Source organism: Rattus norvegicus, chromosome 18, assembly GCF_021556685.1.
Source record: "Rattus norvegicus strain SHRSP/BbbUtx chromosome 18, alternate assembly SHRSP_T2T, whole genome shotgun sequence".
In the NCBI taxonomy this organism is placed as follows: Eukaryota; Metazoa; Chordata; class Mammalia; order Rodentia; family Muridae; genus Rattus; species Rattus norvegicus.
This window is the reverse complement of record NC_141551.1, coordinates 78,294,753-78,438,931: the sequence shown is the minus strand read 5'-3', so window position 1 is coordinate 78,438,931 and position 144,179 is coordinate 78,294,753. Positions and strand designations below refer to the sequence as shown.

General features: G+C 49.1%; 1 protein-coding gene and 1 long non-coding RNA gene across 7 annotated transcripts; one reads left to right on the top strand and one right to left on the bottom strand.

Annotated features, from left to right (window-relative positions):
- Window positions 1-28,483: 28,483 nt before the first annotated feature.
- Window positions 28,484-116,696, bottom strand: Zfp516 (zinc finger protein 516). Of its 6 annotated transcripts, none has more exons than XM_087592267.1 (6): window positions 116,578-116,696; window positions 70,825-72,748; window positions 44,410-45,861; window positions 40,013-40,117; window positions 37,978-38,045; window positions 28,484-32,586 (listed from the first exon to the last, which is right to left on the bottom strand). In XM_087592267.1, exons 2-6 carry the CDS (start codon window positions 72,593-72,595, stop codon window positions 32,527-32,529), a joined length of 3,456 nt encoding a protein of 1,151 aa, XP_087448393.1. In that variant the 5' UTR covers window positions 72,596-72,748; window positions 116,578-116,696; the 3' UTR covers window positions 28,484-32,526.
- Window positions 116,697-117,624: 928 nt separating this feature from the next.
- Window positions 117,625-136,145, top strand: LOC147999896 (uncharacterized). The gene is made up of 4 exons (XR_015642721.1): window positions 117,625-118,039; window positions 119,347-119,428; window positions 130,359-130,524; window positions 135,810-136,145. It is a non-coding gene; the product is annotated as an uncharacterized LOC147999896 (long non-coding RNA).
- Window positions 136,146-144,179: the final 8,034 nt, after the last annotated feature.

The following is a 144,179-nucleotide window of genomic DNA, read 5'->3' as shown; positions in this document are numbered from 1 at the left end:
AGACCGGAGAACCTGCATGCTGTTTTGTGCAAATGGTTCAGCGCTGAGGCAGCAGAATCCAGGAACGGCTGGAAAGCCTGTTAAGATTAACCACTGACACAGCTCTGCTGTGTCGCAGGCACGGGCTAAAGGAGAGCCTGATATTTAAATTTTATTGTGAAATCTCCGCTTTATTCCTAATAGTAAAGATTCTTAAAATTTGGAGAGAGAGAGAGAGAGAGCCCATTGCTTATTAGCAAAACAAAAGGAGTACCTTTCCCAGCTCTGTTTCCTCAGGAAACACAATGAACGACCAAGCCAAGGCATTCCCAAAGCTCGCTGGGAAACATTGTTGCCATTTAAATTTTCCAAGGGACAATTCAGGGAGGCAGTCATTTGTGTTAGGCTATATTACATGCTCATTTAAAAAAATCATAATAACTCCAAACTTGACAGGTTGCTCTGCCTTTAAAGTAAAACATTCTGAGAGTTCATCAAAACCCACAGAGAGGACCGGGTCCTTCCACGGAGGCCTATTTGTCCTACAGACACTGGTCCCGCACTGCGCATGCGCAGGCCCTAGCCCGCAATCATCTGTTTCTGGCATTATGAGCATCCCGGGTTCCTGGGGCCCGTTATTGCCACAGCTCTGTTCCCTTCCCTGCCACTCATTGCCAAGAGATTGGGAACAAAAGCCTGCTGCTTTAATCTCAATTTGTTACACTAAAAATGCAAAATTAAAGAAAAAGGAGGAAAGTTTAATATTGCCGGGGGATGTGATTGATAACACTGTGTCATGTTACGATTTTTAATATTATAAACTGAGTTTTATGAGGCTGTCTTCTAATAGTGACATATTTAACTTTTTAAGACTGGATATAATAATTTTATGGGGTAAAATGGATATTATTAGATGATTGTACGGTAGTACTTTGTCAAATCCTTGTATATTAAATACAAAAGAACTACAATAAAAATAAGAGAGAATTTTGTCCCCACCTCGAGGAAGAATACACACCACCGCTGACCTCCTCCTGAACACAGGGCTTCCACAGCCCCAGCTCAGGGGTCTGAAGGGTGGCTTTGCTATGCGGCATGCTAACGTGGACTGGGCATTTCGTCTCTGTCACTATTTAAATCCTATGTCTCTAGCTCATGAAGTTCAGATACAGCCATGAGCAGGAAGGTCAGACTCTTCACTCTGCTGTAGGCCTGAGAGAGGAGAGGTATCCCTCCCTTTTCCCCTTGAAGCCTTTTCCCCTCTAATACTTTTCAGAAAGGACGAGGACATTAATGAAGATGCCAGTGTCACAGATGCGCATCTAAGACCAACGAGATTTCCACATCCTTGTGATTCTTGTGTCTGGCCAAGGCAGACGAACTGCCCCAGGCACACATGGTCTGTAACGGGAATAGAGACCGGTTATCAAAATGAGACAGATGCTCCTGAAATGGGATTGGCCAGTAAGCAGGGGAAGCGGGAAGGGGTCAAAGTGCCAGGCACAAGGCCCGGGACTCTTCCTACGTCATTTACACAGCGCCTTACCTTCTCTCCCATGTGTTAAGCAGGCACTTTGCATGTATACTCTGTTACCTGTAGCTCAAATGGAGAAATGTTTTCAGCCTTTCTTGTTAACTAGCTTTTTTCATTCCCATGTGTGTGCGCGAGTGTGTGCATGTGTGTGTGTTTGTGTGTGTGCGTGTGTGTGTGTGTTTGTATGTGTGTTTGTGTGTGTATCATGTGTGTTTGTGTGTGTATGTGTATGTTTGTGTGTGTGCGTGTGTGTGTGTGCGTGTGTGTGTGTGTTTGGGTGTATTTGGGTGTGTGCATGTATGTGTTTGTGTGTGTGTGTTTGTATGTGTGTTTGTGTGTGTGCGTGTGTGTATCATGTGTGTTTGTGTGTGTATGTGTATGTTTGTGTGTGTGCGTGTGTGTGTGTGCGTGTGTGTGTGTGTTTGGGTGTATTTGGGTGTGTGCATGTATGTGTTTGCGTGTGTGTGTATGTGTGTGTGTGTGTGTCCATATCCCTACTCCAGCTGCAGCAGGAATCAAAATCAAAATGGTGTGGTCCACCTTGGCTGTACATGCTCTGGCAGAACTTCTGGGTCTGGGGGACTGACAAGAATGAACTTAGTCAAAGAAGACAATGTGTCCCCAGAGCACTTGGCTTCCTTTAACTGAGACTGGGAACTGCTCTTACCTCACCACCTGTGTGAAGGCACAGGAAGCCTGGGCCTCTCTACACCAGCCACCTGCGAAGGCCTCTCCTATGTCCACTGTTTGCAAAAGCAAGCTACTGAAATTGCCTACGGACTAGCAGACATCTGTTTCCAAATAGAACACAGGTAAAGTCCAGAAATTCAGTTGCTTCCAAATACTGAAAACTGGGTGTTTGTGTCCTCTCCTCCTGCCCTGTTATTTCTGTTCTCAAACAAAGCATATTGTTTCTACACTGGTAATCCTAGAGATGCACACAGATTCATGCATCACTGAAAATGCTGGCATAGGGAGGGTTTACCCTCAGGTTACAGTTTAAATGTCTGTGCCACAGTAGCAGGCCAAGTTGAGAATACGAGAATCCCAGGCAGAGGGCCACGCTGCATACATCCTTAATCCCAGCACTGTGGAGGACACAAGAGGTGGATCTCTGTGGGTCTGAGGCCAGCCTGGTCTACAGGGTGAGTTCCAAGGCAGTCGAGGTTACATAGTGAGACTCTGTCTGTAAAGTGAGCTGAAGAGATGGTCAATCAACTAAGAGCACTGTCTGCTTTTCCGGAGGACCTAGGTTCAATTCTCGGTACTACAAGGTGGTTCACAACCATCTGTGACTCCAGCTCCAGGGAATCTGGTGGGTTTCTGGCCTCCCCAGGGACCAGGCATGCACTGGTGAGTGCAGACAAGCTACTGTCATTGTAGTTATACCCATAAAATAATGTTAAAAATGTAAGGAAACCGAGAGCAAAACGTGACCCTAAAGAAATACTTGCCATGCTTCTCCCAATAGCACCCCATAAACTCATCTGCTCCACACTTCCTGGGGTGTCCGATGCGTCTCCTGTTCAGGAAGACCCATATAGATTGTCCATCCCATAAACCAGTAACAGTGACAGTGCCTGAGGTTTGTGGGCATTTGACTCTATTGTCACACACACATACACACACACACACACACACACACACACACACCACACCACACACACACACACACACACCACACCACACCACACCACACACACACACATGCACACACACAAAGGCAATGCAGCCCAAGGTCAAGTTCATGTGCCAAAAATCCTTATGGGCACATGTATATTTTAGGTTCATATATTGAGTATTTATTATTCCAGTAGTTACGTTCTCTGGTACAATTTGGTTTTGGAAATAAGGCTTCATCAACACACTACAGATAGAGTTATGGCTACTTCGTGGGCAGAGGCAGGAAAACATCTCACAGGTCCAAGAGCAGACTGGAAGATAGGTCATGCTTTCAGAGGATGGTGTCTTAAAAGTACTTTCTTCCAGATGGGCATTTTACTCAGGGCCAGAAGTGCACACCGTGCTGTCCTCCAGCAGGTAGGAAACCAGAAGCCTGAAGCAGAGGCAATCACCAGGCTATGTCCAGATAGCAAGCTCGGCAGAGCATTGAGTAGGAAAGGGTTTTGAGTCAAGTCATTGTAGGAAGGCACCCCCAGTTCTTCTGCAGGAGGAAGAACTTCTAGGCCAGCCTGGACTACAGAGCAAGAGTCTATCTCAAAAAGGAAGGAAGAAAGGGGTAAATGAAATCAAAGGAAAGAGAAGAGACAAGAGAAAAAAAGAGGAAGGGGGAGGGAAAAGAGAAAGGGAAGGGGAGATGGAGAGAGAGAAGGAGAGGGGAAGGAAGGGGAGGAAGAGGAAGGGAGGAACAGCAAGGGAGGGGGAAGTGGAAGACAGGAGAGGGGAGGGACAGTCAGACCTTGAAGCCAGGCGGCCCAAATTCCAGTCTTAACTCCCCTGCTCCTTAGTTGCTCAACCTTGTGTCTTAGTCACTCTTCCACACAGCAATGTCACAAAGTATCTAACAAAAGCAACTTCAGGAAGGAGGGAAGGGGTTCTCAGGTTCAAGTCCATCATGACTGGAAGCCATGGTAACAGAAGCCTGAAACAACTGTTCACCCTGCATCCTCAGTCAACGATGAAGCTTGTGCTCATTGTGGGTTCTTATTCAGTGCATGAGTCCAATCCCATGGGACTGGACCACCCACGTTTAGGACAGATCTTCCCACCTCAATTAAACCAGTCCAGAGAACCCTCTCAGGTATGCTAAAGGTTTTGTCTCCTGCAAGGCTCCCTGTCAAGTGGACAGTCCACACTAACTATCACACTCGCAGCCCACAGCAGCAGCAGTAAGGTCTCCGAGCCCACAAAGTCCAGGTGATAACCGGATTCTCTCCAAAAGAGCATCAGAAGATACAGATACACACTCAAGGAGAATGACAATGTCATGTAGACAAAATAACTCCATTAAAATGCCAGGAAAAGCAACGTGGAAAGCTTTGAAGTTGGTGTATGTGTGTGTGTGTGTGTGTGTGTGTGTGTGTGCGCGCGCATGTGTGTGTGTCTGTAGGTGCGTGTCTGTGTGTGTGTGTCTATGTGTGTGTGTGTGTGTGTATTTGGGAAGAGGTTTCGTAGTTCAGTACACTCTTATTAACGTTATTGCTTACAACACATGTATAGTGTGCAAGACATCTCTCAGAGTACAGACAATAATATAGTCTCTATTTTTACTTAACAACCAGGAAGATGTAAAACAAGCCTCCTAGGGATCTAACAAAGAAGCTTCAGTTTTCTTTTAAAGCAAACAAGTCCGTGCTAACCCTGCTCCTGCCCCTGTGTTGTTTATACTGTTGGAGTATATTATCGTACACGGTGCCCCAAACCTGGAGGAGACATTGAGAAGAGAGAAAAGGGACTTGACATTGGCGACACATTGTCCTAAAGGAAAAAGAAAGAATCCAGCCAAAGTTAGAATGGCAATTTTAATCAAAGTTAGGGAGGAATCAGAAATGTCAAGAGATACAGAAAGTAAGGCATTTCGCAAGAAATCGCTAGAAATACCACGTGGTGCTGTGAGTAAGAGTGGCCCCCAGAATCTCACACATTTGAATGCTTAGGGAGTGGCGCCATTCGAAAGGATTAGGGGGCATGGCCTTGTTGGAGGAACTGAGTCACAGAGGATGAGCTTTGAGGTTTCAAAAGCCCAAGCCAAGCCCAACACCTCTCTCTTCCTACTGCCTGTGGATCCAGATGTAGAACTCTCAGCTCCTCCAGCACCATGTCCGAATGCCTGCCACCATGCTCCCCACCACGAAGATAACGGACTAAACCTCGGAAACCATAAGCAAGCCCCACTTAAATGCTTTCTTTCATAATCATTGCCCAGATCACAGTGTCTCTTCATTACATAGAGCACCGACTAAGACATACCAGTGAGTACATACTTGCACTATGAACCCAAGTTCAGGTGGAGAAGAGATACAAGATCAAAGGCATGTTAAGTCATTAGTGCTCAACAAACGGGAGCAGGGTGTGACCCTTCCCAACTGTACTAGTGTGTAAAGTCAAAGAGGGGCAGGCTCTATCTGACACTGTCATAGGAAGACAGGTGATCTTACCTCACACTTCCTGCCCAATGAGTGCCACAAACACGTCCATCCCTAGGTGGCAGTGTTCAAAGGGAGCGCTTTGTTCAGACTGTCAAGAACTCTGAAGCAGCCACTTTGAAGTCACACCACTAACCAACCTAATTTCAGGGACCACTCTATGTATTATGATGTACTCATAGTACAATGGTAACATAGAAACCTGTCAAAACAAATATATATATATATATATATATGTATATATAATCTCAAAGAGCTATACAAATTAAGGGGTGGAAGAACTGTCCACTCCATCAATCAGCTGCACAAACACCTGCCGAAAAATCCAGGAAACCTTCTAGAATCAACTGGAAACTACTGAGCATGAAGAGACAGTTCTGGTAAGGAGACAGACAGCTGCCTGCAGGGCAGCGTGCTCCAGGTTCCCAGCTCTGCGAGCTGTTTTCGCCGATACAGCTGTCTTTGAGTCATTTCTTCTCCTGTAAGTAACCTCTCACCCACACTCCTGTAAGACACCCCAGTGAACTCATTGGTCCACCACGTTGGACTTCTGTAGTGGCTGTGCTTTCTTCTGTCTTGAGCTTCCTACCTGGAGCGTGTGTCTTACATCTACCAAGGAAAAGTATTGCCACACAGCACTCCCCTTTCAAAGATTTGTCCGCCGCTTGTAACGTGACCTCTATAAAGTTCTATGCTTTAAACTGTTCAGAGCCACCCTTCGTCCACTCTCGGAGTCTCGTGGCCGCTTAATGGGTCGGATAGTGCAGTCTCCATATGCCTCTGTCCGTCTAAGCCTCTTCCAGGCAGCATCTGGATTCTCATTCTTCTAGGCAGCTGGTCTGGTCTCAGGGTCTTTTTTTTTATTTTTTTTGCAGCTTGTCTTGTCTGAGACTGACTCTCAGTAGTCTTTTCTGTTTGTACTGCAAAATCTTGTGCTAGCTATCGAAAGAAAGAAGTCAGTACAGGAGCTCAAACAGAGCAGGAACCTGGAGGCAGAAGCTTGTGCAGTCATGGAAGGGTGTGCTTACTGGCTTTGTCCCCATGGGAAGCCTGCTTTCTTATAGAACCCAGGACCATCACAGCCCAGGGATGGCACCACTCACAATGGGCTGGGCCCTCCCCACCAAATTAACTAACAGAGTGCTCTACGGTGATATTATGGAGGCATTTTCCCAATTGAGGCTCCCTCCACATTTATTGACATGGAAGATATCCACGGTTCGTAGTCCAGCACAGAAGAACCAGGACTGCTAATCGCATGAGATCATCCTCTCAAAGGACTGGATTGCTACACTGTAGCATAGAACATGTATAAGAAACTATTTGGAATCATGCTTATGGAACATTAAGTAGGTGTCTCTTTGTTGCATGTTTCAGACTTAATTTTTCTTTTTGCTTAGATCATCTACCTTTTCTAAGAAAAAAAACATTGACTTGTAATCATCACTTTTTTTGATAACTTAAAAATAAATAAATCTAACACCCCCCCTTTCTGGCCTCCATGAGTGCTAGGCATGTGCACAGTATGTATATAGACAGATAGACAGACAGACAGACCAATGGACAGACAGGTAGACAAGAAGACATAAAATAAAAAGATAAATTGAAAGAAACTAAATAAATCAACATAATCTAACAGCAAAGGAAAACCATTTGGGGGTGGGAGAGATGGTTCACTGAGTAGAAAGCTTAAACACCTGAGCGTAGACCCCACCCACCGCCCATGCAGAAAGCTGAGCACAGGGGTGTGCCTACACCCCGAGATGAGGAGATAGATTTGCAGAGTCCTGGGAGCTTGCTGGGCAATCAGTCTAGCTGGATCAGTGTGTTCCCATGAGAAATCCAGTCTCAATAAGTAAGACAAGATTGAGGAAGACACTGGACATTGAGCCCTGACCTTCACATGCATGTGAACATACATGTGCGCATACAAACACATACCAAAGGAAATCATTTGGATATTTACAAATTAGTTAGCTCTAGGAAAAACCTCATCCTGGGGCTGGAGAGATGGCTCAGTGGTTAAGAGCACTGACTGCTCTTCCAGAGGTCCTGAGGTCAATCCCCAGCAACCACACGGTGGCTCACAACCATCTGTAATGAGATCTGGTGCCCTCTGCTGGTGTGTCTGAAGACAGCGACAGTGTACTCATATAAATAAAATAAATAAGCCTTTAAAAATATTTTTAAAAGAAGAAAAAGGAAAACTTCATCCTTTTACGAGCTGAAGATGAGGAGAAGGAGCCAGAAACAGAGGCAGAATGGACGGGGCAGAAGGCCCACGGCACGAAGCAGAGGAAGTAGAGGCCTCACAAAGTTTTCTTTTTGCGGCCTCTCGACAATTGCATTTGTTTCTGAGAAAGAGAGCCGGTCCTGTCCACAGCCTTCTAAACAAAAGAAAAAACGCGTAAATCCCGGAGTGGCTCAGCGCCCGGATGGCCGTGGAGAAGCTCGACGGCCGTAGCTCATCATTAGCTGGAGGCAGCACACATAATGCGACGCCCATTGATTTCCCCTCCCACCAATTCATTTAGAAGAACGGTGGGGCGAGATCTGAAGTGAGGCGAGCCCGCGTGGGCGGCAGTCATTCATTAGCCTGGCTGGACCCAATGCCACAATATATACTTAACTCGAGAACAGGGCTGAGACAGGACCTGTAATTAGACTGTCTCTGGAATAAGACTGGGCAACAGAAACAGGCATTATTCACGGGGTGACACCAAGTCACGTCCCCAGCACTTAGGAACAGGGTCTCCTCCATGAGAAGGCCTGGATATGGGTGGCAGACAGACCCAGCCTTGATCTCCACACAGCCCCTGTGTTCCAGTAGACCCTACCTTTAGGGATATCAGCATTCACACTTCACCAACAGAAAGGGCATTTGGGTGGTCCTTCTTTAACCTCGTTTTTACAGGGACACCAGACCCCATGGGTGCAGGTTGAGTCCCTCACCCTGTTCATACCTCAGTCTACTGGAAATACCACTGCTCTAGTACCAAGTGCTTGACTGAATATTGCTGCCCAGTCAAGCCTGGAAAAGGACCTATTACAGAGAGAATGGGCTAGAATGAAACCCCCAGAGAATTGCCCCCTGTCCTTATTGGCTCTCCACAGGGAGCCCTGGGCCTTCACAACACAAGATGGAGCCTCCATTTTTCACACCTTGCAACCCTGGTGGATATCAGCAGGACCCCCACATCAACCGTGAAAGGTCAGACAGGCTCTTCACAGCACCTAATACTGGGGAAGTCCCTACAGTACATGTGGTTCTCAGCCAGTTTTCATAAGTCAAGCAATTTCTGACATGTAACGTTTCAATGGGAAGAACGTAGAACAAGCCACAATGACTGCTGTCATGTCAGACATACTCACTTATAACCCACAAGCCATGTGAGTCCCAGGATATCTAGGAATGTGTCCCAGAACAATATGATGAACCACTTAAAATATTATGTTGGGTTTTTTTTTGTAATTTTTGGTAGCCTGATCATCCACAGCTCTCATGCTTGAACTCTGGTATATGACAACATCCTACCACAGTGTTGGAATGTTGGATATGCCTGGGACATTGTATAGATTGTACGTTTGTTATAGATTGAACATTGGTGAGTTTAATTATTAACCTAGAATCACTCAAGAGGATAGTCTTAATGAGGAATTACCTAGATCAGCTTGGATTGTGGGTATGTCTGTGGGGGGTTGTACTGATTGTTAATTGCATAGAAAGACTCAGTCCACTGTGGGCAGCATCATTCCCTAAACAGAGGCTACTGCCTATATTGGATCAAGGAAGCATTTCACCTCTCTTCTTCACTCTGGGTATGATGTGACCAGTTGCCTCAGGCTCCTGCTGCTGCAATTTCCCCCACAGTAATGGACCGTAACCTGGAATTATGAACTAAAATGAACACTTTCTCCCTTAAGTAGTGCTTTGTTGAGGCATCTGTCACAGGAATGGAAATGAACCTGGGACAGGTCACATTTAGGCATTTGCTTCACAAGACTCCAAATCATACGTGTCACCCACAGCTTTAGTGGTCCTTGCTTCACACAGTTCAGAGAAATCCCCTTTCATATGAGAGAGGTGGGCGGAAACTAGCATTGATTAATGCACGTAAATATTAGCCTTCCCGTTTCCACGCACAGCATTGAGACAGTGTCATCCCCCTTCGCTTGTGCGATGGTGGCTTATCAGGCCCTAGGATGCCAGGAGTGTTCTGAGCTCACCTGGCAACTCTAACAGTGAAAGCATTCTTGGGTTAAAGCAGACTGTGGAGGAGGAGTGTAAGGGAAGTTAGTTGGGTGAGGAGCAGGGCCTCTCACCCAAGTCCATGTCATACCAACCATGCTGCAAGCCCCATCCCACCCATACGTCCAACTCCCCAGACCAAGGGAGCAAGGAACACCACGTGCGCACCGCGGTGGTCACTCCAAGCATGCCCAGTGAAACAGTCTCCATGCTGTTAGGAGATGGGAAACTCCAGACACCTCTGTTGAATAAGAGTTGCCTCAGCTCCTCTGCTTTCGCTGAAGGCCCCCTCCCCAGCCTCTCTTAAGGAGTGACAGATACTCGGGTCGGTAGCCAACACAGTGGTCCCAACCTACGCCTAGGAGGAAGGGCTTATGGGAAGAATCAGATCGAAGCTTTGTCTTTCACCTAGGTCTCTCTCCTCCTGTACCGCAGGGCCTTGAGGTGACATCTATGGGACAGAAGAGGGACAGAGAAGATTCCATCAGCCAGTCAAAGCCGAGAGCAAGGGAGGGAACACAATCCTTTGTTTTATTGGATATCTTTATTTACATTTCAAATGTTATCCCCTTTCGAGATAACATCCCCTATCCCACCCTCTCCCCCTCCTTCTTCTATAAGGATATTCCCCCTCCCATCCATCCACCTGTCTCCTGTCATCCTGCCTCCCTGTCCTAATATTCCCCTACACTGGAGTATGGAGCCTTGGCAGGACCAAGGGCTTCTCTTACCATTGATGCCCAACAAAGCCATCCTCTGCTCATATGGACCTGGAGCCCTGGGTCTCTTCATGTGTACTCTTTGGATGGTGGTTTAGTCCCTGGGAGCTCTGGTTGATTGATATTGTTGTTCTTATGGGGTTGCAGACCCCTTCAGCTCCTTCAGTCCTTCCTCTAACTTCTCCAATGGGGACCCTGTTCTCAGTTCAATGGTTGCCTGAGAGTGTCCATCTCTGTATTTGTCATGCTTTCGCTGAGCCTCTCAGAAGACAGCTATCTAAGGCTCCTGTCAGCATGTATTTCTTGGCATTAGCAATACTGTCTGGGTTTCGTGGCTGCATATATATGGGCTAGATCCCCAGGTGGGGCAGTCTCTGGATGACTTTCCTTCAATCTCTGCTCCAAACTTTGTCTCCATATTTTCTCCTTTGAATATTTTGTTCTCCCTTCTAGAAGGACTGAAGGATCTACACTTTGGTTGTCCTTCTTCTTGAGCTTCATGTGGTCTGAGGATTGTATCTTGGATAATCTGAGCTTTTGGGCTAATATCCACTTATCAGTGAGTGCATACCATGTGTGGGGTTTTTGGGGTTTTTTTGTGATTGGGTTAACTCACTCAGGATTATATTTTCTAGTTCCATCCTTTTGCCTATGAATTCCATGACGTCATTGTATTTAATAGCTGAGTAGTACTCAATTGTGTAGATGTACCACATTTTCTGTATCCATCCCTCTATGAAAGGCATCTGGGTTTTTCCCAGCTTCTGGCTATTATAAATAAGGCTGCTATGAACATAGTGGAGCACGTGTCTTTGTTGTATGTTGGAGCATCTTTTGGGTATATGCCCAGGAGAGGTATAGCTGGGTCCTCAGGTAGAGGAATGTCTAATTTTCTGAGGAACCTCCAGACTGATTTCCAGAGTGGTTGTACCAGATTGCAATCCCACCAACAATGGAGGAGTGTTCCTCTTTCTCCACATCCTCACCAGCATCTGATGTCACCGGAGTTTTTGATCTTAGACATTCTCACTGGTGTGAGGTGGAATCTCAGGGTTGTTTTGATTTGCATTTCCCTGATGACTAAGGATGTTGAACATTTCTTTAGGTACTTCTCACCATTCGATATTCCTCAGTTGAGAATTCTTTGTTTAGCTCTGTACCCCATTTTTAAAAGGGTTATTTGATTCTCTGGGGTCTAACTTCTTGAGTTCTTTGTATATATTGGATATTAGCCCTCTATCAGATATTGGATTGGTAAAGTTTTTTTCTCAATCTGTTGGTTGCCGTTTTGTATGACAAGGTTTAGATTTGCAGGTCATAGACTTGGGACAGAAAAGGCAGACACAGGTCAGGCAGTCTACAGCTGTGGTTCTCAACCGGTAGGTCTCAGTCCCAACAAGGATCACATATCAGACATCTTGAATCTTAGATATTTACATTTTGATTCATAACAGTAGCACAATTACAGTTATGAAGTAGCAACAAAAATGGTTTTATGGTTGGGGGGTCACCACAACATGAAGAACTGTATTAAAGTTTCGCAGCATTGAGAGGTTGAACTTTCCCCAGGTCAAGCAAAGCCTTCCTCTGGTCAGACTGGGAATGTTTACAGGGAATAAGGAAGCAATCAGCCACAGCTTTCTCCTCTCAGGTGGATGCAGCCTGAGATAGAGACCTCCTAGCAAGATTACCTAAACCTGCCCTCTTCTTCAGCTACACAATAAACCTGCCCCCCAGTTCGGCTATGTAAGCACACATGCTGAGCTGTTCATTAGAGAGTAAACGATCCAGCCAGTCCCAGATTATCTGTACATGCGTCTGTCTGCGACTGTCTGTCTATCAGCTTTCCAGGACCATGCTGAGGACACAGCAGTGGCCTTCTCCCCACACAAGTTCAACAACGGCAACATTCTGCCGTGTGGTAAGTTCTGCCTCTGTTTCTTCAACTTCACGCTTGGCCTGGAGTATTTCAAATTATCCCCTGACATAACGCTTCAACTCTTAATGTGCTCTTTTCTGAGACAGAGTTTAACTGTAACTCAGGTTAGATTTGAACCGGCTGCAATGACCTTGAACTTCTTTTCCTCCTGGCTCTACCTCCCAAGTGTTGGGGTTACAGACGCGGACCACCAGGACTGTTTCATGTGATGTTGTGGATTGAAGCCAGGGCTTCATGCATGCTACATAAGCACTTACCAACCGAGCTGCATCTACAACCCCTAGAGCCCTTTCAATAGCTAAGGGACACATAAGTGATATTCCACAACCTGAGTAAGAACCAAGATTCAATATGTGCAGAAAGTTGGTGAAGAAAAAAAGGGGGGTTATAGCCAGTAGAAAGAGAGAGAGAGAGAGACAGAGACAGAGACACAGAGAGAGACAGAGAGAGACAGAGACAGAGAGAGACAGAGACAGAGAGAGACAGAGACAGAGAGAGACAGAGAGACAGAGAGACAGAGACAGAGACAGAGACAGACAGAGACAGACAGAGAGACAGAGAAAGAGAGAAAGAGACAGACAGAGAGCAAACTCACTGCTTTTTACCAGTATAGCCACAGCCTTCATCCCACGATATTAGAACAATAACCAAATTTATCTGGTGAGCTTATCCAACTGACACTTGACTGTACCTGCACCACGCAGGTCCCCGTGGCCCTTCCAAGCAAGCCTGTTTGTCTGCTCTTGTCTCTCTTTGACATCTTGAGCTCCCAGAGATCGTGAAAAGGGCGCTCTTGGCTTCTTCAGCATACTTCCGTTGAGTGCCTCCTCGAGACCAGACAACGAGGTGACTGTTCTCTCCAGGGGCTAGACACACTGAGGTTTGACAAGAGTGATGCAGAACAGTGACATGACAGCACGAGCAGTGGTGTCTGGAGAAACCAGAACTCTCTAGGTATTTCTGGTTTCATGCGGACATCGTTAGCAGCTCCCATAGAGGGGGGAAGTCATGATCCAACGGCTCAGACCAAGATGCAGATGCTCAAGCCCGCATCTCCTCCATCCCCTCAAGCCAACAGGAGGGCAAACCTGTCAGTGGGGAGCCTCTTCCCAGCCAGATGCAGACAGCCTGAGCAGGTGCTCCCCTGGATCATCAGAACAGCATCTTCCCTAGCTTCTCAGAGAGCAACTGTCCTCCTCCTGCTGTGCCCCTCCTGCTGTATCTCACCTAAAGCCATCCAAGGGGAGGATGGGTGTTGGCTAAGGCAGTTGGAGGCTGCTCCTCAGGGCACAAGAAGTCTGGAAGAGGTGGTGCAAATGTGACAACAGACAGTGTAGCAACATGGACAGTGCCAGTCCAAGCAGTGTGTGTGTGTGTGTGTGTGTGTGTGTGTGCATGTATGTGTGTCCATGTGTGTGGGGGTGTGTGTACACATGTGCACATGAATGCAGGTGTATGAGCGAGTGTGTATAGATGAGTGTGTATATGAATGTGTATGAGTTTGTAAGTCTGTATGTGTTTTTAGTGTGTCTGTTTGTAGTATATGTGTGTGAGTATGTGTATTAGTGTGTGTGTAGTATCTGTGTATGTTTATTAGTGTATGCATGTTTGTAGTGTATGTGTGTGAGTGTGTTTATTAGTGTATGCATATTTGTAGTGTATGTGTGTGTGTTTATTAGTGTATGCATATTTGTAGTGTATGTGTGAGTGTGTATTAGTGTGTGTTTGTAGTGTATGTTTGAGTGTGTATTAGTGTGTGTTTGTAGTGTGTGAGTGTGTGTTAATGTGTGTGTTTGTGGTGTCTGTGTGTGAGTGTGTATTAGTGTGTGTGTTTGTAGTGTATGTTTGGGTGTGTTTGTAGTGTGTGAGTGTGTGTTAATGTGTGTGTTTGTGGTGTCTGTGTGTGAGTGTGTATTAGTGTGTCTGTCATCTGTGTGTGAGTGTGTGTTAGTGTGTGTCTATAGTGTGTGTGAGTGTGTATTAGTGTGTGCTGGTTTGTAGTGCATGTCTGTGAGTGTGCATTAGTGTGTGTGTGGTGTGTGTGTGTGTGTGAGTGTGTGCTGACTAATGAGTGCAGTGGTGTGAGACAAACATGCATAGAGAATAGCTTTAGCCACTCTTGTCTCTCTGCATAGACCATGCACACATTTCTCTTCTAAGAATGACAGCCTGAGACCCTTACTGTGTGCACTCTGCATGCTCGCCCTTCTCTAAACAATATACCTAGAGCCCACCCCTACACAAATCTACACACAGACACACACACACACACACACACACACACACACACACACACACACTCCTCTTTGAGCAGTGAAGTAAGATTCTCTTCCTCTTAATAACCATCAAACTTGGTTTGGAAAGTAGGCGGCAACCCAGCCAAAATTGATTTTGGTGCATACGCAATGAGGTGAATTGATTTTGGTGCATGCACAATGAGGGGAATTGAGTTTGGTGCATGCACAAGGAGGTGAATTGAGTTTGGTGCATGCGCAATGAGGTGAAACCATACCCCCAAGTAAACTTTTGTAGAAATTCCCTTATGTGCCACCTTATGCCTGGGCACTCTTGGGTTTGAATAAAATTAAAATCAGATACATTACCAGAAAGGACACGCATAGTAGAAAATGACGTATAACCTGTTTTATCAGTCAAATCCGAGAAACACCCAAACTATGCTCCTAGTGACTAAATCTTTGCTTCCGCTGCACCCCTTAAAAGGCCCCAAGCAACACTCAGGACCTTTTGGTATCCACATACATAGCCTGCTACTCTCTTGCAGTGTGCTCTGATATGCTCTGTGGCTTTGATTTGAATAAAGTTTTCTTGCTAATCTTCTCGAGTAAGAAGCCAAGAAGCTGGAAACAACTGGTCTGGACCCTACCGGTAGTGGCAGTCCCGGACATCACTGGGGAAGATACTCATCTCGTCGTGGTAGATGTACAGGGTTGTAGGAAGACAGCCACAGCAAAGCACCCGGGTGGATTTTAGTTTCTGAAGGCAACGGGAAGCAGGGCACTGGGCGACACCATGGTGATGGGCTTCTCAGGGAGCTGTTTTAAAAGAGGAATAGACACAGTTAATGGCCAGTTGGTGTGGTGAGAGATCAGAGTGGACCCTGAGTCTACGGTGGCCACGTGCAGACGGTGCCTCCTCCTTAAGCTTCCACTCCCAGGCTGTTTTGTGTCTCAGTCACTTGTGTGTCTTCTGCACCTCCATCTCTACTGAGGAACTCAGGGGTTGTAACAGCCTCACCCAAGGTGCCTGGTCACCTTTGTGACGTTCCTCCTCAAGCCTGATTCTCCCTACCATGGTCATTCTTCACAGAAATGTTGCTGCCAGCCTTAAGCCTCTTTCAGCCAATTCCTGGCCTGCCCAACGTATTCCAGAGTCTTTCCACTTGCTTCCTAATAGAAGCCAATACTGGCCCCTTGGGTCTTTCCACTGCCCTGAAGGCCAAGCCCCCATCTTCCTCCCTCCCCCGACCCAATACAGTCTTCCCCTCACTGTTCACCAAATAGTCATGATAAACTTTGAGAACTATGACCCAGCATCAGAACCTAATAACTTCATCTGTCTTAGCTTTTTTGCTACGAAGACGAAATCCCCTAGATAAACATCTAAAGGGAGGAAAGGATTAACTTGAATTCATGGTCTCAGGGGCTTCCCTCAATGATCAGCTGGCCCATGGCTCTGTGATCTGTGACAAGGCAGGAACATCATGGAGGCAGGATATACTGGAGCAAAGATATTTACTTTATAGGAACAAGGAAACAAAAGGGGTAGCCTTAAAAAAAACGGGGAGAGGGAGAGAGGGCTAGAGAGAGAACACAAACCCTTTAAAAGTCATTCTCTCAGTGACCCACTTCTAACTTGGCCTCCCCACAACTCCTTCAGTTGTGAGGTCATCGATGAGATCATTGGATTTGCATTCACACCATGGCGATGCCTGTGTTTTCACTCAGTGTCAGGACCAGAAGTTGGGCCTAGCTCACCCCTTGCTCTGGTGTCTGCCTACTGCATCCACAGTTCCTGTCTGACACTGACTTGTCTCTCTGTTCTCTCTCTGCACTGCACACTCCCATTTCCTTTCCCAAGGTAACGTTCTGTGGTTGTTTCCTCCTCAGTTCAAATCTCCATCTTGGAAGGAAGCCCCCTGAAACATATGATGTTAAAAGGGGAATGGATGAACAGGATGTTGTGGGATAAGGGAAATACTCCACAGTGAAGTTTACACGTAGGAAGTAAACAACTCAGAGGGGCTTCAGGAAGTCACTGAAAATGACCAGACTCACTAGGCCCCTCCCTCCCCCTGTGCACAGAAGCAGCAAGGACCAACTGAGAAACTGGGAAGGAGCAGGCACCAGCCCAGGGGCCTGGCAGAGGCTCGGGCCAGCTGCTGTTCCCCAACCTGTTTAGCTGTAAGCCCGTTGTGCAGCCTGGTCCTGATTTCCAGCTGTAGTGAGCGCTCGCCCGTGCTGGGATGGGTTTTTGGTGATGCAGTGCAGCTGTATCTCAGTCATATACATTTTTGTCAGTCACCTCAGAAGAACTCACGGGCTCACCAAGCCGTCAGTTCCCTCTCTGGTGTGAGTCGATATCTGTTCCCATCTCCCCCCACCCCCACCCCATGAATAGTGTCACCCAACAGACAAGTGTCTGCCATCCCTCTGCCTCAGGCTCCAGCTTCAGCACCATCAGGTGAGAGTTCTCTTGCCACTCTTAACTAAATCAGGACTCCCATTTTTAATTCTTAGCACAAAAGTAGCAGGTGCCCCTGAGGAATGATCATACCTGTTTGGTTTTAGTTGACCTGCCCACCCCACTTCTCCCTGTCCCCGTACCCCTTCTTAGAGGTGTAAGTATGTCGTTACACATTCGTTAATACTTGCTAAACACCGTCTGGATAAGCAGGTTAAGTGGGCAGAGAGCTGGCTCCTGCTAGCATCCAGCTCCTGACCCTCGGTCCCCAAGCACAGCTCACACCCTTGCTACCACCCAGACGCATCTGTCTTCTACTGGTCTTGCTCATTTACCAATTTTTCAAAACTTTCAAAGGAGAAAATGCACTTAGGCTCACGATGCTTTTTTTTTTTTATTCATTCAATGGCCATTTCCAGAACAATGACGTATGAGTCTTAGGCTGGAGACAAAAAGTCGGGGGTCACTGGCCTCATTCTGGGGGATCTTCTATCTCTCCTGAGAGCTGCACTGGCCTCTGCAGTGACGTGCCTCAGCAAGCAATGCGTGACTCCACCAACGTGCAGTCTCTTTAAACTATAGCTATGTTTGTCTGTGGCTGGTACTGCCTCAGTTTCCTCAGTTTCTCCAAGGCCTCTGAGAACACCACTCCTATCTAGGGGTCATTTGCCTTCAGACAGAGGTGACGGGCCATGGACCCTTGAACCAACACTGCACATCTTGAACATGTGTCCTCGGTGTCTTCTCTCCCCACCCTTCTATCTCCACCCCTTTCCTGCTCCCAACCCCCACCTGAGTGCCAATCTTGGAGTGAGGCATGGGAATAACAGTGGCCTTCCAACCCAAGAAGTGTCTTCCAACAGACCAACTGGAAGCGGTGCAGACTGGTATGCAGCTAAAACAATAAACAGCCTCGCTAATTCCAGATACCGCATTAGAGCATCTATTTGCCTGGCAATTATAAGAAAATAGTTGAGTGACTCTGTCGGCTTATCACAGTTCCCGAAAGGAACGTACTCATTTTTCTCCTCCACAGTCTTACAGTCTAACAGAAGCTTCCTCATTTTCCAAAGCAGTGATATTATGAGAGAAACAGACTGGAAATCCCCAATGACAACTTTCTTCCAAGAAACCATTTAAAATTATGTAACTAATTTACAGTGGCTGCTAGATCCTGTCTATTAATAGTGCAAATTTAAATTCTAATTCTCCAAGCGAACATCCCAGAAAAGAACTCCTTACTTTGGTTCATTGCAAACTCAGCTGGTATCTGGTAGTGGGATGGTAACTTTGGGCTCCCCTGAGGTGCTAGGTCAGCCAAGTGGTGACACTTGGTGATGCCTAGTTCCACAAGGTACAGCATGAATTCCATCCACCGCTCAGAGCAACTATACTTTCCCATATCAATCCTGCCTAGCCTCTGCAAAAAGCATTTGTCTTGGCCAGCCCTGCACTCGCACGGCCCCTCACTTAGTACCAGCTGCCCCACAGAAACACCACATTCTTCCTGCCACATTTCTCCTCTAGTGACATTTCTCCTTCCCACATGACCAGCATCACTCATTGGTATTTGAATTTCCTTTTATATTAGTTTTCTTTAGAAGGCTTACATATTTTCCTGGCTTTATCCATAAGATTAATTACACAGGAATCTTTAGTTTCGATCATTAAAATCCTCTGGTCTGTGCTTCCACTTAAGGTTATGTTATTTACAGATATTGAGAGTGGTAAGAATGGATTTGACGGCAAAGATTGTGAGGACAATAGTAGTAGTGACGGTGACACTGTTGCTATGGTAATGAATATTTTGGCGACAGTGTTGCTTGCTATAGTAATGAGTGATGGTGACACTGTTGCTACAGTAATGAGTGATGGTGACAGTGTCGCTATGGTAATGAGTGATTGTGACATTGTTGCTATGGTAATGAGTATGATGGTGACAATGTTGCTATAGTAATGAGTATGATGGTGATGGTGTTGCTATGGTACTGAGTGGTGGTGACACTGTTGCTATGGTAATGAGTATGGTGGTAATAACTATGGTTGTCTAGTTAGGGCTACTAGTCCTGTGATAAAACATCACAGCCAAAAGCAACCTTGGGAGGAAAGGGTTTATTTGGACTACACACCCTGAATCACAATCCATTAAGGGAAACTAAGGGAGAAACTCAAGACAGAAACTTAGAGGCAGAAACTGGACCAGAAACCATGGAGAGGTGTTGTTTATTGACTTGCTCCTCATGGCTTGCTCAGTCTGCTTTCTTATAGCACTCAGGACACCAGCCCAGGGATGACAGCACCCACAATGAGCTGGCTTCTATTACATTAACCACACTGGTTAAGAAAATGACCTACAGGGTTGCCTACAGCCCAGCATTGCAAAGGCAATCGAGGCTCCTTCCCACAAATGACTACAGCTTATGTCAAGTTGACATGAGAACTAACCAGTACAATGGTGATAGTGTTGGTGGTAGTGACTATAGTATCCTACCGTAGTCAGGATGGTGGCATTGGTAATGGTAAGAATAGAGGATGGGGTGACAATGATGGGAGAGCTGGTGGTGACACTGACAGTGTGATAATGATGGTGGTGTTGATGAGGATGGTGATAAAGGTGGTTATGGCTATTGTGATAGTAAGAAAGTTGTAGCAGTGATGATTACAATATGTTGTTGTGATGGTTTGTATATGCTTGGCCCAGGGAGTGGCACTATTAGGAGGTGTAGCCTGCTAGAGTAGGTGTATTACTGTGGGTATGGGCTATAAGACCCTCATCCTAGCTGCCTGGAACCAGTATTCTACTAGCAGCCTTCAGATGAAGATGTAGAACTCTGAGCTCCTCCTGCACCATGCCTGCCTGGATGCTGCCATGTTCCCACCTTAATGATAACGGACTGAACCTCTGAACCTGTAAGCCAGCCCCAATTAAATGTTGTCCTTATAAGAGTTGCCTTGGCCATGGTGTCTGTTCACAGCAGTAAAACCTTAACTAAGACAATTGTCAAAGGGCTGAGACTAATTGACTTTAAAAAGTGAGCCCCAAATGTAACAATAACACAACACAACACACACACACACACAAACACACACACACACGCACACACGCATGCACACACACCATCATACTTGAGGAACATCACAGAGGAGGAGATAGAAAAACTCTAAGAGCTAAAGGAAGGGGTGAAATCCCTTGAATGCTTTTTCCCAGATATTTACAATGTCATTGCACACTTGAACCCTCAGATCACACAAGGCCTGCACAAGACCGAGCTCATCAACATTCAGTCACAGAAAGGATTGCTGTGAGCACGGATGGGCTGGTGAGTCTCTGGGTTCTTGCCAGTGACCTCTTTGACTCCAAGCCTCCTTCTCTTTGTCTACTCTTCTCCTGCAGAAAGTTTGAGGTCAGAGAGGCATCTCATGTGACCACACCCAGCTACTGTCTCCAGCCTCTGTTCACCAACACCTGGGGCAGACACATCCCCTAACCATCTAAGAGCATGAGGCACCGTACAGACACACTTGATCTGCCCTGCTCCACTCCAGGGCTGACTCCAGGGCTGGTGGACAAGACCTTTCATTTCCCAAACAAAAGTCCATCCCACCAACAGCACACAAGTGGAGTTTTTTTGTTGTTTGTTTTTTTGTTTTGTGCCCCTGAAGCATCATACAAATTCTCCCATGGTCCCCCACTGCTTCTTCCCGCTTTGGAATGTGTTTGCCTCCTGCTGCCCCCTGGTGTGCTAAAAATGAGAGGTCCCTTCAACCCATTGTACTCCCTTGCTGGATGTCTCTGCGGCTGGTCCTCCAGAGTGAGTGAGCATGTTGGCACACAGGCCTATGATCGTTTGACATCCTCATCTTGGAGCCTGCAGGCTCTCTGCTTCCTGCTTTGGTTCTGAGATGTACGCAGGGATCGGTTTTTTATTCATGTGTTGACTCCTCCAGAAACAGGGCCACCTGACCTCAGTCTGATCTCTCTTTCTCTCTCTCTCTCTCTCTCTCTCTCTCTCTCTCTCTCTCTCTCTCTCACTCTCTCTCTCTCTCTCTCTCTCACACACACATATACACACACATACATTCACACACAGAAACACAAACATACGCACACAAACATATACACACACATACGTAAACACAGACACATACAGATAGATACATACACACAGTTACGCACACACATGCATACACATACACATGCGTACATATATATATATACATTCACACAGAGACACACACATACACAAACATACACACATACATCCATAAACACAGACAAACACACACACACAAACACATACACACACACATATATACACACATACATTCACACACAGAAACACAAACATACATACACGCAAACATATACACAAACATACATACATAAACAGACACACACAGATACATACATACACACAGTTATGCACACACACACACACACACACACACACACACACACACACACCCCATATTCCTATACCTGACTCTGGTCAGATCACACAGGAGCTCTGAGGAGATCAGTAGAAAGCAACACCTGCCTCTACTCCAGGCTTCAGTGTCACCATCTACCTGATCCCGCACAGCCCTACTGGGTCATCTTCATCCCGGGAGCCCCTCAGCAGGGGCATGCTGTGCGTGGTCAGTGTGTTTGATTGGCAAGGAACAGCCAAGTGGAGAAATCTGATGTGTTCATGTGTGGCCTCCATCCGCCATCTAGTGGTTGAAGAAGGCAATTTCACGCCAGTATGCTTTCTCTCGGCAAAGGAACTGGCATCCAGGTCTGGAGGGGCACCCACTGCTGTCCTGTAGGTGCCAAGCTTTGTTTCCTAGAACAGGCGTCCCACTGTGCGGCCAAATCATACATAATGGGGAGATAAGCATCAACAGGAAGGAAGAAAAACCTATCAGGGACGAGAGCTCTGTGTCTATCTAGTGGGATGAGAGATATCACCCACGTGGTAATTCAGGTAGCTCTTCTGTGGGGTCAGGGGTCAGATATGTGTGGAGGCTTTCACTGAGAGACATAGAAATTTCATATTTCATATGTCTTGGGCCAGCTTGAGAGAGTACTGGAGGCAAGTCAAGAGAAACTGAAGGGAGTGACAAACGTAAAATTGAGGAGCGATGATGACGAAAGCATAACAGGAATAAAAAGATGCCCATCACGTGGACCCCAAAGGGGAATATTCAGTGTACGGAAATAAAACCGAGCTGACACCTGAGTGTGTCCTGAAGACAACCTGGGGACCGCATTTCTCAAAGGTTCACTTCCAGCCTAGGCTTGGGCTCCGATTTTGAGTTAACTTAAAGCACCGCCCCTGCCACGCCCTGCCACGCCCCTGCCACGCCCCCCGCCCTCGCCCCAAGCCCCAGCAAGAAGCTGTGCAGATAACAAGGACATGGTTTTGGGGGTTCTCCTTGTCATTCTGATGAGGGCCACCTTACACTGAAGGGTGGAGGCCCCTTATCGGTGACTACCTCAGCCTGCACCTTGGCTAACACACTCCTAAGAGGATGTCCCAGGGAATAGACACTGAAAGCTTACTCTGAGGAGGTGTTTAAGGCCCAAGGTCTTCCTCACACACAGCAACTCAGGTACCCAAGGTATGACTGAACCATGAAACTACCCAGGGCTTCATAAACCTCAAGAACCTGCTTCTGACCACAGAGATGGTTGTAGGACATGCCGACTGTCCTATCTGGAAAACCAGCAGGAAGCAGAGACCATGCATTTCCACTGTTGGGGCACCCACACCCTGATTGCTACCCCTACACCTCTACCCCACATTCCAGGTACATACAAGCAGCCCTTTAATGGCCCTGTGAGTCTGAGTGCCAAGTCCATTCTTGAGAGAACCTATGTCCCCAGCACTCTGGAGATGGAGACAGGAGGATCATGATTTTGAGGTTGGCCTGGCCTACACAGCCAGAAAATAACCACCACCACCACCACCAAAACAAAAAAAAAACTGGAGCCGAGCATTTTCTCAGACAGCTTTTATAGGTGGTTTTGCCATAAACACCCCATTGGCCCTTTGTTAATAAGTGTTAAATAGGCAAACAGTTCTATTTCAGTCAAGTGGATCAGAGTCTAACTGAGGCCTATATCTGTGTGGGCGGGAAACAAGTTCTAGTTACGTTTGGACAAACAAAACCAGTTGGTCGGGCACCTGCCTAGCTTGCGTGAAGCCCTGGATTAGATCCCCAGAACCATAAACCAGGCATGGCCACCTAAGCCTATGATCCCAGCACCTGAGCTGTGGGGGGGCAGGTGTGCAAAGTCATCCTTGGGCTACAGAGAACCTGAGGTCATCCTCCTGGGCTACATGAGACCTGTTCATGGGACAATGACCTACTTTCTTGGATGTCACCTAAAAATAAAACACGTATTTCCTAGTGCATGTGTGAATGTTTATAAAAAGTAGGGGAGGAGCAATCTAAAGATCTTATTGATGACAACTGAATGACACTTGGAAAACCCCCCATCAACTAGGCTAAAGGTCTCACATTTTGGGTACTGAAGTTCTTAAAATGCCCCTCGTAAAGTCATTTCACCACAGTATCGAGACCTTGCTCAAGTGGAAACTGAGCCTCATATGATTTGTCCTGCATGTCGATCTAAGAAACATGCTTTGGAGCCTCATCAGGGGACCTGGCTGGAAGGCACCCATGGAAATGCCAGTGTGTCTGCCCTGGCTGAGGCAGAGTTCAGCCTGCCTCAGCGGCAGGAAAGTCTTGTGAGCTTGGGCTTTTGGGCCCTGCGTTGTATGCCCGCTATGGAACAGGAATGACAAACAGGAAGTGGGCGCCATTAGCGTTGGCTTCCAGGCTGTCCCGTGGAATAAAAAGACGCAAAGATGCCCAACAAGAGAAGGTGCCTCAGGCAAGCCATGCAGTGTGCGGATTATGCGTATGGGTTGGGTGGTTTGTGAACTGCGTGGCGCAGTGCGTCGGGTCACATGACAGTTTCCACATTCCTAAATAGAGAAGAACTGAGCGGCTGCCATCAAGACTGAGGATTCATCTCAACGGACTCTAGAATACCCCTCGGGTGGTAACACAGGTCAAGGAGCTCTCCTCGAGGATCACTGAAGGGGGAAAAATCGGGAAGCTGGAGCTGTGAGGGAGAGACAGCAGGAGCATCTGTCAATCGCCGAGAGATGCGTGTGGAAGTGTCTACAGCTGAGGGTTGGAAATGAGACTCAGTTGATGAAATGTTTTCCTGGCATGCATGAAGTCCTAGGTTAGCATAAGCCAGGCGTGGTGGCAAATGTCTATAACTCCAGCACTTTGGACACGTAGACAGAAATAAATGAAGTTCAGGGTTATCTTTGATTGGGAGTTTGAGGCCAGCCTGGGTTACATAAAACCCTGTTTCGCGAGAAGAAATAAGGAATAGCTGTTGAAAGGCTGTAACACCTAGGGTCATTGGAAATATTCAGGCCAAGGAATAGTGAGATGAAGACCATTCTCCCAAATGTAACCGTTGAGCCTGAGTGATCGGGAAGTATTTGAGTGTATATATATATATATATATATATATATATATATATATATATTCATTCCCATAGAAAGGGCTAGAACAGAGTATAGATAATTGGGAGAAGTAATCGTTACATCTACTAACTACACAGTCCCTGACAACCTCAACAGGAGACAGTTGGCAAAATGGTGTGGGAGAGATCCCACCTCAGGAAGCTGTGTCTGAAGTGTAGAGAATTGGAGAGTGTGTGATAGAGGAGGCACCATCGGCATCAAGTCTGTGGCAAGGGGATGGCTCGAATGCTCTGACACAGGTGAGGGAACACTCAACCAGCAGAAGGAAGATGCTAATGGACGCTGAGTTCTGCAGGCAATATGGCAGCCGTGAAGCGCACACCCTGTCTTCAGGGTGAGTTCACCACTGTTTTCTTTGTCCCTAAGAGATATAAAGTCAGCCTTGGAGGGACTGGCTGAGAGAGCCGAAGCAGCAGGCGGGTCCTCTCCATGGACTGGCAACATCCCTACTCTTCCTACCTCACTGGGTGATTTCCCGACCCATGAGGGATGCTCCTGTGTGCTAGACTGTGGTCTGATCATTCCTCACCATGAGTGTGGCATCCCCTGGCACACAGAGCTGAGCCATCAGAACCTGACTTCTGACACCAGCTGGCTCTTGTGGTCTTCTGTGTCAGCTTCCCACCATGGGTTGGAGTGAGGGATGCTAACTGTGTAGAATGCTGAGACAACAAGCAGGAGAGGAGCAGCCTTGACGTCTCACCGTGTTGGTCGCCATTTTTCATTCCTCTTTCGGGAGAAGTCAGGAGATCCAGGTGAAGATGACCACTGCCCATTCCTGTGCCTCAGACCTGGAATCTTCCTACCACGGACTTCCCCTCAGCCTGGTCCTCCCTTGACATTTCTCAAATCTATGTCTAAGTCCTCAACTTGGACCAGCAGACCTGCCTCAGTGGCAGAAGAGGCCTGTGAGCTTGGGCTATGGGGAGATGTGGCCCTGCATGATAGGGGGAGCATACTGCATGCCCACTATGGGATAGGGATAACCAACAGGAAGTGGGTGCCGTTCGCATTGGCTTCCAGGCTGTCCAGTGACAAGAAACATTTTTTCCTGAACCAACCCTGGTCTCTCCTTAGGATCATGGCAGCTGGTGGACATCTTTTCATCCTGAAGCTTCACGTTGATTGGCATCTAACAGTAACCGACAAGTAGTCTTGGGACCTTTCCTGTCGAATCTGACAAAAACATGCGATGCACTGTTTCCCAACATGTGTGTCACTGCTTCGCTCAGAAGCACGAGTGTTTCGCTCTGCTTTGGTCTTCAGCCTCACCAAGAGCTTTTTGAATTTTAGGACTGCCCAGGGATGTGAGGCTACCCCTGGCCTCCGGGTGTCCTCCATCCCTGCCACGCACATCCTCACACACCGAACAGCCCCGCCCCCTGGGCTGGCCCTCACCCACCTCTAGGTGTTCTCTTTCTTGCTCCACTGTGAGCCCAGAATACATGCTTTTTCTTTCTCCTATGTCAGCATCATTCACAGTTGTTGGCTCATGGCAGCCAATGTGCTCATGTTATAACACTGGTCCATTTCTGTACATGTCCCACAATTTTAGTAGAGCCAGAACTCTACGGAGAGTGAGACGCCACCCTCCCCTAGCTCTCCAAGGAAGATTGTACAGCATTTCTCAATAATGAAGCAGAAGCAGCTCAGGGAACCAGCCACCTCCATCAGCAAGCCATCCCGTCTCCTGGATGCTGGGCCTAGGCTGCACTAAGCTAAGAAGACATCCCAACCTCAAAGCTAAGCTCCAGAACCTCCAGGTCTTTCATGGCTGCTGCCAAGTTGTGTGAACTTTGTAAACGGCCCTCTCATTTGGCTCCCCAAGTCCCTCCCTTTTCCTGTGATTCTGGAAGAGTTCGGAAAAGATGAAGGGGGTTGATAAAAGGATTATGTGGAGGGGACCACCTTTAAGACCTGGATATTGCCCTGCTGCCAAGTGATCCAGGTCTTTTTGCCTTTTTAGAATTTGAGTCAGCCACTACTCTGATGTTCTACTCCTGCCAAGACAAGAACTTAAAGTGGGTTCTACCCACTTTCCTCAGCAGGAAAGAGCCACTGGTTTTTATCTGAGCATCTGCGCATACCCCAGATGGATGGATGGATGGATGGATGGATGGATGGATGGATGGATGGATGGAGAGGGAGAGGGAGAGGGAGAGGGAGAGGGAGAGGGAGAGGGAGAGGGAGAGGGAGAGGGAGACTTAAACTCAGCCCACTGGGATTACCTGACATGATGGGGCCTTTGGGAGAACTGTTCTTCAGAGCAGAATCCTCCTGGGTGGGGTCAGTGCCCATATGAAAAGAGGCAGCAGGAGCTTGGCCCTTAACCTGGGGGAGGTGCAGCATAACCCTCCACTGAGAGCGAGCTAGCGCCAGCTAAATGCCAAGTCTCTGGTGCGTCGCTCCTGATCTCCCACACTATCCAAACCGAGCAGTGAATCTGCTGCTTGAAAATGACCCGAATTAAGGTGTTTTGTGTGAAGGTGCAGAAAAACTTCTCAGCACGCTTTTCTCCTTCCAACGTGGCAAATCTAATAAACTGTGTGGCTGCCTGCTCCATACTCTGAACCGACACAAGCCTAGGGTGACTTCCAGAGAATCCTACAGGGATCTTGGGAGAACACAGTCACACAGGGACTCATCAGCTGATCTCCCCTTCCAGCTCCCAGCAGCTAAGGAAATGCTCAAGCTTCAAGCCAGCTATGGCTGCACACATGTCCTCACTGTTAGAGGGACAGAGAATGCAGGGCTCCCGAGCAGAATGAAGGAGTGTGTGTGTGGGACATGGACACAAGGGCATCAAGTCTGAGCAGCAAGCTACCAGTGGCACGTGGGGATCCAGGCCACACTTGGCTCCCCCACTACATCCTAGAGGCCCTTGCAGTTCAGCTCAGCCACCCTTTCAATATTCCGCTCTTCTCACTGAGCATGCCACCATGGTACAAACCGGCCACCCAAGGATAGGCAGGTCCAGAACAGCCACAACCTCAGAGATGGCTGCATTTCCTGAGGCCTCTTAAGAAATCACTCAAAAATGACAATTCTCCTCGAAGCACAGCAGGTGTGCGAGCAGGCGGTGTTACCCATAGCGCGGTAGATAGGTGGGCTACACAGAGTGGTGGCCAGGCCTCATTTTCATGCCCTCAAAAGCCGTGTCTCAATACCTGCTCATCCCTGTTAGGGGTGGGCCATGAACAGGCAGGTACACCTTGTGCCTTTAAAGCATACTTTCCAGTTGGGCATCTGATGGCGAGATTCCCCATTTTTATTACCCAACCAGAAGGCCAGAGGTCCTAGGCCACCACATGGCCGAAGTCTGGCACAGAGACTTCAGCCAGGGCCGGCAGCACCCTGATCCCCTCACCACACATTCCTGCAGGTCCCGCTGCATGAAGGGCTTGTCTAGTCTTGCCTTGAGAATTAAAGCAGTGTTTGTGCTCAGAGAAGTGCAGCAAACACCGAGATGGGCTTTTCATTTAAAACAGAAAAGGGCTATCTGGAATCCACAAAAGATGGGGTGGGGAGGTCCATTTTGACCTCTTTTTTGACGAATCATCCTGTGGCTTTATTGTAAAACTGTACAAATAAAAAAAAAGTGACATTTGGGCTTATGTTCTGCCAATAAAAAGAAATAACCATAGGTCAAAACAGGCTGTCAAATGATGTAAGCCACCTTCTAAAGGAGGGGCGAATGTCTTGCAACTCCAAGATGTTTTTATTTATTTCAAATTCCAATAGTGAATATGTTTTATCTAAATACTTTTTAATCACACAGCTGTAACATTGAATTACTTTTTCTCAGAAATAGTTAAATACATCAATCTAGTAACAAATTCTAGTATAAAGAGTACAAAATATAGCATTATAAATTGTGGGTTTTTTTTTTAAAAAGAAGAAGTACAAATTCTATGGGCTTCTGCATCTTCCCAGCTCAACGAATGATTAGCGGAGTTGGTGAAGACAGAACGCATTGCTTGGCGGTCACTTCACACGGGTATGTCCCAGGACTCTGCAGTTTGTATTAGTCATTAGTGTCAAAAACGTGTCACGGGAAGGCCCTGTCTGTGGGGCGTGTGTCTTTTTTTTCTCGGTGAATATAAGTTGCAATTAGAAGTTGCCTGATTTATAAGCGTTAAACAACAAAACATGTTCCTCAGGTGCTGGCGGCGAGGGTCTTGTCTTACAGGTCCAGAGAATGTTTCCTTCCTGGGGAACTGCGTTCACTGTTTGACCTAGAAGGCACCCTTACCCACCCAAAGGTGTCAACTCTCCTGGTTACCAGGAGGTGGAAAGACCGCCACTGCCAGCCCCGTGATGCCCGACGTGGAACTGGTCACCTGTGGGGGTAGAAGGAGTGTGAAGACCCCAGTGCCAGCTGCAAGAGAATCTGGGTGGGTACACAGCAGCCAAAGGGAAGGGACTCCCCTGCAGCCCACCGGGACAGCAGAGCTCTTTTAGTTTTATGGAGTAGCCTTGTGTTGCCTGGAACGCCTAATTTCCAGAAACCAGTGTCTTCCTGGGCTTTAAAAAAAATAAATAAGCAAATATTGGGGAACTTCTTAAAATATCTAATACTTTTCAGAACAAAAGAGGCCAAGTCCACTTGACTTGGAAATTGTACTGTGCAGGAGAGGCTAAACTGTCTCCATCTAAGACTGAAGAGACTTCCAGGGCCAGCAGAAGTGTGGGAAGGTGCAGTGAGCAGCTCCCCAGAGGAGACAGAGCCCACGACGCATTTATTATTATCTGAGTCTTCACTCTCTGCGTTCAGAACAAGTAAATCACCTGAACTGTCCTGAGAGACCCAGCATGTGTGATGCGCATGGACAGGAAGAGGAAGTATAAGAGAAGACACGTCACACAGTAAAGCAGAGGATGGTGGGGCTGAGCTGAGTGAGGCAGGAGTCAGAAGAACGCAGGTGGAGAGGGCAGGGGACACAGAGAGCGGTGCAGTGTAGACAACCAAACCCTTTATTGTCTAAGTTACATTAGACGCAACACTGTAAAAACCCCATCAGGAAACAAGGAGACAGAAGATTCGTAGAGGTAGTAGGAAGTCTGTAACAGTCAGAAATGTGGAAATTACCACAGGGGCAGCAGGGGTTGGGGGACAAATCAAAACAGATTGGCTAAATAAATAAGGAAACAAATCATATTAAATACTATTGTTGAGCTGACATAAACAAATTAACAAAGCAGTCCAATACTGATGGCCAGTGAGACAGAAAAGCCATGCACCAGGCCAGCACGCAGCTGGTCCCAGAGAGGCGAGCACTGGGGACCTCGTGGCCTTGTGGCTACAGGAAACTGTATCTCTGTGCTTCGAGGGGCAGGTCGTCCTGAGATTGGCTACTCTCCAGGCAAACGGTCAGCTGCAGGGACCTCAGGCACCCCTTCCCCCTGCCAGACCCTGGGAGGGAGACTCACCGGAAGACAGACCTTCCAGTTCTCAATGCCACGTGCAGCTTCAGACACAGTAAAAACGCAAACGACACCTTCGTGTCCCTTTGTGTACAGAACTGTTTAATAACTAAGACACAGAATAGATGGGGCCGAATCACAGGCCCTGACATTCCTAGCTCTCACCTTTACTTCCAGCCAAGGAAACAAAAAGCCAGAAAATGCAGACAGATGGGGAGCCTATCATAATGAGCAGACAAGCTCAACAGAAAGGAACTACGCTGCCTCAGGAGGAGAGAGGAATGCGTCTCTGCGGTCTGCTCCATGTACGTCTCAGAATGACTGATATTCCCAAGCACTCAGCATGGCAAACCGTTCTCATACATACCTGGTGTAGGAGTATCAGGAAAAAATAAGTAAAAAAAAATAATTATATATATATACGTATATATGTATATATACGCATCTGCTAGCCAGTTAGTATATATATACGTATATATGTATATAACCGTATCTGCTAGCCAGTTAGTATATATATATACACACACATATATATGTATATATGTATATATACGCATCTGCTAGCCAGTTAGCATATATATATATACGTATATATGTATATATACGCATCTGCTAGCCAGTTAGCACTGCATTCTTGCAAGTGCAGCAGTCACCTGAACAGTCAAGTAATTAAAACAGTGACAAATAGAATCTGGAACCAAACATCAGCTAACAATAACAATAACAATAATAATAATATAATAATAATAATCCAACAGATCATTAGAACAGAGAAACCACACGCCAGGATTCATGTATACATGTGTGTTGAAACAAGTCTTTGTATCAGAAGCCCATTTCCTACAGAAACCGCACTGATCCATTGCTGGGTTAAGTAAACTGTCGCTCTCACCAGTATTAAAGGTTAGGATAATTTCTGTACATGTAAAATTATTGCTTTTTTTCTGAAAAATATATTTAGCATGCTTGTCTTAATCCATTTCCTGCCTTTACAAAATTTCACAATAAAAAAAAAAAACTAGTAAAGCTTTTGCAAAAACTTTCACAGAATGTTTCATTCAAGGCAGCAGTAATTTTGATAATGCATAAAACCACATGTGCAAACATCTGGAACTCGCAGAAGTATCGCCACCACACAGTGCCACAGCGACGGACGGGGGAGGAGTCGCTGCTACCTGCCGAACAGTCCCCACTGCGCACGTCGCGTGGGCTCAGAGCCTCTGCTAGGGCCTTCACCCCACCGCAGAAACGTGGACTTGCGTGACTAAGGAAGAGGTATATAAAGCCGTCCTTGCCCTCAGGCCTGGAGACCCCAGTCATCTGTGAACAGAGTCACTTGTCCAGTGGTGCTCACCAGGCCCAATGGGGAAAGACATCTATTTGCTGGGGGGGTGCAAGGGAAAGGCTGGGATGGGGAGGGAGAGAAAGTTCCAAAGCACTAGCACCCTAATGATCTAGGGCCCCAAATCTGCTCAGGGATTCTTCTGCCATTACTAAAACAGGCCCAAAGTGGGAGGATTCAGTGGCTTAGTCTTTTGTGAGCAGTTTGCAGAATGTAGCCCTGTTACAAAAAAGGTCCTGAGAATAAACGAAGACACCTGCCCTCTTAGTGTTCACTAACGTTTCCTTCCAAAGCAGATTTCTGTGTTCCCACCTCTGCAGTGTTTCCTGAGCCAGACGCAGCCCGAATGGTGAGAACTCGGCATGGAGGGCGTGAGAGCCCAGAGTCGTGGCCAGACTCCTAACCATGAGGCTCTCATCGCCCTGCCTCACCAAGCTCATCTCCACAGCATTCGAACAAGTCTTACCTGAACACCCTCTTTCTCTCTCATTGCTACTGTGAGTCCCCACTGAGGGGGAGAGGCAGTAGTGCACACCCCTCCGTCCCCCACACTCTGACAGCATCATCTGTCCTGAGCACTGGACCTCCCCACAGTGCCCAGCCCATCCAAACACACCAGCATCTTTTTTCCAGTGTCTCATGCCTGTCTTGAATAACACAGACTCCTTGAGCTGCTACTGTGCCTGCCAATACCACTGCTTATTGTGAGGAAACACAGGCCATGGGCGATGAGCACACACATGTGTGTGAAAGAGCTACACAGAATCCTAGGCATAGCATCTTTGCTGTCCCTACATGTTACCAAGGAGGCATCTCCCTGGTCTGCTCTGGTGCAACGGCTCTCAGGTCTAAGGTGTCTGGTCAGGAGACCTTGGATCTTCTTCCCCAAAGTGGCCATGGTCACTGCTGGGAGCCTTCCAATCACCCGTGAGGCCACAGTCAACACTATCACGGGCTGGGTGCTGGAGGTGTGTCTCTAGGTCCCCTTTCGGAGGGGCCCTGCCGGCACAGTCCCTGGGGCAGTGTGGTCTCTCCCCTGCAAAAGAAAGAACATAACAGGCAGGGTCAGTTGGCTTTTAGTCTCAAGAGCATTTACCCTATTAATCTTCTTAGCAGGACGCAGAAACACACAGTGCAATGAAGCCCTCGAATTTCAGGGTGGCTCACTTTACAACCAGCATGGAGTACTTGGCCTTCTCTCACCTTACGGCCTTCTCTCACCTTACGGCCTTCCACATCCTCAGGGCTCAGAAAGCACCACTGGCCAGAGAGCCAACAGCAGTGGTAGGCCTGGCTCTGATCAGAAGCTAAAAGTCAGCTAAATGGGAAGAATGGAGGTTTGAAAAGCTCATGTCAAGGGCACAGAGCTGACCTCTAAGGGCAAACCTGGATTTGCATAAACAAAACAAGAGCCCATGGCGCCCACTGGGCCTGAGGGAATCTGCAGTGTTTCCCCCATTTTCCCAAACTGGACAGAGTGGAGAAGCAGAACGGCTATGCCCTGAGTCACGTGACCTATGGAGCGCTGCAGAGAGTGGGTGCGCTGGTGTTCGACAATGCCATTGCCAGCAGAGGACAAACGACACGTCAGGAAGAATCTTTCCTACCACCATCAACCCCGCTGAAACCCTGCAGAAGTGAGGCCAACTTGCATCCACAACCACACCGCCATAGGAGACGCCAGTCTCTGGCTGAGTCATGGAACACACAGGAAGGGAAGCTGGTTGGCTTGGTGAATTGAATGTTCCTCTGTAGTTAACATTTTCAGAGAAGTATTAAGGGCTGGTCCAACACACAGTGCCTACTGGTCAGTACACAGTATAGTCAGAAATATCCTCAGAGAATGTGTTTGAGAGGCCATGCAGCCAGTGGCTGATCTGAAGAAAAGGAAGCAGCATTGAAAGAAGTAACGAACTCAGGCAGATGGTGAGATTCCTGCTGCAGACCAGGAGAGACGTCTGACACCACCGCAAACAACGTGGCATGGCAGAGATCTCGGTGGAGAGCCAGAAACGGCACGCCTTTGGGATACTAGTGCTAGGTAAGTTCACAGAGGAGCATGGGGCTCTGAGCTCACACATGCGCGTGTGCGCGCGCACACACACGCACACACACACACACACAGGCACATACACGCACACACACGCACACACACACACACACAAGCACACCCGCGCATGAGCACACACGCACACGGAGTCATCTAAGACCACTGATCCATCAGCACCACCAACGATAGGACCATGAATATAGTTCTCCCCGCAGGGATCCAGCAGAATGAGATAAAGAAGGAAGGCAGAGCTACAGTAATAGTCTGAGCAGACACAAGTTGCTTCCTCCTCCAAGGACATGGGAGCATGCTTTGGGGACACTGGGTCTTGCTTTTCACAGCTGTACTCTGAGCTGAGCTGAGCTGAGCTGAAATGAGGGTCATACTAAGATGTTTCAGTGTCTAGGGCTGGAGAGATATCTCCTTCTGTCTTCACAGGACAAGGGGCCAAACCAGGCAGTCATGGTTGTGTGTGCTCAGCCCAAAGTGCTGTAAGGTGCACAGGGGACAAGTCACACAGCGAGGCCCTTGGGTGCTAATGCAAAGCTGCACACCAGACTCGGGGACCTGGGCCTTGCGCAGGCCGAGGGTCAGTCAGCAGAGACAGTTCCGTGAACTCAGGCGCTCGCTCACATCAGCAGAATGCTGTACTTGGCAAGAACAGACGACGTCTCAGGGATGCTTGTTTGACTTCACGGCTTTATGAATAAGAGCTTCAACTTGCGTTAGCTATTAGAGTTTATTTTAACAATCTCTCTTTTTAAAAACTTTTTAATGACTTATCTATTTTTATTTCACATGCCTTTGTGTTGTGCCTGCATGTATATCTGCGTAAGGGCATCAGATCCCCCGGAACTGGTATTACAGACAACCGTGAGCTGCCATGTGGGTGCTGGGAACTGAACCCGGGTCTCAGAAAGAACAGCCAGGCCCGTAACTGTCAGCCATGTTTTCAGCCCTCAGAACCTGATGCCAAAACCACACTCACTGGTGAGCATGGGCCACAGACGCTGATTCACAACCCCCTGGACTGCACAGTCATCTGCTGTCGCACATGCGCTGCGAACGGTGCGGAGTGGCTGCCGTTTATGTTTACGCGTTTGTTAATCTGACTAATGGGATTATTTCTCCAGCTTAACTATTTTAAGCGAACACTTAGAATCATGAAGAATAAACTATTAATCATAGTCTTTAGATTCTGACAATAAATCCAAACAAGTAAAAACACTGTATTTCACATTACAGCAAAACTCTAAACGGGGTGTGTGTGTGTGTGTGTGTGTGTGTGTGTGTGTGTGTGTGTGTGTGTGTAGGGGGTAGGATTAGGACGTTAGTTTCAAAAGTACTTAAACGCCTTCTCTTGAAATGTTTTAGTACTTGTACACATCTGCAGTGTATGCATATGGACATGTGCACTATGGGGCACGTGTGTATGTATTTGCAGTGTGTGCATGTGGACATGTGCACTACGATGCATGTGTGTATGTATTTGCAGTGTGTGTGCATGTGGACATGTGTACTATGGGACATGTGTGTATGTATTTGCAGTGTCTGCATGTGGACATGTGCACTACGGTGCATGTGTGTATGTATTTGCAGTGTGTGCATGTGGACATGTGCACTATGGTGCATGTGTGGAGGTCAGAGGGCAATGAGCAGGAGACGGTTCGCTCCTTCCAGGCTTCAAGGCTTGCGTGGGTCCTCGGGCTTGCCAGCCAGCACCTCACCCACCTAGCCACCTCACCAGCTACTTCAACTTATAGTTGTTCAGCAATAAAATAATGATTAAAAACCGTTCCTCTGTAATAGCAGACAGGTTTTACCATGGGCCAATAACACCCACACTTTAACATAATTTTCAAAGAGTTTTTTCTAATGGCAAATGCTGAGGATTACAGGAACCTAAATGTGGACATGATGCAGCCTCTTTACACAAGTGAGAGTCAACTCTCCCTGGAAGTATGGTTGCAATGCTCTCCATGCCTGTGAACGCTCATCTTCAACAAAGACGCAAGAGTGTCCTGGGAAGGCCTGCCCTCCCTTCAGAGCCCTCCATGTGGGGCTCCTCAACTCAGTGCCAGGATCCAGCATGGCTCCTTCAGTGTGTTTCCGTCTTGCTTGCCACAATTCCTGAGAAACAGCAGCAGTTCAGAAGACAAACCACATGGTCACAGCTGCCTTCTGCAAATCCATGCCATAAACTAAGTTCCAAGGCTCAGCCTCTTTCTTACCTCCGGTGAGAGGTTATGGGCATCACAAAGGAGAGGTTGGTGACCTCTGACAGGCTTACACAGGACACGCTCAGGTAGAGACTACCCTCGGACACCCTAGGAAACTGGCCCCTCACTCCTCCAAGTTCATGTATGAGACAGTCTGAGAGGTGACAGTGGGCAGCCAATCACTGCAAAGTCTGAGAGCGACACTGCAGAGACCAGCCAGAGCCCGTGCTGGTTCAGTCTCATTGCTACACTGCAGCATCCTGTGGCTCTCCAAGTCTGTTATGGGAAACAGAGATGCTGGTATCCAAAATCAGTGTGCACCAGTCACGTTTCCAGCTGCTCCTGTCAAAGTACTAGACTAGGCAACTTAGGGAAGGAAGGGAATGGGCTCATGGTTCAAGTGTACGGTCTATAGTCACAGAGAAGCCTTGCTGTCAGGAGCTTTGGGCAGCTATCACATCATATCCTGTCAGGAAGCAAGGAGAAGGGAGGAGTGGCTGCACAAAGAGAGTTTGGCTCACTCTACACAGGCCAGGATACCAGCACTCGGCCTGGCGCCGCCCAGATTACTGCTGTCATCCCACTACACCCAACCTACTCTGGAAACGGTCTCAGATACCAAAAGCTGGTCTCCCAGATGACTGTAGATCCTGTAAGCTGACAATACTAGCCATGACACTTGTTCTGTGGCTCTCTGTACAAAACCTTGATGCAGTAACAGGCAGGAAGAACTACCCGGAAAACTACTGGGAAATGCCACGTTCACAAGACTGTACAAGCCAATGGTTCTCCTGGATTACAAACAAGTAGAAACTGGCCTCTCAAACGAAGCAAAATCAGCACACACAACCCCACCAGCACATCCCGGAAAGGCGAAGTGCAGACGGAGGCCTCGAGGCTGCTCCTTAGCACAAGACAGTACTGACAGCCTCTGGCGGGAATGGTCCTGTCCACAGACACAAGCAACATGCTGTGGTCTCTGTGTGCACTCTCACTGCTTGAGTGTTCTTCCATTACGAAGACAACTGTCCCTTGCTGAGGTATCTGGCAAATAAATGTGGGCCTTTGGTGGCCCTGGAGGCCGCCTGTAAGCAGGAGAGCGTAGGAGTCACTCTAGCTGTGATACCCCAAAAAAGCAGCCCTGTAGTCACATGACCTCCTGTCACCGCATCCAGCATACCTCTCAGTGGACCCTTCTGTAGCACGTGACCTTAGGTCTGTTAAGACAGCACCAACTGGATGCCAAGGCAGGCCCTGTGCTGGGCCACCTTGCTCTTCAGTACCCAGGAGAGATTCTATTCCCTTTACAACTCTATCAATGCCACAAAGGGACTGACTGCTCTATACGTTTGGACCACAGGTGTTACTGAAATAAGCTAAAATAATTCTCAAAAGTTCCTCAATGAGTCACCACAGGCCTAATCCTCCCTTTCATTAGAGGACATGGCACACCGTGGGGACAGGCACACAGACCTGAATCTGACTAGGGCTTGGGCAGTGGGGAAAGTCGTGCAGCTGAGGAGTTTCCCGAGTAGCTGATAACCCCACCCCATGGTGTGAAGGATGAAGACAATGGGAGGGGTGCAAGTCGCCTGCGCAGAAGGTCACAGATAGCACTATCGGCCTAGGGTAACAGAAAAGAAACACTTGTACTGTCCCCAGAGCCATCCTATGAACCAAGCATAGCACAAGGCTTTGCTACGGCCCCTGCACATCAAGTGTCCTAAGGCCATAGCCATGCTCTGGCAGGAGAGGGTTCGGGTGACTCCTTGATGCTCAAGAGCCTGTTTCTCAGGTCATACATCAGATCAACGTCTTTGAGAGGAATCTCCTACAAACGAATCCAAGAGTAGTGCTCTTAGAGGAGGCAGGACGGGATTTATTCACAGGCCAACTTAGACCCAGACGCCTGGAAAGTTACTAAATGCTTGTAATGTACTCGTCACTAATAGTCACTGTCAGCCCCCACCCCAGTCATCACGGCAGGTCTGCAGCAGCTGACAGCTAAGTGGACCCCTGCTTTCTGGTCACCCACCGTCAGCCCTGGTTGACATGGAATTAGTCCACGGCCACATGATACATGGGTGCTTTGGGGACCCTGTGCCCCAAGTGTTTGCAGACACCGCACTGACAACCAGACACGCAGCACAGGACATACTTGTTTAGGGGTATCCGTGGAGGCTGTGTGAACTTCAGAACCCCGTGGACTGTCACACTCAAACACCACTGTGGGAAGAAAGGCTCTGTTAGCAGAAGGCTGAGGAGGTCCCTGAGCATCAGTCCAGGGGGCCGCTAGGGGCGAAGGACTCTGCAGAAGCACACAGCACCCAGCCTGCTCCTGGAAACTGCAGTTGTCACAGCACTTACAGTGCAGAAGCACACAGCACCCAGCCTGCTCCTGGAAACTGCAGTTGTCACAGCACTTACAGTGCAGAAGCACACAGCACCCAGCCTGCTCCTGGAAACTGCAGTTGTCACAGCACTTACAGTGCAGAAGCACACAGCACCCAGCCTGCTCCTGGAAACTGCAGATGTCACAGCACTTACAGTGCAGAAGCACACAGCACCTAGCCTGCTCCTGGAAACTGCAGTTGTCACAGCACTTACAGTGCAGAAGCACACAGCACCCAGCCTGCTCCTGGAAACTGCAGATGTCACAGCACTTACAGTGCAGAAGCACACAGCACCCAGCCTGCTCCTGGAAACTGCAGTTGTCACAGCACTTACAGTGCAGAAGCACACAGCACACAGCCTGCTCCTGGAAACTGCAGATGTCACAGCACTTACAGTGCAGAAGCACACAGCACCCAGCCTGCTCCTGGAAACTGCAGTTGTCACAGCACTTACAGTGCAGAAGCACACAGCACCTAGCCTGCTCCTGGAAACTGCAGATGTCACAGCACTTACAGTGCAGAAGCACACAGCACCCAGCCTGCTCCTGGAAACTGCAGTTGTCACAGCACTTACAGTGAGACCCCTCAATCATGGATGCCCGGGCCACACATGCTACACCGTGAATGCAATCACTAACAGCACAATTCTCAGTGTGGGGGTAAAGGGACCTGTTTCTTCTCTGCTGGTCACTCAGCCTGTGTCACTGGGCATCAGGCTGACTCCTGTGGATGTGTGCACACTGCTAGACAGTGTACCCATCCTGCTACGCTCTGTCGTGACACACAGGTATCGCATGCAGTCTCAGGCTAGAGTTATACAGAGGCCTGGAGGTATTTCAGGACACCCCTGGTCAAAGAAGGCATCTCCACATACATATCCGTGGGCCAGCTCGACCCGTCAGGATGGGGGTCACCAGGGTGTGAGCTAGAAGAACGTCTGGTGCCACAAAGGATGGTGGCAGCTGCAACTCATCGTCACGTCCATCAGCACGGCCGTTGAGAGGAGCACACGCAACGGTCTCTCCTCACACTAAACCAAAAAGCCTTGCCAGGTACTGAACAGGAGAATGAGGGTCACTGAGAGGGAGGCAGATGACACAGTAGAGCTCCGGCGAAGCGGACACCTAAATGTGCCCACGGTGACAGCCATGACTACAGAAAGAGCTCTGTGCTGGTTAGTCACCTGGAAGAGAGATTCACGGACGAAATGCTTGGGTCAGGCAGGCCAGGGCATGTCTGTCGGTCAGGCAGTATCTTGATGGTTAATTTATACAGAGGACACGGTCCACTGTGGGCAGACCCAGCCATAGACAGTTGCTCTTGGGCCATCTAAGAAGAGCTAACTGAGCCTAAGCCTGTGACTCACTGAACCCGAGAGCCAGCCAGCGTCCCTGGGGTGTCTGCAGGCCAGCAAGGAGCGTCCCTGCATGTGTCTGCAGGCCAGCAAGGGGTGTCCCTGCACCGTGTCTGCAGCCCAGCAAGGAACATCCCTGCACTGTGTCTGCAGCCCAGCAAGGGGCATCCCTACACCGTGTCTGCAGCCCAGCAAGGGGTGTCCCTGCATGTGTCTGCAGGCCAGCAAGGGGTGTCCCTGCACCGTGTCTGCCCTGGAGTTCTTGCCCTGACTGACTACCCTCTCGGACCGTGACTGGAAGTATATGCCACATGAACCATCTCCGAGTTGTTTTGGTCATAGCATTTGTCACGACAACACCAAAATGAGACTAGAAAATACCCCCCGACCCCCACACACATACACACACTTGGCACTGGCCAGTCACATAGCACAAGCTGCGATACCTGTGTGTGCCCGAAGGTGGGCCCTGAGTTGGCTGGGCTGGTGGAAACTCTTGCCGCACTCCACACAGACAAAGTCTCCCTGGCGGGCCTGTGTCCGCGGTGTCCCTGTCAGTGATGTGGGACAACATGAAGAAGAAGGGAAGGGGAGGGAGAGAGGAGGACATCATTAGTCTGTCCGACATGTCAATGTGAGAAGCCACCACTGGCCCTGTGACAACTGTCAGCCTTGTCTTGGCTCAGCTGACAGGCCAGGTATACAAAACTGCAAGGATACATAAATTACAGTGACTTAAATGCCCCCAGAGACAAGACAGGGCCTGTTGTCACTGCTGGACTGTGTGTACCACCCAGATGTCACCTGGCTCTGTCAAGCAGTAGAGCAAACAAATGAGAATGACATCAGTGTCACAGAGACGGTCTTGAGATAGCAGGAAGTGACTAGGACCAGAGCCCACTGTGCCCACAACTGCACTCCCAACAGACAGAATCTGGGCGGCGCGAACAGCAGCCGCCCCACTGTGGCCTCCTATCTACCTGCCTCTAGCACAAAAGACACACAGTCCTGGGCTGACAGCAAACAGCAGGCGATAGTCCCCAACGTAGGCTGTCCATCCATCAGCAAGGCAGGACAGAGCAACAGACACCTTTCTGCCCTGGCCTGAATCCTGGGCTTCCCTCAGAGCCAGGGGCATCGTGCGGCTTCGCCAGGAAAGGGCTGCAGAGGACTTTGGCTTCCCCTGGCTCCCTCCCACTTCCTGTAATGCCTGCTGCAAGGAGCTCTGCTCCAGTGTGCACCCAGAAATGCGACGGGGTACGAGCAGGAAACCTGAGCTAGAAAGGTGTCTTTCTCTCTTTGTGGCCACAATTCTTTACATGTTTTCCTTTACCTGTCTGCTGACATGCTACCATGTGACAGGTAACGCTCCAAGGCAAACAGAAGGGACACCCCAGGACCGTCCTCTAGGTCCCAAGCTCAACAGGTAGGAGCCACATCCATTCCTTACTGTGCAGTGAGACCTGCAGACGACTTACTCGGGAACGCACAGAAACACTAATGAGAAGCCACTGACTGATCCTAACAGATCAACGCTCATGGTAGAAGGTGAGGATGACCCATGGGAAAGGTCACAGATCCTGAATGAGCTGCATGTCCTCTGTCCTTTTCTAACTCTTGATTGGAACAATAACTTTCTACATGTGACCCTACAAACACAGGAAAGAAAAGCAAAACTAAGGTCAGACTGCACCCAGAAAACTACGGAAAGCAATGGGCAGAGCAGCAAGGCCAACTGCAGAAGGGACGACGTGTGGGCCACACCCCACAAAGCCAGGCACTGGGGAAAATGGGGATCCCTTCAGCTCCCCTGGATCCAGCAGGCTGGTATCCCACGTCCCTTCAGCCAAGTAGCTGGTGCACAGGGAGCCTATGGGTCACCTTGTTCCTCTATAGGGCCTCTCAATCTGGAAAGTGATCTTGTCCCCTTCCTGTTCGACCAAGCTGGATGCCTAAGAACCTTCTGCTGGCATCCTTCTAGAATGTCCCTGGGTATATTTTATGGCATCAAAACACTTCACCCAACCACACACCAAGTGATGACACCGACAGTGCCATCAGCTGGCTTCCCACAGCCCACCTCAGTCACTATCCCTCTTCCCACTGCTGTCCACGCCCGACCCAAGCTCTGGTATGCACTCAGTGAGCTAGCACACACAGCCCCACACTAACACATACACACACACACACACAGACACACACACACACACACACACACACACACACGCAGCCTCACATTAACACACACACATAAGCACGCAGCCCCACACTCAGCCCCACATACATTAACACACACAGATTCACACTAACATACACATGCAGTCCCACACTAACATACATATACAGCTTCACACTAACACATACAACCCCATACACACTAGTGCACACAACCCCACACACACACACAGCCCCCCTACACTAACACACACACACACACTCACACTCACACACACACGTCCCACACCCCTACAGCACATTCACTTCACTAGTTTAAGAAAGGACGCTCGCTCATTACAGCCAACGGTACCACGCCCAGCTGCTGCACACGTCTGGGTTCTCTTCCATTGGAAAGGAAGTCTGCCTTGGGAGCAAAGAGCTGCAACATGCTTCCCTAGAACCACAGGCTGTAGGCGACAGCAGTGTCCATAGTGAGAAAATAGGCCTGGCCATGCAGAGGGACACATGCAGTCTCATCAACTTGTGACGTGTGATGTATAAGGAGGAACAAAGGCCAGAAGGTTACTACAAACAAGGAGACCCCTGTGGCCGTCTTACCCTTAGTATATGTGATTGTTTAAGTTCCAGTAGGAAGTCCTAACCTAGAATTCTCATCTCGCTGTCTGAAATCCATATTACCATGTAATACAAGCAGGTCGGAGTGGGGACACAGTGACCTCTTATTTCTCCTGAATTAACAAAGCACTTCTGTCACAGCCAGACTCTGGTCACTCTATAGCAAGGCAGTGGATGCAGTGGGGTTTGTTCTGACAAGCTGAGACGACACCCCTGAGGCAACAACAGTTGCTCTTCTGTGCTCTGCTAGAGACGTGCAGCTTCACAGCCCACCCTACGAAAGCAACATTCAGACCGTCCCAAGTCAGCAGCTACTGCCCAGACACACAGGGCAGCACGGGCCAGAGGGCTGGGTGGGGCTTTCAGAACAAGCTGCTTTCTACTGTGCAGCGCCTGCCTTCACGAGCGAAGGTTCTGGGAAAGCAAGCTGAAGCTGTTTACTCCCGAGATAGCCTTCCATTCAAACAAAGATGCTTCTGAGTAACTGAGAATTTTACAGCAGGTTGTGTACGGTATCCCTGCCTAGCTCACCCAGGTATACGTGGGCAGGTCAAGAGCCATGCACACTACTGAGGCCACCAGCAGTTCAATTACCATGTGGGTCAGCCACTAGAACATGGTGTGAACATCCAAAGTCAGCTGCAAGAGGCCGGGACAACACAGAAGGGCTGCCAAGGACTAGCCAGCCTCACGGGTGGCTTTCCCGCGGTGGGCTCCAAGAGGACGTTCTCCTGAAGAACAGAGAATGCTGCCCTCCCACAGCCTGCCACACTGCCACTTGACACAACAGAGACAATCTGCACACAACAGATCTCACAGCACAGGGCTGTAAGGGGCCTAAGAACCACTCACACAGCCAAAACTGAGAAAGGAAAAGGGAACTCTCCAGTCACAGGCACACCCCCAATCAAGTAAGAACCAGCAGGCTCCCCCACCTCCATAGACAGAGCCCTGCAACCCTGCGTCTCTCTAACAGTCCTCCCGATGCCCTGCATCTCTGGAGCTGGATTACAGACAGCTGCTTCACACAGTAACGAGGCCATCACTCTGTGACCAAGACACTACTCATGGAAGGGTTAGGACCACAGGAACAGGCAGAGAGTGGCATGATGTCAGGTCCTGCTTACAGCAGAGGCTGACCTCGGATTTTCGATCTTCCTGTCTCTCCTCTGATTTATCTTAACCGGCTGGCTCTATTCTTCCCCATGTTACACATGTCAAGTGAGAGCTGCCTTTCGTTTACATTCGAGAACAGGACCATGGTACAGGATTACTGTATCCAAGACATGTCCGCCTGGCAGGGGAAACCTACAGGGGAACGGTACCAGTACCAGCTGCCGAAGCTCCGAGCATCCAGGTCAAAGGCTCCAAACCTTAGGATCTCACGCCTCTCACCAGCATGTGACAGACCTACTAACGCCACCTCCTCCAGACTGCGTGTGAAAGGTTCGTGTGAGACGTAAATCAATGTGGTCTTTAGATTTGGGCCGCATTCTTAAAACACTATATACAGTAACTATCCCAAACACAGTTGGGCCCAAGCACACAGGAGACTTGACGAGCACTGCTGTTAGCCGTGAAGAGTACAGAGGAGGAGGGATGGGAACACCGTTAAGTAGTGCTTAAGGGACAGAGGACAGCTCAGCCCTCCACTCTTTATGCACACATCCATATCCTGCCTGCAGGGTATTGCTTGTGCGCCTTTTGTGTTACTTATACACAAATGAAAGACGTGCTGTGGACAAGCACAGGGTGTGTGCGCGCCAATGTTTGTAAGGTGACATGTGTGGTCAGGCCTGTCTGCTCGGTCAGTTACAGAACAGAGCAAACAGGTGGGTCTCTAATTTACCACACACAAGAAGGGGAACAGGCAGAGACTGCTGACTGCTGACCCAGACACACAGTATCCAGAGAGGGAGATGTGTTGAGATCTAGGGTTAGTTCAAGAAGAGGCAGCGACTTGCTGGTGTCTGCCCTGAAGGCTCGGGCAATATGGAAGGCATACATGCCCTTCAGAGCAGCCAGGGAGGAGGGAGCCCACTCTTCTTACCTCTGTGCTCAGGCCCAGGGCTGCTGACACCCCAGCCCTGGTAGAGTGTGGCGAAGTCCTTTGGAATGTACTTAAAGATACTGAGGATGTCCAGGCGCTTCTCCTGGCCCTCGGCTGCCGCCGGCTCCTGCTGGATGGAGTGTAAGGTGGGAGGCGCGCCGGGCGGAGCCTGCAAGGCTGCGTCCCCTCGGGGCCCTGCTGCACACGTGGCTAGCGTTCGCAGCTCCTGGGCCGGCTTCACAGGGGCTTCTCGGGGAGGTAGAGGAGAGCCTCCTTCACCTTTCGAGGGAGGCTGACCCTGAGGCTGAGGACTGAATTTGGCTTTCAGAGAGTCTGGGGCACTGTGCTTATTCGGAGGGGTAAAGCCAGTCCCCACTGCCGGGACCCCGAGTTTCTCCACTGGCTTGCTGTTGGCTGAGGGCTGGGCACCAACACGGGTTATAACTGAGGGTGTAGGGGTGGCACTTCTGCTGAGGCCCCCACTGCCTGGGGAAGGTGCCAGCCTGGAGCTAGCCTCCTGTTTGGGCTTGGGCAGGGGTCCCTGCACTGCAGCACTAGGTGGATCCTGGCCATGGCCGGCTCTGGTCTGCCGATACCCATCGGGGCCAGGGGCCCACGAAGCGCAGGGGCCCCCAGAAGGGCTCTCCTTGTTCTTAGGTATGCTAGCGGCTTTTGTGGTCACCCCAAGGGGAGAAGAGCTGCCCTTTGATCCTGGTACCCCACCTGGCACCTGGGTGCGGGTAAAACGAGCAAGGAGCAGGGGCTGGCAGTCCTTGCCCCCGAGAGCAGGCGGGGGCCCTGTGCGCCCACTGCGGGCGAGGAAAGCCAGGTTGCTGCAGATGCTCTTGTGGCCACTGGGCTGAGTCCAAGGAGGGGCTATAGAGCCGCAGCTGATCCTGTGCCAGATGCGCTTGTGCATCCACAGGACCTCGGGGTAGTAGGTCTTGTGGTTACAGTAAGGACACGGGTGAATGACTAGGGCGGTCTGCAGGGAGCTGGCTTCCTTACTGCTGGGGTCTTCCCGGCTCGACTTCATGCTCAAGTCCAACGGGACCAGGTCAGGGGCAGATGCCCGCTTCCCTACCCCACAGTGCTCCTTGTGCAAATCGGACAGCTTTTCTTTCGAATGCCCAGCTTGGCTGTCCAAGGTGTGCTGCAGGCTGGCTATTTCCATGCTCGAGGGGAAGTCTACCCGCTCGGGCGTGCTGGCTTCCTGCCTGGGGTGAAATGCTGGCATCTTTAAGTCAAGGGAATGTCTATGCTGCTCGGGACCCTTGGTGGTCTCTCTGCTGCTGTTTTCAAGTATGGACACAGACGGCGTGGCGATCCCCACCGTGGGCTCGCTGATGTCTTCCTCTGGCAGGTTATTTCCAAGTTTGTGACTCGGGTCTCCGTTGGAGAGCAGGATGGGTGCCACCTCTCCAGAAGAGCAGCAGTGTCCTGGTTGGCCTCCTGCAAGATGCAAAATGTAAAAGGGATGTTAACCACGTCTCAGGAGGAGGTGAGGCCGAAGGGCGGAGTGGCTAGACAATCCCTCCAGGGCTTGCCTGCTTCACGTCAGGGCCAGGCCCTGCATCTGCCTCAAGGATGTCCTGGGGTTGGGTTTACTCTCAACAGATCTGTCAGAAATGAACCACACACAGAGAGGTAATACTCTACCAGACAAGCTGTCGGTTTTCAATCAATGACCCAAAGTCAGGGAAAGGAGCCATACTGTCTTGTTACTTGTAGCTACCCAGTGCTATTGATTAAAGAGCAGGTGACCAGTTACACTTAGAAACTGAGGGCTAACGAGAAGGCTCACTAGGTAAAGGCACTTGCCCCTTGCTGCCAAGTCAGACGATAGGAGTCTGGCCCCTAGATCCACACAGTAAGCAAGGAGAACTCCAGGCCCTCGTGGTTTAGAGAGAGGATACAGATTCCCATAAGTATCTCTGATCTCCTGCTGTACGAGTGCAGTTCCACACGTATACCCAAGCAACTAATAATCTCAAAAAAAATGAGGGAAGGAGTCTAACTGTAACCACGTGGCCCTGTGCATTCTCTAGCGCTCTCCGAAGGAAGGCACTGTGTGAGTTATGGTCACCATAGAGAATTTGTGGTGAAGTCAGCAGGGAGCCCCCATGACCCTGACCACACAGGGCAGGGAAGAAACAGTTTCCAGAACCCCAGTGCCGACTCAGAAACTGCAACTACAAAGCAACTTCAGTTTAACCTGGTACCTCCTCATCGAGAAGGCCAATTTTCAATTCTAAAGTCTTGATAGTAAGTTCCCTTCAAAGGTCTGTGTACATGCACACACATGCACACACGTGCACACAGGCTGTTTACTCTCTATATCTCTGCGGTGTCACCCATGGTCACCAGACAGGTGAGCAATGCTGGGTTTGTCCCTCAGCTTGGGCTCCTATGGCTCAGAACACTGGCACTGAGGGTAGCCTGCAGGTTGGGCCACACGGGGCTCTGCTCCCACCATGGTGAAGGACTAGACTCTACTGTCATTACTACAGGTGAGCAGGCCATGGCTTACCAATGTCTTCTTTAAATGTGCACTGTGTCCTAGGTTTGTTCAGATCTGTGTCTGAATCTCCAAGGCACCCTGCAACTGCCCAAGTCCTTACCAGAGAACACAGGCTCTTTACCACCAAGGAGACCACAGTGGTCTTCAGCTCACAGCCCTAGCCCTTAGAGCACACGGAGATGTCAGATGTCATTTGTGAGATGGCCAGTAGTTTCCCAAGAGTGCAGACTTGAATAGCAAGGGAGATGTAGGTACATACTTGGTTCTTTTAAAATGATCTCTGTGTGCTTTTAGAGATCTGACTTGGCAATTTTATCAGAAAAACTGTCTCAAAGGCAGGGCAAGAAAGCAGCTATCACAGAAGGTAGTGATCCCAAAAGAGAAGGAGCAGAGGGCACAGCACGCTCCTGTCCCAGGAAATGGGGGCCGGCGGTCAGTCTCATAACAACTGTGCCGGAGCATGGAGGGTAGCAGAGCTACGCGTAGGTAAGGTGGGGGCAGGGGGCACAGTCTCACTCTGGCACTGCCTGTTGTGAGCCCATGCTAGAGTGGCTCACGCTGCAGACATGGTGTGGCCATAATCAAAAACGTACATGCCATTAGACTTTGGGAGGAAGGGAGGGAGGGAGGGAGGGAGGGAGGGAGGGAGGGAGGGAGGGAGGGAGGGAGGGAGGGAGGACGGATGAAGAAGTTGGACCAGGCATCTTAGAGGTCATGGTAAAGACTTATACTACATTGGAGGAAGATGGATACCCAGAAACCACAGCTCTCCATAGGAACCCCAGACCCATGGCTCCAGGCTTTGGAAACAGGGCCATGAAAAGGTCCTTAAATCATGACGCCCTGCCCTGCGCAGAGGCCTTCTGTATGCCACATAAAAGCTTTCTCCTCTAGGGTGGCCTCCATCCAGCCTTTTACCACAACAGACATGGAAACCAGAACGGTACTGATTTCAGTTCTCTCCCTTCCCGGGGAAAACCTAGAACCTGACTATTTAGTATTTCCCAGTCTGAGGCATCTACTGTAAATGACGTTTTCTTTGTGTAACCAAACACTTCTGCATAGTTTATTGTTCAATGTCAAGGGTTTGGCTCCACCCACAGGACGACAAAGGAGAAACCTCTGTGTGGGGGGCGGTCTGTCACACCCCAGATTATCAGCTCAGACACAGGAGCAGAGAGCGGGTCCACTGAGGAGCTCATGATGCATGAGACATAAAGGGTTTGAAAACCGTGGGCTCCCAAGCAGGGAGCCCATAGCCACCTCAGTGCCACTTCTGTGCCACCAGGTCAGGGACACATCTGTGCCTCTTGAGTATTCTCCATGACAACAGAACACACAAAGGCCCCTAAGCGGCTACATTTGTGTACTGAGTCTTTGACGCATATGTGGACCTGGCTTACCAAAGACTCCCAACAGCCAAGAATTGGGCTTGAATTGCTCCAGTGTTGAGGAACAGTGCCTGACAGACATCAGCACAGACAGAAACACATTCAGCAACTGATCTTGCTGACAGAGCGAATCGTCCCATGCACATTAGCGGAGTTCTTCCTGAGGGGCAGTTTTTAAGTAGTCTACTCTGGATAAAGGCTCGTGAGAGAGCTCTAAGCTGAAAATTCAAGAGATAAGAAGAGGCCTGGACACGCAGGTGCTCCAGTCTTGGGGTCAAGGACAATGTGGTGACTCAATAAGGCCAGCTAAGATGTCTGTGGAACCTCACAAAAGGAGGAAAGAGTGGCACAGCGCACACCAAACACAACAGGCTCCCCACATGACCCACCCAAGCAGCGCCTCACCCGTCCATGACCACAGCAAGGAACAAAGGCAAATCCTCCACTGGCTGCCCACGCACGGCACAAGGCTGGAAACTGACAGGGTAAAACTACAGAAGGAAAAACAGAAATACCGAGAGGAGAGAGGGAGGCTAACGTGTGTGCCATGTGAATGACCCTAGACTCCAAGGACAACACTGGATACCTGCCCCGAGGTCCAGAGCAAATGAAAGGCATTTGGGCCACAATCCTGGAGGACACAATCCCAAACATCATGACCTCAACCACTGACACCCACAAGTCAGACTATCTATCATATAAAACTCCAGCTAAAAATTCTGAAACTTCAAAATTCTAAAACTTTTAATTCTGGGTTACAGTTACAAACTGTTGAGGGCCAATGAGATGGGTCATTGCTGGGTCAAGGTGCTCCAAGTAAAGCATCACACACACAAGCACACACAAGCACACAGAAAGAGAAAGAGAAAGAGAGGGGGGGAGACTTAATAATTCTAAAAGTAGGTAAATTTGCCTAAAAGACATTTATTTCTTCTTGAAGGAGGATTTTTTTAGTTTGAGACGTATAAAGACATGAGAGAACACTTCAAAGACCATCTTTACAGCAGTCCAAGTCCTGAGAATACATGTATACTCGTAAGTGTAAACACCATGGTACTCAACCCACGAGTGCAGTGCATGACTCCCACAATAGTCACCATTGCATTGGAAATTGTCCTGCCACATCTAGGAGAAAGGTAGGGGGGGTTTTTGCGGGGGGGGGGGGTTGAGATTGGGTTTTCTCTATGAGGCCCTGGATGTCCTGAAACTCGCTCTGTAGACCAGGCTAGCTAGCCTTTAGACTTTCTGTTGTTTTGGTGGGACTTTTTGGTTTTGGATGGTTTGCCCTTTGGTTTGGTTTGGTCTGGTTTGGCCTCTGTTTTTACTCTCAACCCCTCCTGTGTTCACACCTAGACACTTGGTGCAGTCACAGGTTTCAAGAGCAGGCACATGACTCTGGCCCTGCTTAGCCACTACAATTACCTGTGTCTCTCCTTTACAAGTTCTGATAAGAACAGACCTTTAGACTTCCTTCTCCCATCAAGAAGTACGTGTCCCACCTCACATGACAAGGCCGTCTCTCAAGTTACCAAAACAGCCGATCCCTCTCCAGAACTTGGATCCTGTGCCTCAAAGAACTATGTCCTAAGCAGGCGGTAGTTTCAGAATCCTAGTATTGAAGAGAGCCATTCTTAAGGACTGTCTCAGGATTTTGGTCTGGAGACTTTAGACATTGGGGAGTGTGGTGGTTTTAAAGAGAGTACTCCTTGAGAGAGGCACGGCTTTCAGAAAGCATTAGAAAGGCCAGGCCTGTTAAACGCACAGGCTTCCTACTTCACAGGAAGAAAATAACTGGAGCCTGGCCACCTGGATGGCAGGGGTGGATGTTGTCTGCCAGCATGGTGACCTTTTGCTATTCTGTGAGCGGCCTTCCTGACTCCCCCAACATCCTGAGCAGTGTTTAGCCCCTGTCCCAGGCGTGGTCTCTCCGTGAACCCATCCCTGTGAGAGGGGCCCTGTGCACTTTGTATCCTCCACCAGCCGACTCTGCTGTATGCTTATCACAGATCCTCCTTAGGCTCTGAGCACTGTGGGTGTCCCCAGTACAGCACATTCTTACTGTGAAGGTGGCAGGCGCTCTGCTCCTTGCACGGAGTCCCTCTCTATCTCCCCAAGCTCTCCTGTTGTCACACGACCCTGCCAAAGTTTTACTGTGCTTAAAACGTCTGAGACAAAAAACAAACCTTCGACATCAGGCTCCAGAAGTTCTGACCCAGCACCTGTTCCAGGGGTGCTGACCCAAGCTTCATCCTTCACCTCAAGAATTATCCCAACAGCCATGACACTTGCAAGGTCACCCCAAAGTCCCCATAGGCTCCCATGTCTGAGTACTTAGCTAATAGAGCCATTTGGGAAAGATTAGGAGGTGTGGCCTTGCTAGAAGAGATATGTCCATTTGGAGGAGTGTCCCTGGGAGCAGGTTTGATGTTTCCTCTGTCCCTTCTGGTGGTTCCAGCTGTGGCTCTCAGCTGTCCCTGTCGCCATGCCTGGGGCTTGCTGCCACACTTCCTAACTGTGCTGGTGATGCAAGTCTAAAGTCCAAAATAAATTCTTCCTGCTCTGCAGCTGCACTGGTCAGGGCAGTTTATGGCAGTAACAGAAAAGTAGCTGGTACACGGACAATGGCACCCCGGAATGTGTCTTTGGGGAGTGAGTTCAGCCATCAGCCAGGAAGGACGGTACACTCCTCTGTGGAGGACAGACAGGGGTGTAGGCAAGTGAGCAGAAGCACACACAACAGGCCTGGGCTCTGGAAACAAGTCCTGTGAGGAGAGCCTGGGAGCTGAAGGAGCACTGACCAGGGAATGCGGGGCAGGAGGCCAGAGCTCCTGCACACAGCACAGTAAGGCCATCTGCAACACAAAGGCACTGAGTGTGAGTCACAGGCAGACAGCCTTCTGGGCCACTGACTGCAGTTGGATTGCTTTCTCTTTAAAAAGCAAACACACACACACAAGGTGGGGAGATAGCAGTCAGTGAAGCTCCTGACAATCAGGAGGTTCAGAGTTTTGACTTTTCTGAAAGCATAAAAGAAGCCAGGCATTGTGACACTTTTGTAATCCAGGGTACAACTAGGGGACAGGAGGATCCCTGGGCTGCACTGGCCAATCACTCTCACCTAAACTGTGAGCACAGGTCCCAGATGAGACACACCCAGAGTATCATGTGATCATGCATGAAAATACAGAACACACATATACACACATCCAAATACTAACAATAAACAAAAGGTAAGGCTGACCCTCCTGTGTGAGTGTAGTCTCAGTCATGACTGGGGAGCTCTGTGCCAAGGTGACAAAATAACGGAGCCAAGGAAGGGACACTCAGGGGGCCTGTCTGGGGCTCCAGCACCTCACTGGGTTGGCACTGCTGGGTCTCGAAGACTGAAGGACCCCCAGTCCTTGGCCTTTCCATCAGGAGACTGCGGCTCTTGGACTATTAGAGCCTTTGAGCTGTTCTAAGAAATCCATATATACAGGGGTAGGGCTGTAAACACACATATTCGCGCACACACACACACACACACACACACACGCACACGCGCACACACATGCACATGTGTGTGTCACACATGTGTGCTCATTCTATCAGTTCTGCTCTTTAGAAAACCCTAAATAATACAAGTATGGAGGGTCCCCGCAGCCACCCTGAGAATGGAAGCCGACGACTTCCATGAGCTCCCGAAGGCCGGCCCCAGCTCTCTATGCAGAGTGTCTTAGTTAGGGTCATGAGCTCCCGAAGGCAGGCCCCAGCTCTCTATGCATTGTGTCTTAGTTAGGGTCATGAGCTCCCGAAGGCCGGCCCCAGCTCTCTATGCAGAGTGTCTTAGTTAGGGTCATGAGCTCCCGAAGGCCGGCCCCAGCTCTCTATGCAGAGTGTCTTAGTTAGGGTCATGAGCTCCCGAAGGCCAGCCCCAGCTTTCTATGCAGAGTGTCTTAGTTAGGGTCATGAGCTCCCGAAGGCCGGCCCCAGCTCTCTATGCAGAGTGTCTTAGTTAGGGTCATGAGCTCCCGAAGGCCGGCCCTAGCTCTCTATGCAGAGTGTCTTAGTTAGGGTCATGAGCTCCCGAAGGCCAGCCCCAGCTCTCTATGCAGAGTGTCTTAGTTAGGGTCATGAGCTCCCGAAGGCCAGCCCCAGCTCTCTATGCAGAGTGTCTTAGTTAGGGTCATGAGCTCCCGAAGGCCGACCCCAGCTCTCCCACGCAGTCTTAGTTAGGGTCACTCTTGCTGTGATGAAACACCTTGACCAAAAGCAACCTGGGGAGGAGAGGGTTCAGCCCACACGTCCACATCACACTTGTGCATCATCGAAAGCTGCTAGGACAGGCACTCACACAGGGCAGGAACCTGGAGGCAGGAGCTGAGGCAGAGGCCGTGGAGGGAGCTGCTTATCGGCTTGCTCAGCCTGCCTTCTTATAGAACTCAGGAGACCAACCCAGGGGTGGCACCACCCACAATGGGCTGGGTCCTCCCCCATCAAACACTAGTTTAGAAAATGCCAAACAGGCTTCTACAGCCCCGTCTTACCCAGGCATTTTCTCAACTGAGATTATGTCCTCTCAGATGACTCTAACTTTGGTAAATGTGACATAAAACTAGCTGGCTCACAAATTAAAAGCCAGCTTCCTGAGTTCTGACCAGTCCTAAGTCAGAATATCTGCTTCAGAGCCCATGGAAGCTCTCACCTCTGGAGCTGTACACACAGTAAGAACTGTAGCCTCCGTGTGTGTGTGTGTGTGTGTGTGTGTGTGTGTGTGTGTGTGTGTACATCCGTACATCCGTCCCACTTTTCCAGTTATGTCTGAATGTACTCTATATCAAAATGATAACCAATTAACATGAACCACCTGTGAAAGTTGACGGAATTGTCTCAGGACCTTTGAGAGTCGGGCTTGTGGTGTAAAAAAGGAAACAGGCTTCTGAACAGACACATTTACCAAGTCAGACAAGGAAAGTTTAAAGCTTAAAGCATGAGAAAACGTTTTCAAAGACAACAGACACCCTGAGGGTTAGCGAAGGCTCTTTCCTGTCTTCTGCTGCTGAAGAGCATGCTGTCAGACATAAAGCACAATCACGTCCTACCAGCCTAGAACCCCGAGTCCTCCTGACAAGGAACCTCGTGCAGCTCGGTTCTAAACTGGACCCACACTCAAGTGAACAGATTTTGAGTCCTTTTCCCTGCCCTACCCCATGTCTGCTGGGCCTCCCTGGGTCTCCTAACCCTCATGGCAAGCTCCACCTGTATCTGAGGATGTGAAACGAGGAAGAAATTGTGGAGAGCATTCCCTGACTGAGGAGCAGCACCCTCAGCTATAAGTGCTGTTGGTTCCAGACGCCTTTCAATCCTTAAGTGGAGGGAGCCCAGCAAGAGAACGCTCCAGTAGCTGCTGGAGGAGGTAGAGTGTCAGTAAGGGTGAGCAGAAAGCCCGCTGAGGCTTAGCACGAAAGCCTGGCCCGCCGCACTGCACAGGAAAGAGCGAGCACTACAGAACACACCGTAAACACAGGATCCTGCGCCTGCACACACTGTGTTAGGAGGACGGGGAAGAGGAGGTTAAGGACTCAAAGGAGAGGTGTTGCTGTACCTACTCGCCAAAACGGGCAACATACCCACAGCCCAGCAGGAAAGTGGCTTAAGGGCTTCCTGTGGCAATGTCTACTTCTCCAACACAAAAATCCAAAGTCTCTATGCTGTATTTAAAAAAAAAAAAACAAAAAAACTATAATGATCTTTCTTTTAAAAATAAAAAGATCCAGATTATGTAGTAACAGAACCTTAAGGCTTATAAAATACAGCGCGTTGTCTGACTGACAGACAAAGGCCACTTCCTCACTCGGCCGTCTGTGTTCTGGAAATAAAAGGCAGACAGTGCCTCTCAACAGCTGCCCCGTGGGATCCTGGCCAGTGCAGTGCGTTGGTTTGGCCACGAGGTGGCGCCTGTGCCCAATTTATGAAATGCTCCCTAGTTCTGTGCGCCTCTTAGACAACCACAGGACAGACTACTTCTGAGCAGGTAGGTATTCCTTAGCAGAAAACATACCAAGTGCTTATGTTACAAGGTCGCCAAACACAATGATTTCTTCTGAAAGAGTTCGGTAGATCTAGTCCACTATGTGGACTTTATCCAAAGGTCTTAAAATATCTTAGTTTTTGTTTCAGTATTCGTCAAAATTACCAAACACTAAAACACAGGGGGACTGCAGTAACATTTGAAATACCTGAAAAAATTAATCTAAGAAAGATAATATATCCACTTGTGTAAGACTTCGACTTCAGACTAGCATTCAACTTCAAAAGTGTCAAGTGTTTTTTTTGTTTGTTTGGGGACTGAACCCAGGGCCTTGCGCTTCCTAGGCAAGGGCTCTACCACTGAGCTAAATCCCCAATCCCAGTGTCAAGTGTTTTTAATGAGCCCAATTTGATGGGCTGACAACCCGTTTTAAACATCCTGTTAACTCAGTAACGAACACAATTCCTTAGGATGGGAGAGCACGGGATGCCACAGTCAGTCAGAACTGGCACCTTCAGTCAGGAGTAAGAGCTCCTCTCGGTATAATCTCGAAGATCCAAATCCCAACACTGGACAAAGGGTTCACCTCACCCTTGCCTCCCTGTCTAACCTAGGAAACCTGTAAGCCCCGACAAACCAGGAGTGGTCCCTGGGGACAGAAGAGAGAAGTCCATCGTGAACACAAAGAATGAACTGGGGTGTGTGTGTGTGTGTGTGTGTGTGTGTGTGTGTGTGTGTGTGTGTTTACAAACATATATACATAAATACATATAAACATTCACCCATCATCATCTTTCTGTCTTATCGGTCCATCCATCCACCCACCCATCCATCCGTCATCCATCCATAGATCCTTACACCTGAACAGAACATCACCAACAGAGACCGGCTTCAGGACACCAAGGTCAGGATGACCATCAGTGTGATTCTCCACTCCACTTCCTCTGCTCAGATGAGCTTTGGTCATAGAAACCAGTTTTTTTATAGATCAGAAAGACTAGACTAGATGTCTCTGGTGATCAATTTTCACTATCATATACAATTACATAGAATTTCATTATCAAAATTAAATCTATTTTCAAAGCTAATAAAATTCTACATTTTAACCTTACCATCAAAACAATGTGTGGGTGTGGGTTGACTGAAAGCCTGAGTGAGAAGCTGTGTTTGCCCCCCAGCACCTATGTAAGCTATGGTGTGAGGGGAAGAAGGTGAGAGACAGGTCAGCCAGCCCAGCCGAAGGGAACGAGCTTCAGGTCCACTGAGACTGTTTCACTTGTGTGTGTGTGCGAATCAAAGGGTTAATCCTGCTTCAACTCTATCAACTTTCCTTCCACGGAAGGAGTGGTTCTTTCCTACGTTGGTAGCTGAGATAACTGGCAATGGGACCAGGGCACTCAGGGCCCCATGTTGGTCAGGAAACCACAACTGTGATTTCCCTGTGGGTCTCAGGAGAGAAAAGAAGCGGTTTCATCTGAACGTCTAAGCAAGGCTGCCCAGGCACTGGACCTCACGGAACCCAAGCCAAGGCTAAGCACCACCCGGGGACGGCTCAGGAGAGGCAAAAGACATAACGCAACCATCAACCATCAACAGACACACTTTGCTTCTCTCTTACTGTCTTCTTCTTGCTGGACTCCTGATAAGGTGCAGCCACTGATAAGGTGCAGTGTTTTAATCTCAATTATAATCATGGCTGTTCTTGATAACCAGACCAAAGAGGGAAAACGCATGTACAGTACTTAGCCCTTCTCAGGATGGCAGGCACAGCCTGCAGGCCTTTCATACACAGGAGAACACGAGGCCAGGACAACGGGAGCACTGAGAGTCCCACTGGGCCGCTTGCGGCCACTGAGGCGCTGGAAAACAGGGAAATGGCAGCTGGGGGCAAGGCGCTGCTTTGAACTGGGACGGCCTGGCTGCAGTAGCCACCACAGGTTCCAGCTCCTGGCTCCACTTCAAAGAACAGGCTCTCCCTGGCCTGGAGAGGGAGGGGCAGGGACACGGTGGTGGCCTGAAATGGCAGGCTCCGTGCTCCACCCAAGGCTTTCCACGTTTTATGGCCCAGGAATACAACCCGGGAGCCAGGCCCTCAGAGTTGCACCACAAGGTCGGCAGTCTTCGGATGTGGAAGGCCATCCACCTGCCTCACCCCGTCTAAGAGCCTAGCCCGACTGTACCAAGGAAGTCTGCAGACACAGTCCAGTTTCCTCAAGTGCCTTGTGACACAGGTAAGTGGGACAAGCCAAGATTACTTTCTTTTGCTTTAATACGAAGAACTCCTCCACAAAGACACCCACACTCACAGCTGACAAGTCTTGCTGGCTCAAAGCTGAGAGAAATAAAGCTGAGAAGGACTTTCTCCTTCCCGCTGTGATCCCAAGCTTTAGATTACAGAAAAGTGTGCTGGAGTTCTGCTGTCCAGGACCCCTGCGACACACCCAGGTCACTCCCTTCAGAGACCCACTGCCCTCCTCCCCTTACGCCTGTGCGTCACCTCACAGCCCCATAGGAGACAATCTGTAAATAGTCAAACGGCAAGCCCACCCGCCTATGAAACATAAAAACTCACAGCCATCTGGCAGACTCTCAGTCCACGACTCAGGACCACAGGAAAGTTGTGCAGCTTTGGAATTAAAGCTGTCAATCAACAGTGCTTTCAGTTTTCCCTTCTTGACCCCAGCCCCACCCCCTTCACTGGCTTTCTCACCAGGCACATAGCGTAACACTGAGTTCCCGTGTACCCTGACGACACACAGAAACAGGCTGGCCGAGGCTTGAAGTAGGAGGAGAAAGTGTAGTGCTAGACCGGCCCCAGACTCACGACATAAGTAGAGTAGGAACAAAGACCCCTTAGCAGTAGCTTCAAATGTAGCTATGACCTTTGTATTCCCTTTAACATATGTAACCCAAGAGACCAAGAAACAACTTCAAATACAAATGATGCTGGTCCTCCCAATACGGCTAACAGACGATGCCACAGCCAGCCTGCTGGAGCTGAAAACAAGACAGCTTCCTACCCACGGGAGAGGGCAAGAAGGGCCTGCATCATGGGCATCAGGACTCCGCCCCTCCAGCCCCACCACCTCATCCACAGACAAGCAATCGCTTCCATGTCACGTCTCTCTGTGAGTCACAGCCAGTGTCATCCTGAAAATGTACATTTCCAACCGCCTAAAACGAGCTATAGCCGCCTTCCTGTGCCCAGATTCTGTCAGTAAATATGAACCTGTGTACCCGTGACACACAGAGGTGAGGGACACTGTGTGACCTGTGTACCCGTGACACACAGAGGTGAGGGACGCTGTGTGACCTGTGTACCCGTGACACACAGAGGTGAGGGACGCTATGTGACCTGTGTACCCGTGACACACAGAGGTGAGGGACGCTATGTGACCTGTGTACCCGTGACACACAGAGGTGAGGGACGCTATGTGACCTGTGTACCCGTGACACAGAGGTGAGGGACGCTATTTGCTTGTTCTTCATTGCTTGCTCAACCTTTCTTTCGTTTTAATTTTCACAATTTTTTCCTTTTTTTTCTTTTAATTTGGTATTTTTTATTTACATTTCAAATGTTATCCACCTTCCCGGTTTCCCCTCGAGAAACCCACTATCTCCCCCTGCTTCTATGAGGGTGCTCCTCCTATTGCACTCCCCTACATTGGGAGACAGGACCAAGGGCCTCCCCTCCCACTGACGCCTGACAAGGCCCATCCTCTGCTCCATATGCGTCCGGAGCCATGGGTCAGCCCATGTGTACTCTCTCAATGGTGGTTTCTTCCCTGGGAGCTCTGGGGTGGGGGGTTGATATTGTGTTCCTCTTATGGGGTTGCAAACCCCTTCAGCTCCTTCAGTCCTTTCTCTGACTCCTCTAATGGGGACTACGTTTTCAGTTCAATGGTTGGCTGTGAGTGTCCACCTCTGTATTTGTCAGACTCTGGCAAAGCCTCTCAGGAGACAGCTATACCAGGCCCTGTCAGCATGTACTTCTTGGCATTCTTATGTCATCAAAACCACTGACTCAGGAATGGCACCGCCCCGAATGGGCTGGGCCACCCCACATCAATCATTAATCAAGAAAATGCCCCACAGACTTCCCGGTCAGGCCAATAATCTTATTGAGCCATTTTCTCAGCTGAGAACCCTTCCCAAGTGACTCTGGCTTGTGTCAAGTTGATATAAAACTCACCAACATAATTGTCCTTTTGTCAACTCAGCACCCAAACACATCACTATTAAACCATAAACTTTCCTTTCTTGTTTGCCCCCAAGATCTCATATTAATAACATTATCACAGTATAGAACATAAATAACTTTAAAAGTCTCCGTTTTTAAAAATTCAAATGCTTAGAAAGTTCAGATTTGGGGTTGAGGATTTAGCTCAGCGGTAGAGCGCTTGCCTAGCAAGCACAAGGCCCTGGGTTCGGTCCTCAACTCTGAAAAGAAGGAAGGGAGGGAGGGAGGGAGGGAGGGAGGGAGGGAGGGAGGGAGGCAGGCAGGCAGGCAGGCAGGCAGGCAGGCAGGCAGGCAGGCAGGCAGGCAGGCAGGCAAAATAAAAGCTCAGATTCTTTAACATACACCCAAAGTTGAAAGTTCAAAACCTCTCTAAATTATCCAAAGTCTCTCAACTATATGTTCCTGTAAAATTAGTTAAAGGGGGCATGAATTAGAGAAAGAATTAGAGGACTACAGGAGGAGTTAAAGGAGAAAGGAAGGGGAAAAGGGTATAAAAGTACTCATAAAATTCTCAAAAGAAAGTAGGGAAACAAACATGGAGAGTAATTGAGGAGTCTACCAAGCACTGAACTAAGAGTGCACACACACGTACACCACCACACTCGGGCACAAGCATGCGTGTGCGCACACACACACACACACACACAATACACATACACACACATACACCATACACGTACACCACCACATACACAGGCACAAGCATGCACACATACACACACACAACCACCACGCACACACAAGCACACCCACGCACATGCACATAGTACCAGACATATACACAACACTGTAAGACATGCAAATATATAACAGGCCTAGACCAGTACAGCTAGAGGAAAATATCAGCAATCATTTTCTACAAACGTTAATGGATATGGCTTAACAATAGGAGAATAAAATGCAGACTTCTAAAATGCCCACCAGCAAAAACACCGTGGCATGTCATTAGGCCTGCCTTGTCTCTGGTACATCATAGCCTTCTCCACTGCCTCTCATGGCTTTCTTGCCATTCACCTAAGTTCCAGAAGTCAGTAAAACTCCAGACAGGCAGGCTGGCAGGCAGGCAGGCAGACTGGCCAGCAGGCAGGCAGGCAGGCAGGCAGATAGGCAGACAGGCAGGCGGAAAGGTGGACAGACGGGGGCAGACGGGCAGACGAGCAGAGGGCAGGCGGGCAGGCGGGCAGGCAGACAGGCAGACAGGCAGGGGGAACTCAGAGTGGACAAATCGCCCACTTACACTGCATGAGCACACACTGCTGTGAGAGTTCTTTCGACAAGGAAAGTGGGCGCTGGTTTATCAAGCAAATGGGAGATATTCCATGAAAACCCTAAGTGCACAAGATGATTCTGATCAGAGAATTATGGACAGAGGGAGCAATGCTTGCTCAGGAAGGCTGGCTGGCTTCCACAGCACCAGACAGGGCAGAACACACCCCTCAGGCCTTCCTGGGCAGAAGGCCTTACACTGTTCAAAACCTTACTGAGCCGGTGTTACCCACACTGGCCTAAATGGAGACCTGACTCAGGTGACCAGTGCGTGTTTGAGGATGCCACAGAGGGACAGCAGCTGAGATCAGTGTCATCACCAATACCTCGACACAAAGGCCTCGGATAAACGAACCACAAGCTGCAGGCGTCCCAAGAGAAGACAAATGGAGGACATACTTCTGGGATGATGTGACACTTGTGGACTCATGAAGAAGGGGCCACTGTGCTCACTGCCTGAAGACCACAACCCACTTCCTTCTGGGACAAAGGCCCCTCAGGAACCTTGCTCTTGCACCTAAATGCCACACGGGCAGGTACACGTATACTTTATCAAAGTAGTTACGCTCGTCTAAACTCCAAATTCAATTTCACATGCTCTACTTTTATTTACCAAATCTGGCAAACCTCAACTTTCAAAGACAAACTCGCTCTCTGGATAAATGAGTTTTAGCAAGATACTGCATGTATTCAACGCCCAGGCTGGACGCCTGCAGACACTGGGGTGAGCGCACTAACACTGTATGTCAGTGCAGCGAAGGGAAAGAGAAGTGCGCTCCAGGCTCCCGAGAGGACATTTCTAGGCTGGCTGCACAAGGCAATCAGCCTTCGGGCGGGAGCAGGGAAGAGACTGAGATAGGCACAACTTTAGGGGCCCAGATGCCTACCTTAGCTGCCCCCTTTTCGTCCCTCCCCCGATCTCCAGCATAGAGAGACTGCAGTAAGCACTGAGCACTGCCACCGTTATGTCTCGGTTCCCACACTCAGGACTGGTAAAACCTTGAGAAAATCTGTCTAACCCTCTCAGTCTCAGACATGCTCATGGTTGGTAAGAAACACATAAAAAGCTATGGGTGTGGCTGACAGTTCGGGTGACTAAAGGGCCAGCAACAGCAAGAACGAGCGGCCACAACCAGCAGTGGCGCACGCCTTCAATCCCAGCACTTAGGAGGCAAAGGCATGCAGATCTTTGAGTCTGAGGCCAGCCTTGGCTACAATGCAAGTTCGAGGACACCCTGGGCTACAGAGAAACACTGCCTCTCTGTGAAACAAAGCAAAACAAAGTTCAGTATACTAGATATCAATATGGCAAAACTTAAGAAAGCAGACAAGGTTCCATGTGGGTTAGCACTATGCAAAATGGAGAAAATGTAGTAACAGTTGGAGTTACTCGGTGAAAATATTTTCACAGCTGGACAAAGATGACTTTCTAAGTCATATGCAAAAATTCAGAGATGATAAAAGGAAATTGGTAACTCTGACTATAGAACTCACATAAAAGACTTCATAGATGACATTTTAAACAAAGAGAAACTGGAGGTATCTTAAACACACAAAACAATATATTCAAACTCCAAAACTGTAAGTTAAAGAGCGAAGACCAGGGTGAGGACGGAGCTCACTGGGTGAGGACACAGCTTGCTTTCCCTGTGCTCCGAGACACCCTAAGTTCAATGTCTAGGAGAATGCACACACTAGGAAAGTAACAACACCCACAAAACTCAGAGAAATGAAAATTAAAGACAGCACAAGATTCCACTTCTCTCTTTCTAGAGAAGTGAAATTTCAACAAATTCCGGTTCCTAGAAGGAGGAGAAAGCATACACGTCCATGAGGGTATATGGTAGGTAGTGCAGTGGATAGTGTCGGCTGTCACCGTGGGAGTCTCCCATCACCTCACAAGCCTCCATGTACAGGTGGGAGGGGTCACAGACCATAAACTCTGGCCATGCCTAGCCATGGGGAATTATCTTACTTAAGTTAACTGAGATGGAAAGGACCTACCCAGAAGGTGGGCAGGGACATTCCCTGGGCTGGACACAGTGAGAAAGGACGGGCATGGGCCGCGGACTGCTGGCAGCCGGCTGGCACCAGCCCTCACTGCCCTCTTCTCCCCAGCTGTGGACATAATATGAATGACCTGCTGCTTCAAGCTCCTCTTGCCTGGACTAACCAGGCGTAACGGGCGGGACCTAGACTGAACCAAATAAACTTCCTTCCTCAGACTGCTTCTGTCAGGGTGTCACGAACATGGTGCCAGAAGCTAGGATGGGTCTATGAGAATTATTAAGTTCAAGGGGCAGTGTCTGCCCCAACACCAGCGTGCACACACGAGGAAGCAGCAGCTTCACTACCAGGCATCGACCAGAGAAGACTCCTACATGTGCCCGTGGGCTACACTTGAGCATGCCCACCGCCCGCAGCGCTGACCCCATGGAAAGGTGAGGAACCTGAACACCAGCTAGCAAGGGAAGGAACCAGTGCCATGTAATAGTGTGCATGGGTGTGTGTGTGCGTGCGTGTGTGTGTGTGTGTGTGTGCAATATGTGTGTGTATGTGAGATGTGTGTGTGCACGCACAATGTGTGTGCGTGCTATGTGTGTGTGAGATATTGTGTGTGTGTGCGTGTGTGATATGTGTGTGTGCGACATATATGTGTGTGGTGTGTGTGTGAGATTGTGTGTGTGTGCGTGTGTGATATGTGTGTGCGAGATATATGTGTGTGGTGTGTGTGTGAGATTGTGTGTGTGTGCGTGTGTGATATGTGTGTGCGAGATATATGTGTGTGGTGTGTATGTGTGTGTGTGTGTGTGTGCGCTGCACGTGCACACGCACGTTACGGTAGTAGGTATGTGCATCCGCATGTGTGCATGGTGTAGAAGTCCTAAGCTGATGTCTGGTGTCCTCTGTCATCTCTCTCCACCTTATTTTCTGAGGCAGTCTCTCCTGTTGAGCCCCGAGCTCAGTGATCTGGCCACTCTAGCTAGCCACTTGGCCCCAGGGCAAGCTCTGCTTCCTTCTTTATTGTTGTTTACTTCAGACAGATTCACTCACATGGTCCTGTCTCAAACTCAACAAGATCTGCCAGCCTCTGCATCCCCAGTGCTGGGATAGAGTATCACAAAGACGCTGCCAAGCTCAGTGTCCCTTTGCCTCTTGAATGCTGGCCGACAGGAGGTCACGAAGCCCACCAGCCTTCCTGGAACTCTCAGCCCTGTGCCAGCACAGTCAGCTCTGCCTCACTGAGGTGCCTTCTCCAGCCTTTAGGCTGTTCAGAAGTGAGGCAGCAGTCGTCCTACCCACACGAGGATTCTTAAAACACACCGAGAGACTGACAACGACAGACTGGTCTCTGAGAACATCAACCTACACAGAATCCACATGAACACACCCTACACATATGCATCTTAAAGACCTGAGGAGGCTCAAGACAAAAGCCTCTCAGTGAAGCAGGTGACAAAAGTCGACAGAGGACAGTCTCCCATCTGACTGCCCGAGTGTAACCTGGACTGCTAGTTTTACAAGTCGTCCATGAGTGTGCAGTTTCTAAGTAAGTAATGACTGGACAGAATCCTAAAATCAGCTATAGGACCAAAAGTGCATCCAGCCTTGAGTGCATCCCATCGTTCCCAACACACACAAAGCCACCTGGGCAAAGAGGTGACCTCAGCAGGTAAGCAAGAACTAGCCTCTTCCTTGTCCTTTCTGGGATCATCAGAGACAGCTATGCCTGGTGAGGGACACAGAGCCCTCAGGAAGATGCACTTGAAGACCCTAATCTTGTCAGAAGACCTTCCCCCACTACAGAGCATCAAAATATAAAGCTGAGAAGAAGCCAATTAGGACAGAACCCAGGTAGAAGGCCTCACAGAAGGGAGCAGGCACGGACAAGCACAGAGTGAGTGCCAGCAGATGCAGGCACAGGGAAAGCAGAAACTGACACTGGATGAAGATACTGCTTCTGGACCATGACTACAGCACTGTGCAGGTGAAGGCCGTGGGCAGCAGGAAGGACCAGCCTCTGAATTCTCTAGAGGCATCGCTGAGCTCCTGGCTCAAACCTTCCCAAACACCAGCAGCATCCAACATCATTTGGCCTTCACATTCAAATGAAACAATTTCCACCAACCAGAGCCTCCCACAGGACAGCAGGGTACCAGAGGGTCTGGGGGCCTGAGGTCAGCCAGAGCTGCTCAGACTGAGGCACTGTCCTATCTACCCCTGTAGCACAGAACTTCACACCAGCAGAGAGAGACTGTCACGGTGACTGTTGCCACAGAAACCACTGGTGCTTGGCCTGTACCTCTAGAATACTTCACTCATGCCTGGAATGTCAAACATCCTACCCTGTTCATTGGTCAACTTTGATTCTTCCCAGCGGTACAGGCCCATGACACTAGTGTTCAATTTGACCTGGGAGCCTCTCCTGAGAGTCTATACCATTTTGGAGACGGTAATGCCCACTGGCATTTCTTAAAATGAAAATGAAACTCCCACCATGCTCCGATCATTTCCCAGTTCAGTGTCATGATGATCTGACATCATATTCTCTGGTTGGAGAGATGGCTCAGTGGTTAAGAGCACTGTCTGCTCTTTTAGAGGACCTGTTTTCAATTCCCAGCAACCACATGGTGGCTCACAACCATCTATACTGGGCTCCCTCTTAGTACTCATATTCATAAAATAAGTAAACATATCAAAAACTAAAATGTACACTAAAACCCTATCCTCGTAAACTCTGTAGTTGTCAGTTCTCAGAAGCTAGCAGGCTCTAGATCCCACTCATTTAAGCCTTATAGATTCAGTATTTGTGCACATATATGTGCACATACATGATGCCACAGCACATGTGAAAGTCAGAGGACAGCTCACAGGACTCACTTATTGCTTTCCACCATGAGGGTTAAAGGGACCCAACTCAGGTTGTTAGGCTCAGTAGCAAGGGCCTTTACCCATGGAACCGTCTCACTGTCCCTAAATTAGTTGGTATGCTGGGGAAATACTGGGGAAGTAGGAATGAAAACAAGGCCGTTGCTTCAATATCCAAGATACTCTCCAACTTTCCAGTCCTTTCATAAACTGTTCCTGTGGCATTTACACTGGACTCTGCCACTGGGCAGTCAGTCCTGTGTACAGAAAACTAGATTTTATTATGACGGAAGGTGCCTGCCCTTCTCATCGGGGGGCTGGTGTCAGATTTCTGCATACAGTTTCCTATAGGAGGCAAGCTCACAGACGGCAGCCCCAAGTTACCATTCATGCACTCCATTTCAATAATCAACTAGGTTATTAAGTGAAACCAGTAATCACATTAAATTTGGAATACAGCACATTCATAACTGCGGAAAGTGATTACTGCAGAGTTAAAGCAAGCACACGAGTGACACCCAGACTTGGCACGTCTTTATATGAACATGTTTGGCAGCTAACAGCCAGCCCAAATGTCTTACTAATCTGTGAAAATACTTCTTTCAAATCAATGGCTTCCCTCTGTAAATAACGCAGGATACTGGGCCTCCTCTCCCATTAATGTATTAATGTATTAATACATTAAGCACACACACAGAATTGAGTAGAGTCCAGGAAAGAGAGCACTGCTTTCTAGTCTAGAACTCAGTCCTAGTGCACAGACTCTGAACACTCTTTTGTAAGCTGGGTCTTACTGTGCAGCTTTGCTTAGCCTGGAGCTCACCTTGTAAACCAGGCCAGCCTCAAACACACAGAGATCCACCCATGTCTGCCTCCCCAATGCTAGGTCTAAAGTCTAGGTCTAAAGTGCCCCACTAGCCTGTCAGTATTTTTAATATGCGGAAACATATGCAAATGTATAAGCAAAGAATGCATCTACAAACTCTCATGGAAAACCAGCCTCAAACTAGATCCAGCACATAAGAAATTATTTTAGAAAGGCTCAAGCCCCAAAACTAAGCCTAAAAATAAAAGGTTAAGAACATGGATCAGAGATGAACACATAGGGAAACGCTCACCAAGTAAGACTTAATGTTCCAACAATGCAAGTGCAAATCTAACATACAATTCAGAACTCCAACGTGAGCGCTCATGACCAATCCCCGTAAACTCTGAGGAGTGTGGGCGAGGCCTTGCCCATGAGGGTAGAGGCTCTGTGGGATGGGGGGGGAGCAGAAAGCCAGGGACAGCTTTGTCCTGTGCCCCACACTCTACTGGGGTCAGGAAGGCTCACCCAGGGTTCTGATGGAGATAAAAGGACTTCTCTAAACACATGACACCAAGGGACAAAGTGAACACTCAGGCTCTACAGATGTTCCTAGAGCATGGGGCCTCATCTGAACCAGACACTGAGTTCAACCATTAGGCATTCTCGGGAACTCCCACAACAGCACCAGGTTTTCTTTAAAGAACAGGGTTGCAGAATGGGAGGTAGTTCAGTGGCTGACAGTCATAGTCTGGCAGCCTGAGTTCAGGTCTTCAGATCCCTCAAAAAGAGCCAGATGTGGTGGTTTAAGCATCTATAATCTGAATTCATGCCTGAACTGGCAGGAGACAGTACATAGGAGTCAGGAAGAACATGGCTGCATTTTAATTTCGAGTAAGAATAGGCGAGTTCCCCTGTTTACCCTTACCTAAGCTCCTCCACGCTCAGCACACATCCAGCCCTGTGACAATGCAGATAGACAGAGACGGGTGCTGCAGGCAGTGCCACGAAGAGCAGGGCCACTGTGGCGGGGCAGTCACATTGGCTCTTTAACAGCAGAGCAGGCTCCCAGTGCCTCACAGGACAAGCATGTTGAACACCTGTAAGACCTGCCCTGATCCACCCGGGCTCAGCTTCTCAGCTCAGGACCGCAGGTCAGGATGGTCAAACTCAAAATGGACCCAAGGAGATGACCCTGGAACTCTCTTGCCACTCCCTCAAATTCTGCTAGTCAGTCACTATTAAAATGCGGTCTGCATAGTGTCCATCTAACCCACCAACTTGGGGGTCTATACATCCAAAGTGATGGTTTTCTAAGCTCCCAACTGGGCTCGTGTGCATAAATGTTGGAGTTTTATACACGTATATATACCCTATACCTCTCTTAATTAAAAATGTAAAACTCTGCAACCTTCAAACGTATAGTCTCTACTTTGCCAAGTCACTTTGACCAAGCACAACTCAGGAGCTGTCTGCCACCTTTGTCACAACGTCATGCTGATACATGTGTCACTGGCTTCCTGGTCCAGCTCAGTGTCAGAAGAAACCACTAAGACCAAGACAGCCCCCTACAGGCAGATCCAGAAAATAGCATCCACATCAACTCATGGGTGTCCAAACTGCTGTTCAGGGAAGATTACAGTGAAATGGTATTTACTGGAATTAACAGACATCTGAATGTCGGTTTCAACTGCAGCTATGTCAGGCTGACTCTCCTCTAAGTTCCATTCTCTGAATCATTGATCCCTGCAAACTTGCTCCAACAGTTGTACCCAGGCGCCCATCAATGTCTTATGGGTGTATAAAATGCCTTGTTTAAAAACTTGGAATCTTACTAGCAAGAGAGGTGGGCCTTTTCCAAATCTCTGTGTATATTTTAAGGAATGAGCAGATCCTAGCATGCTAAGATTTTTTCTCTTCAAAAACAGCTGGTCCAAAAGCTGCAGCAGACCCTTCCAAACAGAGAAAGAGAGGTCATATGATACAGCCATGTAACATGCCTGTCTCCTTCAGGGACGGCTAAGGCCTCATAACATTGCTAATATTCCACTGACTCTGCCTCTTCATCAGAAAGCCTGAGCATCTGTGTGGAAGACACCGAACTCGGGACCACAGAACATGACTTCAGCAGATCTACAAGGCTCCTCGTCACATGTCCCCACAGTGACGTCACTCTCTTCTAAGTTGCAACTTCCTCTCTTTTTTCCCATAGTTAAATACAAATATGACACAGTATTCTTATAGGACAATGGAGACTGTGTGTGCATGCGTGCAAGAAATCTGGATCAGTGGTCCTGTGTTTGTCTGACTGCACAGACCCTCAGGCTTCGACACCCAGCAATACACAAAGCTGCTGTGCTGCAGCACGAGCCGTGACCCCAGCACAGAGGAGGTGAAGGCAGGAGGGCCAGGAGCCCCCGCACATCCTCACTACACGGCAGGTTCAGGGCTAGCACGAGACGCTGTCTCAGGAAAGGGAGAAAGGGGATGCTTTTACAGAGAAAATTCTCACACATTAAAGGAAACGATGGTCTCTGGCCCTTAAGAGACGCAAATCAACTCAAGGGAAATGTTCTTATGTGAAGCTGCAGAGATGGATCAGCACTAAGAATGCACGCTGTTGTCACGAAGGACCGGAGCGTGGTCCCCACCTCCTAAGAGCTCACAGACACTCAACTGCAGTGTCAGTGTCCTGACAGCTTCTGGACCCCATGGGCATGGTGACCAAGCCGCCAAGCAGGAACACAGACACAATCCTTTTACAGTATTTCTTAAAAACTTTTGAAAGCAAAACTCACGTTGGCTCAGTAGCTGCCTGGCTCTGAAGGGTCATGGGATTAGCTCACTAGCAGTCACCTGACTTTCCCACAGTGGACGTGGGCAGCACTCAGAAGCTTTCCCTCCCCTGCTGGACTTGGTGATGAAGGCCTGTAATCTCAGCTACTTGAGGCAGGAGGATTCAAGCTGTAAGGCCAGCTTGTCCTCCTGAGTGAGCCCACCACACCGCAGTGCTGCTCATTAGAAGACCACTTGCCTCGAACCTTTAACACTACCAAAAGAAGGAAATCCTCAGGGTGGAAAAGGCACAGTGCTTCCCTAACTTTACAGACAGGCACGTAACAAGGAACGGGTGTCAGAACGCTGTCGGTAAACACTAAGTGTACAAGCGGGGAGGGGTGTAAGGTTCAGCAAGGTCAACATTCGGGGACGGGGGGCGGGGTTTGCCAGGCTTGGCACCTTAAGCTGCTGAAAGAATGCAGAAGGGCTTCAGCAAAGAACCACCCACCTCAGATGAGTGACAGGAGAGGTAAGACTGACAGGCAGCACGTGGCTCTGGTTCGCTAGTCCCTGCGGGTGCTAAGACTCCATTCGGAATTCCCAAGGCAGCACAGACCAGGGAGCACACCATGTACCTCTAATGTCAGACTCACTTGGAGCCCTAGGAAGGGAGAGCAGCATCCGGCTCTGCTCGTCCTCTTCCTCACGGCAGACACAGCAGCTCTGCAATGAGCACCACTGCAGGTAAAAGCCACTGTCCCCAGCGCTGCAGACAAGAAAGCAGGCGGCTGTGTGTGCAGCCACCATTTCCCGCCCCAAGCACTGCCTTTTCCTCACAGCGACTGCTGTGGCAAAATACCAAAGGCACTAGCAAATGCTTAAAGTTTATTTTAAAAATGGGGAAATCATGAAACATCCAGCCAGGGGTCTGGATACATGTTCATGGCTGCTGTTTGAAAAGAAATCTGTTCCAATTAACAGACTCTCAGCCCAAAGGGTTATCTGAATCCAAAGAGACTAATTATAACTAACAGAGATTGTAAGTTAGCCTTCTACCCAGATGTCTGGTGGTTAGAGTGGAGGAGGAAAACGTGTGTACATGACTATGTATAGTGTATGTGTGTGCACACACGTGCGTGCGCTTGCAAGAACAAAAACATGACAAGTATTTGGTACGTGCTGAACATGTGGGTATGTATGATTGATTATATATCAGTAAGTGTTATGTGTTTATAATCTTTACATGTGTGTATTTATGCATATGTTGCAATATGTGCATGTTTATATGTTCATATGCATGTGTGCTTATCTGTGCGTAAGCAAGTATACATGTGTATTTTTGGTGTTCATTTGGGTTTCCGTGCATGTTTGAGCACATGTTTTTTTTTTTAATACATGCATGTGTCTGGGGTGTCTATGTGTAGTATTCGTATGACTGTGTGATGTATGCATGTTTGTGTTTGTGTGTACACATATATGATTGTGCAGAATAAGTGTGTATTTTGGGGTGTATGGTCTGTCTGAATATGTGATGTGTTCATATGTGCCATGTATCCATTGCACATTTTTGTATATGCATGTGTTTGTGTATATGTGTTTGCAGTTATCTGTCTTAGTCACTGTTCTGTTGCTGTGACAAGACCCCATGACCACAGTGACTCTTACAAAAGAAAGCATTAACTGGAGCTCACTACAGTTTCAGAGGGTAAATCCATTATCATCATAGTAGGGAGCACGGTGATGTGTAGGCAGGCTCTGGAGCTGAGGGCTCTACATCCCGACCCATAGGCAGGAGGGAGGGAGGGAGAGAGGGAAGGAGGGAGGGAGGGAGGGAGGGAGGGAGGGAGAGTGTGGGAGTCAGCCAGGGACCCCAATGACACACTTCCTCCCCAAGGCCACACCTTTTAATCCTTCTAATGCTTTCAAATACTGACACTGCCGATGACTAAGCTTTCAAACACATGAGCCTATGGAAGCCATTCTGTCAAACCACATACATCTATGCCCCGTTTCCATGAATGTGTGTGTCATATACGTATGTGTATATGCGTGTCGTGTATCTGAATGCGTGCTTGTTTGTACATGCACAGCTGTGAGTGGTTTTGGTGGTTTGGGTGTTTATATGTGGGATTGTTTGTGTGTATTCTAAGCATGCACTAGTGTGTGTGTGTTTGTGTCATACATGGGGAACAAAAGGACATTTCAGAGGACTTACTCCCGACAGATTACAGATCTCTAGATGAGACCATAGACTTAAACCAAAAGTATTCATTAATTCAGCATTTATAGCTGAGTAGCAAAAAGGAGAGGCAAGAGGAACTGACAGCCTCAGTTAGACCAGTACAGCCCCCAAGACCCAGTAGGTGCAGGATTGAAGCACAGTTCTGAGCCAGAACCAGAAACAGGGCACAAGGTCCTCAAAACATAGGAGCCTGAGGACACAGTCCCTCCACCAAGACTGCGTGCATGCAGGGACAGCTGGGCAAAGGGTTACATGGGCAACTTGAACCTCACCCACCCAGGTAGGCTGCTCACCTGATGCGGGTTCAGACACCGCCTCTTCACCACTATCGTCCACCACTTCTTCCGCCAGGCCAGGGGAGTCAGCAGTGGCACAGGCTGAGCCAGGGCTGCTTGGCTGGGACGCCGAATCACCCTCGCTGAGTGAACCGCAGCGGGCACGTACTGCCCGGTCCCCTTCAGGATCCCTGTCACGGCGTGCGCGGCGGTGCACACGGGAGTGGAGCACCATCTGGTGGTAGGTGCGGAAGATCTTGCCGCACTCGAAGCACTCAGAGGACTTCCCCTGGCCAGTGGTGGCCGCAGCCCTGCGGTTGGGGCGTGAGGCTGGCCGGGGGTCAAGGTGTCCAGAAAGCATGGGGTCCCCAGGTACACTGGCCCTCTTCCTTGGGGGAGCCTGGGTAGAAGGAGCATCCGATTCACGCTTGCGTTTCTCCTGACTCACCAGTATATACTCACGCTTGTCTTTGTCAAAGGCGACATCCCCGGCCAGCGCCTCGTCCCAAGTCCCGTACTTGAGGTACTCAGCCGGCTCGGCCACCTTCCCCCTGGTGGCCAGCTGCCAGGCCTGATAGCTGTTGACAGGGTCCAACTCTGCCACTCGCCGTCCAGCCTGCCCACTGGGGGACACGTCGCCAGCCACACATGGTGTCAGGTTCAGGCACTGTAAGAAGAACTGCTTGGTGTCTGGGGGGTCTTCTGTATCCCCTTCCTCGGCCGGGGCTGGGTTCCGGCTGGCTTCAACTTTACGGTGCACGGTGTTGTGGGCGTTCAAGCTGTCCAGGTCTGTAAACAGGTTCCCGCACTTCGTGCAGATCTCATAGAGGGACAGGCCGGTGACAATGACCTCCTCCTGTACCACGTTGTTGATGGTAGCAATGGGGTCCAGGTCACTCTTGGGCCTGTTCTTGCTTCCTGCCTTGGGTCCATGCGCCTTCATGTGGTTCTTGAGGAACCAGGGCTCTTTGAATCTCCGGCCACAGATGTGGCAGCCATGGTCAAAGGAGCCGCGGTGTTTCTTCATGTGTGCCTTCAGGAACCAGGTCTGGCTGAAGGCCTGGCCACACACCTCGCAGGGAAATTCCCCAGGGCTCAGCTCAGGCTTGCCGTTCTCCACACAGGCCTCGCTGCCATTGGGCACCTGTGCAGTGATGTGGTCCCTCTCGATGTGGCTGAGCAGAGACTCCTCCCGCAGGGTGACATAGCTGCACAGCCTGCACTTGAATGGCTTGTGGGCTTGGTGCACGTGCAGCTCCAGGTCCTTCTTACGCTCAAACCGGCTCTTACAGAAGGAGCACTGCACCATAGCCTCGGCGTCTTCCTGGGCGCTGGCTGCGCCCTCTGCTTCCTTGCGGCTGCTCCTGAGCAGAATCTTGCTGCCATCCGTTGGCACGGCCCCATTCAGCACGCGGTTGCAGGCAGAGGTGCTCTTGGTGGGGCTGGCACACCCATCCAGGCCCTCGGAGACACGCAGCTCTCCCAGCTGAGCCTCTCCCACCTCTGGCTCGTGCCCCTGGATCAGAGTCCCCGTCCGGTGGCTGCGGATGTGAATCTTGAGGTTGCCCTTCTGGGAAGCCCTGTGGTCACAGTAGGGACACTTGTAGGGCTTCTCTCCTGTGTGCTTGCGCATATGCTGGGACAGGGAGCTCTGGAAAGGAAAGCTCTTGCCGCAGATGCAACAGCTGTGGCAGGCGGCCTTGTCCCCGTCCACTTCGTGGCTCCTGCCAGCCCTGGGTGGGCTGGGTCCTCTCCTCAGCTCCATCTCAGCCTCTCTGCTGCGATCCATTAGGGCGGTGTGGGTGTCACAGCACAGCCTTGGGTCGTAGGGGCCGGAAGAGTCTTATCTCTTCATTTTGAGAGGGGTTCCTGCTGCCCAGAGGGGAGAGAGGTGCTTCTGAGGAGAAGGTGCATTCTGTGGTGTGGCAGATGCAGCAAGCACCTGTAAGAGAGACAGAAACCCTGTGAGCACAGCATGGGAGGGCACGGCACTGTCTGCATACTGCATACTCCATCATGAAACTCAGTCATCGGAACTGACGGAAACACAAACAGAGTCATCTGCCCCTTTAAAGGTCAGTAATTAAAGTTAATAGTTCATGTTAGAATAAGTAACTTCTACTTCACCTCCACCAAAGTGTAAATCTTTAAGAAACCTTCAGAAACGCGTTCACCGACAGAAGCATGGAGAAAAGGAGGCTTCCACACAGGAGGACATAAGGCAACACACAGCAGAGAGACCGACGACGGGAGGCGAGTCTGGCTGAACCCGGAGCCCACCATCCCTGAGTTTCAGAAGGTCACAGCTGACAGTAGCTAAGAAGTTTCTGGCTGGTCTCAGCACTGGGGAGGCAAGCCTCTCAGGAATGTACAGGGACACAGTGCGGAAGTTACCCAAGTGGCTGAGGCCAGGGAACTCGAGCCTTTGTGGCAGCCACCCTGTCCAGGTTACGTGCACACGTGCTGGCAGCAGGGAAGCCACAAAGCCACACTCACCTGGCCAGGCCTACACTGTCCCCCGTGGACGCCTAGCTCATGAAATCAAAGGGACCCCAAACTCCAGTCACAGGACTGAGTCCTGACACCAGGATGCCTTTGACCACAGGGTCCTTCAGGCTCCCTTTCTGTTTCACTGTACCCTCAGGGGTCAGAGTCAAACCTACCCTAACAATGCCCAAAAGATAGTGCCCAGGTCTTGTTGAGTCCACACACCGTCGCATAGTATGACCAGTCCACCCCACACCTATCCACCCACCAGAGAGTAACAGGCAGGGTCTCCCTGGGTTCTACCCACTACACGACAGCTGCCCAACCCTGACAGCCTAAGCGCTTATGTCCAGTGCAAAGCAGAATATGGTGCTTAAACAGACAGACAGACAGGCAGGCAGGCAGGCAGGCAGGCAGGCAGGCAAGCAAACAGACAGGCACACGAGTACACACACACACACACACACACACACACAGAGAGACAGAGACAGAGACAGAGACAGAGACAGAGAGAGACAGAGAGAAGATTGAGACTATGAATGAATTCACATGTGCAGGATTTTACAAAACACAAAGAAGCTACATGCCTAGCAGTAACAGTGTGCTCACTCCTGTTGTAACCAAACACATAAAGGTCTCTTCCTAAAGAGCCTTAGGCACCAGCTCCTTGAGTGCTCTGGGTGTCTCCTGAACCTATTCACTGCAATGAATGTGAAAGAAACAATCAGCCAACAGGGGGAGCACTGCTGAGAACCACAGGGTATGGCCACCTCCTTCCAGCATCCTTCAGGAACTGTGTACTCTGAGTGCTGCATGACCACAAGCACTCCACAAGGTAGAAATCTGAAAGTGACCTTGAAACACACGTGGAGCTGAGGAGAGAACCCAGACCACACAGGGCTGGCAAGAACCATGAGATGGACTGGGACAAGGCTGCCTGCCACAGAACAGCTGTTGCATCTGTTGGAAAGGCTTTCCCCTCCAGAGCCTGCTGTCATGGCACATGCTTAAGCATGCAGGGGAGAAGCTGCCTACAGGTCTCTAAATTAACCTAAATAGACACAGGCAGGACAGGCTGAACAGCGCCCCCTGCAGGTCTCTAGGAACCTAAATGAACACATGCAGGCCAGGCGGGACAGTGCCCCCTACAGGTCTCTGAGAACCTAAATGGGAACAGGCAGGACAGGTTGACCAGCGCCCCCTATTGGTCTCTAGGACAACTAAGCAAGCATGTGGAGGTCAAGCTAGGCAGCCTCCGCAAGGCAGACCGTCCTGGCTCCTCCACAGACCGCCCAGCAGAGCCAAACAGCAGATACAGAGTCCAAAGCTCACCAGCCCCAAAAGTAAAGCAAATTATAAGCTTCTTGACCTTGTCTCAAGGACAAGTCAATTTAAATAATTGTATCAAGACATGTCCTGTGGCTGTATAGCTACTTACAATGATGTAATATAAAAGGCAAATGATTCCCAGTCATTAATCCAGTATACCTGAAAATGCTAAATGTGAAACATAAAAATAAGAATAAAAATTATGTACAGATAACTTAAAGACAAAACATCCTATACATTTAAAGAATCACATAGCAATGGTTTAGTGATAAACTATGGAAAAGAAAAACACAATCTTGGATGCAAATAGACCTGAAGTAACTTCAGACTCCAGCCTAGTAATATATGTCTGTCAATGGTGTCTAATTCCACCCAGGTACCTGAGAGAATTAAAAGTCACACACCAGGGCTGGAGAGATGGCTCAGCGGTTAAGAGCACCCGACTGCTCTTCCAGAGGTCATGAGTTCAATTCCCAGCAACCACATGGTGGCTCACAACCATCTGTAAAGAGATCCGATGCCCTCTTCTGGTGTATCTGAAGACAGCTACAGTGTACTTATATATAATAAATAAATAAATCTTTAAAAAAAAAAGTCACACACCAAAGCCTTTGCCTTTGACAAGACTTGGGAAAATAGCCAAGCAAGCAGGGGCCACAGAGGCAACCATGGGGCACGTGGCATAAAAGGGACCACTTGCAGCATGAGGGCCTGCAGCTGCAGGGGCAGGTGTAGGGGCTGTCACCAACATGTGCTCCACAGACGCCTGCTTAGCCTCAGCTGAGGTGCAGTGTGCATCCCACCTGTGACTACGCTACACACTAGCTTCGTCCTCTGCCCCTCCCTTATTCCATACCTCACACCCTTGTTACATCTCCTACCTGTTGGGATCTAAGGAAAAAACAAACAGAGCCATGTGTACCCAGAGGACCTATAAAAGGGGCTGTGTGTGGCTCTGCTCACCCACTGACACATGGCCACCCTCTCCTCCCTACCGCCTCAATGCTCAGTCTGACTCCAACCATCCCAACAACACAGTTGGACACTTGCCTTCAGCAGCCCAGAGACAGGGGTGGGGAGGGGAAGCTTCCATTTTCTACCTAGCCATCCCCAAACTACAGCTCTACCCAGGACTATCAGGTCCATAAGGAAGGGAAGGCACTCACTCACGGTAGGGCTTCAGTGCCACAGGTAAATGACAGCCATGCAGAAGTGAAGAGGGCCACAGGCAGGCCCAGTCACTACTGGCTAAGGAACGCTGCATGAGGACCTAGCCACTCTGACCAGAGGCTAGCAATGCTCCTTCTGAGGCAGGCTGGAGATTAAGGTTTGTGGCACCACAGATCCTCATGAGGTCATAAGGGGTCAAACCAATGTCTCTATCCTCGTCTCTGTCTACAGGACAAACTGCTCTTAATCAGAGGTGGTGACTGTAAAGCTGACCATGGATACTGACTGCAGATACTGATGGCTGGCTGAAGCAATCACAGTGGTGTCCCACCAGCCATACAAACCTAATGTCCTGACAGCTCAAGGCCACAGTGGCTAGGACAGTCTCCTACGATTTACCCATCACATCCTTACCTCATGAGCAATGGTTCACATACATGTGGCACTCTGTGACTAAGTAGGGTCTAACTAAGCAGTCAAGACCATCTGGCTAGCCACAGATTCCATAAAGCACCTCAACCTGAAAGTAACCAGACTTGTAAAACCAACAGATGCTAGCTTGCTACCTAAGCCAGGGCAACTTAGCAGTCCAGAGCTGCACAAGCATGAAGGGGCCCAAAGCAGTGCACCCTGCTGGTGTGCAGACAGCAGGCTCATGTGACACACTTTGTGAGTTTTATATAATATATATCATTTTTTCCAAGGCTGAAACTCAGAATTAGACAAGCAAGGCTCTGATGCTTTGTTTTAGCTGTTTGGAATTTTAAAACAGATTTCCAATAGGGCCTCTGCTCTGTGCTCAAGTTCTCTGGAGGTGCAGAGAATACATTTTAGGAAGTGCTATGTATAATTTCTAAATGATATATTTCATTTTATAAAAGCTGGATAATCAGCCTTAAAAACAAGGAAAAGTAAACTTTTAATGCATCTTAGGTACAGGCATATGACAGGGATGAAGAGAACACGCAGAAAGAGAACACACAGGAAAATACACAGGGAAAGAACACACAGAAGGAGAACACACAGGGAGAGAACACACAGAGAGAGAACACACAGGGAGAGAACACACAGAAGGAGAACACACAGGGAGAGAACACACAGGGAGAGAACACACAGAAGGAGAACACACAGAGAGAGAACACACAGAAGGAGAACACACAGGGAGAGAACACACAGGGAGAGAACACACAGAAGGAGAACACACAGGGAGAGAACACACAGAGAGTGAACACACAGAAGGAGAACACACAGGGAGAGAACACACAGGGAGAGAACACAGGGAGAGAACACACAGGGAGAGACCACACAGGGAGAGAACACACAGAAGGAGAACACACAGGGAGAGAACACACAGAGAGTGAACACACAGAAGGAGAACACACAGGGAGAGAACACACAGGGAGAGAACACACAGAAGGAGAACACACAGGGAGAGAACACACAGAGAGAGAACACACAGGGAGAGAACACACAGGGAGAGAACACACAGAGAGTGAACACACAGAAGGAGAACACACAGGGAGAGAACACACAGGGAGAGAACACACAGAAGGAGAACACACAGGGAGAGAACACACAGGGAGAGAACACACAGGGAGAGAACACACAGGGGGAGAACACACAGAGAGTGAACACACAGGGAGAGACCACACAGGGAGAGAACACACAGAAGGAGAACACACAGGGAGAGAACACACAGAGAGTGAACACACAGAAGGAGAACACACAGGGAGAGAACACACAGGGAGAGAACACACAGAAGGAGAACACACAGGGAGAGAACACACAGAGAGAGAACACACAGGGAGAGAACACACAGGGAGAGAACACACAGAGAGTGAACACACAGAAGGAGAACACACAGGGAGAGAACACACAGGGAGAGAACACACAGAAGGAGAACACACAGGGAGAGAACACACAGGGAGAGAACACACAGGGGGAGAACACACAGAGAGTGAACACACAGAAGGAGAACACACAGGGAGAGAACACACAGGGAGAGAACACACAGGGAGAGAACACACAGAGAGTGAACACACAGAGAGAGAACACACAGGGAGAGAACACACAGAGAGTGAACACACAGGGAGAGAACACACAGAGAGAGAACACACAGGGAGAGAACACACAGGGAGAGAACACACAGAGAGTGGACACACAGAGAGTGAACACACAGAGAGTGAACACACAGAGAGAGAACTCAGAGAGAGAGAACACACAGAAGGAGAACACACAGAGAAAGAACATACAGTAGGAGAACACACAGGGAGAGAACATGTGGTTGAACCGTGAGATAATTCCACAGGTATAACAAGCCCAGCCCAGGCCGACAGCACCAAGGTGCCCCACACGAACAGCTTCCTGTGACCCTTTACCACCTGGACAATGTCCCCCTGGACCTGAGACATTAGAGATGCAGCATCCCAGCCATTCCTGTTCCCCGGTCACGCAGCTGACTCAGCCAGGTGGAGTGACTGCCCAGGTATCACAGTCCATAAACTGGGAATACAGAGAACTTCTGGGCTCCAAAGCAAACACAGATCCTTTCAATGATAAGCCCTCCACCCACCCCACAGACAGACATGTCACACTACCCACTCATCCTAGCATCAGCCACGGGTAGACGTGGGGTCACTCTAAGCACCCCAAACTGAAACTCTAGCTGCTCATGGGAAAGGCAATGTCTTTCAACTGAGCTACCGGCCAGTTTCAGAACGTGAGAGACTGAGTCGCTCCCAGCACTCCAAGACCAATCATGTCCTCCCCAAGTGTCCATCTAGTGGAACCATTAAAAGAGGCTGAGAACAGCACTCAGCTCCTAGGTGAGCAGAGAATGCTGGGAGTGACAGGAACTGAGCAGGGAAAGGTGAACAGAGGGTGCTCCGTGGTTAAAGGTGAAGCAAACCCAAACCCCAGGTACAGATAGCACCCTGGCCCTGTGCCAGCTGGACCAAGAGATGTTTCCGGGAGACCAGGTGGAGTGATGCTCACCTGTCAGACTGACAAGCTCCCATGAGGGGACGACACCTGGGATTGCAATCAGTGAGTCTGGACTCTCAATCACAAGCATGGTCATCCACGACAGTGTGCACCTCCACAGCTAACTCTGAACCCCACCACCCATCAAAAACTGTCCCAGAGTGTGGTGCACAGTCATCCAGGAAACCACCTACAGGCAAGGCCCAGCACTCACCCCCACTCCAGGGTGCAATGCTACCAACCACGGAGACTTCCAGCCTCCACGGGCCTCTCCAGCTCTTAAAATCAGCCCAGAACACCTTAACTCGGTCTTCAAGGAAGAATCTGATCCCTGGCATGCCTGATTCCTGCACCCCTGAGCCCTGCACCCCAGTGCCCTGCACCTAGTCCTCCAGGACTCAAGTTCCCAGAGTGAAATTATCCTGCCTACCACTGCCACTCACTGGGATCAATGCGTGACCCTAGAGAGTAACTCTGTCCTCCCTCTCTCCTCATCTTCATCTCCAAGCCACGGTCGTGCTAATGCTAGGAATCTACAGTGCTTCCCAGAGTTGGATTCCAATGCACTCGAGTTGCACCCCTCGGCATTCAGGACAGTTGCTCTGCATCTCAGTGTGACTTCCAGGGAGTGAAGAGGACATGGATGATGTGCCCAGAGACACCGCCCACTGACATCAGAGCAGCTTGGGACAGTCCCGAGTGACTGCTGCACTTCCAGGGACTTTTAACTTACCCTTGACTAGGTTACCTCACCCGGGGTCATAAACAATAGCCATCAAATTCAACATCAGGACACTGTAAAACCCAACTTTACTATGGACTCCGTAGCAAGTGGCAGTTGAGGAGCACTGCTGGGTCATTCATACTTGGAGGTCAAATGTGTGATGAACTATTTCAAGGTATGCTACAGATTTGCCCAATACTCAGGACCCTGGACCTGAGGGGAGGTGAGTGCCCTGTTACTCCTCCTATTGGCACGGACCTGGGAATTTATCACAAAGACACTATGCAAGCTTCGAATGCCACTCCAGGAAGAAACACACAGGAAAGCGGAAACACTCCTGGAACAGCACTACTCCCAGCCCCACAGTGGAGTTTCACTCACCTTCGTCCTCCACACAAGCTCAGGGAAGCTGGGACTCAGCTATACAGTTTGGGAAATTACCTTTCCCTAACTCCGATTTGAAAACTTCGCAACACTGTTCATATGAACAGTGGTTTCTCGGTTTTGAGGAGGGGGTGCTCTAAGGCCTAAGAAAACCTCCCTCCTCCACCCCTAGGCACAAAGCCCTCCCCACACAGAGGGGCAGAACAAGAAAATGGGGTTCACCAAGAGCCCCTGAAGCTTTCCCTGACATCTAAAACAACACTTTTCTGACTAGCTGACTGCAGCCTTGTCCTGGTTTGTACGTACATTTTGATGTGAAATTCTTGACAGACAGTCCAGCTCTCTGCCTGCCTGGAGCCAATACAGAACAAAGGCTGCATGGTTTCCCTGTTTTCCCTAAAACTAGCAAAGTTGACACTATTTATCAGAATGTCACCCTGAGAAAGGAATGAGAGCAAATTTTCAAATGATATCCACTCATTTCCTGAGCAACCCTGCTCCCAATGTTTGTCTGAACCCGAGGTATAGTGGGAGGAGAAACAAAGGCCTGGAGGGAGGAAAACAAAAGCCAGGGAACCCCAAAGTATCTGCTGGGGGGGCAGAACTGGGGCTCCCTCTGACCTGCTGGGGGACAGAACTGGGGCTCCCTCTGACCTGCTGGGGGGCAGAACTGGGGCTCCCTCTGACCTGCTGGGGGGCAGAACTGGGGCTCCCTCTGACCTGCTGGGGGAGCAGAGCTGTGGCTCCCTCCGACCTACTGGGAGGAAGTGGGACAGAGCCATCACTGCATCTGCCACTGTCTGCTGTCTTCAAAGCTCTGTCTCCTCCAGGAGCTGCTCAGTCCTGACTCACTCTTTAACTCGGTTGGGTCTTACACTGCTCTAGCTTCCCCAAGAACTTACAGAGAGACACTGGGTCTGTAAAGAAGCCTGGTGGCTGCCAGGACTAGCGGCCTGCTGTGGGAACGTGGCTCTGCCTCCAGTTCCCTCCTCTCAACAGAGGGAAAGGACCAAGAACATGGCCTATTGGGGGTCAGGAGGCCCAGAGGGCCAGGGCAATGTCCCCTCTAACGCATCAGCTTGTAACGCAGCTCAAGCTAGAAAGCAGGCTACAGAGCCACAAGCTTGTCTACAGAGACCCTGGGACACAGACCATACAGAAGCAGGGAGCTCTGCTTAGCAGTTCCGGGAACTCCAGGAGCCGGAGTGGGTGCAGGGCCCAGCACAGCCCACAGGCCATGTGGGAGCTGCCGGTCTGTACTGCAGGACACTGTTAGCTTGTTCTCCTAGAGACAATGAAAGGGTCTCGCGAGTCACACTGCAGAATTATGAGCCATGAATTAAAATACATCATTAACATCTTGGGCAAGCTTATCTGACTTCTGTAGACAAAACACATATTATCTGAACAAATGGGGGATGCCCTAACAACAGTGACGAGGCCCTCTCCTCACAAGCCATTCTGTACAGGATGAACAACTGTGGTTCAGTGTCCCCAGACTAGGGTCCCTTGGAGGTCCATGAAGGGATGTATTCACTGCTATGCAGTGTGCAGGCCACAGGGCTGGGCCTGCGGGCTTCTGTCTCCTCAGACCATCAAGAATCCATTATGCACAGGAGTCCCTTCCACTCCAATAGCAAGACCTGAATGCAGGCACTGCCTTCCTGAGAGCCAGCCTCCACTCAAGACAAAGATACAGACCCACAGCCAACTGCAGAAAGGGCAGCAGTACCCTGGGCAACCCCGGCATGAAGGTGGCAGAGAAAAGGAGCTGCGTGTTTCTGAAAGTGGGCTCAGCCATGCTCCCCTTGGCAAGGGAGGTAGAGGGACGAAGAAGGCAGATTTCAGGTGTCTTAAACAGGATCTCCCTTTACATTCTAGCAAGCCCTACATAAATTAAAGCGAGTACTGTCACATCAGCCCCCGTACACAGAGAAGCATCCACACGACTTTCTAGTAAACTGGTCTTTGCAGCAAGACCTTTCTTTCTGCACCTCAGACCAGGCAGTGGACAGTACATGCGATCACAGGAAAACACTCAAGGTCTAAATGGGTCTCCAACTTCCAAAGTAAACAAGTCTGAACAAGGGGGTGGGGCCAAGAACCCTCAGTGCCTTTTCCCTTAATATGAAAACGTGGTCACAGCCTAGGAACCAAGGGTTACACTCAGAGACGCTCAAAAGAGAGCAGAGGTGGGCACTTGCTTTCATCTTTAGTCATTAACACTGATTAAAGTAAACAGACTTTAATCCAATACAGCACTGGGGTTTGCAAGCAAAGTGCAAGAGCAGCCACTATGTATTCCTGTCTGTCTGTCCCTCACTATGTATTCCTACCAGTCTGTCTGTCCCACTATGTACTCCTACCAGTCTGTCTGTCCCTCACTATGTATTCCTACCAGTCTGTCTGTCCCACTATGTATTCCTACCTGTCTGTCTGTCCCTCACTATGTATTCCTACCTGCCTGTCTGTCCCTCACTATGTATTCCTACCTGTCTGTCTGTCCCTCACTATGTCTTCTGACCTGTCTGTCCCTCACTATATATTCCTACCTGTCTGTCTGTCCCTCACTATGTATTCCTGTCTGTCTGTCCCTCACTATGTATTCCTGTCTGTCTGTCCCTCACTATGTATTCCTACCTGTCTGTTTGTCCCTCACTATGTATTCCGACCTGTCTGTCCGTCCCTCACTATGTATTCCTGTCTGTCTGTCCCTGCTTTGGAATTAAAGCCTTCCTGTGAGTTGTTGTTCGCGGTTTACTATTTTCTGAGTCTTCTATCAGTGACTTGTCACCAGGAAAGTAAACATCGCAAAGCTAACACAGTCAGGACAGGAGGCGCCAGGCTGCTCCGTGAGGCTCTCTAGATAAAGCGCACATGTCTATCCTCCCAGGCCACACAGAGAGGTGCCAGGGTTTGAGAGGAGACCCAGATCCTGAAGCAGCTCCCAGCAACATGGTCCTTTAAAGGTTTCCATGAGGAGCCCCACTTCCAAGCTCAGAGAAACCACCCCCTACATCTGGGCAGCCTCCATGGAATCTGCTGATCAACAGTGCCCCTGAGATCATTGGGCTCCCCCTGACTCCACCATTGTGACACCAGCCCGAAGCTCAGACACTGGCGTCCTCCCTCACCACCATGAAGACCAAGATTGCAGATAACTCAGAAATGGGGAAAACTGGAGGGGGCATGACTCCAGAAAAAAAAACAAAAATTCATAAACCTCTATTTTCAAAATCTGTGTTGACAATCAGGAGGCCTTCACTGAACTCCAGGAACAGTCCAGGTTAAAAGTGGCCCAGAGCTCTCACGGAGCCTGACTCATAACAGAAGCCCCACCACCCTGGCATGTGACGTGAACATCTCTTCAAATTCTTTGAGAAACTGACGGCATGGAAGACAACCACCCCAGAGGAAAACACCTTTCCTGTCAGTCCTGTTTCTCCAAAGAACGATGTCACTTACCAAGCTACAGAAACATGCCTGACTCCTGCCTCTCTCTCACCTACACCCACCCCTCTCTCCCCATGATAAACACAGGCTGCTGTGGCTGACGTTATCTTGTTCCTCTGCTTTTTGGCAAGACAGCATCCAAGTCACCAGCACATTAATGAGAGGACCGCTGAGCACAAGCAGATAATGTTCACAGCAAGCAGTCAGGCTTCCTGCTAACCGGCACCCAGGAGGCAGGACGTGCCTGCTGCGAATCCCTTCCTTACCCATATCTCCTGAGAGAAAGAGACCCTCAGTCAGAACTACACACCTGATGCAAACAATCTGATGCTCTGCACTCAGGAAATTTGTAGAATGGCCGAAAAACACATTTTACCAGGTCTTTAAAATTTTGTTTGCCATTATGCAAACACCAACCAATATACCCTCAAGTCACAAAAGGACCAAAATGCTTAACCACACAGATTGAAAATACTACACCATGTAAATTTTCCAGATTGGTAGCTGCCAAGAGTGGCAATAACATGACCCAGTTTATCACTTAACGTTCACAGCCCTTCTGCAAAGCAGCCAGAGCCCTACAAGAGGGAGATCCATCAGAGAATGTTTACAAAGACTGATTCCTGAGGAGAACATGATGTCACATTTTGTGGGATTTACCCTGCTTCTCCTGTCTAAAATTACAGCTTCAGCGGTGTTTATTGGTGCGCTGCAGCAAGCTCTAGCTTTGAGGATGGAAGCCCACCTGGACTCTCCGTGTTATGACCAAAGGTCAGCGCACCTCTCCTGCGGCTCTGTAGTGTGCACCTCTCCTGAGGCTCTGTTCTGTGCACCTCTCTGTGCGGCTCTGTTCTGTGCACCTCTCTGTGAGGCTCTGTTCTGTGCACCTCTCCTGCGGCTCTGTTCTGTGCACCTCTCTGTGCGGCTCTGTAGTGTGTACCTCTCCTGCGGCTCTGTAGTGTGCACCTCTCCTGCGGCTCTGTAGTGTGCACCTCTCCTGCGGCTCTGTAGTGTGCACCTCTCCTGCGGCTCTGTAGTGTGCACCACTCTGTGCAGCTCTGTAGTGTGCACCACTCTGTGCAGCTCTGTAGTGTGCACCTCTCCTGCGGCTCTGTAGTGCTCCAGTCACTACAGTTACTGTGAGGTTGTACACAGAACGGCTGTGACTGGTCTTGCAAAAATAAGACTGTGCTCGTGGGAGGCACCTACCCAGATACAGCTTCTCGGTAAAGTAAATGTAAAACTAAGAAATATGGTTTTTAGTTCCCAGGTGCTGAGCTCGCCCTGCAAGTCATTAAATGACACATTTTCGTATGACTCAGCAGAACCAAACATAAGGAAGCTTAGATATTGTGTCTTAACACCACTCATGCCAATCACAGCCGCTGTTTGTGAACATTTCCCAAGAAGCCAAAGACCATGTCGCCCTAGTCATGTGACTGTACAAGGACAGTTCCTTCACGATGACAAGGTCAGGACTATCGTGAGTCTATGTCATTTAATGGTACACACATCTACTGTATGATGTCATTTACTGTATGATGTCATTTAATGGTACATACATCTACTGACACCACCATTCCCCTCACCTGCCACACCCCCACCCCCTGTACACAGGAACCCATGCAGCCTCGATTCCTCTTCTCTAATCTGTCCAATGCAAATGCTGTGAGCAGACTGCAAGATGCTGTTGGGATACAGGCAGAGATTAAACAAAGGCATCCCGCATCCAGCAAGGTGGAACCTGAGGGTGGGGCTACCCGGCCTCTGCCACACTCACCAAGCAGCTAATAGGAAAGGCTGTGGGAGCGGAGGGCCTGGGAGGCCATGCCTGTTCACAGTCATGACTCTGCGTGGTGCATGAATATTACTGACATGAGTATTTTGTGAAAACAAACCCATACACCCCTAACTGGTAAGAGAGGAAGGCATCCGAGCTCACCACTGAATATAGCACACTTGTCTATGAGAGATTATATATATATGTGTATATATATATATCCACAGTGCGCTCCACCAATGCGCTCCACAGTGCGCTCCACCAGAGCGCTCCACCTATGGGCTTCACCAATGGGCTCCACCAGTGCGCTCCACCAGTGCACTCCTATGAGCACTGAAGACAGGGTTTAAACTGCTACCACACATCTGTACATGAATGAACCAAAGGACACTCCATTCACTGGATCAGTCTGGGAACTGAGTTCAGTCTCTAGCACAGGTACTCGGTCAAGCCTCTCCTGACCAAACACATCAAGGCACTGGTTTTTGTTTCTGCTTTATTTCCTGCTGGGTTTATCTTGTTTTGCAAAAATCACTTTGATGCACCAAGCCTGTGTCCATTAGAGTGCTGTGGCTTGGTTCTGCCTGTTCTGTCTATGACAGGGAAAGCCACAGAAAGGGAAGCCACAGGTCTCCACTTGTGGATTAAAATGACAGAGCATGGGAGTCTGCAGCCTGTAAGTGTAAACACACACCACAGACAAAAGACCTGCAAGAACTTACAGGTGAGCCAGCATGTCGCTGTGTACATACACCACAGAGAGCAGAGCACGGTTCTGGAATACAAGAACCTCCCTTCTCCAAAGCCTTAATAGGAAACTGTGTAGCTCATTCCTTCTATAAAGTTCTTGACAGGAAACTGCACTTCTCAATCTCTCCTAATTCACTGGACGTCTCCGCCGCAGGCGTGCCAACCACATGCTCACACCATCAGGTTAGTTTCCTAAATCAGTGCTCAAATCACTTAACAGAAACTGCAAAGACCGGGTCTTTCAAAACCAGAACCAAGAGCTAAGGACATGGCTAGGTTAGTAAAGAAAGGGCTTGCCACACAAGCATGAGGACCTGAGTTCAGACGCCCAGCATCCCTGCTAGGCTTGGTAGTGAGCATCTATAGTCCCCGTGGGCAGAGAGAGACAGAAGGATGACTGCATCTTGCTGCACAGAGCCTGGCCAGACTGGTGAGCGCCAGTGTTACAACAACAGACCTGTTTCCACCTTCATCCGGCACTGCCATGTGGCTGTGTAAGTGTCAGCAAATAAAGAGCATCTGAGGAAGACATCAGTCAGCCTCTGCCTTCGCATGGGCTCACATACGTGCACACACATGCACAGAGAGACAGACAGAGACAGAGACGGGAGGGGGTGAGCATGAGTGGAGCCAGTTTCCCTCCAACCTGCCTTTTATTGGGTCTCGTGCATGGAAAAGTGCTGAACTGTCCACTTCAACCCAGGACATCCTTTCCCAAACAAAATCCAGAGCTGGAATCAAGAAAAGTTGTCACCACACTTTAAACTGGCTTCCCAGGGACACACTGGGAAGCCACCAGTCCCCTCGACACCTTGCCAGTCCTCACTGTGTCTGTGCCACAAACACTCTCAAGTACATAGGCTGTGTGTAAAGGTCAATGCCCTCACAACGTAAGCACCACTAGCAGCTGCTCCTGCTGAAGTGCCGAGTCCTGAGAGAAAAGCCACCCTGAGAGACCGTTCCATCGTGCTTGCTGCACGATGAGCCAGAGACACTCACGCTGTCTGTCTCTGGTGGTGCTAAGAGGAAAGCTGCTTCTTGTGTGGGGTCCTTACCAAGGGAGGTCCATGGGGAATCCGCATCCCCCAGAATAACCCAGAAGGGAGGTAGGGCCTAGCACCACAGAGAACAGAGACTTGGAGACCCAACAGCAGGTCGCCAAAGCAGCATGTGTGAGGAACGGCTGTGAACATGCTGAAACTGAGTACACATGCTCCTGCCAGCAGATAGAACATGTTTGTGGACACCTAGAGCATGTGCCTGCATTCTAAGTGTGCACTTGTCACATGTTGGTGTAAGTATGAGCAGGAGCTAAGCATGTCACACGGAGGTGGAAAGACTTTCACTCCTGCGAGTCGATCTGCAGCATCAGGGACGAGGCTGGTGCATCCTAACACACCCCTCCCAGCCGCTCGCTGCCTCTGGTTCCCTCTCCTGAGATGGTCAGTTCTGTCCCTCAGCAGACATGTCTGAAAGAGCTCTGGCTTCACACTGTCGTCCTGAGCATCGCTGTGCTCTTCCCAAGTCCAAATGTCCTGAGTGCAGTGCTTCCCTCCCCAGAAAGAGATTCAGGCCCAGGAGGGAACAGGAGGCCTCCACTGTAGCCAGGGCAGTCCTGGTACTGCTTAACGCTGTGTGTGGATTCTTAGCAAGCATGGTCAAGAAGGACCAAAAGCCCCACACACCTGCCCTAACATGTCCCTTCAGGGGCGGCCTGGATCCTAAGATAAGAAGACCCACCAGGCAGACACAGTCCACACCCCAAAGGCTGGGGGTGTGAAGGGCAGACGTCAACCCTCGAGCCTCTACCGCTGCTGCTCCTCTCTGCTCCACGCACCTCCCGGGAGGAAGCGCACTCAGTCTGCACCCCAAGCACTTTGTATCTAACACTCTGAATCTGACCAGACAGAGAGTGCAAACGTTGGTCTGGGGAAGCAGCTAATTTGTGCCAAGCCAGGGCCGTGGGCGAGCTACTATCAGGGGTGGGAACTGAAGGAAGCAGGTCTCTAGAAAAACTGTTGTTGTGGACTAAAACGCTGACACACAGCCTCCTGTCACTATACACACTCTCAAGACACATCAAGCACCCCACATAGCTTGACTAGCCACACGGTGACACTGCTACCTCTCCAGAGGGCAGGCACAGGGAACATGCTGGACAGAGGCTCATGGCCATGGTCATGAACAGCCATGAGAGTACCTAACATGCCACCTTCATCAGACACTGCCATGTGGCTGTGTAAGTGTCACCAAAGACACCTATAAAACAAACTGCTGGGGTTGGGGATTTAGCTCAGTGGTAGAGCGCTTGCCTAGGAAGCGCAAGGCCCTGGGTTCGATCCCCAGCTCCGAAAAAAAAAAAAAAAGAACCAAAAAAAAAAAAAAAAAAAAAACTGCTGTGGGCTCCTAGGCTGGGCTTCCTGCACACATTTCATGCCCTTGGCACACACGCTCCTCTTCCTGGGAGCAGCTCAAGAAGCAGCACTCACATTTTCAAAGCAAACCACTGGACACAGGGCCGATCCATGGCCAACACACAGACCTATGAGAACCAATACAGCTACAATCCGGATGCTTCTCTCTTCTTCGGTCTAGGTGTCACTGCTCACACCCGACACGGAGCCACTGAGGACACATGCCCCTGGTGGGGAACTCAGAAAGGGACGGGAGCATAATGCTCTCAGGGTGTACAATAAAATACGTCAACTTCTTGCTGCTAAAACTATATCGGTTATTTGCATATGTGCTTGTTGAATAAAAAGGCAGGGACCATCAAGACAGCCCTTTCTCTGTGGAACCATGAAGTGTTTTCTTTGCCTTTGGGCTCAAGAGTGGAAACACCGGACTGAACAGGATGACACACTCTGCAGAATCTCAACATGGCCAGGAATCTAAGTAGTACTAGAGTAGTACTGCTAGGAGATCCCACAGTCTCAGGGAAGGAAGAAACACCACCCAAGCCCTACACCTGGTCACTTCACATATGCGCTTAAAAGACTCGTTCTTATTTTGCAGTCATGTATTTCATAAGATCCGTCGATATTGGGAAGCTGGGCAGCGCCGAGTGGAACAGGAAAACCAATACTGAGCATTATCAAAAGCAACAGAACCTATGCTACAGGCAACACATGAGTACAAGTATGTGTTGTGCCCCAGAGGACAACCACAGCCTCCTTACCTCAGATCACCTCCATGGAGACACCAGCCACAGGAACCAGACAAGAGGCCAGAGCCCATGTCTCCTCACTGTCAGTGTTGGGTCTTTAAACAGCTCTGTCTCCTGCTTGCTAACAGTTGTGTGTCCAGAGCTGACTTCTGATCTAGGACACCCAGCCCATGATTTACAGTCACAGACAGAAGAAGTGCATAAGGTTTTACTCCTTGGCAGCAGCAGTGAACCTTTACTCTAGGGAACTCAAGGCAAAGAAAGGCCTTTCTAAAACGCATCCTGGTGCCACAGGCCTGACCCCATCTGAAACCCACACAGCAGCACCTGGAAGCTCAGCAGCCGTGCAGTGAGGGACGGTGCACCTCACACTTCCCTCTAAAGCACTCCACGATGGAAGACAGGGGACGGGGACACGGGACACGGGACACTAAGCTCAGTCAAAGCACCCTGGGTGGGCGGAATGTCTCCAAACATTCTCTCTTCCACCACCACCAAGTGGGCCTGAGACGCCCAGTCTAGATAGGGTTCTCTAGCCTGGGCCAGTTCTCCGTGTAACGAGGAGACAACAAAGGGACAAAGGGGAGAAGTGAGCAGTCGAGCGGGAACCAGGGGTGGGGTTCTATCAGACTGGAAAGATGAGCCCCGAGATCAGCCGAGTTCTGCAGCCACGGTGCTGGATGTGCCTTCCAAGTCTGACAAACAGCCTGGGAAGGTCAGAGGTAGGCACCTGGAGGCTGAGTGAGTGGGGAGGAAAGACTCAGCAGGGTTCTCCAAGTCTGCCATCTTCCAAACTCTGCAATTACAGAAAACAAAACTGCAGTGTGTTCTACCAGGTACACAGCCACAAAGCAGCCTCAGTCAGAAAGGATTTCTGGGAAATGTATGCTTTCTGACAGCTGTCCCTTACTTAAATTAATGCTGGTGGGGAGGTTAATCAAATAAAAATACAAAGGTGGGGAAAAGACAGGGCTAGATTGAGTGCTTCGAAAGGAAGGAAGGCCAGGGCTAGATTAAGGGTCTAAACCAGCCTAGGACCCTCCTTCCTCCCACTGTGTACCACCTGGACCTCCGCCCCACCCCAGAAGCACCATCTGAAACACACAAGAGCCAACAGCCAGTACCGTGTGTCACAAGCCACTTTAAACACATGGCGGGGGGGGGGGGGGGGCTGGGGATTTAGCTCAGTGGTAGAGCGCTTACCTAGGAAGCGCAAGGCCCTGGGTTCAGTCCCCAGCTCCGAAAAAAAGAACCACAAAAAAAAAAAAAAAAACACGGCTGGGGTGGGCTGCAGTCAGAGAGTACGAGGTGACAGCCTGGATGTCGACTCAGACTACTACATCTGTGTCCGTGTCACCCCACACATCACCCTTAAAACAACTACCACCGTCCTGCCAGTGTGTGAATATACAAACTGGGACCAGAGAGGGCACACACACTGCTTGGTATCACCACTCAAAGTCGCTGAGAGAGGGCCTCTGACAGGATCTGGGGGCTGAGAGAAGAGCACATCTCCAGACGTGCAGGCTACCCCCCCGAGAAAGAGGCTGTGGGAATAAAGGGATGCAGTAGAAATGAGACGCGCAGGCAGGGGCGAGACTTCAGAAATTGGGGGCTATGAGGTAAGACACGCTCATGTACGAACTCCTCTGAATGACACAAGCCCCCAGCTCAAACAGGAAGCACAAAGGCACATGACCCATGGCCCTCGGAAGGTCTTCAGATATCAACAACTCCTCCCCTGCTTCTGACACACTCAGCCAAGCCTTGATGGAAACTTCTCAGCTCCTGGAATTACTAATCTGTGCTCTATGAGATGCTTTACTCACACAGCTAACGGCGTCTATCCCTCTGGGGAATCTGCTCACAGGGGTCTCCCCACTCCTGCCTTCCAGGTGCTTCTGGCTCATATGGTGGAGTGTGAGACAGGGGGGAAACGTATCAGCCTGCATAATGAAAGATGGCATGCTCCTCTGGAGTTCCACCATCCCTGCTCCTTCACAACTGTCCCCACTGGTCTCCCTCAGCATACTGCCTCCAGCATAGGATGCACACACGCTCAGCGAGCTACCAGCAGTCAGGAACGAGGCAAGCCCAGTTCCTAACAAATTCAGTCAGCAAGCACTGTGGTGTGCCCAAAATAATCAACCCAGTGGTTGGCAGGGCACAAGAGACAGCTAACCTGACTGGACCATAACTGCATGGATAGAGGGATGATGTAATCGGGGAGAGAAGGGGGAGGGGCCCGGCAGAGCCACAACTCCACACCTGGAGTAGCAAGCAGTATGAGGAAGGTCATGCCCGCATGGGGCAGCTGAGTACTAACACAGGAACCAGAGCAGCCAGAGGGGCTGAGGGACAGGCAGAGCAAAGGTCGTTCATGCTAGACGGCTGTACCCTTAACCAGAAAGCAAATAGGAAGACAGAAAAGCACCTGAAAGGTGAGCACGAAAGACTACGGTGTGAGCAGACACTGGACAGGACGTCGCAGGCTCTCACCTTAGGATATAAAAACAAGGCCTTGCTGAGCATCCGTGTGCAGGGCAGTCCAGCAGGACTGTCCCCACACAGGCTCAACAAGAGGACGGAAGCCAACCTTTGTCTAACTAGATTCTAAGCACCTCTGGGGAAGGAAAGGCATCTCCATTTCTCATGGGATTACTCTGGTCATTACCAAAAGCTACAAGCAGCTGCCCATCAGCGAAGGAAGCTGGGTCCATGGAGATGCACTACCCAGAGCCCCTGAAGGAGGGCTGCGGAACACCTCACATGCAGCACAGATGGAGACAGGACAGGGAAACCTCACAGCCCCGCCCCGTAATATTGCTTCGTTATCTGGACGGGCACAACATCTCAGCAGTGGTACGGCCTTTCTTATAGACGTAAACACGCAAGTTAAGCTTTTTGGTTTTCTTTTAAATCCATTTTTAGGTGCAAAACAATTGCACGTACCTTACTCTCTTCCAGCAGCCAGCACAACGCACGGAGGGATGAGAACGCAAACCAGTGCCTCTCACCTCTACCCACGGGTTCACAAGCTTCGCCACGCGCAGCCCCACAAACTGGCACAGTCTTCCAAAGCGCAGCGGCTCCCTGTGAGACTGCACCGGATCTGCATGCCAGTCAGAGCTGCCCCACTGCATGCCGCAGCTCCTAAGAGGTACCTGGTATCCAATGGACCTTAAAGGTCAAGAAACTGGCAATGTCTACTTTCTACAGAACCAAAGTGTGGACTGTATCTGTCTAAAAATCACAGGTATTAAAACAGGTGGTGTCCTTCATCATTTGTGCTTGTACAGACCTATAACCCGAGAAAAGCCACTCAAGCAGAGAAGAGAATTCAGTCTGTGACGTGTGTACCTCATAAGCACAGAGACCCCGATCTGATACACACACACATACACACCACCCAACTATAGGCACAGATAGAGATGTACATCCATGTAACCGTTCACTCCTCAGCTTGGGTCTCAAGCAGTCTCTCTCTGAGGCCTGAACGTATCACTCTGGCTCCCATGCATCTTCGTCCCAGTGTGGAAAGATGCTGCCTCCCAGGGACATCGAGAAGGGCTGAGGGGCCAGCAGTGCAGCAGACGCCTAGCACCAAGTCCCCATCAGCATCCAGCTCACTCCAGAGTATTGTGTTTGTTCCCATGGAGTCCTAAGCCCTCCCACCTGCCATTCAGCTCTGAATGCCTGAACACGGCCAGTGGAGTGGAACCCCGGCGTGCTAACCTCTACTGCCTGGCAGAAACTTCCTGCCTTCTCCCAGCAAAATGTAATGTTAGCAAACTGACAGCAGGGTGAGGTCACCAGGTCAGAATCAAACCAAACCACTGCTCCTTAAGGAGGTTCTGCCCTGCTCCTCACGCTCCTCACGCACAGTGTGGGACAAAACATGGGTCCCTCTTTCTCCTTATAAAGGCTTCCTACAACAGGCTCGGTGGGGCCCCGTGAGTGTGCAGGCTGCTAGACAGACCCCATCTCAAAACACACCCCGCTCTTGCTCTTCTACTCTACAATACCTCAACTGTGGTCGGTGTTTCCACCACTGACTGGGGTGGGGAGCATTCTCTCAATGGACAGAATGGGAAACCCCTGGGCTTGTTCATGTTCGAGGAAGGGCTCACGCTCAGAGGAGCCATGGTAACGTTGGTCTTCTTTCTAGAATCTTCGACAGTTCTGAAAATGTAATGCAGTGTTGGCATTAAGCAGAAGCTTCATTCTCTAATTTTGTCTTCTTCCATTAGAAAGCTCGGTGTTTAAAAGGCAGGCACTGAACTGTACATTTATCAGAATAAAAATACAAAATAAAGACTTTAAACACTTGAGCTCATGTAAAATTCTATTACATGTGCTACCTCAGGAACCTACAGCATAAAGCATAAGCTGAGGTAGAGTATCACCAGCTAAACGTGTGTCTTAGGTTTGGACGCAGCTTACTAGTCACTACTCGAGATTCATTTTCTTTTGAGTTGTGCGTGGGGAGGCACCTGAGTGCAGGCACGCATGGGGCCAAGGGGCTGTCAGATCACTTGAAGCTGGAGTTACAGATGGTCCTGATCTACAGTCAGGTCCTCTGGAAGAGCAGCAAGTGTTCTTAACACTGCAAACGTCTCTGGCCCCAAACCACTTAATTTTTGTTAAAGTTGACCACCGTCCTTGGCTGAAAGCATGCTAGTTCCTACAGCTAGGAGCCAGGACGTCTTACCTGTGATTCTATGTCTACACCAGGATGGTTCCCTCAGCTACAGAGAGCTGACAATACCTTCATGTCCTTTTCCCTTCCTGTGTTAGCTACCTGATCAGAAAGCACCTTCCAAGCCAGCAGCGGTCTCTACAGAAAGGAACATTGGCAAAAACGCTATGAAAACACTGCAGGGCGGCTACAGTGGGGCGCACAGCCCAGACACTGCAGGGCGGCTACAGTGGGGCGCACAGCCCAGACACTGCAGGGCGGCTACAGTGGGGTGCACAGCCTGAGGTAGGATACACAGCCCAGCACAGTACAGCCTATTTCTACACTCATCCAACAAGGAAGCCCAGGAACCCAAGTGAGGCCATCTCCACAGAACCTCCTAAGAGATGAACACTCAGCTGTCAGGAGGACTCTCAGGCCTGCCCGGTCTCCCTCAGCAGACGTGCCATTTAATCTGTCAGTGAGCTCAGCTGCCCTCTAACTTTTCCCATTTGTAGTATGAGAGATTTATGATGGAAAAAACAATTTTTAAATTCAACCCTGCTGATTCTGCAAGGAGGGCAGGTGTAAAGGGCCCCGTTAGTCCCTCCGTGTCAGTGCTATCTACAGGCTAGTCCTGGCTGGGCTTGCTTTAGTTTGTTTCGTTCTGTTTCGACAACCTACACAAGCTCGAGTTATCTGGGAAGAGGACCTCTACCACAAGACGCCTTCATCGTATTATCTGCAGGCAAGCCTGTAGTGAATTGTCTTGACTAATGACTGGTGTGGGTAGGCCCAGCGTACTGCGGGGAGGGAGGGGAACACTGTCCCTGGGCAGGTGCACCTGAGTTGTAAAGAGAGCAGGCTGGGTGTTCCAGTTCCTGCTTCCAGGTTCCTGCCTCAGGTCTCTGCCTTGGCTGCCTTCAAATGACTGTGACACTGATATGAAAGTCAAATTACCCCTTACTCTCCAACTTGCTTTTGGCCCTGAGGTCTCACAGCAATAGAAACCCTACCTAAGACGAGGTCACAGAGGGTTGAAATGCTCTGAACTGAACTAACCCATCCCACAAGATGAGATTCTGTAATACAAGTTGGTGAGAGAGCCCAGGCATTCATCTGAAAGTCCTGGGGTATCCTCCCGAGTCCTAGGGGTAAGACAACAAGTCCCTACCTTAGAACATACTTCCCTGACCAAGCCAGGGTGACTTCCAGCCTCCTACAGGCATGTGCCACCCACAATGCCTCACTCCCATCAGCACTTAGTGTCCCCCTATTTGGGTCCCTGTCCCTGTAGCTCCCTGGGGAGTACACCTACAATTCACACACAGACATTATAAATATAATTATAAAAATTAAAATTATAATGATGTGTATTTAAAATTGTAGTGAGAACACACACAAGCTCTGAACCGTGGCCCAGCATTTAGCAGTCCTTAGCACTCATGCACAGTTACGTGCACATACATATACACATATGCACTGTGGCAGATATGTGTTTCAAGGCAAGATGTGTGCATACATATATGTGTGCATGCTCACACTGACATAAACATGACAACATGTGTGAGTGTAGACATGTGGCACACTTGCACATTGTAGTACATATGCATATTGTATACTTACATGCCTACATACTTACACACACTATTCACTGCTACATAACTGTGTACTTTTGTATATGTGTGCCTGTGTTGCCTGTGTACAGTCATATACATACAACAGGGCAAACATCCATGTGCACACCCACGGCCATGTGAATATGCATGCACACGTTAACATGCACAGGTGTTCACACACCTCTAAGCTCTAGCAGACTCCACTTCCTTTCCTCTCCAGGGCTCTGGCCAATTTTCTGTCACTTGGAGACCTCTTGAACCATCACCTACTCCTCCACAGAAGCTGCCTGGCTACTTTCGAGGGGGATCTGTCCAGACAAAGGGATGACTCAGAAAGTTCAAGCTCAGAAAGAAAAACCAAGAGAACAAAACGAACAAACCTAGCTCTGCAGTGACCACTTACTCTGGTAAACACGGGAGACAGAGCCCAGCCTAAGCATCTGTAATGCACTCAGGAAATCACATCCAATCACAACCAGCCTCGAATGAAACCTGCACAATGCACAGAACCAAATCTGCAAGACCACAGGGAACCACCACGAGGTGAACATGGCGTGGTGTGGGTCAGGACCGAGTGCCAGCAGAGGACATTCAACAGCAGGAGCCTCTCTGCCTGGGCACCCCCGAGAGCCGAGGGATGAACAGGCACACACAGGCTAGGGTTCAAAAGTTATGAGTGTAAACCAGCTGGGGAGCTAATAACAAGCTGCTTTCAAAATGACTGACCAAGAGTTGGAAGGAACTGAGTTACACTGATAGAAATAAAGGGAACTCAAAGAAACATGGACAGTGGCCTCTGAGATGACGAAGACCACAGCCTAGATGACAATGACAACGACGAGAGTGAAACCTGATCAAAAGGGAATACAGGCAGGACGAGTCAGCTAAGTACATCTGTTTCAGAAATAAATGGGAGAAACTCAAGAGAAACAATCCACACTAGGATTAAACGCTAAATCCAACTATTTGTTCCCTACAAGGCACTCCTAAAATTAAAGACCTCTGAACAGCTGAACAAAAATAGTAGATAAAAAATATACCCAACAATGAAGAACAAAACCACCAGAAAATCAAACGTCCTTGGAAGTTTAATTCAGGGTGAGGAGCAGCCGAAGGCAGAGAGAGCACTTCCCAGCACACACAGAGCCCTGGTCTCATCCCCAGCCCTGAAGAAAGGGGGTCGGTGGGAAGGGGGTTAATAGTTTCCAGAACACCCACTGAAACTAAAATATACAATTATAAAGTGTGAGGATATCGTTGTCCTAAACTGTTGAGACCAACGACAAAATAAAACAGAACTCACGAGTTCATGAACACCCAGAAGCAATCAACAAAAAGAAAAAAAGACCTCAGAAATGTAACGAACCTCTCATAAGCTTGGATGGCTAGGAAACCAAAAGTAAGAAAGAGAAGATCTGGAGGGACATTTAAGTTTCTACAGCTAACATGTAACAATCAAACTCCAGTCTGCACACAAGCTGTCCCACACAACTCAGCAGCCAGTGGAGGCCCCCACGGGCTGCACGAGGACCAGGAAGAAGGCCAGTAAGGGCCCCCACAATGCTATTGCCAACGGATCAGCCACAGCAGAGGCTCTCAACTCTCCATAGAAACACAGAGGCTAAGGACACTAAGGGGCCCACAGGTTCAAACAGACAGAAGCAAAATAAATACCCAAGAAAGGACCAAAGCACCACTTTGTAAGTGGACAGCGTCAACTACTGACCCCTTAATGACCCCGTGAAGCACACAGGTGGGGAGGGGTAGTCTAATGGCCTCCCAGCAGGAAAATCAAAGAACACAACCGTTCATGGTTACACATGCATGTGAATTTGGGAGGCCAAGGTAGGAGAATAGTGAGCCAGAAAGCTCAAAAGATCAAACGAAGAGCGGGGGATGGCTCAGCAGTTAAGAGCAAATACAGCTCCTGGAGAGAATTCAAGTTCAGTTCCCAGCACTCATGCTGGTCCGTCCATTCACAGCCACCTTTAAGGGCAGCTCCAGGGCTCTGAGGCCTTCTTCTGGCAGGCAGGCATGTACACACACACACACACACACACACACACACACACACACACACACAAATATATGTAAACATATTCCATAGATTTTAGGAAAATGGCTATTACTCAAAGTGTTCTTTTAAGCAAAAATCCATAACTGTTGGTAGAAAAACGAAGTAAATGAACAGGAGATTTGCAAAAGAAACGATACGATCTGCAAATATTTGGAAATACTTATCAGGCTGGAGAGCCGGCCCAGTGGTTAAGAGCACTGACTGCTCTTCCAGAGATCCTGAGTTCAGTTCCCAGCAACCATTGGTGGCTCACAACCATGGGTACTGGGATCCGATGCCCTCCTCTGGTGTGTGTGACGACAGCTACAGTGTCTCACATACCTTAAACTGCAATGGTATTTCAGGCTGGCCAAGATTTAAAAGACAGAAAATATGAAACACAGAGAGACTCGTCAGCACAAGACTTCTCACGGGGAATGGACCATGCCACAGGGTACCTTTGTTGTGACATCCGATGACACTAGCCCATTAAAATGGCCCTTTGTCCAAACACCACACCTTGAGGAACTTACCCTAAAGAAATACTCCACAAGCATAGACAACTGAATATCCAGAAAGACCCTGCATGCTAGAAACTCTGGAGGCGACCCAAATGTCCACCTCCCAGACACAACAGACTCGGGGAACAGAGCTGGTGGGCATAGCACTCCCCTAGGACGACTGTGGCCAAGGCCATTCAAACAGTCTGCTCTTCATACACGGGCACTAAGCATGTACTTGGTGTGCGTGCACACAAGTGAGTGTGCAGACAGAGGGCTACGACCCATACATGCCTTTAGTCTTTATATGTTAGAACAACACAATGTCAAATGAGGAGATCTAAGCAGTAACAGTGTTTGCTGTGAATCCAGAGGACTTGACTTCAAATACCCCGCATCCATGCAAGCTATGGACGGCTGACGGATGCCTGTGCCCTTAGTGTGAGGAGAAAGAGACAGGCAGACCCTCCAGAGCTCCCTGGCCAGGCAGCCTTTGTCCTAAGCAATAAGATGGAGAGTTGTGTAGAAGAGACTCCTAATGTACTCTTCTGGCTCTGTATGCACATGTACCTGCATACACATGTGTGCACATGCTCACACACGCCACACATGTATGCATGTATATACTGATATGTACATGGAGAATTTTTTAGTTTTAAAATTTGAGTTGTAGAAAAAAATCATGTAACGTGACACCATCTTTAATTTGTGATATTAAACCATATACATGGAAAAATCTTCACATATAACTAAGCTAATGTCATTAAATGGCCACCAGAATTGTACAGAGAAGCTAATACATAGCAACTCACATAAAACATAACCACACTGTGCAACGTCTAATATTTCTTCTCCAAATGTCATTTCCCTTTTAATTTATAAACATCCAACATCAAAGACGATTACCTGTTTTCATTATCGATAACACATTTTTATAAGCCTTTAACATGAAGTTTAATTTGGGCATGGAGCATACTACCCCAAGCACTTGACTATAATTAAATTACAAGAATAGACCCTGGAGGGCTGGGGGGGGGGGGTGGCTTAGTAGTTTACGAGACTTGCAGAGGCCCTGAGTTCAATTCCCAGCACCCAAATGGTGGCTCTCAATTTCCTAAAATTCCAACTCTAGGGTATCCAATGCCCTCCCCTGGTCTTCACAGGTACTGCACACATACATGCAGTCCAAACACCCTTACATACGCGCCAAATGATAACTTTATTTTTTTTTTTTGGTCTTTTTTTCGGAGCTGGGGACCGAACCCAGGGCCTTGTGCTTCCTAGGCAAGCGCTCTACCACTGAGCTAAATCCCCAGCCCCCAAATGATAACTTTAAATCTAAAAATAATAAAATAGGGGCTGGCATCTCACCGGTTGAAAACATAAGCTGCTCTTGCAGAATTCGGGTTCAGGCCCCAGCACCCACATGGTGCTCACGTCCATCTGTAACTCCAGGTCCAGGTGATCCAATGGCGTCTGAAGGCAGGAGCCATGCACGGGTACACATATGCACATGCAGGCAAACACTCGTACACATGGAATAATTTTAATTACTAAACTAACCCTGTGGCTGATGACCAAGCCACAGCTCTGCAGGCCATCTCACAGAACTCATGGACCTTAACTTCTGAGATTTCTTTTATGTCTTCAAAGCAAAGTCTATCTCTACCCCCCAGGCACTAAGACCCTGAGTGCAGCTGTCAATCTGTTACTCTGGTTCAATAATTAAAACACGTACAGTTTCAATTCCTTCCCTTGGCCTACAGAATTTGATCAGCTCACTGCCAGGCAAGGGAACTAGATGGAGGAGACAAAGCCCACATCACAGCCCTGTGAGGACATGGCCTCCGCTCCCTCTCAGCTACCACAATTCCTTTCACTCAAAATTAGGACACAGCCCATTCTCTAAGCTCCAACGCAGACATCTTAAAGTGAATTAAACAAAGCGCCTTTCAAAGGAATATGAAAGACTTCTGCCCGAGTGATTAACCGGACGCCCATAGTCCTGCCTGCCACTAACCCTCCAAAACCAGTCAGGGTTTGTCTAAGAAAGGGATGTTATCATCAGAACACTGTGATTTATTGTGGTGTTGATGTCCCATCTGACCAGCAGATCCTAAGGCAACTGAATAACCATAAATTTCACATGACTGGTTAGAAACAGGCTGAGCTCTTGAGCCCCCAGATGCGCAGCCAACAGGGGGTGGCTAGCTCTGGAGACTTAAATCATTTTCAAGACTAGAACCCAGTGATAAAGCCTAAAGTCACAAAGACCCGGGGATTTCTGAACCCAGGGAGCAATCAAACAAGGTCTGTCCACTCTCCAGCGGGGACACTCAGGAAACAGTTTCCTTTTAAACAGAAAAGTCCATTCACTACATTAGCATATGTGCTGACGGGCACCTTCTGTCCTCTGTGAGCAGTGCACACTTGGCCTTGGTGACCCCACCTGAACACAAGCCAGGCTCACGTTAAAAGCCTAGCAAGTTTTCTCAACACTGCCCCTGTGCTTCCAGAAGACAATAAACAGAGTTCCAGGCCATTTCAACAGCGTCTCACTTATCCAAACAAGCACTGCAGAGACTGATAGAGCCAGGAATGGACCTGACCCTCAGTCACAGCAAGACCTGCTGATCAGAACATCTGCATTTGCAAGAACCATCCAAGCACAGGATGAGCCCCATGACCAGGAAGCAGTCCACGTTTGCCTTGAAAACAGGATAGAGGTGTACCAGCGAAACTGGAGCGTCTGAAGACTACCGGAGGTTTCTCTCTGTGCCCCAAGGAGTGTGCACCCACCCTACGGCTCACTAAATGAGTCTCTGCTTTTTCTCCTTAAACGCCTTCCCTTCCACCCAGTGTCTGTCTTCACAATATGGCCCTCTCATTCCCAGAAGCTCCGGAGGAATGGCACAACGCTGCAAACCACATGGGCAGGATGAGGGCGATTTTGGCACCCCCTCTCTCGGGCACCCGGGACACCTCAGTGCGCAGATGTGCCTGCCTCACCCTCTCCACAGCAACTCCTCCAACATTGATCGTTACCTGGACGTTCGTGCCGCCTGCCAGGTGATGTTGCTGGTACCGTTAAATATTAACGATGCACTCTGTTCCCTCATCCTTCTGAGAAAACAACATGTCTGCCTGCCTCCTGCAGTCCTAAGCTAACCCTAAACCATTTTCATAGACTCTAATGCAGAGCTGGAAAAGTACCGCCTTGAGATTCAACAGCTATGCTTCAGGTGGGCAGGACTGGTGTGGTAAAACCCAGGAGCTCTTCCAGAGCCTGGCCGGAGAGTCTGTTCACCATCCACCACACAGTAAGAGGTGGATTATCCCTCCCTGGGGTTTCCACCTGCTCTACGTGGAGCCCAGACAATGCTTACCAATCAGTCTTTTAATTAACACAATGCTTATGTCGTGAGTCACAAAACACACCAAACTATAAACGTATAAATAACAACTACTTTAATGGAGGAAGTCGCATTTCTCTACTTTCTTAACAAGTGACATTTTTATCAGCACCACACTCTAACGAACTGAGCTAACCAGCCAGCTTAGTGCCATTTTTAAACCTATGAAGACAGTAAGTGAATCACATTACAGTTTATACTAAACTGGGCACCAAGATATTAGATGGTAGAGAACACACACCCATCCATGATTCCTTTTTCCTGCAAAATACAAGATAAAAAACGAATTCGTCTCAAACTACAAGTCGCCTTTAGGATTGATTCCCCAATCCTGCAGCTAAGTATACGGTGAGCACTTGGAAACCCAGGGCGTGTTGGGTGTCTGAATACAGGAGACCCCGATCACGGAAGGTGGGTGTTCCAGGACAACACAGAGGCACCTGCCGAACACACACCAGCACCCTGGTGTACACACACCACCCCTCACAGCGGGCAAGGAGAGCAACCAGTGAGAACTGACTTTCTCCTTCCACCCAATGGCTTTCGAGACTCCAACCCAGGCTTAGCGAAGCCATTTTACCCAGTGAGCCATCCAGCCCTCACTTAGATGACTTAAAAAACACTCTAGATGTATTAAAAATTGTAAAACATCATTAATTTTGCCAAATTCTTTTTCAATGTGATTGTTAGCATCTGTCTTAAGAAGTGGTAAGCAAGCAGGCTACAGAGAGCAACCAAGCAGACCAAACTCTTCCTGAGGCCTGCCTGTCTCTAAACAGCCTCTGCGCTAAGAACAGCTAAGAATGTGTGTGATAGCTGAGAAAAAATAATAAAGCTCTGCTCCACGAGGCAGCGGGTTAAGTAAAATCCAAATTCCAAGTGTCCATAGCAGAGGGCGTCTCAGGTGGGACAGGCCCTCTAAGGCTTTGGTGCCTCAAGGCCAAGACATCCTCACCAGCCTAAAAGGCTTATCTGTCGGAAAGGTGTGCTGGGCTGGGAGATGGTTCAGTGGGTAAGTGTGCCTGCTCTGTAAGCATGAGGACCCAAGTTCAAATCCCTAACATTTATGGGAGGGAGGGAGGGAGGGAGGGAGGGAGGGAGGGAGGGAGGGAGGGAGGGAGGGAGGGAGGGAGGGAGGGAGGGGGAGGGAGAAAAAAGCAGAGAAAAAAAATCAAGGCACAGTTACGCATGCCTGTAATCCAACAGAGAGAGAGGTGGGGGGAGGATGAATGAAAAGGGAGGGAAGAGGGTGGGGATGAGCACTCCTTCCCTAAAATGTGGCCTCTATAGACTAGGGGGTCCCACTTGGGAGGACAGGTTTCAAAGCTCCCTCTCAGTCCCCTGGGGCATGAGGCCAGTAGGACAAAAGGACACAGACATGACCAACGGCCCCAGATGGCTAGAGCCCCGAGGTCCTCCTGCACTGAGTCTTCCTTAGACCGTCCTGGTAACTACTCAAGGCTCACGCTCATTCTCAGACCCAGATAGAGGACTGGAGGACACACAGCGAGCCAAACTCAGGGGAGCTGCTAGGAGCATCCTGCAGACTCTTGTGAACGTAGGAATGGGACTGGGCCATGACTCCCAATGCGCTCCGTTTCAAACGGCGCAGACCAAGGTGGAAATCGATTCTGCAATAATTTCAACAGGCAAAGAGTTGAGGAGAGAGGGGTTACAAGCCAAGAGCAGCTGCCTCGGAGGTCACCTGCCCGGAGAACCCAGCTATGAGCTTCATTAAGGTTTCTAGTTTCCATGCCCTCATGTGAAGAAGCAGAAGCGCTGCCGACTTCCTAAGAGTGTTCTAAGTATTGAATAATGCACATGGCTGTCACAACAGGGCCATGCGCAGAGCAAGCACCTGATGAACCGTCCATAAAGGACACAGACTCATCTGGGGACAGGTTATCCAGGCTTTCACCAATTTAAGCCTATTGTAAATAATTAGTAGGAGAGCCAGCAGAGTAACTCAGCCAGCAAGGATGCTTGGCACCACACCTGACAGCATGAGTTCAGTCCACAGGACCCATGTGCGGAAGAGAACCAACTCTCCCCACTTGATCTCGGACCGCCATACCTGTGCTGTGGCACATCCTGGCCTCCGCACACGCACACAGAGTAAACAATCAGCAGCTGCTAAGGCACTGTGTTTTGTTCTCATGACCTCGGCTTTCTGGTATCTATGTAGCCAGAAGTAATCGTCTATGAAAACCACTACTGCATCTGCCCTGACGGTCACTGAGCGGCAGTCTGCAAAAAATAAACGGCACTGGAGCCAATGGGAGAGCACCTTGTGTCACCACTGGGAGAGCGCCCTGCATCACCAACAAGAGTGCCCTGTGTCACACACCGGAAAAGAATATCTCCAAGAAGAACCCTAGTGGTTTTCCAGAATACTTAACATATAAACCACGTTGCGCTTTTTAGTTTGGCCGCCAGAAAGTTCTGATCCTGAATTCTGGCTCATGTGTCCCCATAGGGGAAGTCTTGAGGTCTGCATGTGTAGCTCAGATTCCCACCACCAGGGCCAATTAATTACTCCATGCCCTGCCTCTTATTTGTACTCTGTGACATATTGGATTTGTGACCTTAAGTGCTCTCAGCCTTCTGTGGCAACAGAAATAAACACAACCGGTTAACACCAATGTGAAAGTAACGTGATGTCAATCACCCATACTCAATGGGGCCCGGCAGCACCACTCTCACCAGCGCCTACAGGGAGAAGCGGAACACGGTAAATGTGTGCAGCTCAGTGACACTGGCCACTGCGGATTTTGAGATGTTTTTGAGAAGTTAGCATAATCATCCAGTATAAGGCCAGCAAAATGGTTCAGAAGGTAAAGATACTAGCCAAAGTTGATGCGTGTTCCTGCACATTGTCCTCTGACCTCCACATACATATCATGGTAAGCTTGTGCTCTTACACACAAAAATTAAGCACACAAGTGCACAGGGCTGGAGAGATGGCTCAGCGGTTAAGAGTGCTGGCTGCTCCTGCAGAGGATCTGAGTTCAACTCCCACTTTTTGCCGAGCGGCTCACAGCCGCCTATCACTGCAGCTCAAAGGTTTCCACAGAAACTCTCCACCACATGCACACGCCCTCAAAAACGCATACACGTGCGTAAATAGATAAGTGACTGAGCACAGAGTTTCAGGAAAACCATGACAACTCAATCCTTTCGGGAAATGAGCATCGTTCTAGGTTTGGAAGTCGGTCTGGACACCTCTTCTCCTCAGGATGACGGGGTCTGCTAAAGTGACCCCACAGGACACATTAGGTCACTGTGCTTCTTTCCCAATAACAAATGAACAGGCAGCAGTGGCCATGGAAGATGCAGGAGTCAAGAGTCTAGCAGTCATCAACCATCAATGAGCCCAGACATCAACTGGGGCACACCAGACAAAAAGCTCAGCTGGGAGGACAACCAACGCCCATCTCTCGGCTAAATTACCTCAGAGAAAGGGTTCTGCTGTCTGAGCTCTTCTCCTTCCCGGGACATCCCTCCTTCCTTGCTATCTTGTCTGCATATGCCCCAGCTGAGCTCAGAGGTCAGTGCCCGCCGCTTACCCGTCAGATTTTCTCCCTGCCACCTCCAGGACACTCCTTACCTGCTTGCCCCCACCCAGACCTCTCTTCGAATGCCTTCAGGACTGGCTCACCTGTCCCTACGTGAGGACAGCAGCTTGGGACACAGGGCACTGACTGCATGGGAATGGCTGCCGGCTCTTCTAACAGCTCTCCCACTCTCCTGCGACTCTCTTCCTCTAGGGTTTCTTTATACTATGACAATAACTTGCTTACAAGACGTGCTGTTTCTAGGTACTGGGCCCCGGGTTTTATCCCAGTACTGCAGGGAAATGAGGTCTGGGGATGGCTCAGCCGAGAAAGTAGCTGCCATACATACCTGAGGACCTGAGCTCAGACCCCAGTGCACACATTAATCAATATGAGCCCAGTAGTCTGTGTTTATAATCCCGGTGCTGGGGAGAACACAAGCACATCCTTGGAGCTTAGTGGACATCCAGCCTAACTTCCAATGTTCAAAACCACACACACACACACACACACACACACACACACACACACACACACGTGCACACACTCTCGTGAATACACACAGTACTATTGGCATTGGTAGCTACCACTGGATTTCCTTGAAAAATCTACACCTTTGCCCACAGGGCAGCCTGGAACCTACCTATGCTGGCAGCTGGCTGGCTGGGAGGACAGCCCCGCCCCTCTGCTTCCTCTGGGACAGCGCTCTGCAGTGGCATAGGATGGGGACAGGTGGCCCAGTTCTTACACAAACACTTCACTGTGGAGATGCAAATACTGAATCGACACTTTTTCCTCCCGTCTGGAGCGAGCTCTGAGCACCACAGGTGAGCTGAGAGGCCCTTGCTCTATCAACCTTGCTTAGTAAGTGATAGCTTGCCAGCTTGGTGCTGAGTCAGCAGACTCCTTAGTGGCCTTGTCCTCTGCGGACTTTGAGCACACCTAGCTGAGTGTGTTCAGTGCCAATATCCTGGAAAGAAAACCAACCTGGTGCTAGGAACCCAGGCCAAGCCCCACCCTATCTGTGGCCTTGGCCGAGTGACCAGATTTTCCTGCATTTCAGCACCTACAGAACTCCAGGTTCACCCCCCCCAAATCACCTCTGAGTCACCTAACCACAGTAAGGTCCAAACAGAAATATACAAAAATATACAAATGATCGTGAAAGCACTCTCCCAGTCTACAGTGAGGCCAGTCTCAGAAGAAGAAGGAGGAGGAGGAAGAGGAGGAAGAAGAAGAGGAAGAGGAAGAAGAGGAAGAGGAGGAGGGGGGGTTGGGGATTTAGCTCAGTGGTAGAGCGCTTGCCTAATAATCGAAAGGCCCTGGGTTCAGTCCCCAGCTCTGAAAAAAAGAAAAAAAAAAAGAAGAAGAGGAGGAGGGAGAGGAGGAGGAGGAAGAAGAGGAAGAGGAGGAATAATAAGAAGAAACACAGGAGAAAGGGAGGGAGGAGAAATGGGGGAGGGAAAAGAAAGAAAAAAAAGAAAAGCCACACTGGAGTTGCACCTCAGCCTGCCAGAACGAGGCTATAGTTAATAACTTACCCCCTAGGACTGGAGCACAACCCTGTGGCAGGACACTTGTAGTCCATCCTCAGAGCTGCAGAAGGGCTAATTACAACCCACCCCCATGTAAGCACCTAAGGAAGCCTGTCTGAGCCAAAAGACGTAATGCACTTTCTAAAATGGGTGACTGTTCTCAGACAGCAGGACTGAATGCCCACACCACATGTTCCAGCTGCCCCTGCACTTGTGCACTGCTACAGAAACACACTGCACAATTAGATCCCAAGTTCCAACAGAGACGGACACTTTAGAATGTGTGTGTGTGTCGGGAACAAGTCAGGAACAGGAACTGCCTTAAAGTTAACATTCAGGACAGCCTATAATCTTCTACCAACCTAGAAAACAAGTGATAAGCCCGTCTACCAGTAAAACCATTAACATGCTCTGCTTTTCTGTCACCAGGGTAATTTACAGAGGCTAATTTTAATCCTACCACTAATCCCGTGATTCCACAGAAGCGTCCCCAGGTTCGTGTTGCTATGGAGAGTGCTCATACCCCAGGAGCCACTTACTGTGGGTTTAGGACCATCCCTCTCACCTCAGTCTTTTGTTAAGTGAGAAGTCATTCCTGAGGAGAGGAAGACAATCAGGTGCCTGGGCTGCGTGCTGTTCTCCTCACAATGACCGTTCTGGCTTCATGCCAGGTACTTCTCCAGGAAAGAATACCTTAACGGGTCATGCTAAGGACACAGTAAGCACTAGTATGACAGGAAGATCCATCTGGATCTGGGGGATATAATCATCAATGGAGGACGGTATTTTCTCATCCTGGTACAGAAATACTAAGTCGCTGGTCCTCTCAGTGTGACTCGTGTGCAAGGCAAGGCATGGATCCACTGTTCAGACTCTGGGCCCTGCACAGCCTACAGAGTGTGCAGAACGCGACTTGGGGACACACACATGACCAAGCTTCACTTACTTCTTTCCTTCCAACAAGAAAACAAGGAAGATGGAGGCTAAGGAGGCCATCTGAGAGGACGACGACGTCCATTGGCTCTGGGGGCCCTGGAATAGCACAGCTACACATCTGTCAGGGACAGAGGTCAGCGGTGGCGAGCAAGGCACGGGGATGCCCTCTGAATCTCAGAACGCCACTCTTCCCCTGTGAGTGAAATACAGTCCACCCAAACCAGGTGGGGGGGTACAGAAGCCAAGCGTCAACTACATATGTGTTTAACTACACATGTGTTCAACTACATATATGTTTAACTCCACGACAGCGCAGAACTTCAGTAAAACTAGGAAGCTCTGAATCTATGAAGCCATCAGTAAACCCAGGAAGTCGTGAATATAGCAGGCGACTGACTCACCCTGGGGCAGGGGGCCAGGGGATCTAAGCCCTTAAGTGCGGTGGGGTAGGGTGACACACATTTTGAGCTCTAGGTTAAAAATCATGGGAACAATAAGGAACTAGCATCCTCTTTCTGCCAGCGGGATTTTTAGGCTTACTCCCAAGGATAAGTCTTAACCACCCCTATCTAACTCTGGGTTTCTCTGAATTTGTATATCCACTCAACACTTAATGGCAAACTATTTCCCATAAACACAAGTCTTGCCCACCACTCATAAACGCCAGCTGAAGAAGCCGCTAAAGCCACAGCCACCTCTGGGCACGACTTCCAATGCATCACAGCCTGTGCTCAATTTCAAAGAACATTCTCGAATGCCAAAACAAATCAATGTCCAGCACTGCTCTAGTCAGCGCACGCAATATAGGTTAAAGAGATCCACATGGTAAAGGCAGGCACATGTTGCCCTTTGCTGCGACAAGGGACAAAAATTCCTAAACAAATTGTCCCTTACCCTTTCATATGGGAGGGGGCAGGGGATGATTAGAGGGACTTCAGAAGTACTAAGAATTCCGGGGGGGGGGGGGTCTACTGCCTGCCCATTAACAAAAAATTCAACAGAGCGCCTCCATTTTTGAGTCTCTCTCTAGGTCTGGAAAGCTGACACCATATTGTAATCTCTAAGCTTCATCTCCTAACTGAGCAGGAGGAGTGCAGGCCAGCTGTGTGCAGGAGGCAGTGGCATCATCCGGTCCCCAGGGTATGAGCAGCGAGAGACAAGTCTACCTGTTCCGAAGGAATAAAACACCTGCTCAACCAAGCTTAGAAATCAAACAGTAAGACATGGGCCCGCCTACCTCCTCCCACTGCCACCGAGAGGGTCGGGACTCCACCATCAGAGACTGTGTGTGGAAAGAAGAGTTCGGACTGCAGAAACCTCATTAAATTCCCGACTCAAAGCACCCAGAGAAAAACAATCTCCCAGAAAGAACACATTCTGGAACAGAGACATGTCTAATGAAACTGCTTTCCAGGTTGGTTTTTTTCCCCCCTCTGTTCTCCAATCTTGTGTCTTACTCATTACTTAACATATATTTACATGCTTGCTTTCTAAAAATAGCTTTAGTTCTAATTACTCTGCTTAGTAATTTCCAAGACCATTTGGGCTGAAGATTAAATGCCAGATCTTTCTTAAAAAAAAAAAAAAAAAAAACTACTTTTAAGGCCTGTAGAGAGGCACAAAATTATACTTCTTGACAATCCCGATGTGTGCACGGGAAAGCAGTTCCTTCCACACACACACACCACCGCTTTCAATCTGGCAGAGTAGGCCACAGCTGCCAGTGTCACGTGTAGGCAGATGCAGGGCATAAAGAAGGCAAAGAGGACAGTTGCAACTGCCAATTCTCACCAATCCTTCGGAAATATACTTCACTTACCTCAAGAGACAGGCCAGGGCATTTGCAACCCCAGAAATGTACTCATATGCCTCAAGTATGTCTCCTTGGAATAAAATTACTTCAAAGTAGAAGGTTGGTTGTTTGGTTTTGTTTTTGTAAGATTCAGATAAACATTCCAAATTCACAATGTCTCCCTTCATGTGTCCTTCCATAAGGTTAATTTTATTAACAAATTCGCCAAAAATAGAAACACCAGACAGGATTCCTTTCTTAAACTGGGTTTCTGGTAATTTTCAAAAATTCTTGAAAATTCTGAAATAATCCTAGCTGGCTTCCAAGGACAAGAAGACTTCTACCCACCCTAAGACACCCTCCCAGGATAGGAGAGGAGAGGTAGGGTGCTTTCTCAGAACAGATAAGAAAAAGGTTTTACCTTCCCCTCAAGACGCAAAACTCCCTACTGTGGAGAGAAAGGAGGATGAGGGCCAGGCGCTGAGTGGAAAGCGCTGCCCCTCCGTCGCCCCCTGATACTCTACACCCTGAACAGGTGGCAGCTTCTTCACTCATACACTCCAGGCAGTCTGGTGCAGAGGGGCTGGGATCGGGCCGCACAGGACCAGTCACAGCAAAGGCGGATGAGAGTAAAACCCTACCTACAGCCCCAGAGCATCTCCTGGGTCCATGTTCATACCTGTCTCACGGCCTCTCCGAGTTCCTCTCAGTCGGGGACGCAAACAGCTTCGGATTCCAAAGCCCCTTCCTCCTTCCTCGGGCTACAGAACAGCCCAACATCCTGAAGCTGGGCTTGCTGGGAAAAGGCAGCTCTGAGGAGATGCAGTTCCCAGCAGCACCAGAGGGGTCGCTCGCCTGCCCTGCCGGCTACGGAGTAATGAAATTAGTCCCTCATGCTTCCACGTGAATAATTCTGGAAGCTAAGCTAAGGTCAAAGGTGCCGAATTGTAAGCAGCCTGGAGAAGCCTAGTGAAGCACCAAGCAAGACTCTGGTGGACTCACAACACAGCTAGGGGGCTAGGGGGTGGGGGGAGTGCACGCTCAGGAAGATGGGAGGTAGGGGATTTCCCCCCCGCAGTTTCCAGAACTTGGGGGGAGGGGGCTAACAAAGAGATCCATTTTAAAAAGAACTGCGTCAGAATAGCTTTTCCCAAGCACTGGGACATATAAACACGAATCTGGTAAGCTGTGCTTTTGAGGAAGGAATGATAGTCCCAGATCCGAAAGTTTATAAAGGAAATACCTAACTAAGTGTGTTTCTCCTTTCTTCCATGAGTTCTATCAATTACGAACAAATCCACGTGCACCGCTAAGAGAAATTTGGACGATTCGGGATAAATGTGGCCAGTCGAAAAACCAAAGTGAAAACTGATAGGTCCCCTGCCCAGTAACGGCCATGTTTGCTTTGGTTGTGGACCTAGTTATAGTATAAGCAAACGATTTCTTAGAGCGCCACAATTAACACCTGTCCTTTTCTCCTAAACCCAAAGTTGAGGAAGAACAGCAGCGAGGTGACCAGGCGACCCTCTAACGGAGTAACATTGTAACAGGAAAGCGCCCAGGCTAGGGTAAGCTCCCTCCTCTACTGCCCAACAACAGAGTCAGCTTACATTTCAGCTCCTATTTCGAAGGCCTTAAGGTATAATGCAGCTGAAATTCTACACACAGCCTCCAGTCCCACTCAACAACGCCACTCCCACAAAATTCCTTTTCCAAGATTCCTTCTGGTAAATTGTGAATAAGGCCAAAACATACCCTGGAGTATGAATACACAGAAATCTACCACCCCTTAAACCCAGGACTGGTTTTTCCGAGAAGGAGCCATGACTAAACACTGAAGTTACCAGGGTACATTACCATCTCCCCCCAACCCCCAGTAGAAGACTGGGAGCCATCTGTTTGAGTATTCCCCCACTTCAAAGTATTCTTAAAGAATCCCTTTTTCCCTTACACATAAATTGTTCCCAAACTTAATCACATCAAATGCTCCACTTATAAAACTCAGATATCTCCTGGTAAGAACCAGTAAGACAAATGGAGCTAAAAGTTTCATTTAAGAAAGTGGAGAGACACAGTGTGTGACCGTTTGGAGGGGAGGAGGGGATGTTCTCTCAATCCACTTTAATGGTGTTTCTGGGACTCCGTGGGAAGTGAAGAAACAGGTAAGATTTCAACATACCCGGAAATCTTTTAAAGGTACTCTAGTCGCCACTACAAGACCTTTACAAGTAAGTGTTCAAAAACTGCCAGGGTAAGCAGGCTACCACGAGGACCTATCAGCAATTAGTTATCAGACACACACACACCAAAGTCAAAGTTTGGGGCCCTGGGATGGTTGTATGCGTTCGACTTTTAAAAGTTCTGAACCACAAATAATCAAAACTCCCCTTCTTTCTGTCCACTTTTGGGAGCAGTGATGGCCAGAGAGCAAGCTACTGTTTTGTTTCCTTTTGGGCAGGCAAGCCTGCTCCTCTTGCGGGCTTTATTCCAGACCCGCTGGGATGGCTTCTCTTTTTGAATGCTAATGTCCTCTGAAGGCTTCAGTATTAGCAAGTGTAAGGAAGGAAACAAAGTTCCCCTAATGAACTAAGAAAATATTGGACATGTATTTATCTTAACACATCAGGATTTTAATTTGATTATCAAAACAGTTGTGAGCCTTTCCCTGAGCTCAGTTTATCCCAGAGCCCATTCGAGATAGCTATGGGGTCACTCCCCATCCAGTGACCCAACTCACACCCCTGACACCAGGGCAGCTCAACTCCATCTCTAATTTTGCTAGGCGGGGGAGGGGACCCTTAGATTAATGCACAACAGCGCTGTGGTATATTTTACTTCCCGCCGGTCTGTGTAAATAAAAATACACAGCTATTTTGACTCAACAATTGAAGAATGCGAGGAAAAAATGAGTGATAAAAATGTGCTCTTGTGTACAGGACAGTAGCGAATACCGTATCAAATAGCAGGCATGCCTAGTTCCTTAAAGTAACACATTCCAAACCGAAATACTCCAATCATATTAATAGGGAGGTTTAAAACGTAATCTGGAAAGATCCTGCTGGGAAGCTATCCTCTTTGCTCCTACGCCGGTCAACGCACATCAATTTTTAAATTACATTTAATCAACATTCAAGACTTAATGGTAGGTTCAACGGGACGTGACTTTCTGCTGTACCTTTAATTAAGACGCCGTCTAAAGTTCCTTCCGAGACTTGCTGGTTAAGTGGGCACCGCGAGTGGACCAGAGGTTCAAGCACTCGGTCCTTTGTTACTCCATGGACACCCTGGAAGGCCCGCCCCAGCCCAAGGGCACATCTGGGCTTCTAGAAATAACCCAACGTCCACTCGGGCCTCCTCTCCACCCAGGCATCGATTAGACCACAGAGCCCCCCCCCATCCCCCAGGAGCCGCCAGCACTCCGTACCCACCGGCCACTCCCGCCCCGGAGAAGCAGGGCCCGACTCAGGTGTGGAGACTTACATAACCGCCCCCCAGAGTGGGGACGCCTCCCCTCCCAACCCACCTCCGACAGAACAAAGTGAAGTTTAAAATAGAAACCAATTACCTGGCCTGCCGGCGGAGCTGGGCCGCGAAGCCCCGTCGCGCCTCCATAAACCCCCCGCCCGGCCGGGCCACCCCTCCCCGCCCACGCACGCCCACGCCTCGGCCCCCACGAGTTCGCCGCCCCTCCCCCACCCCACCCGTGCCCACGCCCCTCCCCCCACGGCCCGCGCCCCACGGCCCGCACGGACCCCAGCCTTTGTTACGGTGCGAAGTTGGGCTGCGGGTCCCCGTCTCTTTCACTTCTTGGGTTACAGTGCAGGCGTGTGACGTCCGTTCCACATGACGGGGGCGGGGGGCGGGCGCCCGAGAAAAGGGGGCGGCCGACCGGGGCCTCCCCTTCAGCGCCCCGCCCACGGCCCGCCCCCCGCAGCCCGAAGCCCGCAGCCCAGCAACAAGCGGCCGCCGCCCCCGCCCCGGGGACAGGCAGGTGGGTGTCCCGCCCCCAGCCGCACGCCACGCCTCTAGGGCGGGCAGGTGGTGCCCCGCCCCCGCTCAGCCTCCCCCCCCCTCAACCCCCCACACTCACACCCTCACCAGCCACCCAGACCCACGCCCCCCCAGCGGCGCCGGGCGGCCGGGACACACAGAAATAGGAATGATTTAATGCAACGACATACCCATTCCTCAAGCCGCGGGCTTGCAGAGATTGGAGAGAGGGCCGAAAGGGGTGGCGATCCGGTTGGGTGGAAACGGCCCGCGTAGGAGGAGGTACACGGGCTGACACCACCTAGTAACCAAGTTGGAAATCTCGGGGCGGGGGCACCCTCGAGGTGACCTCGGTGCATGCAGACACTGCAGAGCCGGTGTGGACACTGGGCCTTCCAAGGTCGGTGGCCTCCACGGGGGTCTCCAGAAGGGGAGGCGCACGCGTGTCTTTAACCCAACCCTGCATCTTCATCACCACCCCCTAGGGAATCACAAGGCCGAGCTCCCCAGTGGCCCAGCATTGAAGCACAAACTAGGCAGTCCCGGTCCGGCGCGTTCAAGTCCTGAAGTGAGTGCTGCACTCGTCACCAGTCACTACGGGTGTTCCCCAAGTGGAGCGGATTCAGCCAGTAGGCAGTAGAGTGTGGCCCGTGACACTCTGCCCGTGAATGTACCCATTGTGCGGAGCAGTCGTGGCCAGGGCGCAGCACTGGTAAGACCCAGGGAACACCAGAACTTTCACTAACCATGCAGGGTTCGCGTTCTAGAATTTACTATGGACTAAGCATCACTCGCCTTCAGAGAATGAAATTGGAAGTTGGAAGACGAACGGTGCCCTTCACTTTTATATGGAGTTAATATCATTTTTCGACAATCCCCGACCTCTGTACGTTTGCTATCCGCAAGTGGCTACCTCATGACCCCACCGGAGCCTGGAACCAGGCGGATAAAACCGCTCCTAGGTCCCCAATGGCTGAGGAGTGTTATCAATCGTTCCTCTTTCCCTTCCATGTGGCAGGTTTCGACTTGAATCTGAAAGTGTCTCTACTGCCCAGTCTTCGCAGGAAGACGTTGGGAGGGGGGCAGGGTCTCCACTTGGACTGCTGCGTGCGCATCTAGCTGGACAGACTTGGATAAAAGCGTGTCCACGTCTACAGCACACATCTGTGCAAATGCGGGAGCCTGCGGATGCGCGCCTCTGGCCCGACTCTGGGCCGACACACGGGCGCGTGGTCGAGCGTGCGCGCGCTCACACACACACCCCAAATTACCTCCGGGATAGAGAAAGCTGCTGCGGATTGGCCGACAGAGCCGTCACTCAAACCCAGGGGGCAGGGAGACTTTGCAAGGCAGTTTCTTTTCTCTCTCTCCCCTCCGTGTCGTTCCATTTAATGATAAAACAACAGCAGAGCTTTGAAAAGTTAGCCATCTACGCAGAGTCTGTCTCCCTAACGTGGCCAGAGTCAGAGAATACCATTTAAATATACCCCCTACTTCCACAATGGACGAAAAGGAAAATGGGCAGCCAGAAGGGAGCCCGGAGGAAGGGGAGGGGGGGTCAGTCATCGGGGCGGGTAGACTCGGAGTAGAGTTGTTCTCAACACCCCAAAAAGGACTTTGACCTTTGATTGATTTAATAATTAAAAATTGTTTCCACGAGTTAGGTTATAACAAATGTTCAGTCCTAATTTTTGGCGTCGTTATTTTATTATTTAAGCTTGCTGAAGCAAGCACGTTTCCTTAAGAAAGAACTGACCTATTTTTGGCTGGAGATAAACGATCATGTTAACAGATGTTAATCTTGTAATCTGTTTTTCCTGTAAAGCACTTCACATACCCAGGCTTCAGGACCTTAAAAATAACATCTTTTCCAAAAAGACCTGACGTCACAATCCACTCTCTGGGGGGAATAATCACACTCCCCTCCAGTTCTTTTTCCTCCTGCAATGATTTCAAAGACATGAAATCTTTTTCACTTTATAAGTGCCGATTTGTTCTGCCTCAACTCCCACGGGCTTTTATTTGCATTTCAAATTCCACAGGTTACACCAGTCGCCTTTTCAAAAAAAAAAAAAAGTAAACCAACAATAAAGCAGTAAATGGCTTTCTGTGCATCTGGATTAAATAAGACACCGAATGAATATATTTTAAAAGAAGGGGCCGAGCAAGTTGGTCTGTGCTCACCCAGAGACCAAGGGACTCTTCATCAGCAAGCCAGGCAATGAGTTGGCTACACACAGTCCGGAGCTGGGGGTTGGGAGAATTGGACTGGTAGGCTGTGGAGAGCTTGTTAACGCTGGTGATGGATGCGGCTGACTTACAGACCCACATTTTTTCGGGTAAAAGGCTGGTTCTCTGGAGTCCTAATTGCAGGGATCCACCGGCTTCCCCACTCACAAAACCTGATACTCATCGCACCACCGACCTTCCTCCATGAACCGCTGGCTTTAAAGACCCCACTGGCCTGGCTTTTAACAAACTTATTCAGACAAAGTTTCTTTAAAACTTGACGAGGCGGTTTAATCTAAATACTGATCTTAACTATTCGGTATGTTCTCCCTGGAAATGGCAGAAGAGGCGCCTTTCCAACCCCTACCCCACCCCCGCAACGTACACCCCACTGCGTCCTCTTTCATACACCCGGGTGTAATTCGTGTGTATGTGTGTGCAAATATGCACACATATATGGCTATCAATAAGCCCCCCCCACCCCCCATTCTGCCATAGCCCGGCAAGGCAAATCGCAATTCCGTGGAGTCCCCGCCGCGCTGATCTCCTTCCCAACCCACTGCGAGTCATTTCCAGAACCTCGCCCCCGCCCCCACCTCTACGCGAACTTCCCTTTCTAGAGATCCCACTTCTTCAGTGCTGGGGGTCACTCAAATCTCCCCGCTGACCACCACCACCAAACACAAATACGCAAACCCGTCGTCCCCAAGGCAGCGGCGCTCTGTGCCCACAGGCATCGATCCCCTCCGCCAAACCCTTAATAATTGAAACGGCTCCTTCGGCCCCGCCGCCCATCACCCACCTTCATTAGCCAGAGCGTTTTACTTTAAAGTAAGGCAATTTGCTCTTTGTCTCCTAATGGATGAGAGCGCATCCGAGCTCCCCTCCTCCCGCGTCGCCTTTGACGAAGTGTACAAAGCCAGAGCCTCTTCCGCGCTCCCACCCCGGCCCCCACCCCGCCCCTCCACTGCGGTAAAAGCCACCTCCCGGGCGCTCGCCCCGCCGCCCGAAGTTTCATCTTCTTCTCTCCTGGAATTGCAGAGCAGAGTAACTACCAACACAGAAAGCCAAGTCGCCCTCCTGGCGCCAGAGACCTTCTACAGGGCGCGCCCCCTGCCCAGCGCGCCCCCACCCCACGGGGCACCGCAGGGTCTTGCGCACGTAGTGGGTCCCGACCTTCCCAGCCCTGCCTGCGGGTCCTCCCCCCTCTGAGTCAGGAAGCACCCCCGCCCTACGGCCCCTACCTTGGCGGGGAGGCGGCGGGCCCCAGGAGGAGGACGCGCACGCCCCGCGCATCTGAAGGTGAAGCCGAGCGCCCGCGGCGCGGTGCCGAGCGCTGCTCTAGACCGACCGCGCCAGCTGCGCCCTGGCGCGGGGGACGCGCGAGGACGCGCGGGACCAGCCACGCGCCCGGCCCCCCTCCGCGAGCCGCGCGCGCGCCCGGGACGCACCGGCCCCGCGGGGGCCCAGGCGCCAGCAGGGCTCGGAGGGACTGCACCGTGCAGAGAAGGGGACCCAGCGTCCACGGCCGTAGCAGGCCTGAGGCTTCCCCCAGCCCGGGAATGGTCTGCCCTGTAGGAAACGCACACGCTCCACTATTGTCTCATCAGCACAAAGTTCTGCCACACTGCGGAGAAAGTCTGGAGGCTCACGATGACTCAGACCCAGATAATTCCTCCCCTAATAGCCCTGAATCACGACGTCGGCGGCTAGTGGTCGCCCCTCAGCTTAAGGTCTCAGGTTGCCGCAGCTCCAGCTCCTGGAGGCTGTTTACGCGCGCACCACCCCCTCACACACACCCATACGTGCAGACGTGCTTGGGATGCTTGTCCAGCCGGCTCAAACACCTGGACGCCGAGCCTCAAGCCCAGACCAAACGGTGTTCACCCTGCCCGCGGCCTCAGAAGCGCGCGTGTCCCCTGAACTTCACGGGAGCGAGTCTGGGAGTCCGCATGCTTCGGGAAGAACAGGACCGCTTTGGGGCAGAGTGGAGCTTGGACTGCACTCGTTTATTTCAGTGGCTGTTTACTTGTGTCTTCAAAGTTCGACTCATTTTGCTTTGGTCCTGAAAACTTCATTTGTGCCCCACCCCACCCTATAACTACCCTCCGTGGGTCGTAGTTAGTGACAATGTAGTGAGTCTATGAATCAAAATCTTGATTTGACTCCCCCAAAGCTTTCTTGGTACTTGGCAGGGAGGGGCTGGGGGAGGGGGAGGGGAGCTGGAGCAGAAGGAGGAGAGAGGAGGAGGGGCCGGGGAGCGCGCCCCGCGATCCGCGGTGACGTAGGCCAGGGGAGCTGTGGCCTGCGGAGGGGCACTATCTTCTCCCACCAGGCTCTTGGCCATATTGTTCGGCTGCTGAGCGTGATAACTCCGCATTGGAGATGCATTCGGGCCAAGACGCCCGAGTTGGCTCTGCCGAACAATCAGCGCCAAGATCCGGGCGGTTACCTTTCGCGGTGGCTTTTCCTCGTGCTTACCCTCGCTGCTCCTACAGCTCGGGGGCCCTCCCTGGCCACTGGTTTTGCAATAGAAACTCCTGTGCGGACGAGCTGCAAAGGGCGGCGCTTGTACCCTGGCAGAGCTGGCAATCGGGCGGGGGCCTGGCTGAGAGTGAGATGTTTCCGTGTGCATGCGTGTGTTTCCGCCGAGGAGGGGGCGCAGAGGGAGGAGGCCCGCGAGGAACGGCCCGCGAATCATAAAATGTAAGCTCCGTGTGATTAATGGTCGGCATTAATTTGGAAAGCAGGCATGTTAAAGGTCACGGCCAATTGTTGCTAGTTTCAGCCTGAATGCTTAAGTGGGATGTATTCCTGAACAATCACATTTAAGTCTGATTCACAGAAAACTATTGAAGTGCCCACAATTCATTACAATACCCAATGAAAATTCACAAGAAAACCGTCACCCAACTCAGCTAATGGCTTTATAAATAGCATGTGTGGATGTTGCATATGTGTACACGATCTCCAACACAGATTCAAAAATTCGTAGCAGTTTTCGGGGGAGGGGGGTTAGTATTTTTAAATCGATACTCATTCATCCGTGCAGGAGGCTTCTATCTGCCTAGTTCTAGTTTCCGACTACAGGTTGCATTAATAATTTCCATGTGTTGAAAAATTGACAAGTTGGAGCAATAAACAGTAAGAACGAGAAAGAAAATTTAAAAAAAAAAACCCTCCTCTGCATAAAAGTCTATAGTTTTCATGGCTTGCCTCCTTTTCTCCAGTCAGCTAGAGAGCTTCCTCCAGCCACTCCCAAGTGATTGCACTCAGGGCTCCTCTGCCTACAATAATATTGTGCTTTCAAATGGTTTTCTTGCCCATCCCTGGACAATACATTTGAAATCTGAGAGTGAAATCTGATAGATGGGCAAGAGTCAGATTCTAGTGCCCGTATGACAAACCTAGAAAAGGCAGCCTGAAGGCCGGTCAGTTTGTTCTAAGTTGAAATGCATTTTACAGTGGTTAAGCCTCTGTCATTGTTTATTGTCAGCATACCAGTGCTAGATTGCTCTGCACACAGAGAACAATGGTATAAAAATGAATTTGAGAGGGTTCTCATGCTATTGGTACAACCACACTGCAGCTGTTCTATATCTTCAAGTATCTTAAAAAAAAAAAAAAGGCCTCAAGATTCAGGACACCTTATATACAAACAAGGTACAAACCCCTAGGAGTTCTTGTGGGTGTGGGGCCCCTCCTGTTCTGAAAGGTTTATTTAAATTGAAATATTCGAGCCAAGCAAAGCAGCAATGTTAATGGTTAGCATTTGGATATTTACTAAGCTGGCTGATCCTTCTGGCTGACAACACAGGAGCTGAGGAGAGCACCAGCTCCTCTCTGCTGGTGACTAAGGAGTGATTGGTTCAGCATTTGAATCTCTGTTCCTTCCAGTGATTTGATGGGGAAGCTGTGTTCCCTGATCTGGGATGTTTAGATAAGAAACATCGTTCTTGAGGGGTTCCAATAAAGAGGAGCAAAGAGTAAAAGGCTTCTCTCCACTCCCCCAGAAAAGGCCTTGCCTGTCTGAAATCCTGAAGTGAAACTCCGTGTTAAGACGTGAGACCCACAGCAAACTACCAGGACGTATAGGTAGGTGTACAAGCTCAAAATATAAGCCCTGTGAAAGGAGGGAACCACATTATGCAAATATTAATCCCATCTCTTTGATTTCATTCAGACTGTGAATTATAACTTAGAAGACTTTGGACAGAAGCAGAGGGCAGTCTTTGGCTGTGTGAACTAACTTAAGTATACAAAGAGAATGTCTAAAGGCAGGAATTCAAAGGGAACGCACTCTAAATTTGATGTACATCGCCAACGGGTATTTCTAGGTGTTTCCTGTAAGGCTCGGGGTTAAACTGTTGGGAATGAGAAACATTTTATGTACAAATAGAAATTCTGTGTTTGCTGCTATTTCAGAAATATATTTCTATATTTCAGAATAGTGGCCCAATCCTAACGTGGTGCTCTTTTGAAAAATCTTCCCTTCCCTCCGAGTCTAGAGAACTCAGAATTCTCTGTATTGAGAATACAAAGGAGGAGAGAGATGGGGCCTCCTCACCTTGGGGGTGTTAGCAGGAAGTTAACACAAGGTGATCCCTTGGAGGGTATGGTGCTGCTGTGCTTCTGTTCAGAAAACCAGTCATCCAAAATGTTTAACACACGTGAGCATGGGATGGTTTTCATCTTGGCTTAGACTGTCTCCATTTTGGTAAATTTTCATTCTATTTAAGGATGACTAATAGAAAAGAAGCCTTGTACTTCTCGTGTGTACACACACACACACACACACACAAACACACACCTCTGATGAGAGCGCTCCCCAGATAGTTGCCTGTTTACACCGAGAGGCACCTCACCAAATACAATCTTCTGTGGTCATTTATATACCAGATAATTCAGGGTCAATGATCCAATTGAGGTTGAGATCTTCATGTTCTTTCAAATACTTGAGAAAATTTGTTCGTCTCTCTACGAAGTCTAAGCCTCAGGATTCTGTACAGACTGTGCCCATGTGTTCCCTGACAAGAATGCTTTACTCGGTTTTTCCCCCACTGCAGAAATCTTAAGAATTTTCTCACAGAATCACGATTTTAATAATCTTTCCTTTGCCCCACCCCACCCCCACTGGAGTAGAAATATAAGCAAACAAAATAAACTCTAAACAATATTCCCGCTGGCTCATACACTGTTCTTCCTGACACACAGGTTTTCTTTCACCGATTTTTCTGTGCTTATCTGTGGGGACGCAACGACAGGTAGCATTAATAAATAGCACTGTTGTATCCACAGAGCCTCAAATGGTGTGGAATTGCCCTGACTGGTTAAGCCAGGCAGCTACATTCTTTCACTATTTGCAGTTTTTGGTGGCTTCACAGCAGGTAGGCGACCCACAAGTCTGTTCCTAATTTCATCCCAACTAAAAGGCCCAGCAACAGCTGGCTTCAGAATAGCTGAGCCAGAGCTCCACAGATGTGGGTCATAATAGTTTGAAGAATAAAAGGAACGGGGCCATGGAGTAGAATTCATTTAAGGAGAGACAAATTCAATAAGCGTCCTCTTCTGAGAGAGTCCCCGTGTTTGGGAAAGAGGGTCTTTTTTCCTTACCAACTTCTCTCACAATCCCACAGCATGTTAATTCTCAGCCGGCAGGCTGTGGCCTATGAACACCACACATCCTAACAGCAGCAAAACCCTCGACTGTCTCAGCCCCCAAATCTCACCAAACGTCACCACACATAACAGACTGGGTGTGCACACCCCGCCGGAAACTTTCCCAACAGAACTGAGAAGAAAATGAGGGAAGCGGCCTTGTCCCCATCACCGTTCGTTAGTGTGGGGGCTGAGCACAGTATTACTGAAAGGAGAAACTGAAAAGGCCCTTCCCTGAGAACTGATGAGGACGTTTAGAGGAAAGCAGCAGCAGGCGCTCACAGGGCTCAGTAGGAGAAAAGTCAAGTTATCACAGAATCTAGGAGACTTTGCCAGATCAGGGACTCCTGGGCCATTGTGTTAGTAAACTCGGTACAGTGCCTAGGAGGACTCGATAACAGAAGAAAATGGATGGTTTTAACCAGTTTTAAACGTACCACCCGTACATCTCACAGAGTCATGTAAGTGCCTCCACAGTGCACGCCTAGAACTTTTTATCATCCCTACAGAAACTGCAAGCTATTAAACACTTCGGTTCTCTCTCCCCTCCCCCAGCCCCTGGCATTCACCACCCTACTTTCTGTCTCTGTGTTTGACTACTCTGGGGACCCGGATCCTCCAGTACTTGTCCTTTTAAACAAGTATAATTTCACCTTCATCATGGTCTCGGGGAATCACCCATGTCAGAGAATGTAGCCGGATGTAATTTTGCTCCCTTCAAGAAAGAGAGGAGTGGGCTATGAAGGTTCCTGGTAAATGCTTGGCCACATGGCTGGCGTGCACATACAAAAATAATTATAAATGGAAGCCAGTAATTTGAAAAGCAATAATAAACTTGTTAATGAAATGGCTAGAACTAAGAACAAACCTCAGGAATTTTTCTGTGACCCACAATGATTGATTCCCCTCTGGCTGCCTCAGCCTTTGGAGGCCTTGTAAGCATCAGCAGGAATCCAGCAACTCCTCTTCCTACCCTGTGGTACCAGCAGGCCTGTGTCTATACAGAGCCAAGGAGAGGCTGCTTTGAGTCAAGTCCTCTCCGGCAGAATTCTTCAGAGTCTATCTAAGGGTTACGAACAACTTCTTTTAAAATAAAATCTCACACGCATCCTGCCCCCACCCCTAAAAAGGGTAGAAAATGAAAATTTGAGGAAATATTTTAAAGCGTGGAAACATAAAGGAACTGAGAAATTAACGGACCGACGTTGGCTGTGTATTGATAAACACAGCAAGGTCTAAGTGAGAGGTCATGTCCTGGGAGCCTGGGCCTGGCATGGTCTCTAGTCACTGTAGAAGTGGTCCACTTTCACATCCAGGGGTACCCAAGATGCATGAGGTCAAATGTGGGGTTCCACGTGGAATCTTTCAGGGATACATGCTTTGATCTCTGCTGTGCCAACAACGCACAAGCTCTCACTTCTGTTCTGTGGCCCTGGTGACAGCATTATGGGACCAGTGGGAAACGTGAGGGAGACGTATTAGATTGGTAAGAGTTTGTCCAGCAAACACTCCCACAGAACTTTATACTGACAGTAATCATTTAAACAAGACCCAAGAGCAGACAAAATGGCAGAGCTGAGGAGGCCGAAGGAGAAAGAACAAAGGTCAAAGCCGTCCTGTGCTACCTAGAGCAACCCTAAAAATGTTTTTGAAAATCATATAATTGTTAATGAATTAGTTAATAATAATAATAGTAATAATAATAATGAGTACCATGCCCCAAATGTAACTATTTGTTACTTTTTCACAACTGTGCATTTGTTCATTGATTCCACATTTGCTTTTTGAAGCCAGGCATTAAATCAAGTGCTAATTTAAAAACAGAATTGACTGCATGCCTATTATTCTAACCTGAAGCCTGTGGGCCATGTGTGCTAAGAACAGCCATGAATCCAGCCCGACATATAATTGTAAATTTCAAACACTGTGAGGTGTGTGTGTGTGTGTGTGTGTGTGTGTGTGTGTGTGTGTGTGTGTGTGATTTTCCCCCCTAGGTCCACTGTGCAGTTCTTAGCTGATGTCAAAAAGTTGGTTCTTCCTGATGGGAACCTTGTAAGCAGTTCTATTTTGTGTCATTTACTCTGGTTCAGTAACCCAGGAGAAAGGGGGTACAGTTAGCCCATTTTTCAGATGCCAACAGAGAGGCTCCGAGTTCACCCAGGAGACCAGTGCAGAGAGCCAGCAAACAGCAGTGCCGAGGTGGAATGCAGCAGCCTTGGCCACAGTGGTAACCTCTCACCTGACAGAAACTGTGCACAGCTTTGCTAGTGAAGCAACAATTTTATAAAGGACAAAGCCAGAAGTAGATTTTTCTCACGAGAGTCACAAATGCCATAGCTACCATTATCCTATTTTTTTTTTTGGCCAACAGCAATCACACAAATTCTGTGATGTCTCTTCAGAATCCCGCCCATCCCCCCCAGGTATGTCACCCATGTGAACACCCATCTTTACCACTTTATCATCCCTCTGAACCCCTGTTGTGCAGGGAGCCTACAGAGGAGGCATGGCAACACACAACTGTAATCGCAGCACTCAGAACGCTGAGGCAGGAGGATGGTGAGCCTATGGCACCCTGGGCTATATAATGAGGACCTGCCTCAATTCTTAAAGGAGCAAAACATATATATTTAAAATTCAGAAAGAAATCGGGCCAAGAAAAATCAGAGAAAGCGAGTGAAACACGGTAGGTGTGGACTCAGGCAGGGTTTGCACAAGACACGCCAGCAGGCTATGGATACTGACAATTTCCTCTGTGCATCTCACTAGTGTAGAAGGCCAAGGTAGAAGCACATTTTTTTTTTACAAGACGTGTACTGCCTATGAACCAAGACTCTGCAGGCTGAATGCCCAGCACTCTTACCAAAGGGGCAGATCCCTACTTTTCCCCTCATGACTATGTGGGGGCAAAATAATTGACTTATAATTTAGCAAAGGTTTATACTGACTATGTGAGAAGTGGGACTCACTATGAAGGAGAAATGTAACTGTCTAGCAGAACAAAGGGAACTGAGAGGAGGGGGAGGGAGTGGCAGGGGAGGGGATGGGGCATGTGCTCCAAGTACCTTATATGCTTGTATCGAAGTGTCCTTGCGAAACCCAGTGTACAATTAATATTTGCCAATTAAAAATTTTACCGCTCTTACTTATTCCTATTTGAGGAGGGGGTAGTGTGCATGCCAGACGTGGGTGGCTCAAGTGTGTGTGTGTGTGGGGGGGTCTCTCTCAGACTCAGTACTTTGGGCTTAGTGGCAAACACCTTTTCTTGCTGAGTCATCCAGTGTCCTGAAAAATATATCACTTGAAATAAAAGAAAAGCAGATGTGAAAATCATTAACGGTTGTTTTCAGTGTATGTCAGCATGGAGACAGGTCGGTTCTTAATAGCAATAGCTGCCCCCCCCAACCCCCACGCCCCAAGCAGTTGCCGATGCAGTGGACACTATCAAACTATATTATAATACCTGGAAGCCTAAGAATACGCCCTTAGATTGCAATAATGCTCTGCAAATGTGAATCGCTTTTGGAATCATTCTTGTTTCCCCTGGTGACATTTTTTATTTCGCCTATTTTTTTATAGAACACTATTGGTACAGACCTAGGATTGTGTCCCCAAGCAGATACACACACACACACACACACACACACACACACACACACACACACACTGCATCCATGTTCCCTGTGTGAGGCCCTGCCCCTTTCTCTGAGGACCTGCCCAGGGAGAGCCTGCACGGGCTGAGCTGACGTCCCCCAGGCCGTCTCCAGCAGGGAAGCTTCCTCCGGGTACGTCAGCACTTTTGACTTCATGCAGTTAATTCCAGGGCTGACCAGCTTGGCCTCTTGCCTCCCCAGCCGCTCCTGGGTGTGCAGAACATGAGGCCTTCGAGTAACTGCTGTCCGGGCAGGCTCCGGAGGAACACTTTTCCTTCTTTATTTCCTGTGGCTTAAACCCTTCGGCTTCTAGAAAGCCTTTATTTAAAATAAATACAGAAGAGATGTGCTTCGCTGTGAGCTATAATACAAAACAATCCTCCACTGAGTGCTGAACTCTGTTCAAACAAAGTTCACGGATGGGCTGACAAATTTACAAAAGCCAGGGACCCCAGAGAGGAGGGGCTGCCCCTCAGCCGGGTCTCCCTGCAGTGCTGGGCCGGCCTGTCACCAGGCGCCGGGGGAGGGGCTGCGCAGTTGTCTCTTGGGAGGGGGGTGCTTTGAGTTGCCATACCGGCCCAAAGTAGGAGAACTGGCAATGTGAAAAGAAGCCTAAAACCGAAGTGGTGGTCTCTGTGCCCCTTGTTCCCAGAGAGTAAATTACCAGCTCCAGCAGGGTGGAAATGAGACCCTTCTACTTCCCAGCCCCTCCCCCGCAACCTTTTTTTAAAGCTGCAATTGAGCTGCTCCAGTTGTTAGCACGGGGAGGGGGCGGTGCGTTCTGAGTGGGGCAGAGAAACCGTAGGCAAACCAGTTCTGTGTTTTCTATTCTTTATGAAACCTTCACATACGGTTTTTACTGATATTTCCAATTGTAAGAAACAGTCTTTTGGAACAACTAGAAAAGCACCTTAGTTTGGTTGTTTTTTTTTTTTTTTCAGAGTCTTAGTTGTGAAGTATCCCCCTCCTCAGTGCCAGGAAATTTCACTGCATCCTTAAATAAGAAGACATACTCGCACACATTCTCCCCACATTAAAGTTTTCTATCTGTCATAAGAAAACACAAGAAGAATTTTAAAAAACTAAACCACAGAACTGTAGTCACACAAGGACTGTAAAATCCTACAGCAGGAGTTGGCTCGCCCTGGTAGAAGCCTGTTTTAACCCCAGCGTCTGGGAGGCTGACAGTGACTTCAAGTCTACCTGAGTTTCACAGTGAGCCCCTGTGTCAAAAATGATTCAAACAGGGCTGGACGGCTCAGAATTCAAGGGCGGATATCCACAGCTCCCTCAGGAGACCAGGGCCCAGTTCCCAGCACACACGTGGCATCTCATGACCATCTTTACCTTCATTTCCAAGGAGTCTGACACACTCTCTGGCCTCTCCTGGCACCAGGCACACATGTGGTGTACAAACATACAATGTAGGCACATAAAGGTAGGCGGAATTTTTTTTTAAGGTTAAAAATAAAACAATGTTTCTTTTTAAAAAGCGTATAACAATACCGACTCCATCCCTTGTCATTCCTGACTGTGCAATTTTAACATTCTCTCTCTCTCTCTCTCTCTCTCTCTCTCTCTCTCTCTCTCTCTCTCTCTCTCTAAGTCACAGTTAATGGTACCAAAATTAACTGGGAGTTTTGGGACCTTGCAATATATTATACTGCACATCTGTATGAGGAGACTGCCCCATGGTTTGGATCCCAAGAGTACTCCCCTAATGCCACAAATTAAACACCTAGTCCTCTACTTGTTACTATGGAGACCATTAACAGGTCCATTAAGAATTAGGTCATTGGTAGTACCATTGAAGGGGATTGTGGATCCCTGGTTGGTCTGTCTGTTTGTCTGTCTGTCTGTCTTTCTCTCCCTCTCCCATTCCTACTTCCAAGTTGTCACATGAGTAGTTTCCTCCATCAAGAACCCCAGACATAATGTGCCATCTGTAGAGGCCTGCTGACCCGACACTGACTCCCCTAAACTGTGCACTAAGATCAGCCGTAATTCTTTTAATTTCATTATCTCAAGTGTCTGTCACAGTATAAAAAAAAAAAAAAAAAAAAAAACAGGGGTTGGGGATTTAGCTCAGCGGTAGAGCGCTTGCCTAGCGAGAGCAAGGCCCTGGGTTCTGTCCCCAGCTCCGGAAAAAAGAAAAGAAAAGAAAAAAAAACCAAAAAACAAAAACAAAAAGGACAGGTGGATTCTAAAAAGTTTTGTCATTGAACTCTGAGAGGGGAAAATGAGACACTCAAATAGTTGCTAAAAAGATTTAAAGTGTTTCAGTATAAAGTTACCTCAGGGAATATAGCTCCGTGGCAAATAACTCGCCTACTATTTGTTTTTAAGAACTGTAAGTCAGAAGGAAAATAGAAACCAAAAAAGAGAAAAGGTTTTTTTTCTTTTTTCTTTTTTTTTCGGAGCTGGGGACCGAACCCAAGGCCTTGAGCTTGCTAGGCCTTGAGCTTCCTTGCGCTCTACCACTGAGCTAAATCCCCAACCCCAAGAAAAAAAGTTTTGATTGAAAAACTTTAGTCATTACTTTAGTCATTACATCAAAAATCTACCTCAGAGGGTGTACTTCGACAGCAGAACAAATTGCCTAGCATACGCCAGACTCTGAGTAAAACTCCCTGAACTTCCAAGGAAAATTTTCCTTCAAAAATCTGGCTGCCCACACTGCAATAGAGTTTAAAAGCCAGCATCTGCTTCTTTTTTTTCCCCCCCCGGAGCTGGGGACCGAACCCAGGGCCTTGCGCTTGCTAGGCAAGCGCTCTACCACTGAGCTAAATCCCCAATCCAATCCCCAACCCCTCATCTGCTTCTTTTATGCATAAAGAAAGGTACTCATCCTCTACTCCATAAAACATAAAACATAATCCGTAGAGAACACCATTGGTGTGAAAGGCAGGAAAATACACTATGGGTGGTAAATTACAGGACGCAAAGAGCAAGGGAAACAAGGCCTTGAGTGTGGCGATGTCTCCTAGTGGTAGAAACTGTTGTCTATGTGTACAGCCACGTGTCCTCAAAAGAGTATGAAAGTTAAAACCCAGAGCCATTGTTTAGCTTCTCTGTGACGTTGTCGGGGTTAGAAGCAGAGTTGTTTCGAATTCGTATGTGTCTCTAAGTCTTAGGGGTCTCAGTGTAATTCTTAAAATCTATGAGCTCCATCCATATACTGCGGGGAAGAGTCTTCCTTCCCGGTCGGTTACTCCAATATGGCTGCCATGTAAGACACCACGCCATGTTGAACAATTGTTCTATAATTCTTTGTGGAAAGGGATGCTGAAAAGAATGTATCATAGTGTTGAGTCTCAAACCAAGATTTTTTCTTTTTTTACAAAATGTCGTTCTGACGAGCTGCGAATTTGCGACAATTTCCAGATAGACTGTTTATGAATTACTGTCAGATGCGTGCATGAATCTAGCCTCCGCAATGAGCGATGTTTTTTTCTTTTTTTTTCTTTTTTTTCTTTTTTTTTTTTCGGAGCTGGGGACCGAACCCAGGGCCTTGCGCTTGCTAGGCAAGCGCTCTACCACTGAGCTAAATCCCCACCCCGGCAATGAGCGATGTTAAGAGATGATGTAGAGGATGAGGGTAGGACCGCAAGGAGCACTGTGCAGTGCACACCCTAAAATGTTCCTTCATATTCGCGCATGGCACTAGACCCTGTCCCAAAGACGATTTTAAGTACGTACGACAAGGATTTGAAGCCGTTCATGCGTGCGTGCGGCTAAGATTGGTGGCTCACACAGAGCACGTTTGCTCCCTGCTGGTTTTGAGTTTCCATGGGCATGGGCTGTGCTTAAGCCAGCTTCCAGCATGGATCCCGACCGTACCTATGCGCAGCGGCTCTGTCTATTTGTCCGTCTTAACTAGGTTTCCCCGCCCTCCCATCTTATTGAATAAAGAATTTCTTGGGCCCACCAACCGTCATGCAGGCTCCCACCTCCGCCCCGTATGTTACGAACCTTGAACGTGGCCAAAGCGTGAAGAGAGATCTTAAGTAAGAGGATGGTGCTGCTCTCCGTGCTTTGATGTCGGCAGCCGTGTAAGTCCCGTAAGGGAGCACAAGAAAACACTTGCTAGGAGAATGCCTGCTTCTGGCAAAAAGGACTTCTTGTGGCGCAGAGGAGCCTGAAGTCAGGAGTCCTGTGACTTCCTGGAGTACAGTCATCTGGGGCGGAAGTACTTTGTGATGTCGAGAACAGGTTCCTTTGCCTTCTGCCACGTGATGACATAAAACTTCCCTCGCTGGAATGCGCGTTCCTTGACCTTGGGATTCCAGTTTCCAGGGTCATGAGAAATAACCATGTGCTGTTCCGGAAGCCCAGCTGGTAGGAATTTGTATGAGCAGCCCAGAGAGACTGCGGAAGCACATAGCCCAAAGCAGCGGCCATTGCAAGGAGTGTATACTAACTCAGAACTGTCAGCCGTCAGCTAGTCCCGGAGAGGGCGCAAGTGGTACTCAGCGCTTGGCAGCCCCTCGGCAGTGGAGTACCCTGGTCTGTTGCTGGTACTCCTATCCATCTAGGCCTAGACCTACCTATGGTGACACCTAAATTTAAAAATACCCGTCAAGCACAGTCGGAATACATCAGTTAGGGTTACAATGGCTACTCAGCGCTTGGCAGCCCCTCCCCAGTGGAGTACACTGGTCTGTTGCTGGTACTCCTATCCTTCTAGGCCTAGGCCTACCTATAGTGACACCTAAATTTAAAAACACCCAAGTCAAGCACAGTCGGAATACATCAGTTAGGGTTACAATGGCTACTCAGTGCTCGGCGGCCCCTTGGCGGGGGAGTACACTGGTCTGTTGCTGGTACTCCTATCCTTCTAGGCCTAGACCTACCTACGGTGACACCTAAATTTAAAAACACCCAAGTCAAGCACAGTCGGAATACATCGGTTAGGGTTACAATGGCTACTCAGCGCTTGGCAGCCCCTCGACAGTGGAGTACACTGGTCTGTTGCTGGTACTCCTATCCTTCTAGGCCTAGGCCTACCTATAGTGACACCTAAATTTAAAAACACCCAAGTCAAGCACAGTCGGAATACATCGGTTAGGGTTTCAATGGCCGTGGCGAAACATGAAAGGGAGGAAAGGGTTAAGCTGGCTTACACTCCCATATCTTTTCATCATCAAAGGAAAGTCAGGACAGGAACTCAATCAGGGTAGGAACCTAGAGGCAGGAGTTGGTGCGAAGACCAGGGAAGAATGTTGCTAATTGGCCTGCTCCGTGTGGCTTGCTGAGCCTGCTTTTTTTTTATAGAACCCAGGACCAGCTGCCCATGAATGGGGCCGACCACAATAGGCTGGGCCCTCCCCATCAAACTAAGGATTTGCCTTACGGCCAGACGTTACCGAGGTATTTTCTTAATTAAGGTTCACCTCCCATCAAGGTGACATATCTACCAGCCAGCACAAATACCTAAGATAAGTAGCCCAGATTAAAAAGGGCCAGAGTTAAGGTATGCAGACAGACTTCCCCATCCCCCTTTGATGCCTTAGCCATGGGGCAGGCATACCTCAGTGCAATGGCTGGTGGGCCTGTGGCAAATGGTGTTGAAGATGGTGTGAAACCACTGTCTCCTCCACTGCTGGCAAGGTGTGGGATGCAGACAGGGCTGGGGGCAAGTCAGGCTGCTGGTGAGAACGTGTGAGAGTTTCCATGCAGCCCAGTAAGTCCACTCCTCGGTCTCTTCCCAGCAGAAATGAAAACACATGGGCACAGAAATTGTACGCCAGGGCTTACCCACACTGTTCCAGTGAACCACGAAGGAAAGACCGCCCTAACATCCACCCCCACTTGAAGGAGGATTGAAGCCACCGCTTACGTGTTTGCCAATGCACCATCAATTGGTAAAAAATAGCGAAGGTGAGCCTCCTAGCATAACATAGGAAGTGACGGAAGCCAGTATGAGGTGAGGAGATTTCCGTCAACACAGGGTGTCCAGAGCATGGCAACCTGGAGAGACGGGAATAGAGTTCTGGCCGCCTGGGTGTCCTGGTTAGGTCTCTGTTGAGGAAACATTGTATTTGCCTTACAGCTCCATGTTACAATCCCCCAGTGAGGACCGGACTCATCCGGAGCCTGGAGGCAGCAGCTACTGCAGAGGCTGTGAAGCTCACTGGGTTGCTTTCCATAGCTTGCTGGACTTGCTTTGACACAGTCCAGGACCACTTGTACAGGGGCGGCACTGTCTACAGGGAGCTGGGTCCTTCCACATCAGCCATTGAACAAGAAAATGGCGCCAGCTCTCTGGCCAATATGGTGGAGGCAGCTTGTCTGTTGAGGTCCCACTCTTCCTGGCTGTCTCTCGTTTGTGTCATTGACAAAAACTAACAAGTACATTGGGGTTACAGGACTGGGCGTGTGCTTTGGGGTCCTTCGCCCTTTGTAGCAAGGATGGAAATGTTTGGGTATCAGGTATGCTACAGTTAGCCAGAAATGTGTGCTTGCTGGAAGGCACTGAGCTATGCATGTTAAATGGGTCGATGCTACATGACTACGTCTTAAAGTCATTGTTATTTTTTAAACATCAGCTCCATTCACACTGGTCTTAATTCAGTTTCACACATACACAAAAAAAAGAGATTCAGAAGTCTGAAAGTCAGTGGCTCTTCCTGGGCCTCTCAGGAGGAGACACAGAAGGAAAAGCTTCCTACCTCACGCTGCTATGTACTGGCTAAGTTAACCTCCCAGGACCTTGGGCAGCTAATCTCAAAAAAAAAAAAAAATCAAAAACCAAAAAACAAAAACAAAAATGACAGACCAGAACTAAACAATCGCTCACATAATAATCTCCTGATCTATATTTTAAATGGATCAATGGATCACTGTACACTTTTGTCCAAATGTGAGCGATGAAAACCAAACACATGTGCCTGTTCATTTTTTTTTAAATACACAGCCATGTGTAAATTGGGGCTGTCTGTGTAACAGAGCCATTAGCAGCTCACATTTTGTCTTGCGTGCTTTTCGGTTTTTCCCAAACAAGCATATTTCATTTATATGTGGGAAAACCTTTTCATCAAGGGGCTGGGGGTGGGGAATGGAGCCACATTGGTTAAAATGTGATAACCCAACAGAAACAGAATCTGCTGTGGTCACTAAGTGCAGGGGAAACACTGCTGTTACTCTCCAGCAATGGGTGAAGAGGTTGGGAGCCCCCGACATTTCTAGAGTTGGGAGTCTTGCAGATAGGATTAAGCTATGTATCTAAAAGTGTTCTGGGGATTCATACTGAACAGAGACTACTTTGCTTCGATTCGTATAATGTAGGAACAAACGCTCACCTGATCCTCATAAATACTGGGGAGTGAGGGAGGGGAAGGACACTGGCCCAGAGGAAAGGAAAAGGGGAAACAGGCATTATGCTAAAAAAAAAAACGCAAAACCTAGGGGGTAGACTAAGCAACAAAAGAGAGCTGGGGTTACACAGGCAGGCGGACCTCACCTCAGTGTGCTCAGTACCAGCCGCACGGCAACAAAGTAGCTCCTCTTGCGTTGGATTTCGTGCCAAGAAACCAGAACTGTGTGGCAGGGAGCACTTTGATTGAATAACAGTGAGACCTTTTTAAAACTGAAAACCGTCAGTGCATATCTTCAACATGGCCTTTTACAGCAATAAACTTAAAACACAAGCTGTACGCTTTAAGAAATAGAGGCCAGGCAGGTGTCATGGTGCATGCCTTTGATCCCAGCCAGCACTTGGAGGCAGAGGCAGGCAGATTGCCGCCAGTGAGTTGAAGGCCAGCCTGATCTCCAAAGGACGTCCAGGACAGCAAGGGCCGTTACACAGGAAAACCCCGTTTCAGAAAAAAGACGTGAGTAGAGGGCTTGGAAAGATGTCTTGGTGTTCAAAGCACATGCTGCTCTTGCAGAAGACCTGGTAACGGTCCCCAGCATCCACATAGTGGCTCATAATCATCTATCATTCCAGTTCCAGAGGACCTGATGATGGTGCACATACAGGCATGCAGACAAAACACTCACACACGTCAAAAAAAATAAATATGTAAAAATGTTTTAAAGGAAGTGAAGAAAGCTGGTAGCTGGCATGAGCCTATAATTCCAGCCCCCGGGAAGCTGTGGCAGAAGGATTACCACATGAGTCAGAGGTACAGGCTTCAGAGTGAGAGCCAACCTCAAAATCAAAATAGACAGATGATAGATAGATAGATAGATGGTATAGATGATAGATAGATAGATAGACAGTATAGATGATAGATAGTATAGATGATAGATAGATAGATAGTATAGATGATTGATAGATGATTGATAGATAGATAGATAGATAGATAGATAGAATAGATGATAGATAGATAGATAGATAGATAGATAGATAGATAGTATAGATGATAGATGGTATAGATGATAGATAGATAGATAGTATAGATGATAGATTAGATAGATTAGAGAGAGAGAGAAAAAGAGAGAGAGAAAGAGAGAGAGAGAGAGAGAGAGAGGGGGGGGGGGCTCTAAGGACCAACTGTCTCTTGAAGCACATCAGACATTCCCACACATGCCCCAACTGGTATTCATTGCTATGACTGGTGTCTAAAGCTGAGGTCCTCACAGACCCCCAAAAGATACACTGACACACTGAGAGACAGGCCAATGTCTTTCATCTTGGGAGGGAACTGCCTTTGCAGCAGGAAGAGACCAAGTCCTGGGTGCTGCACTCGGAGAAAGGTATCTGGCAGGCCTAGGGGATCTCTGCACCTGCTAATTTTTTTTTCTGGGATTCAGAGCACACGGGTGGGATTCAGGAAGGAAGAAGCGGTGTGTCAGAGGTTGGTCAGGAGCACCACTTGGTGTATGGCTTCCTCATCACCTTTTAAATACACCGTTGTGTAAGTGTGCAGACAGGAAGCCGGTTACACAAAGGCTTGCCCAACAGCAGGTTGGCCTTCACACACTCAGATGGGCTCCCGTTTGAAGACTGCAATATCTCTCAGTTTTGGAAACTACTGCTCAGTATTTTGTACCCTGGGAAGAACACTACCAGACTTCAAAAGAAGCTACGGCTTTGGGGAGATGGCTCAATGGGTAAGAGTGCTTGCTGTGCAAATAAGAGAATTAGGGTTCAAATCTTCAGGGCCCAAGTCAAAAGCCAGGTACTCCTGTAACGGCAGCGTAAGGAGGAAGAGAGAGAGAGAAGTGGATTCTGGGAGCTCTCTGGTCAGCTGCCCTAGCCAAGATGTCTTCCTCTGGTCTCTGCATGTGTGCACAAGCATTTACCCCTGTACAGACACCTGGGTATACACCAACCCCTCCATCCACACACAGACACACTAAGAGAGGGTGGGACCATTCCGTCTTGGTTTATTTATGATTGCTGTTTGGGCAACTAAGACAACAGAAGATTTAGATGATTCCTCATGATCTTTGCACCTTTCGAAAACATGATCAGTAGTAGGAGACTGAGCAAGCAGGAAGTACCTGTTGCAAGGTTCCTGCCACGTTCTGCAAGGCTCTAAGCTAAGAGGAATCTCTTTGCACATAGAAATCTCTGCCCACCTGCCTGGCTGTCTCAGAGAAGTATGGGAGCCCTTCCTCCATGGCTGGACCAGAGAGCACATTGAGAAAAGCCTCTTCCTCCCAGGGTCAGGGAGGGTCAGGATGGCTCTCCTCTGAGTCCTTTTTTGGCAGGTTTGTTTGTTGAAAGATTATACAACAAACATACATACATACACACACACACACACACATATATACACACTGAAATACACACACATTCACACACTTACATATACACACATGCACTCACATATACACAAATGCACACATTCATACACACATACTCACATATACACATATACATGCACACACATACACATAAACACACACACATACACACAGACACATGCACACACTCACACGTACACATAAACACACACAAACCCACCCACACACACACAGCACACCCATGAACACATACACACACACACACACACACACACACACACACTCCTAAATTGAGGGTCTGAAAAAACATTGATTTAATGCACAGTAGTGACTGGGTGTATGGCTCTTGCCTTGTAACCCCGGGCACCAGGAGGCTGAGGCAGGAGGATCAGTGAGAGTCAGAGGCTATTCTGGACTGCAGGAGGAAACTCTGCTTCCAAACGAACCAATGAAAAAACTCCAGAGACACAACGCATTAGTTGCTCCCAAATTCAGTCTCTCAAGCATGTGTGACTGAGGCTAAGTGGCAGAGGTGTAGAAAAGCAGTCTTGGGGGCAGGGGATGCTATGAATACGTTCCGTTTCCCCCACATGGTGAATTGCATGTGGTGCTCTGGGTCCCTTATACAGAATTCAGTTGCCTGGGTGGGGAGAGCTGTAAAAGAGGCCTTCAGAGTCACCACACCCCAAGTTCGCTGCTCACAGGCTGAAGTCGAAGGCAGAGTCCCAAGCAGGAAACATGTGGCCCTATTCTAGGCTGGAAGGATCTCAGACTTCTGACAAGATTTTAAAGGATGTAAGATCTAATATCCAGGAGAAACTGGCTACATTTTTCATGTTAACTTTAAACAGGCAGTTAGCACATAGCACACTAATTAACGTGTTAGCAAACTTTATTATGTATGGCCTACTACCATTTAAAAGGCACGTGAAGACCCAGGGAGATACAATGTACTATTTCAAAACAAAATCCATTGTTACCCAATTCCCGGTGACTGGCTCTGAATTACTCTTGAGATGGTTCGTGGAGAGTACAATTTTGGTAGCTGTGTGTGTACTTTTGAATAAATCATTTTGAGGGGTCATTTGTATAAATAAAATTTGGCCATAATTGATTTGGGGGTAGTGTGGTCTCTCGCTTGGACTACCGTTGTTCGCCCTTCTGTTGTGGCACCCCTGAGCCTTGCTTTGAAAGCCTGATGAGCGGACACTCGAATTCAGGGGACACTCCAGTTAGACATTACTACTTGGCTAAAACCAGCTTCTTCATTTGTATGATTTAGTGATTTCTCAGAGTCTGGTAGAGGCTTGCTGGTTCTCAATGACTGGGGAGAATCGCTTGAAATCCTGGCTAGGCCCGTATGGTGTACTTGTCTTGGCTTGAGTTCTGTTTCTGAGCTTTCTCAGAAACTGAGGAAAAAGTAGGGGTTCTCTGGACATCTAAACCTGTCTTTCCCTCATTTCATTCAGGTAACGGCACACTACAAGACGCATGCCAGCCCTGCAACACATGTGACCTAAGAATGAATTTCCAGGACTTGTAATTGGACGCTGAGAACCATGAGAGCGCACACCACACGTATGCGCATGCACACATGTATGTGTGTATGCACACGTGCCCTGCAGTGACTTTAAAAATGGGTGTTGGATACCCTGGAACTCCAGTGACACATGGGTGTGAACGGCTGGATGCCAGTGCTGGGAACCAAACTCGGGTCCTCTGTGAGAACCAAAGTGCTCCTAACCACTGAGCATTTCTCTGCCCTCTTGGCTGTTAATGTGCAGATTAACATCCTAAGTAAATGCTTTCACGGTTACTGTTCTTACTTAGCCCGAATGATCTCTTGAAGTAAGCGCAGACTGGGTTTGGGCTCCAGCCAACAGCTCACAGGTCATCTCTTGGCTTTTAGCAGAGAACACGACATATCCGTATTTCCACCGAATCGCCATCATCTCGCATAAGCTAATTAATTGATACTGCAAGGCCTGAATCTCAGCCTGGAAGAAAAAGCTGAGGTGAGCCAAGAAACTGGAACAGCGCCCTCCCCCCTCCCCTCCCCCTCCCCCTCCCCTTCCCCCTCTCACTCGCACTAGGCACTAAACAGTCCAGTGGAGGACCTAGGTGCTCAGAAGAAACAGTCCGGGAAATCCTAGTGAACCCGGGAGGGGTGAGAAGGCAGCTCATTCCATGGAGACCACAGCCACACTGCTGCTGCCCTTACAGCCACGCCCCCCCCCAGATCTTAGAGATCACATTTCCCCAAGGCTGCCTATCTAGAAGTTTCTTATCAAAATTATTTTTCATAGCTAAAGGTCCGTGTGGTTTCATAGCTAGAAACAACATTTTCAACTGTGATATAGCAAGTTTTGGGGAGCCTATGGTCTCTGCTCCACAGGGGGCATTTCTTTTGCACGAGGTGCCTACGGTATCATGACAAATTTCTGTGCTAATATTTCTTCTTAGAAGGAAGTCAATTTGGTGTTGGGTTTTTTTGTTTGTTTGTTTGTTTTTGTTTTGTTTTGTTTTGTGTTTTGGCTGAGGTAGGCAAGATGGTTTGACAGGTATAGGCCACGCAAGCCTTGTCATCCGAGTTCAATCCTGGAGCAAACACATACAAAAAAAAAGGATACATCATCTATAACCTAGCATTCCTATGGGAAGCCAGGAGAGTCGTCATCCCAGGAATCTATGGGCCAACCAAAATGGCAGAAATAAGAGAGCGTTTCATAAGCAAGGTGGAAGGAGGGAATCTACTTCTGAAAGTTGTCCTCTGACCTCCACACACGTCACATGCTCTCAAATCCATCATACAAGGATAATAGGTAAGAGTGAAACTTGACAATTTTAAAGCAACTTCCTGGGGTTGGGGATTTAGCTCAGTGGTAGAGCGCTTGCCTAGCAAGCACAAGGCCATGGGTTCGGTACTCAGCTCTGGAAAAAAAAAAAAGAAAAGAAAAGAAAAGAAAAGAAAAAAGATGTTTAAAGCAACTTCCTGCCGCCTTGGTGTATTCGTCCATTTCTCTGGTCCATTTATCTGTTGTAGTTTACGAGACTGGTTTTCAAGGCCTCATTAATCTCCGTACAGTTTGAGGTTATTCTTTGGTCTGAGTGACAGGGGTTGCTAGACACATGTAGTTCTGAGTCTGGGTGAGCGCAACCCACTGTGTGAGTGCCCCTTCTCCTCAAACAAGGGCAACCCTCTTCGCTCCTGTCTTTCTCTCCACCAGAACACACCAGCCACGGGACAAGAATAGCCACCAGGGAGCTCTGGTAATAAGGGACGACTCCCAAATGATTCCTAAGGATTTTCCTTCGTTATTTCAACACAACGATTGTATAAAAGGGCACCATTGATGTCTAACCATCCCAGGCAATACATTGTTTTTTAAAAAAAGAAAAAAAAAACCTTTGAAACTTGAACTGCATGTAAATTAACAACTCGTGTCCTCTTCTTAGGGCATTTTCATAGCTAACTATGGAGGCCAAGATTTTAGGGAAGGGGTTTAAAATGAGGATAGTGTTTGGGAAGAGTAAGGGAGAAGTGTCAACACCAAGGCACACTCTGTTACCTTCAAATGGCATCCCCGGTTTTAACCCTCTTAGGGAACTGGTGACCCAAGACTAAATTCTTCTTGATGGCCATCTAGCCAGGGTTCTGTGTGTCTGTGAACAGGCCATAGAAGTACAGAGTTGAGCACAGGGAGCTTGGCAACACCCCAGGGTTTTAAAAGCAAAAGCGAGTTACTTGTTCCTGAAGCAGGAGGCTTAGGATCCTATGGAAAATGAGCATGAGAAGCCAACCACAAGAGGCCCCGTGATGGACAGACACCTCACCAGACGTCCTTGTCAGCGTGACAGAAACCGTTAAAAAAAATCACACAACCTCTCATACCATACTGCCAACCATTCCATAGCAGCTACAGTGACAGACACTAGGAGTTAGGGGACTGTAATCCCTGGGTTGACGTGTTTGTCTTCTGTAATGCATACATAAGAAATCCAAGATAAGAAAACTAACGCAAGGGCAGGCTTTTCCCCGTCTCCCAGGTTGCTAGGAAACAGGTGTTTCAGTTGAGTAATATTATATAGAGGAGATGAATATCTGTCAACAGCTCCTTTCTCATCCATCCTGTGTCTTCCAACCAGGCACTGGCACTTACAACCTGTCCATGCCTTACAGGGAGCTCTGCCTAGGGCTGTCCTTTGTTTGGTGTTGGAACCCCTAGGTGCACAAATTCAGCACCATTTCCCCATCCCCTCAGATTTTATTCGTGCGTGTATGTGTGTGCAGATAATATCTCTCTGTGTGTATATGATACATATATGTACATGGTATGTGTTTGTTTCCGTGTGAGTTGCTGTGCGGGCATGAAGAAGACAGGGGACTGCCTTCCACCTTGCTCTAGGAGGACAGGGTCTCTTTGTTGTTGGCTGCTGTGTTTGTGAACTACTTGGGTTAGCAGGGCCCTGAGCATCTGCACTTTCTCCCGTCTCTGCCTCCCCTTATCTCACTGTAGGAGAGCTTTGCCCACTGAGACATCTCTCCAGTCCATGGGAGCCTCGGACTTTTAAAAGGCCATTTCTCTAAGACAATAACCAACAGTGACAATAGTTCATACAGTTACCTAGCTGAACATCTGTCTAGACAGACTTGCAAAATCCTCTACCTCCAAGGGAAAGGGCTGCTTGAGAAGGGGGACTAAGTCATCCAACTTAGGAGAGGACTGAAGTGAGTGTCAGGACTGCTTTCCTTGTGATTTCTTTGTCTCTGTCTCTCTCTGTCTCTCTCTGTCTCTCTCTGTCTCTCTCTCTGTCTCTGTCTCTCTCTCTCTCTCTCTCTCTCTCTCTCTCTCTCTCTCTCTCGTCTCTTTTTCTTTTTTCTTGAGAAAGGGTTTCCTGTATCCTAGGCCAGTGATCTTGGGCTTCTCGTGCTCCTGCCTCCGGCTCCCGAGTGCTAGAATTACAAGCATGTATTAACACACCCAGCGTATATGGTGCTGGGATTGCACCCAGGACTTTGTGCACGATAGGCAAGCATTCCACTGTCTGAGCAGCCGTTCTCCTGTGCTTTCTGTGGCCAGGAAACAACTTCTGAGGGAAGTTAAGCTGCTTCTTTGGTTTAAACTCCTGTGGATGGGGGAGGTAGAGAATGATCTTCCACAGTGAGAGACAGCTGCCTGCTGCAGTCCAGTCATTGCTGGTTGTAATTCTGCATATGTGTGTGTGTGTGTGTGTGTGTGTATACATACATATATATATATATATATATATATATATATCTGTGAAAACCAACACTGATATTTTTCAGAGTAACAGAAAAATCTGGTGTGAAGCACCCAGGCTTGCCCTGGCTGCATTTCTATTCCAGACAGCCTTTAAAGCCACTGAAAAGTTGGTATGAACACAGCGATCCACTCATGAGACAGGGTCACACCATGTGACGTTTTGTAAGGAAATGTTGATATGCCACAACCACTGGGCTTGAGGAGGAAAAACACGATTTTCTAACCGATGCCACAGTTCGAACATCATCTGTGAGCATTGCCTTTGCCACAATGATGAAATTATTAATTCTCCATTGCCATATAATTTTCACACTTAGAAAATCTAGATTCCCTATTAAAAAATCCCACTGTCATCTTTAAATGAAAACCATTTATTTCTTGGTCAAATGTTTTTGCTAATCTCCCTTGGAGACTGGTCAAGGCTCTTTAACCAAAACCAAGCTCACCATTAGAAGCAGAAAACAGAAAGGAGGTCCCAGTAAAGCACGGCTCAGACTGAGGGACTGAGGGACTCAGACGCATGGGCAGGCAGCTGTCTCAGTTACTTGGCCCACACCTGGGGGCTGCCCCAGCTTTCCAGGGAGCGTCTTGGCTATTTGGCCCCTGGTTTGGCTCCAGTGCTTCCTTTTATAAAAATAACACTACTCGGTAGGGTTCAGGACAAGGACATTTTCACAGAAGGGCCTCTGAACATTTCCTCTAAGGATACGTTACATGCCGGTTCGGTCTGTACTCTGCACCATGTTCCTGGGTGTCAAATGCATGCAGTATCTTTAAAAGGCCCTCCACGTTGACCTTCTGTCTTGCTGTCTGCACTTTTACCTGTAATCTGATTGTGGGGGGGAGAGGGGGTGTCTTGGAGTCCCTCCTTCCCGAGTACCCTGTTACCCACAGCATTTGTTTGGTTAGTAATTCTATCTCGGTCTGGACTTTTCCCGTTCCAGGCATTTGCTGCAGTGTGTGCATAGCTGCATCCCCATGGCAATGGGAAAACAGGATGCTGGAGACTCAAGAGGGGCCAGGGAGGATGAAACTCTACCCTCCTCTGGCCTCTCGGGAGGGGCCGGCTAATTTATATGTCAAGTGAAGAGATGTGGGGGACTTCAGATCAAAGGGGGTCATAGGGTGCTCTTGCAACGGGAGATATTTATCGTGTTTAATATAAATACGCGTGCACCCAAGAAAAAGAGACGGAAACCTTAAAAGGCATGTGGACCATGGTTAGTAAACAGAAATAACGCAACTGAAACTAGGCGCACTCGGCTAAAATTAACAAGCACTTTAAAAAAGCTGACTTAATTTTAAATAGAGCGAACGAAGCCTCGGCCTACACTGAAAAACACAGATCACTGGGGAGCACCGCCGTTGACTTCCGACTGCATTTCTGAGTCATTCTGTAATGCCTCCTGGCTGTGGATGTGAAGATTACCAAATGCATACTGGAAATTTCTAGTTTCAATTCTTGGCTATACATGTTTCATTATTAAGAACATTTGCTTCAGCTGGGAGTGGTCGTGGTGATGGCAGCAGCGGCATTCGCCTTTAATCCCAGCAGTTGGGAGGTAGAGGCAGGGGAATCTCTGTTAGTTGGAGGCCTGCTTGGTCTACAGAGAGAAACTGTCTCAAAAATGTAAGGAAAAAAAAAAGATCTGTTTGATGCTAAGAGCTACCCACTTACCCTGAGCTCTGACAGAGCACTGATCCGACCCTTTGGAGGGCTTGTGAAGGAAAGGAGGGGCTTCCTGCTCGGGGACACTATTAGTGAAACAATTAATCAGCCTATCATTAAACAAATACAATGGAAAACAACTTCTACTCAGTTACCTCTTATTAGTACTAATTAAGGCCCGGTGAAACATAGATAATTGAACTTCACAGATGATCCAGAAATCTCTATTTAGCCAATAACTTCAAACATCTTCCTCATGTAAGCGATTACTAGAGGGGTTAACAAACGGGACGGACGGATTACACACCGAATCCCGCCTCCCTAAAGGGTAACCGCTATGAAGGTTTTCATCGATTAATACAGAACGAGAGCCAAAGATCGACTCTATTCCAGAGAGTAAACTACAGGGATTCCCCCAACAATTAAAACGGGAAAGATGGCTTTCCAGAGGGTCGCTTGCCAGCAGGCCATTTGTGGCACAGAATGGCTTTTCCTCACCAAGTTATTCCTTGTGTTTGGGGCCCGAGGCCACCTACAGAAGGGCACTGTGCTTAGGGTTCTCAGGTCTTAACCAATCGCTTTGAACACTCTAAGTCTTTCTTATCCATAAGTCTCAGTTTTTATTTGTTTTTTTTAATTGAAGTAAAATGAACGTAGCTCCAAATTCACTCCCCCCTCCCCTTTGTGGGTGATAGAGCAGGCTACACAAGTGCTGTACCTCAGGACGACACCTTAATCTTCAAATGGACCCATTGTGTGCGCGTGTGCATGCGCAGACGCACACAAGCGCATGAAAAGACTAGAGGTTAGAAGCCAGATGTCTTTCTCAGTTGCTTTCCCACCTGATTCTCTGAGGCAGGATCTCCTACTAAACCTCTCCCTCCTAGCTACACTGGCCAGCGTGGGGTGTGGGATCCACCTGTTTCTGTCCCACACAGCGGGGATTACAGGCGTACAAAGCCACTTATGGCTTTTAGACTCTGGAGAAGTGAACTCAGGTCCACACGCCCCCAAATGAACCTTTTTAAAATGTGCAGCTCTGGGATAAACACAAGACTTAGTGGTTGTGAGTGCTTGCAGAAGCCCCAGGTTTGGTTCCCAGCACCGACATGAGGTTTATATCCATCCATAGGGAACTCAAGCTCCAGGGGTTCTGCCCCCTCTTCTGACTTCCACCGTTAGGTGCCAGGACCCACACGACACGCTTTCCCAGGCACCCACACGACGCACTTTCCCAGGCACCCACAGGACGTGTTTTCACAGGTGCAGGCCAAACACTCACACACGTAAAGTAACCAAAAATGTACTTTTTGTTTTGTTTTGCTCTAGTTTTGGTTTTCCAAGCAGGGTTTCTCCACGTAGCCTTAGCTGTCCTGGAACCCTGTAGACCAGGCTTGCCTCAGACTCGGAGATCTGCCTGCCTCTGCTTTCTTCCTAATCGCTGGGATTAAGTGTGTGCCCCCAGCACCTGACTATAAATACGTTATTTAATTGAAATGTAGTGTAGTCACAGGACTATACAAGCGTGACTTCTACATAATTTCAAAATGTTTTCATAGTTTGTGAAGGAGACAACCTTTGGGGCTCACTAACGGCCATCTCCTTCTCCCACCTCCAGTCCCTAGTAACCACCTACCTGCTTCCCGTCTCCATGGATCTGCTTATGTGGGATCTATCACACAAATGAGCTAGTGTCGTAGGCAGCTCTCTGTGCTGGCTTCACAAGCATGCTCAAGGCTCTTCCGTGTAAATGCTTCATTCATTCATCTTCATGGCTGAGTAATATTCCGTTGTGAGGAAAACCAGTTATTTACTAATTCACCAGTTGATGGGCAGGCAAAAGGGGTCTACCCATGACTGTGTGCTGTGCTGCCAATTAAAGTAAGTTTTTTTCACTTGGATTTTCTCTGATTCCTGTGCAAACCGGGGATGGCGTGGAATGTGGACATGGATTTGGGAAGCAAAGGTTCCTCTGTGAGTATGGGAGGCTCTGTTACACCCTAGAGCTAGGACATCCATGAAGATCACTTTAGGGTCCTAGCAACGGGGATAATCCCAGTCCCCAGAACACAAGGGACAGGCCAGTGAGAACCGGGGCTACAAATCAAGATTAGAGCCAGGTTCCATGGGGAATTCTGTCACCCTGACATGGCTGTCCCCCATAATAGGACCCCCAAACCTCATGCACTGGCTAGTTCTACGTCAACTTGACATAAGCAAAAGTCATCAGAGAGGAGGGAACCTCAACTGAGAAAATAAGATTGGACTGTAGGCAAGCCCGTTTTCTTATTAGTGATCAATGTAGAAAAGCCCAGTCCACTGTGGGTGGGGCCATCCCTGGGCTGGTGTCCTGGGTTCTATAAGAGCAGGCTGAGCAAGCTCTGGGGAGCAAGTCAGTAAGCAGCACCCCTCCATGACCTCTGCATCAGCTCCTGCCGCCAGGTTCCTGCCCTGTTTGGGTTCCTGTCCTGACTTCTTTTGATGGTGAACATCGATGTGGAAGTGTAAGCTGAATTAACCCTTTCCTCCCCAATTTGCTTTGGTCATGGTGTTTCACTGCAGGATAGAAACCCTAAGACACTCACCACAACCCTCTCCTGTCTTAGTGCTGCATGTTCTCTCCCTTTTCTACCTTCCATGACCTTCAACCCTTACTCCCACCCTCTGCCTTGGAGACCCCTGCATGTCCTACCCATCCCCCATCACCCCCCATGTAATACAAACCTCCCATGTCCTGTATCCCACACTCTCCACACCCATATACCCTCTACCCACACCCCACATTTCAGGCCCTCTATCCTGCCCACAACCACTTGCACTCCCCATACCTCCATGCCCTCTGCTCGCTTACACCCCCACATCTTCATGTCCCTAACTCTGCACCT

Bases quoted from the DNA above. Each gene is read 5' to 3' on its own strand.
- Zfp516 (XM_087592266.1), bottom strand. From the start codon at position 72,595: ATGGATCGCAGCAGAGAGGCTGAGATGGAGCTGAGGAGAGGACCCAGC. The intron at 40,118-44,409 runs GTAAGAAGAGTG...CATCACTGACAG, and splicing joins CCCTGGGCCTGAGCACAGAG to GGACACCGCGGACACAGGCC. The intron at 32,587-40,012 runs GTATCGCAGCTT...TTTCTTTTGCAG, and splicing joins CCACCTTCGGGCACACACAG to GGGAGAGACCACACTGCCCC.